The 144,179-nt window shown below is 39.5% G+C and overlaps 1 protein-coding gene across 8 annotated transcripts; it reads right to left on the reverse strand.

Annotated features, from left to right (window-relative positions):
- Positions 1-52,406: 52,406 nt before the first annotated feature.
- Amot (angiomotin) lies at positions 52,407-117,526 on the reverse strand. 8 transcript variants are annotated; one of them, XM_077107744.1, is made up of 14 exons: positions 117,122-117,526; positions 109,361-109,427; positions 102,004-102,152; positions 99,028-99,961; positions 91,892-92,387; positions 87,247-87,391; positions 86,245-86,337; positions 79,436-79,581; positions 67,063-67,212; positions 65,762-65,952; positions 57,514-57,636; positions 56,051-56,283; positions 54,209-54,928; positions 52,407-53,879 (listed from the first exon to the last, which is right to left on the reverse strand). In XM_077107744.1, the coding sequence occupies exons 4-14, from the start codon at positions 99,897-99,899 to the stop codon at positions 53,782-53,784; spliced, it is 3,267 nt and encodes a 1,088-aa protein (XP_076963859.1). In that variant the 5' UTR covers positions 99,900-99,961; positions 102,004-102,152; positions 109,361-109,427; positions 117,122-117,526; the 3' UTR covers positions 52,407-53,781. The 8 variants fall into 8 exon arrangements, with proteins under 8 accessions (XP_076963859.1, XP_076963861.1, XP_076963860.1 ...); XM_077107746.1 differs by having other exon boundaries at positions 117,039-117,124; XM_077107745.1 differs by having other exon boundaries at positions 117,043-117,123.
- Between the last annotated feature and the right edge of the window lie 26,653 nt (positions 117,527-144,179).

Consider the following 144,179-nt stretch of genomic DNA (forward strand, 5'->3'; position numbering starts at 1 on the left):
CCCCTCCATCAAATAAGCATTTACTGCCACTAATCAGACAACTAGTGGAGAAACAAACTTTGTCTGATGTAATTTTGGCAATGACATTTTAATCCCCTCATCTTTTAAAAAACATTCAGTTATATTAGCCAGACCCCACAGCTTTCTCTTCCAGGATCAAATATCACTGGAATTAATTTCAGTGTTCACCTAGAGCCTAAGGCTCCCCCTGAGCTTTGAGTTTTTGTCAGTTTATTTGCCCAGTCTCAACCCCAAGCCTGTTCTTTTTCCTAGTTTCATTCCCAATGTAAGCATTGATGGATGGTATTTTTATTAAACAAAAATGGGGTGCATGTTATGATAATATAAGGTCTCATGAGCAGAGATTGGGAGTTAAGACTATCTTGGGGAATTCAGGGCTTTTAGTTTCTAGGAAATAGGTCTAAAATAGATTTTTGAAGGGACCTAAATTTCAATTCACCAAAATAAACATACCTCAATCAACTAGACTTTGTTAAGTGCTTATGTGGTCAGTAATGTGCACTTGTGCTCTACTGGATCATATCTTCCATGATCCCTTTCCTCAAGAGGACAACAGAGATCACTCCAACTACAAAATGTCATAAGGAACACAGAGTTCTTAAATGTGAGTATGAATAACAGGTGGACATACAGGGACTGTGATGACTAAACTGTAAATAGTAAAAATACTCTTATAAAGATGTACCAATTTGTTCACATGCACAACTGATAACCAACAAATATTGCAAATATTTCCAAATAATGTCTCACACAGACACAGCAATGGATGACAAGGGCTACGAAGGGGCAATAGAGAAACCCAGGACGCAAAGCATTACAATGCACTAGCTGTGTCACTTTAAAACAATATAAGATACTTGAAGCAAGTTATCTAAAAATCTTTGTCACTTTAATGAAGGACCAAAGTCTACGTCTTGCTCTTTTTAGGATCATAAAGAAAGTAGAATAACAATAAGTTGACACACAAAAAAATTCTTGACTTCATCTGCTCTCTTTCAGAACTAGGTATCTAGAAAGGCATCTCAAAGAAGAAACAACTTTTCCCTCCAAAATAAAGAAAACTGCTGTGGGCCTATGCTGTTTTCTTTACTCACATATGTGTTCTCTTTACTCCATGGTATTCAGTACAAGGTTTGGACATTTTTCTTTCATCCATAACTACTATGGATATGTTGGTAAATATTTAATAGCTTGTTCTCCGGGGTATGTGAAGAACAGGTCTTGATTTGTAGCATTTATATCTTTCCATGCTGTAAAATTCTCCCACGGTGGCTGATTTTAACCCAACAAAACTGATGTTGTTGAATATGAACTTGGGAAGAGACATAAAGAATTAGTCCTTTAGTAAATGGAAGTGGAGACTATCATGCTGAGTGAAACAAGCTAATTCCAAAAAAATCCAAGGTCAAATGTTCTCTCTGATATGTGGATGCTAACACACAACAAGGTGGAGAGGAGAAGAATAGAAGTTCAGAGGATTAGACAAAGGGGAATGAAGGGCAGGGCGAAGGGTTAGGAACACAGTAGAATGAATCTGATCTAACTTTCCTATGTACATATATGAATACATCACAGTGAATCTCACCATCATATACATTCAAAAGACTGGGGCCCTAATTCAAATAATATGTATTCCATGTTTGTATAAATATATCAAAATAGATTCTAATGTCATGTATATCTAAAAAGAACAAATAAAAAGAATTAGCTCTTGGTTTGTGTATAAATACAATACATCAATTAAAAAAACTTAATAGAAGAATGACCAATAGAGAAGAGGAAGGGGATCAGAGGAAGAGAGGAGGGTAGGGAAAGAGGAAGTACTGGGGATTAAAATAGAGTAAAGTATGTTACATGCATTTATGAATATGCCAAATGAGCCACACAATTATGTAAAACTATGATGCACTAATAAAAACATAAAATAAATTAACTGTTAGGAAGTTAAGTGACCTGCCTCCAGATCTCTGACCAGAAATGTAGTCCATCCAAAGAGTAGAGAAACTCCAAAAGATAATAAACAATAGCTTCCAATTATGAAAGATTATCATAAAAGGTGGTGTTTACACATTTTTTATTTCAGTGGTATGCAAAATAAGTGAAGCAATCTATTACAGGAAGATGAGTGGTTGGTATAGAACACAGGAATTAGAGGCAGTCAATTGGGATCCAAATTTTGGTTTGGTCATTACTAACTTGAGCAAGTCATTTAATGTTTTGGAGCTTTAAAATCTTTATCTAGAGTAACATAAAATGGTGGTACTAGTAGAGTTCTAACAATATCTGGCATACTCAATAAAATGTTAGCTCTTTCCATCATCACCATCATCTGCATAATTGGTATTACAACCAGCACACTTTCCTCACATAGGTTATAAAAATTGAAATAGTGAAATGTGCAAGTAATTTGGAACTATAAACACGATTCCCATCTGAGATAATATTTCCATGCTGACCTTGGAGATGTAAGAAAATGAAGTAGTTCCTAAAGGAAATGTATGCTAGCTTTCTCTAGAAATCTCTCAAAACAAGAGTTTCATTCTACATCAAAGTACTGTCATAGTCCCAGTCACATCACAGGGGAACTTGTTAGACTTTAAACATCATCTGATCTAACCCCCTCATCTAATAGACATGAAAATCTTTGCTGAAAAGTTTAAGTAACTTATCTAAGGCAGTTAGCAGCAGAGTAAGATCATTTGATTCACAGCATTCATTCTTTCCACCAAGGGCACATCAATATTGGAGCCTACAATCATTTTCAAGTCCTGCTGTCTAGCCAGAGAAGGAGGGGTAAAAAAGTAGGAAAAAGCACACCCCTGATACCAGAGGCTAGTTGAGGTTTTGACATGGGTTATATGCTTAATTCAACAATAGTTTAAGATTTGTTTGATTATTTTCTCAGAAGATGGAGAAACTAAGGGGTGCATAGCAACATAAGGTCTGCTTTTAGTTATTGTGAGCTCACTTTTTAGTCTTTTCAGATGCAGGAGCAAAGGCCTCCTGGTGTTATGGAATCCAAAGTGTAATGTCCTGAAAAAAAATCTCATCACCTCCCTGGGATTCAGTTTCTTTGTAAAGATAGATGGTTTGATTATTTAATTTTCAGTTTGGAGAAGATTTGTTGAATGTTTATTATGTGGCAAGTATGTGCAGGACTCTGAACGTAAAAAGAGGAAGCCCCTATTCCTGTTAAGTTGAAGAGTCTAGTAGAGAAAACAGACACTTAAGTTATACTAAGATGGTAATCACATTACCATTTGTGCAATAATAATGATATGTACTCAGTGCCACAGAGGAGAACCCAACCACTGGTAATAAGGAAGGGTTCAGAAAGAAGGTATTGTTTGAACTAAGTCTTGAAGGATCTGTAGGAGTATAATAGGTGATGAATTTGGATGAACTTGAGATAGAGCATTCCAGGCAGAAGAGACAGCATTCACAAAGGTAGAGAAGCATCAAAGTGCCACGTAGGTTTGGGCAACCAAAAAAAAAAAAAAAGGAATGACCAGAATTGAGAGTTTCTTGTAATGGTAACAGTAGTCAACATTTATTTTGAGCACTTCACATGAACCAGTAACTGTAATCAATATAAAATTATTATTGAGATCCTTTGATTTCTTTTTTTTCCCAATAGCTTTATTGAGGCAAAATTGAAGTACAATAAAATATACATATTTGAGGTATGAAATTTGATCAGTTTTCACACACATGTAACCAATATGATCTATATAAAAAGCATTTCCGTTACTTTTTTAAAATTCAAAATTATACAGACTGTATTTCCTGCATGATTTATTACATTAGAGATCAACCACCTTAAGATCTAAAAAATCTCACTCTCATGTGTCAACTACTTCAAAATTAAATGACACACTTATAAATATCTCACAGGTCAAAGAAGAAGGCACAAGAAAAGTAAATAAAAATTGCTTTGAACTAAGTGATAATAAATGCTGAAGATATCAGAATCTCTGGGAATGAAACAGTATTCAGAGGAACACTTAACTTAAAGTACTTGTATCAGAAATAAGCTAGATTAACAAATTATTTTCAAATTAGTTAGTAAGAAGGAAAAATTAAGAGTAGAATTAAACAGATTAAATAGAGAAGAAATAATATAGTTAAAAGTTGATAAAAATGAAACAAGTCTAATCAAGAAAAACAAAAAACAAAAAACAAATTAATATCAATGGAAAGGGAGCTATCAAACATAACACCACAGTCCTTCACTATACTAGCTGAGCTATCAAAGGGGACACAAAACTAAAAAAGCAATGTTTGAACTTTGGATTCTGATTCAATGAAACCATTAAAAGACATTTTGAAGGCTAGCAGAGATACCTAATTGTCTGATGCAATATGGCATCATGGTTAAGAAATTGTGTTTTTAGAGATGTGAACTGTGGTGTGTGGGAAAATAACAATCTTTCAGCAAAGAAAACAAGAGATTGGAGGAAAGAACAAATATGGCAAAATCTTGATAATCATTAAATCTGGGTGATGAATGTATAAACAAACAAACAAACAAGAATAATCCTACAGATGCTGCTGTATATTTCAATATTTCAGATGCTCAAAAGCCGTTTGTGGCTAGTGACTGCTGTATTGACTAACCCAACCTGAGGGATACTTTTTGTTGTTTCTATGTTTAGAAAGTTTTTATTATTGTTGTTTTGTTTTGTATTTCAATAATATCACAGTTCACATAATAATCCAAGGGAATCTTCTGTGGACCCTGAAAGCTCAGAGACTCCCTAACCAACCAGTGATATAGTCTTTAAATTTACTACACTTGCCAGGCACAGCAGTTTGGGAGGCTGAGGCAGGAGGATCAAAAGTTCAAAGCCAGCCTCAGCAAATTAGCAAGGCCCCAACAACTCAGCAATACCCTGTCTCAAAATTAAAAAAAAAAAAATACAAAGGGCTGGGGATGTGGCTCAGTGGTTAAGCACACCTGGGTTCAATCCCTGGTACCAAAAAAAAAAAAATTTACTACACCTGTAGGTCAGGCCAATTAATCTTCCTCCAAGGAGCTCATGCATTCTTAGCCTTGTCCAGTAGGCAAATAAATATGCATATTTTGGGGCTCAGGATAGATTTAATAGCAGAAGATACACATGATGACTTATTTACCAGTACATAGTTGTCATTGAAACCATAGGAATGGATCCAGACAGCCAAAAGAAGTATGTACATATAGTGGAATGAGAAGATAAGAGTATTGAAAGGCCTATGAAAGCACACACACTTATGGAGAGAGCTAAGTAAGAGAAATGGTCAAAAATTAGGAGAAGGGCCAGGGAGAGAGAGGTTTTAGTAATCTAGGGAGAAGAATTTTGAAAAATCAGGCAACCATATGGCCAATTGTAGAGAGGTTATGATGATTAAGAAGTCTGTTGGCTGTATCATTAAGCAACTCCATGACCAGTTAACTAATTCATTTTCAGAGATAATAATGTTAAAATGTTTAATGAAAAGAAAATAAAAATGGTAGAGCCTACTTTAAATCGCCTACATTAAACTTTTCATTTTAGGTAAAAGCTCCCTCTTGTGTCCAGAAGGGGGATTTTCTTGATGTTTGGCATATAGCCTTCAACAACAGCCTCTGTTGATCTCTCTTTTTCCTAATATTCTTCCCAAACATTCATTTTTGCTAGTAAATGTGTATTAATTTCACAATTAAACAGAAATATCATAATAAAAACAAAAAAATCACAATATAATTTTTTTTTATCTTTGACCTAGGGTTGCTATAGAAAGATAGTCATCATGTGAACACAAAAGTTTCCACTGAGTGTTTTGAACTTTCCCAAAGGGGTAGAGAGAGTCCACTGAGATTCAATAACTGCTGAGAAAGACTGGCATATTTAACAAACAACTCAGGTGATTCTGATTGATTCTACAGCTTGAAAACTATCTGCCTGTGAAAAGAGAAAAACCCTCCTTTTGAGGGACTTGGGACATCTGTAAGGCTCACTAGTTGAGACACAGGGAGAAGGTAGCAATATATAGTACCAGAAGCAGAAGTTCTAGCCTGGTTTGTTCCATTAGCAGAGGATCTGAGGGATTCAGAAAAAAAAAATGTTCTAGGCAGCTTGTGGAGACCCCAGGACTAGCATCCTAGCTCTGCTTCTATATGGCTGTGTGTGTGTGTGTGTGTGTGTGTGTGTGTGTGTGTGTGTGAAATTGAATGAGCCCTTTCTTCTCTGGGTCTCAGATTTTCCTTGGAGGTGATCCTTTTATTCCATGGTCTAAAAGCCACACCACCAAAGAGGCAACACTATAAAGCAAGTGGTGTTTCCCATTCTCTCGTCTTACTGGTTTTCAAGGCTGCTATTCCTATGAAAGACCAAGACTCTGATGCCTCCCATTCTAAGCTATTGAGGACCCTCTTCTTTTGAACTATATTAATCAGCTTTTCATCACTGTAACAAAGTACTTGGCACAGGCTAACATTATAAATAAATAGATTTGCCAAGCATGGTAATGTGTTTCTACAATCTCAGCTATTTGGGTGGCTGAAGCAGGAAGATCGTGAGTTGAAGGCCAGACTGGACAACTTAGAAAGACCGTATCTCAAAATAAAAATAACTCAGACTTTTGAAGGTTAAACCTTCAAGATTTGGTGGCCCCAATGGTTCAGCTTGTGGTGGGGGCAGCATTATGGTGGGAATACTTACAGGAACAAGTGGTCACGTCTCAAACCAGGAAGCAGAGAAAGTGGGAAGGGCCAGATTCACTCCTTTTATTACAACCTCCTTGTGAAAACAGCCAAGAAGTTACAAGAAATTTACCTCATGCTCCCAATGACTTAAGGACTCTCCATTATTCCACCATTTAAAAGCTTGACACCTCTCAATATTGCTATCCTGGGAACCAAGCCTCTAATCACATGAACCCTTGGGGGACAATTACACCATATCTAATCCATAAGAAGCAACCTGTGCATGGATTTTTATTTAGCCACAAAGAATTAATTTATGTCATTTGCTGGAAAATGGATTGAACTTGAAAACATTATGTTAAATGAAAAAAGCTAAATTCTGAAAGTCAAGGGTCATATGTTTTCTTTCATATGTGGAAGCTAGGGAGGAAAAAAGGGAAACAATGTGGGTGGAATGTCATGAAAATAGAAGGGATACAAGTAGGGTAGTGGAAAGGGATGGGGAGGGAGGCAAGAAGATAAAAGGAGGTTACTGGGAAACAATATTGACCAGATTACATATCGTGTGCATGTATAAATGTGTACCAAATCCCACTATTGTGTATAATTATAATGCACCAATAAAAACTATGGAAATAAACAAAAGCAACTTATGCAAAGCAGAAACAACTTGGACCAACCTCCCCTCCATGGTGAAGCATATGTATCTGTCCAACAGGGAATAGTTAACAGTGGTTACATTATAAAGAAGAACTAAAGGTTGTTGTGGAGGAGGGAGTAGAAGAAGGACATTTTATTGTATGCCTTTTGTTAGGTTTGGATTTTTTTTAACATGTATTCATTGTGTGTGTGTGCAAGTGTGTGTGTTCATATATGAATGTTAAGTAATAGTATACTTTGCCTATCAACTGGCATCCATTTCCCTCATAGCCAAACACATTCTGAGAAGAAGGCCTACTTTAGTGAAATATTACTAGTGCCACATAATGATAGAATAATATATATAGCCCAGGAGCATTGCCATCACTACAGAGACTCAGATAAAAGTTTCTTACAAAAAAAAAAAAGATTTTCTTACAAAAGCACTGTGGGTCAGACATTGGATCTTGGAATGAGATCCTAGGGTGATAAGATTCTAAAGCCTGTTCTGTTTCCATCATATCATATATTCTTGACATCACAGTAGGGAATGGAAAGGTTGTGGCTCAAGAAAATCATTTGTTTAGTGAATTTCTAAGTGAAGAAAACTGGGAAAGCCACATGAACTGGGCATGGAGCCTAGGGACAGTTGTTTGGGAAATTTTATTTATATATTTTTTCCTTTCCTCTCTTCTCCTTGCATCTCTTTCCCTGTATTCGATTTCTACTATTTTATTTCTTTACTTTTCTTTCGTTTTTCTTCTTTTTCTGAAGAGTATAAAAGAAAAAAAAATCCCTACGCTGATTAATTGAGTGGCAATGGCAGCAAGAACTTGGTGCTGATGCGAGCTGCTGTGTTGGTTGTGGTATCCTTATATATATAACTTAGCAAAAAGATAGCAAGATTACCCTGACTAGTTAACTAGTAGCTTGGATGTGAGCAAAGCTGTGGAGCATCAAAGAGCAGAGCAGCAGTTTTGAAGGAGGAGATAGAGAGGGATAGGTTACTGGAACATTGACATGAGTTTATTTTTTAATCCTGTTAACAGTGTACCTTTTACAGAGGTATGTAGGAACCAAAGCACTCTATTCTCATGAAAAAAAATCAAGGGTCATATCTGGATTGGACCTTTAGCACTAGTCATTGGGAAGGTAATAGCTCCATGGGGTTTAGAACACATTTGGATATTAACCATTATAAGTACAATGCCCATGCTAAAAAGCACTCCATGTCAGTAGCAATGCATATTTTCTCCTCCTTTTCTCTCTCCCCTCCTCTTCTTTTCTCCTCCTTCTCCCTCCTCTTTTTCCCCTTCCCTGTGCCCTCCCCAAGGTAATCCGATCAGAAAGTCTCTGCGGAGATTTATTACAATGAAATTGAGAGAAAGCAGAGTGGTCTTGTTCTTCCCCTATAAAACCTTATGCACAGATTGCAATTCAGCACTCACCAGGGAGTTCTCTAACTTCCCTTCTCCCTTAGGAGGGACTGGATATAAGCAGCTAGTCAGGCCTGCCTGCTGAATGAGGGCCAAGTGTGAGGGAAATGACTGAGTGCTACTCCTGTGCTGTCAAATGGAGTTTGCCTTGAGAGCCAAACCCACTAAAATGGGGTCTGGAAGCTATCAAAGTAGAAATCTGATGCATGTATGTTTTTACCCACAGTCATCCATCACCAGGGATTTTTGCATTTGAGGCATGTTGCAGAGACTCAGGCAAGCTGCTGTATATCAACTGTGATAGTTTTTTAACATGCTGTAATAATCTAAAGGGAAATAGCCCTGGAATCTACATACCCATATTTTTTCTTTTTCTAATTTACCGTTTGGTGCCAAAAAATTAAAACAAAAACCTAACAAGTAAGACAAAGTGAGCAATAGTCTATTTCAGAAAGATCTAACTTACTTGCAAACATGCTTGTAGCTGTAGGAGAGGATGTGCATATTTAGGTAATAACAATGAAGTCAGGTAATGCTACTTGAATTGTGTTGACCACCTACTGTGGACTAGGCACCATGATTGCTCCTTAATGTATGATAAGATTAAGAGGAAGAAAGAACCCTCCTCCTGGATCCTATGGACTGAATGTATGCCCCTCCCAAAAAAATCATATGCTAAATCCATAATCCCCAATATGTTGGGCATTTGGAGGTGGGGCCTTTGGGGAAATAATTAGGCTTAGATGAGGTCATGAGGGTAGAGTCCTCATCAATGAAATTAGTGTCCTTATAAGAAGAGACATAATAGAGATGATGTCTCTTTCTGCCACATGAGAACACAGCAAAGATGTCAGTCAAAAATAGGGCCTTCATCAGGAACAGGATTGACCAACATCTTGATCTTGGACTTCCCAGCATAGAAAACTGTGAGAATAGAAATGTTGTTCAAGCCACCCAGTCTATGGTATTTACTATAGCAGCTCAAAGTAACTAAGACACTTGATCAAAAGGAATATAATATGTCAAAAACATTTTAGGTTAATGGGAGGAAGAAAATCAATACAATCGTCTGCATAAACAGGCTTTCAGTTAAGAAACTTTATTATGAATATTAGCACAAAGCAATTTGTAACCACTCAGAAAAGGGTACTGTATTAGAAGTTAAAAAATACACCATCCTATAATTTGTTAACACAGGTTGAGAAAACTTAATCTGAAAATTTGAAATGTAAAGTATTCTACAATATGAAATTTTTTCAGTGCTGACATGATATCACAAGTGAAGAATTGAACACCTGACCTCTGAAAAGTCACAGTCAAAATGCAAGCACACTAAAAATATTGAATGAAATTACCTTTGGACTATGTAAATAGGGGGTATATGAAACATAGTTAAATGAATTTGGTGTTCAGACTTGGGTTCCATTCCCAAGATTCTCATTATGGATATGTAAATATTCCAAATTTTTTTAAAAATCCAAAATTGGTAACACTTATGGTCTCAAGTATTTCAGATAAGGAATATTCAATCATGTATACTCAATCATGTAGATCAAAGAATAGTTTTAGAAAGTTCCAAGAGGAAAGATAGGGCTGTTGGGATTTCTCATTAAGTCCCACAGTTCCTAAAATATGTAGTCCAGGCTAAGTACCAACCTTTCCTAGACTCTCTCTGTGTGCCCCTTGAATGTTCATACTCCTCTGAGTTTTTATGATTGACCCTCTTCTGTTCTCACTAAACATCTTCTCTCTAGGTGATCTCATCCCCTCTGATGACTTTTATTGTTCTCATATGCTGGTGCTTTCTAAATCTAAATTTTCCACTTGACATCTCCCTGGACTCTAAACTCATATATCTCCACCTGGATGTCCCATAACCATCGAAACTCAACCCAAACTACATTCACCATTTATCTTCCAGAATCTGTCTTTCATTCTGTATCTTGGTTGATGATATCAAAATTCACATATCATTCAGGCCAAAAACCTGGGAGTCCTTCTCAAGTCCTTTTCACTTAACCACCATAGTAAGTCAGTTGCCACATTAATAAATCCCATCACTTCTATTCTCCAATCACTCCCCTCCTATCTGTCCCCTGTGTTGCCTTATTCCAGTCACTCATCATCTCTAATGAACTGCTACAATTCTCTATCAGGTTTCCCTGCTTCTGCTCTGAACTCTTCTAATCCCAACTCCTTCAGTCCCACCCTCCACATGGCTACCAGTCTAATAAGTACATCTCTACATCTGGTAGGTCCACTAACTAGATTATTTCAGTGAATCTCTTCCATGCACCAAATAAATCCAAACTCCCTTTCATGGCATATGGGGATCCCCTACATTTGGTTACTACCATTCTTTCCAACTCTATCCATCTCCTACCATTCTTCTGCCCTTGATTCACTTTCTGCCCCACTTACAGCACCTCACCCATTCCATGCTGTTGAATGTCTCTGTGCCTTTGCTCATGTGATTCCTACTACTGGAAGGATAACCTTTCTTGGCCTGGAAAACACTTTTTCATCCTTCAAGATTTAGTTCCAGGACTTCCCTTTATGGGTAGCCTTTCCTGAACCTTCCCCTAACCTTAGAACAATGTCTGTTCTCTGTGCTTCTCTAACACCCCATGTGTCTCTCTAACACAGCATTTCATATTGTGTTATAACTGGTGGTTTGCCTTGGGGGAGATTAGAGACTGCATTACAACTCCTAAGCCGGAAAACACTAATACACAAAATATTCAATTAATTTCTAATGCAGGAATAGAAGTGCTTTGTGTTTAAATTTTTAACTAAACTCCATTCTCGCTGCTACCATGTTAGTACAGATCCTTATTATCATTTACCTGAACTTCGTACCCAAACACAGCCTGAACAGAGAGCCTTTGATGACTCTCCAGAGGGCAAAGTTCAGACTCCTTAGTGTGGCACACACAGAGTGTTTTCAGTAATCCTTCAAGCCTACTTCCTGCTAATAGCTACTCTGCTGATGTCTCTACTCCAGCTATACTCGACTATCATACACTTGCTTTTTTCATGTTCTCTGCCCCTCTTGTTGAACTTTTATTTACTCTTCAGAGTCTACCTTAAATGTACCTTCCTATCAGATGCATTCCCCAAATTCCCTCAGGCTGAGTTTAAAATGTCCATGCTTGTATTCCTATTGTATCTGTCTTTTATAGCAATTTTTATACTTTGATTATAATCACCCACATCTCTTAGCTCAGTTTCCTCATTTGTAAAATGGAGGATGACAGTTTCTACTTGATAGGGTACCTAGGAGAAGTAAAGGAAACAGTGCTGTAAAGCATGTAGCACTGAGCCTGGCATATAGTTGGCACTGAATCTACAGTAGCTAGCATCAGTTGACCTTTCAGTACTGAAATGTCATGAATTTATGTACATGTACAAACTCATGTCATTGTCCCCATATGATAGGTACAACTATCACCTCCACAGTGTAAATGAGGACACAATGACTTGGAAGCTGAAATGACTTGTCCAGGATCACACAGTTGGTTAGTGGGAGATCTGGCGGAACCCACTCTATATCTGTGTACACTTTTCTCATCCCTACTAAATACAAACTCCTCTGGGACATGGATACCTCCTATTCTCATCCAAAAGTGAGACTTACAGTCTCTAACTCTCTGAGGTCTGCTCCCATGAGGAGACAGAAATACAGGTTTCCAGTCTTCAACTCTGCTCAGACATCCAGTACTTCACCTTTCCTCCCTCAACTGTCTCCTGCTATTCAGCCACCTTTCCCTAAAACAATGCACTTAACAGTTTCTGAGCTTGCTTCCAGCTGCTGCTTTCCCCATTCCTACTGCCTCAAGGACTTTAATGCATTCCAGATCTACCCAAGGATCACTTCAGGTGAACAGAAAATGACTCTACACTGTATAAGGATTTCGATCAATGTTCATTTGTTGTTTTGAGTACAGTTTTATGATGATTACAAACAGAACTACAAATGCACCACACAGGACATTATTCTGATTGATATGTACAGGCCACAACCTAAGACCTATATATACCAGCTAAAATTCTACAAAGATTTCAATCCAATCTGAAGATGATATATGTTGGTATTGTTTTGTAGTCTTGAAAAAAGAATAGCATATAAAGTGAATAGGCAACAGGAGCACCAGAATTTCAATACTGGAGTGCATCTAGGTACCAAAGTAATCACAGGGTATTTGTTCTAAGCCCTCTACAGATACAAAAAGTGTGGTTGTTCAAGTGTCTTATATGAAGTGGCATACTATTTGCATAGAACTTCTGCACATCCTCATGTAGACTCTAAATAATCTCTACTTATATATAATACCTAATGGAATGCAAATGCTAGGTAAATAGTTTCATACTGCATTGTTTGAGGAATAAAGACCAAAAAAAGTCTTTACATGTTCCATTCAGGCATAACCATCCTAGGCCTTACTACATAGCATACAATGAGAGGTGAGGCAGAGAGACTGAGGATCCATGAAATGGCAGGAGACTACAGCAGGGTATTGCATGCATACCGCCTCATTCATGTAGATTCAGTATAGTGCACAGGATATGACAAATGCAAGTTTTGCTTTTTGGAATTTTCTGGAACATTTAAAAAATATTTTCAATCCACAACTGGTTGAGTGTGCAGATTTAGAATCCACAGATATATCCATATATCCTTTGCTGTTTGTATTTACATTTTCTATCTCTATGAAGAGAATTGTTGAGGCTGTTAAAGATTAAGGGATTTGTTTGAAAGGTGTGTTTGTGAAGTAAGCACATTTTTGTAAGTATTTATTTATTTATTTTATTACCTATTTGAAGTACCTTGATTCACTTGACTTCCCCAAGCCAAATGGTACTACCAGTGAGAATGGTTCAGGGTATAAAAGATAAACTAGAGTGGCTGTGCAAGGTGCAACATGCCTGTAACCCTAGCAGCTCGGGAGGCTGAGGCAGGAGGATTGCAAGTTCAAAGCCAGCCTCAGCAAAAGCAAGGCCCTAAACAACTCAGTGAGACCCTATCTCTAAATAAAATACAAAATAAGACTGGGGATGTGGCTCAGTGGTCGAATGCCCCTGAGTGCAATCCCTGGTACTAAAAAAAAAAGATAAATTAGAAGTTTCCATTTCTTGACTTTCATTGCTGGGTTACAGAAAGCTTGGTTTCACCATCCTTTCCAGATACCTACTAATTCTGGAAAAAAAGAAAACCCTTAGCTGGTGAGAAATCCCAATTAGAAAGATAAGGGAGTCAACAGAGGGAAGGAAGGAGTGGGGGAAAAGTGGGACAGGAGCCAGAAAGAAGGAAATCACTCCCACCCTGGAGTCAAGGCAAGGTTTGCAGTTTCCACTAAGAAACCAGAAAGCGCAAAACAGGAAGAAAGAGGCGAGGTGCTATCCAAAAAGCAATCAGCTCACTGACATTTTATTTATTTTTACCTGGGGGAAAGCTGTGTGGGGAGGGGGTTTCAACTCCCAAGCTGACCCAACAGCTGCAGCTGCTATAAAGGAAGTGAGTGTTTGGGGGAGGGGAAGAGAGGCAGGATGGGAGGGGGAGCTAGCCTGTTTCTAGCCCTCAACAGAGGCCCACAGATTCTGAAGGAAGGAATCTGAGACTGTGTGAAGCTCAAGAGAGATTTCCAGGCCAGGCAGAAAAGGAAGCATCTCTCCAAGGATACATCTCTCCCAGTCTTCACCTGGAAACCTGGAGAAGACCTCCCTGCCCCCACTGCCATTCAGCTCCCCTATTGTCTTGACCATTTTAAGGGCAGATAAAGGGAATGCAGTTGCAAAGGGCTTGGAGGAAGAGGAAGACAAAACCACAAACTGTGCCAATAAAATATGCAAAACTAAAAATACACAAGACTTTCCTGGGATTTTTTTTCTCCTGGTCTTATAACATTTAGTTTCATTTCTAGTCCAGGAAGGAAGGAAGGGAAGGAGAGGGAGAAGAGAAAGCAAGGAAGCAAGAAAGGTGAGGGTCAGGGTATATGTGTTTGCAGTGGCGTTCTATAAAACATACTCAGGGAGCTGGGAGTCTGAGCCCTGAAGTGGGGCTATTGCCACTGGTAACTGACATAAGCAACCCCACCCTGAAGAGAGGGTGTAGAGGATTCAGAGTGGTCCTGAGCAAGTCTTTTCATTCTGTGCTAGTGTCAGTCTCTACCTCATTTAATGGTTAGTGAGACTTTCAAAAAAATAAAATAAAATGGGAGAAAGTACGCTGAAAAGTGTAAAGTGTTAACAATAGTACTAACAGTTTCTGGAAGCTTTCCTGCAGTCTACCTGCATTTTCTCATTAATTCCCAGAAAACTTGATCTACTTAAATACTGTGATTGCCCCATTTTACATTTCTCTTTTTATTGATGCATTATAACACTGGGATTCATTGTTACATATTCACACATGCACACAATATAACACTATAATTTGGTCACTGTTATTCCCAGTACCTCCCATTTTCCTCCCCTCCTCCATCCCCCACTCTATTCTATTACTGGTCCCCCTTTTTTCTCTATAGCTTCCACATACCAAAAAAAAAAAAAAAACAAACAAACATATGATCTTTGACTTTCTGAGTTTGGCTTATTTCACTTAGTATAATGTATCTCCAATTCTGTCCATTTATCAAAAAATGACATAATTTATGATCGCCTAAAACTCTATTGTGTATATATACGCATTTTCTTTATCCATTCATCCATTGATGGACATCTAGGCTGGTTTTGTAATTTGGTTACTGTAAATTGTGCTGCTATAAACATGGATATGCATGCATTGCTACAGTATGCTGAGTTTAATTCTTTAGGATAAATACTCAGGAGTGGAATAGCTGGGTCATATGGTAGTTCCATGCCTAGTCTTTTGAAGAACCTCCATACTGATTTCCACAGTGTTTGTACTAGTTTACAGTCCCCTCAACAATGTAAAAATATTCTTTTTCTCCATATCCTTTCCAACATTTATTGTTATTTGTATTCTCATTGACTAGCATTCTGACTGGAGTGAAATGAAATCTTAGTGTAGTTTTGATTTACATTTCCCTAATTGCTAATGATGTTGAACATTTTCTCCCCTATTTGTTGGCTATTTATATTTCTTCTTTTGAGAAGTGTCTGATTAGTTCATTTGCCCATTTATTAATGGGGTTATTTGGGTTTTTGGTGGTATGCGCACACGCGCGTGTGCACACACACACACACACACACACATTCTTATATTTTTGGGATATTAATCCTCTGTCAGAAGAGTAGCTAGCAGAGATTTTCTGTCATTCTATAGTCTGTCTCTTCATTCTCTTGTTTCCTTTGCTGTGAAGAATTTTTTAATTCGATGACCTTCTATTCATTAATTCTTGGTATTATTTCCTGAGCTTTAGCGGTCCTATTGAGGAAGTCATTGCCAGGACTTATTTGTTGGAGTGTTGACTCTATGTGTTATTCTAGCAGTTGCAAAGTTTCTGGTCTAATTCCTAGGTCTTTGATCCATCTTAAGTTGACTTTTATGCAGGTGAAAGATAGGGATCTATTCTCATTCTTTTAGATGTAGATATCCAGTTTTTCCCTGCACTACTTGTTAAAAAGGCAATCTTTTCTTCAAAGTATGCTTTTGAATTGCCCCATTTTATAGATGGGAAAACTGAATTATGGGGAGATTTGATTATAAGCTCAACATGCAGTAATTGAAGGGACTTGAACCCAGCTCTGACTGACTACAGAGCTTTTACCTCTTAGATTCTATAAGGTAAGATTGTTGATATTATTTTTATATTGTTAATTACATAGTTTCTACATTTTGTCTGGAGGGAGTGTTCATTTCAAACAGGGATTTCTTATCTGAGTTTGAGAGTTGTTGTCCAAGGTATAGATGCTTCTTGACTTACAAAGTGGCTAAGTCTCAATGATTCCATACTAAGTGGAAAATATTATTAAGTCAAAAATGTATTTACTATAGCCAATCCACTGAATATCCTACACAGTACGCTGTAGAATAGTGGTCATCTACTCTTGTCATCTAATGGCTAACTGGAAGCTTTGTCTCATTGCTGCACCCAGAATCAATAATCTATTGCCTATTGCTAGCTTGGGGAATGATCAAAATTTTAAATTTGAAGTACAATTTCTAAGGAATGTGTACCATTTTTATTGCAACCCTAAGTCAAAAAATCATAAGTTGAATCATTGTAAGTCAGGGATCCTCTGTACTTTGATCTAAACAGGAATTGAGGGAGGGGGCATTTGATGCCATGGCCCAAATTCTAAACTTACACTGTAAACAAACACTTCCCCCGTCAGGCATTGTGGAGTCAGCAATGTCAGGTGAGAAGAAAGCCACCCTTTTCATATTCCCTGGAAAGGCCTTGACATTTCAAGAAAACCCTTCTTTTTAAAGTTAAGAAGAATGTCCTGGCTCAGTTAGTGTCCTAACCCTGCTCTCCTATTTCCAAGTCTCCTTTCTATGGATATCTACCAAAGAGATTCTAATACAGCATTCAAAAGAATTCTCTAAAGAAAGAAAAACTTAAGATGCACGAAGATCTTTCAACCTGTAAAAGATGTTGAAATATTGGAATGACTGAATAAAAAAGGGTAACTGAATCTAAAATATCTTGACCTGATCAAGAAAACTTCTGCTAAACGGCAGAGAAATACGTGATATTGCCTTTTATGTATCCTTCCATCACAACTACTCAGATGAAGATGATTCATTAGAGAGAACTCAGAGGTTCAGACTCCCTACACTATTGGCCCAAGAAGCATCTAGCCCAAATGTGTCCTCTTAAAAATGATGAAATTTGCATGGGTGTTGTTGTCTTTAGTGCTGTAATCTTTCTTATGCCTTTTTAGTCAAATCTCCTGTCACTCAAGGGCACCATCACCCATGTGTTTCCAATAGTAGCCACAGAGCACATAATGGAAGGAGAACACGAACTGAGTATAATACAATGGACAGATCTCTGGAGCTAAGGATGAGATACTTGGGTTTCACTTCCAGCCTGCCCTTTCTGTAGCAGTATTACTGTAAGTAACTTGCCTATCAGAAAATGGGGTAAGTTATATTTACATAGTCTACCTCAGATTTGAAGAGAAAGTATGAATACTAAATTCAATATTTGCTTCCACAGGACATACTTTGATTATGCCTTGCAATATGAAAAATGAGAAAAATGAACAAATATTCTGAGAAACTGAAAGTAGCATTTTTCAAAAAATGTTTTTTAGTTCTAGATGGACAGAATACCTTTATTTTATTTATTTATTTTTATGTGGTGCTGAGGATGGAACCCAGTGATTCACATGTGCTAGGCAAGCACTCTACCACTGAGGTATAGCCCCAGGCTCTCATATTTATTTTTGATGAAGGGACTACAATTCAGCTTCATCTGTACTGAACATTAGTGGGCCCCCTTCTCTCTCAAAATGTTGCATGTATGGGTGACTACTGAAAGAATATAATGTTCAGAAATAATCACTAGTGGAGAAGGTGACCAGCCAGGAAATTACCCTGAAAATAAAACTATGACTCTTTTCTGGCTATGGCTTAGCAAGTAAATATGAAAAGGGAGTGAGAGAAGTGGGGAAACAAGAAAAAGAGGAACAGAGAAGGCAGGAGACAGAGCCAAGGAAAGGGGAGGAAGGTAGGATGAAGGACAAAGAATTGAAGAAATCTAGCTTCGAGACATGGTCTTTAACACATCCAGCAGATGTAAAACATGTAGAAGAGATGTAAAGGGGGTGTATAGATTTTTATTTTTCTCTGTGAAAAACAAAACAAAGGTACTGGGGATATAGCTCAGTTGGCAAAGTGTTTACCTCGCATGCACAAGGCCCTGGGTTCAATCCCCAGCACCATAAAAAAAATTGGCTCACATGAAGATGGCTTGTGATTCTTTAATCATCAATGTACCTTGCTTAGTACAGACACCAAGGAGTGTTTTTCCATTGTGAACTAACTATATTCCCATTTAAAATTTTCCTCATTCCCTGAGTTTTGGATAACTCAAAAAGAAATTAGAAACTTGAAGGCATGGGAGCAAAGAAGGAGAGAGGGTGAGTTGAATGGAAAAAACTTCCTGGTCTCCACAGTGGTTCACTGACAATAATGGCGTCAGAGCATGGTGGTCTTGGGCATGGGTGCTAAACTTTACCATAGTTGGCCTTGAATAGTGATTGTGTCACTTACCAAATAGGTAACCGTTGAACTACTTCCTTCCTTTCTCCATGTCTCATGTTTTTCTCTGGTAATATAAATATAATAACAGCCTCCATCTCTTAATGTCATTGTGAGGATTAAATGAATTAAAGTAAATGAAAGGTTGGGTCCAAGGGCCCAAAACATAGGAGTAGGCACCCAGTAAATGTTCACCATTACTGTGATACTTGGTACAAAGAAAGAGCTATCCCCTGAACCATTTTCTTTTGCAGAAATGTCATGTCTCATTCAGAATAATTTCTGGGACCAGACTATTCTCTACCCTCCACACTTTTTCAAATGCATTCTCAAAATACTGAAAGATTTTTCTTTTATCAATCTTATTCTCGCCTTAGTGCCCTCTCCAGCTCTCTCAAACTCTCTCACGCTCTCTGTCTCTCTCCAGACACCCCTCCTCCCCCACCATTACCAAAGAAGCCCCTGATGTTCTAATAGATAAAACGATGTGACAGTATACAGGTCCCGCTCCACTTGAAGCTGGGTAGGCTTGTCCAAAGCGGATGACAATGTTGCTTTTGTTTTTCAGATACTAAAATCTCACACAAATCTTTAAGTGGACATTCCAGCGCCTCTTCAGCCCACTCCTAGCTACTTCAGCCTAAGCTCTCAAGACGCCAACAGTGCCAACTTTAAGGCCTTTCTCACAATTCTGACACCTGCATCCTGCCTCCTATAGAACTCTTTCTCTCTTCTCAATGTATGTGATGTTGAGAAAACTGTAGGATGAATAGGGAAGGCATAATCATAATGTTAATGGGACTTTAGACATGCAAATGTATGTCCCCAGCATGGATGAGCTGAATAAAGTAGACGTAAAGGGCAGGAATGGACAAGTGCCATCAGAGTCCCAGATGTGTGATGCTGGGAAGAGGGGACCTAGAAACGATGAAAGTAAACACAAGGGTTATTTAGAAAAACGAGACATTGAAAATTCAATGTAAGGTGTGTAATTGGAGGGACAGCATGAGAAAATACAAGACAGAAGTGTAAGTGCCTGTAAGGAGCATAAACAGATAATTCGTGAAAGCTGGAGAGCAGGAGAGGAGGAGGCTGGGCGGGAAACTGCTGGGGACTGGGGGATGGGGGCACTATGACAGCTTTGTCTTGTCAGGCTGCCCAGTAAATTCAAAAAACGGTTTCAACCTGGGACCAAAGGGCCCCACCTTAGATCAAAAGGATCTTGCCTCCCACTGATAAGTTAAGCTATACTGTGAACCTGGGCCTTTCCCATCTATGTAGACTTTGAACCCTGAATTTTTCTCACTATAACAACATGTTTCAAACAGCTAGCTGGATATCCTAACAAAGAGAACCAGAAGAGGCGGAGAGGGCATAAGAAGGGCCCTGGTCTTGCGCCTAGACCACATCAGTGTCTGCACACTAATAGATTTCTCTCTTCTTAACAATGTTTTTCAAACTATCCTGTCAGAGAATACTATGTTCTATGAACAAAGTTAGAGGACTCATCCACTACAAATGAAATGGGATGAAATGAACTAAGGTATTTCCTTAGAATTTCCAAGGAAAAGCAATTAGTTAATAGGTACAATGTGTTCTCATAAATTTTGCTGAAACCCTTGGTCCTTGCTCCTGTGTGCCTACACTAGAATATAAAAGGTAAGACCTGATTTAGCATAGAATTATGTTTGTAGATATCTTATTATTGAAATAGGAATAGGTTATGAGATCCCACAGAGAGCTATGCAATTTCCAGTGCTGTGTCACTGAAACAAGTTGAGAAACTCTGGAATTAAGGATTGGGATTATTATCTTTATTCTGTGTAATGATTTTCTCATGACCTCTTTTGCTCCCTTCCCACTAATTCTCCACACAGTAGCAAGAATGATCACTCAACTGTGTCAACCAGATCACATCATTTCCCAGCTTTAACCTTGCTAATGGCTTCCTATTGCCATTCTGCTGTTGACCATGACCCATAATCTCTGCATGAGCTGACCCCTGACCACCTCTCCAACTCCATTTTGTCCATTTTATCCCATTGTCCTCCTTGCTCACAATGTTCCAGCTACACTGGCTTCTCATTTTCTCAAATATGCCAAGCTGAGTCTATATCAGTGCACTTGTGCATCTTGCTGTTCCTTCAGCCAGCAAGATCCAGCCCAGCCTGCATCTTGGTTTTGGCCCTGAAGACTCTAAACCAAGAACCTTCCTTAGGCACACTGTTCCTAGACTGCTGTCCCATGAAAACTGTGTTGTTCTAATTCACTAATACATCATCCCTTCCCTTTTCACGATTATCTCCTTTTCATCTTTCAGATCTCAGCTTAAACATCATCACATCCAAGAGTTCTACTCTCACCTGATTTTGCTCAAAATAAGGATCCTATCCCCCAAACCCATTTTTCTCCTTCTCAATCCCATTATTTGCTTACTTCATGGTTCTTTGTCATCATTTCAATTATTTTATTTATTTCACTTTTTAGCATTTGTTTGGCCTGCTTCTTCCCCCAAAATGCTGTGAGACAAAGGGCCACATCTGTCGTGTTCTCCACCTTAACCTCATTGCCAGCATAGTGACTCACATCTAACAGACAGTTACTAGAGATGTGTCAAAATAAAGAATGAGTGAAATACCAGGCCTGGTAGAGTAATATACATGCAGTACTACTGACTGGAATGCAAGCTGCATGAGAGCAGAGATTTTTTTCCCCACTGTTTATATCTATGGGACATAGAAGAGTGAATGGTATAGAGTAGGCACTCAATAAATATTTGTTAAATGAATTAACTAACTTTGTGCCAGGAACTATGTTCTGTACTTTTCCTGCTATATTTCACTGAATCCTCACAATACTGATGCAGAATGGTCACTATTGTTTTCTCCACATTATACATGCTTAGAGTGATTAAGCACATTTTTCAAATGCATCCAGCTACTAAGTTGTAGAGTGAGAACTCAAAGCCTAGCCTTTCCATAAGCCCATGCCTTCCACTCTGCTACAACTCAGTTCAAACCAGCTTGATAAGAACATTGGAATGGGTACAAAACATGCACACGTGGACATTAACATGAAAATTTTGCACACAATTTCAGGGAATTCAGGTCAACTTGTTCATATTTTCACAGAGATGGGCTGAGTGGATTAGATGAGCTTCAGTTTCCCTGTTAGTTCTAGTTATTAGATGGGCATTTTTAAAAATATATTTTTAGTTGTAGATGGACACAATACCTTTATTTATTTATTTATTTATTTATTTATTTATTTTATGAGGTTCTGAGGCTCGAACCCAGCACCTCAGACATGTGAGGCAAGCGCTCTACCACTGAGTTATAATCACAGTCCCTTAGAGGAGCATTTTTAAAGATGGAAAAAAATCAATATTCAAAGACATTAAGTGCCAGTAGTATGATGACAGGTGTGGGGGAAGCCAATAGTTTAGGGATGAGGCTCTGTCTAGTATCCCCAGTAACTGAAAACCATGTACATTTCTTGCTCATAAGTACAGCTCTGGCTACAGCAGTTCTGCTGGTACCTAATCTCTCAAGAATTTGTGAGGTCGCCAGAGATTTGAGAATAGCACAAAGCAAAAGGCCAGTTCATAAATCTCCCCTGGGACTATGAACTTTGAGGTAGGACAGGCTTACTAGCCTCCAGCTCCTGTAACTTCAGGTCTGAGAGCTGTGGCAGTTGCCCTTTTGCTCAAAGCCCTCATCCAGCCCTGGCTCTGAGGAGGTTGCAGATCCCCCTCTGAACACTATTGCATTGAAACCAAGTATTAATGTTCTCTCTTAGCTTTGTGTAACACTTGAAATTCCTTCCAGATAAACAGCAGGACCATGGCCAGAAAGGAGCCAAGAAGAATTTAGAGATAAGACCTTAAGGCTTGATTTATGGAGTTGAGTTTCTGAAAATCCTCATATCCCTCTGTGGCAGGGCAACAGCTGGCTGACTTCTCTCTCCCAGCTTCCCTGCCACCACCTCAGGGCTTGCCGGGGGCTCTTCTGGTGCCCCAATCTTGGAATGCCACCCTCCCTTTCCCTTATCTCCAGTCCCCTTCCTCACAGTGAGTCATTATGAAAGCCAAAGATTCTCAGGCTGGGCTTCCTCAGTGCAACTGAAACTGCTCTGGGGCTAATCAAGGAGAGCACAAGCCCAACCCAGTTCACAGGCAAGGCTTGTGCATTCTTCACAAAGGTGGGCCGCTCCAAAGCCTGTATTTTCTTAAAAGTTGAGACACTTTCTGGTTTAAACTCCATCTGCTTTTCTAAATGACTTCCCTGTTCCTAAATGCCTTGCCTGGGGTTTCTTCTTCCAATTTGCAAGGGGAATAGCAGAGCAGTCAAGGGACCAGGCTTTGGAGCCACAATGTCTAGGTTTAGAACTGGCTCTGCCATTACTTGCTAGCTGATTGTGTGGCCTGTGGCCAGTTACCTAACCTCTCTGGGTATCTTTCCTTATCTGTAGAATGGAGATAGTAACAACAATAGTCCTGAACTCTTCGTGGTATAAGACTTCAACAACTTAATAATAAATAAACCACACAGAACATTGCCTGGCTCATTTTTAGAACTCAACAAATATTATTCTTTACATACTCTGGGAAGAAAAGTATCCTTTTGTGTCTAAAGCACAAATACACGTTTCCTATCTTTCTGGTTGTTTTTGATGTCATTTCTATGTACTATTGCTACAGGAGCTATGTTTGATCCATTCCTTACCTTAGGATCCTAAAGCAATTCAAATCTACTCCAGAACAAAACTATGTATTATACGATCTACTATTGTAAAAGAGCAATATATTTTGACTTTAACTTTGGGCTGTTCAATGCCTCACCATGATAATAACAGAAATGACTTATTAAGCACTGAACCTGTTTCTGGTCCTGCCCTAAACACTTTACATGTGCTATTTCATTTAATTCTTACTATAAATCTAACTGATAGATGTTGTTATTTTCCTCATCAACACACAGAGAGATTAAATATCTATGTCATGTCAAACTGAAGTGAATTTGTATAAAAGGTAATTATCATGGTTGGGACAATACTGGAATATGGAGGATGTAGAACTCTGATTGGATTTATAATCATATACTAAAATTAATACAAGCAGAAGAGATGAGGAGGGTTCATTCCAAATGGAGGAACCACAGAAACAGAAAATGGAAATGAGCCTGATACGTGTGGAATAGAGATAATATATTTATTTGACTGCTCCAGAAGCCATGTGATGTAGAAAAACAGGAACACACATCATTCTTCCCACCTTGCAGATGCAACAAATAAGCCTTGGAACTGAAACAGCACTGCTCAGCACCTGAGACCCAGAATTGGCAATCTTTTGCTGCCCTGCCACAATTCAACCCCTGTGGGTGATCATGCTTTCCAAATTGTTGGGGCCCCCTACAGAACAGCTCCTTGGTCATGTGGTAAACTATCAGTTTTCAAGGTCTCAATCTCCCCTTCCCAACCAGGCTATTACTTCGTGTCTCCCTTCTTGCACACCACTGAGATGTGGCATGGTGGGCAAGAAGGGTCATGAGAGTAGGTCTTGTGAGGTCTGAGCTAAACTTGGTCCATTCCCCAGATTAGGATCTTACAGCCATTCAAATTCACTCCAGAACCTTACTGTACATATAGATTTAAATGAGGTCATCTAAATCTCCTACTTTCCTTCAGACTCTTGGGTTTCACTGTGGGAGGGGAAAACTCTTTTTCAGATAATAATACTTATGTTTTCTTTGAAACACTGTGACTGTCTCAGTTATGTCAGACCATTGGTGAAATACTATAGTAGCATATGTAATAAGGAGAGAAGGGTAAGAAAGAGTAGGATTTCTAGTGAAGGAGATATAACTAGAACAATTTTTTTCCAGGCCAGGAAGGGTTAGTAGTGTTTCATATTGCAATTAAAAGGTCAATACAAAGAAAAGCTAGTCTGCCTGCCTGCCTTCCTTCCTTCCTTCCTTCCTTCCTTCCTTCCTTTCTTCCTTCCTACTTGCCACCTCCAAAAATGAAGACATTGCATACAAGAATAAGGGACACAGTATCGAAGATTTCATCACACTCAACATGCCCCCACAACTTGACACTTGGAAGTTCATTGTCTTGAAATGATGAATCATATCTTGACAGGAATGAGAGCCCAGGCAGGATATGAGAATTCTATCTTCTCCCTTAAGCCTGAAATGCATGCCCAGATGTTGCCATGGAAACTCACTACTACTCAGATTCCAATCTATGCAAGCCAGCACAATGCTTCTCTAGTGACCACCTGGTTCCATATGTTTTTTTTTCCATTATTTTGTTTCACCTTTCCTGGATGTTAATAACATGCTGGAGTCTTACCAGATCAGAGGCTAGTCTGGGAAATGAATGCATCATCAGTAAATCCAATAGGTGAAAGTGTAGAGTGAAAATGGCTTACAAGGTAGAAAACTGTTTTTTTTTTTTTTTTGGAGCTTCCCACCAGTGAGCTATGTAACTTAGCAACTTCGTAGCTTGCTTCACCTCTCTTGACCTTCTGTTGCCTTTCTAGCATATGATGGGGGTAAAATAGTTGATTTCCAAAGGCTTTTCTGTCTCTAATATAATTTTGTACATATCTTTAACACACACTGAAATGTCATTGGTAACTGTTTCTAAGTTGGGGTCCTAAGAATTAAAAAAAGAAGCTGTTTAATGAAATACCTGTGAAGGGAGCCGAAGAAAGAAAATAAACATACTCATCCACCATCAACTTACCATGGGAATACATCCTGATAAACCCATTGCAAGTTGAAAATGTTATAAGTTGAAATTTTGCTTAATACTCTTAACTTAGCATAGGGACACAGTAAACTGTACTCTCAGTTGTTTCCCCTCTGATCATGTAGCTGACAATAGTGTATTGTATACTATTTGTCACTAACTCAGGAAAAGACCGAAATGCAAAAGTTGAAGTATAAACTCTCTGAAATGTGTATCACTTTCATGACATGGTAAAGTTAAGAAATCATTAAGCTGAGCTATAATGAGTCTGGGATTATGTGTAAATGGATTGGGGACAGGTGGAAGGAAAACAATAACTCCATGCCTTCTAGTTTGGTGGTATCTATATTCCATAAGAAAACACTCAAAGTTAAACGTCAATGGGAAACCGAGTCATCTTTCACTCTTCTGTCCTTTGCATCTTCTTGGTAGGTGGTATCTCTCACCTTATGCCATCTCCCACATTTCCACATTACAGTAGCTCATTATCATTTTCCTTCCTTTGTGTGGACCCCTTCCCCAAGTGAACTCCCAACCATCTCTTCCAATTCAATCCCACATATGTGTAAAGTCTATTTCAATTCTCTTCACCCCATGATTACTCTTTGGACCTATCTCAAGCTACAGGAATCCCTCATGCTTCTAAGTATCTGTGGCCCTGGAATGTACACCTCTGCATCCTTTTCATAGACTGCTCTTCCATCTTAATTGCTTTTATTTTTATTGTTTTAAGTGCACTTTCTTTTTAAATTTTAATTACTTTCATATTGATCCTAAATATGGAGTGATACAAAAGAGAAAAAAATGGGCCATAATCTTCCCCCTCTAAATCTGTTGAATTTTTAATATAAAAGTAATATATGGAGAGATGGGGACTGGGGGAAATGTCCAAGGATACATGATTTCAGTTAGGAGCAATAAGTTCAAGAGATCAATTGTTCAATATGGTGACTACAGTTAATAACCATGTATTGTATCCTTGAAATTGCTAAGAGTGTATGTTTTAAGTGTTCTCACTACAAAAGTGGTATGTGAGTTATGTATGTTAATTATCTCACTTTATTCATTCCTTGATGGACACTTATTTCAAAATGTCATCAAGTTGTGTACCATTAATCTGTACAAGTTTATTTGTTAATTTAAAAATTTAAATAAACAAGTGGAATATACATGTAAGTTTAAAAAATCAAAGTATGGGAAGATACAAAATGAAAAGCAAAAGCCTCTCTCTATCATCCCTAGTACCTTTCTCAGAGATTATGATAAATTATTTCATGTGGTATCATCAGATTAAATAATAACATAGACTTACATATACACATGGATCTATAGTAAACATTATCCCTTATCCCAAAACTGGGAGGACAGAGTGTGTTGGAATTCAACAGTTTAGGATTTTAATATAGTGACATAATACCTATAGCTTTCAATATATCATTTCCTGAATGAGATTTTGGACAACAAAGACATAAATTATACATGTTCAGTATTAATGAAACACATTAAAATTTATGGAGCAAAGTGTTCAAATACTCAATTTATGTGGATAAATGAAGATTACAAATAGCCACATGTCAGTTAATATGAGTTTTTCCCTGAACTAGATTGTGCCACATTTAAGAAAATCTTTTAGGATTAAGAAAAACCATCATGGGCATGGTGGTGCATGCCTATTATCCCAGCGACTTGGGAGGCTGAGGCAAGAGCATCATGAGTTCAAGGCCATCACCAGCAAACAAAGCCCAAGTAACTTAGAGAGACCCTGTCTCAAAATGAAAAGGCCTGGGGATGTGGTTTAGTGGTTCAGCATCCCTGGGTTCAATCTCTGGGAGAGAGAGAGAGAGAGAGAGAGAGAGAGAGAGAGAGAGAGAGAGAGAGAGAAGAAAATTGCAGATAAAGTTATTATCTTGAATTCATATTCTGTCTCTCTCTCATTATACACACATGCACATATGCACAAAGGGATGCAAAGAAGAGACACTGTTCTGCCCTTGCTTCTCTTTCCCCTGAATAATATATACTAGACATATTTTTGTATCCATTTATACAGATCTAACTTATTCTTTTCAATATTGCTCCTAACATTCCAGTTTCTGACTATACCAATATTTATTTAATGGACTCTATATTGTGAGCGTTTTGACAATTTCTAGGTTTTTTTAATTGTTGCATTATAATTATACATGATAGTGTTTAGTTTTGCGTGTGTGTCTTTTGTCTTTTCCTTTTTCTTTCCTATCACAAAGTTGCCTTCGATGTCCCTCATATCTCTGGTTGAAATACTGCAAGTATATCTTTAGAGGAAATTGTTACCAATAGAATTTAGTAATCTATTATTTATTTGGGTCTTGTCTGTTTGGATAGACTGCAAGCTCCAAAGAACTGTTTGTATCTTTAAATTCTTTTAATCCATCTCAGAGATTTGACATATAGTAGGTGCTGGTAAATTCTATTAAGTGAGTAAAAATAATGAAATAATAAAGGTAATTTTAAAATTGAGAATCCTTATGAAGGCTCTCATACAGATCTCAAAAAGCAAAGATAATTAGCAGGAACTTAAAAATATCATTCCATTTGCCCCTATAGTTCCACTTCTAGTGATATTTTTAAAGAAATCATATAAAATATAGATAAATTTATGAATAAAAATATCAGTTGGAACATCATTTATAATAGCAACACTTTCTAGAATGCCTAAATGGTCAAACTACTGGTGCTGGTATGTGGGGTAGGAATAGGGGATTACATATGTACATATACATAACGTATACATAACTTGCAAAAAGCACATTTGCAAAAATTGTTCATAATATGGAGAAATTTTTAAGATCAAGTAAAACATAAGCAAGCTAAAAATAACATTACACAATTCTAAACTAAACAGAAATATTTTGAGGGCACTGGAATAAAACTGGACCAGAATATGAACAGCAGCTGCCTCTAGGTGATAGAATAATAAGAAACGTTTTTTATCGTCTATGTAACACTGTTCTATGCAATGTATGTTATATTTCTACTGTAAAGGTGTGTTATTTTGATAATCAGGATCAAAACATTTTTAAGTTAGCTATAAAAAAGGAGTCTCATTTCTCTCTCCCTGTAGAGGTGAAGGGACATCTTTTGGTATCTGCTCATAACTTACACCATCTGATAGCCTTGTGGATTCTCTGACAAGGTCCCAGGATATATTGTTAGCCTTAAGGTGTGCTCTGTCATGTACTCATCTAAGAAACTCCAGTCTAGATCATATCATGCCTTTCCATTCTTCCTCAGAAAGCCTCTTTCTTCCTTGCCCCTGCTCCATATGCAAAGATGTCAGTCTTTCTAATTCACATCAATCAGGTTGGCTACTTGATCATTTTAATAGTATTTTAATTCTTGAAATTGTCCCCATGAGAGTTGGCTGGTCTTCCTCTTAGGAGCTTGCTCATTCGAACTCTTTGAGACCTGGGTAACAGTCATGCCATTTATCAGAAGGAGAAGAACCAATGAGTTACCTAGAGATTCTGCCTGTTTTGTGTCACCATTTGGAATTGGCTTTCTTTTGCTTGATTGGTTTCAGCTTGGTGTCTTTTTTCTGGGTTCTTTCTTCTCCTTTTTTGGTTCTTTGGTAACAAATTTATTAAGACGGAATTCACATTCCATATAATTCATATATCATTCCATATAATTCATCCATTAAAAGTGCACAATTCACTATTTTGTTGTATTAGATTCAGAGTTGTGCAATCATCACCACAATCACTTTTAAAACATTTTTATAACCCCCAAAAGAAACTATGTATCTTTGGTCTTCATCTCCTAATCTCTCTATCTTCCCCATCCCTACCTTTGGAACTTCTATAGAAAGTAGAGGTTGTTTATAAAGCTGAGTCCTTTTATTATCCTGCCCTTCTCTTTTCAAACTGATGTCTTCAAAACAGTCTTGCCTTTCTGTATTTCCATATTTCCATGGCTTTTATGCATGATCATGTGTCTTATTGGGGGAAGAGAACTTCCACACTACATGCTGCCTACCATGTTAAAATATGTTGATTCTCTAGGCTGGGGTTAGCAAATTATAACTCGAGAGCCAAATGTGCTCAGCATCCTGATTTTATGTAGCCTATGAGTTGATAATATTTTTTTTACAATTTCTAATGCTTAAAAAGTCAAAGAAGACTAGATATCACTAGCCAGTAACCCCAGCAACTCAGAAGGCTAGGGTAGGAATCTTACAAGTTTGAGGACAGTCTGGGCAACTTACTGAGACCCTCAGTAACTCGGCAAGGCCCTGTCTCACTCTCAGCTGGGAGTGTAGCTTGGTGATAATGTGCCCCTGAGTTCAATTTCCAGTGCCAAAAAAAGAAGAAAAGGAAGAAGGAAGAAGAGGAGAAAGAGGAGGAGGAAAAGAAGAAAACTATTTGATGATCATGAAAATTATATAAAATTCAAAATTTGGAGTTTGCAAATAAGGTTTTATTGGAACATAACCACAGCCATTTGATTATCAATTTGTTTATGGTTCCTTTCCCATTATAATAGCAGAGTCAAGACCTTATGATCCACGAACCCTAAATATTTGCACTCTATACCTTAACAGAAAGGTTTGCCAATCACTACTCTAATATATGCCCACATATCAGTTGTTTGTGTTCTCCCAAAGTTCTCTACATGGCAAATACCAGGCTATTGGCATAAATGGGATAAGAAGCCTGGAAATAAAGCAAAAGGGAAAGATGTGGCAAAGAAAGATCACTATCAAAAGGTGGCACCAGAATTGTATTGCATGATGCAGACCCAGCTAGCCAAATCTTTCAACATTTTAAAAGAAGACAAAAATCTGGATTTTTTTTTCTGTGAACTCGCCTGATTTTACATGTGGGCAAACATTGATCAGGTCAAATAAATAATGACTGTCATCTGCCAGTTTACAACTTCTGTTATAAAGCTCTGAGCCAATGTGGACTGGAAATCTGAGCCACATTGGCAAGCCTTTCTGTTAAGATATAGAGTGCAAAGATTTAGGCTTCGTGGATCATAAGGTGCTTGGGGGTGAGGATCAGAAATGACAAAGAGGGGAAATGTCCAACACTTAGCTCTGCTGCTTTGTCTTTTATGACTTCTCTTGTAGCCTTTGACACTGATGACCAGTCTGGTCTTCAAACTCTCTATGCTCTTATGATTATTCTCCTCCTACTCTAGCTGTCTTATTAGCCTGTTTTATTGTTTCTTTTTCTAGTTCTTCTTCTGCTTTCTTGCATTTTATCTCTTTGTTAAACTGGGGATTCTCTCTGTCTCCTATTTTTAAAACATATTTCTTAGTTTTAGATGGACACAATGCTTTAATTTAATTTATTTATTTTTATGTGTTGTTGAGGATGGAATCTAGTTCCTCACACCTGCTAGGCAAGTACTCTACCACTGAGTAATAGCCCCAGTCCTCTCTCAATCTCCTATTGAACTCTGTCCTACACCAGTGGTTAAAAGGGTCATAGCATTTGCTCTGTTGTTCTTTTAATTTCCTCCAAATGGTAACCAGAATGTGACAAGTTTTAGAAAGAGGTAGAAACCCTATTTAGGCCTCTGGTGTAAGCCATAGCTCCAATTTTCCTAAAAAGCCATGCACTGAGATTTCAGCTTTTCTAGTTAAGTGATGCTTTGTTCTCTATTTGGTTGCTCTTCTTTGCAAATCTTTCCATAGGGAATCTCATGAAGGGACGGACTGATTAGTTGAGCATAATTTCAGTATTTCAGATCCTATAGACAAATAATAGCTAAATATACCAAAATGTCTCCCCAATTCCTAACAGAAACCTCTTTTGGTTTTCTTGCTTTCTTCTCAGCTGTTCCATCCCAAGCTCCAGCACAAACCCCTCTTATGTTCACCCCTTAAATGCTGCTGTGAGTTGAGCTTCTTTCCTTGCTCATTTTTTCTACATACCTTATACATTCTTCCTATGCAATCTCAACCAGTCCTGTTGACTTAAATACAATATACTGACTCATGAATACAAAATTGTTATCCTTAGTCTGAATCTTGCTCCTGCATTTCAGATCCCTATGTTTATCTGCCTACTTGACATCTCAGTTTGGATGTCCCAAAGGGAACTGGAACACAACATGTCCCCCCTCAAAATTGATTATCTCTATTCCTTCTCCTCCAGCCATTTCCTCTTGTGTAGACTTAGTGCATTGCCTTCCCATCCACCTCCAAGTCACCTAAGTCAGAAAGCAGGGAGTCATATTAGATTCCTTTCTCTACCTTTCCCCACCACAATTAATCACTCACTGTGTTCTGTGAATGCTACTGCCTAATTACATCTGAAATCCATTCCCTCTTCTCCATTCCCATTGCTAATACTTGTCTTAGCTCAGGCACTCACTATTACTCATTGAAAAGGGAAGGGAAAACACTATTTATAACAACCTGCTTCAAAGCTGATCTCTTTCAATCTATCCTCCAGGCTGCTACAAGAGTGATGTTTCTAAAACAACAACAACAACAACAACAACAACAAAACAAAGCTGTCCATGTCCCTCTCCTCGTTTAGAACCTTCTACAATAACTCCCCAGAGCCAGTCTCAGTGGTACACACCTGTAATCCAGCTACTGGGGGGCTGAAGCAAGAGGATCACAAATTTAAGGCAACTTAGCAAGACCCTGTCTCAAAATAAAAAATAAAAAGGACTGGAGATACAGCTCAGTGGTAAAGCACTTCTGGATTCAATCCTCAATACCTAAAAAGTATAGAATAATTTCCCTGAGGGTAAAGTCTAAACCCATGTGGGGCAGGTAAGACTCTGACATGACTTCTGTTTATCTATCATATCACAGTTTTGGACACTCCCAAGTACATTCTGTCTAAGACATCCCAAGCATTCTGCATTCCCCAACTCCAGATGCACCATGCTATTACTCACTTTTGTCTGGAATGCCCTCCTTCACCACCACCCAAGTCCTATCGTATGACCTTTCAGAACTTTGCCAGGTGACAATCTAGCTAAACTAGCTAATATCTGAAAGATATTCATAATGAGATGTGTAATAGCTACATTTTATATATGAAAGAATAATACTAGTAACAACCAATATTTATATAATGCTAGCCATGTGACAGGCATTCTCTTGTTTTCTTATAGTAATCCATTTGATCCTCACAACAGCTCTGACATAGGTATTATTATCATCTCTATTTAATAGATGGGAACACTGAATCACAATCACACAGCTAGTAAATGGGAGAGCAGATTCAAACGCAGGTATCTGACTCCAGATTGTGTGTTCTTACTCCATATTGTGGTATTGCCTTCATTGCATCAACTCTTTGTGGAAGGCAATTTGGTCCAGAAGTTGAGAGTATGGCTCTTCAGGAAGAACTTGTTTCAAATCTAAACTTTGCTAATTACTAGATGTGTGAACTTGAATAAGCAAACTGATCTTTCTGATTCTTAGCCTTTTCTTTCTACAACGGAGATAGTTGTTATAAGGGTTAAATGAAATAAATGATATATGTTAAATGCATAGTACAGTAGTGGTACACATTTGGTCTTTCAAAAATGCTACCATTGTTCATGTTATAGTGAATAAAAGTGATCACTCTGTAATGGTGGGGATTTCAGATATCAAAAGGAAAGGAATGTAAGAAAGTGATTAAGAAAAGGACTTTGACTCTTAGCTCTGTATCTTAATAGTTGAATTACTTAATATCTGTGTCTCAGTTTCTACACTATACATGAAGATAATAATAGTATCTATTTCTTAGGGTTACTTTGAGAATGAAATGAGTAAACAAAAGACAAAGTGTATTTCCTTGATTCCTTGAGGACTTTTTGTCTTCTACCCTTGTATCTGCTCCACCCTAAAACCTGTGACAAACTTTTTTTTTTAATATACTGGGGATTAAAACTAGGGGAACTTAACCACTGATCCATATCTCCAGCCCTTTTTTTTTTTTTTTTTTTTTTTTTTTTTTTGATTTAGAGACACCATCTTGCTAAGTTGCTTAGGACCTGGCTATGTTCCTGAGACTGACTTTGAACTTGCAATTCTTCTGCTTCAGCCTCCCCAGCCACTGGGAATACAGGTGTGCATCATCATACCAGTCTTGCTGCTGCTTCTTGTTTTTAATCATTAGAGTCCCTAAAAATGAAGATTTGACTTCTTTATTATAATACCACAGCCAGTAGTCTTGAATGCAGAAGATGGATGAATGGAACCATGGATACACGGATGAATGAATGAATGGGTCCGGATCAAAATACAAAAAAAAAAACAGAAAGAAGGAAAAATTATTGAAGTTCTGTGGCTAGTATAACATCTGCCAGTGGAACCAATTTTCATGACCAAACAGAATGAAAACTCCCTTGTGAGAACTTATTAAATATTTGATAAATGACACTTTAAATATCAATAGGTGACTGGCATGGTGGTGCAAGCCTGTAATCCCAGCTACTTGGGAGCATGATGCAGGAGGATCACAAGTTCAAGGACAGACTCAGTAACTTAAAAAGAACCTGTCTCAAAATAAAATAAAAGAGTTGAATATGTAGCTCAGTGGTAAAATGACCCTGGGTTCAATCCCCAGTACTGCCTAAATAAATAAATACCAATAGGTAAATTGCATATTTATTTCATTTAGCTCAATGTACTACCTCACAGTTCTTCACCTGAGAGCAAGGACAACAGGTCGTTTATTTTTCTTACATATCAAGCACCAGACTGAAACAGATGCCTTTTTTCAAAACATGACAGCCTAAGGGGCTGGAGTTGATCTAGCTAAGGAAAGCTGAGGTGGGCTTTTGTGCCATTATGTCCACTTCTTAATTCTGCAGGCTCTCAAAAGCAAGCAAGGGTTTTCAACCCAGTTTGTGTGTCAGAATAATGTGGAAAGTTTGTTAAATATACAGATACCCAGATTACATATCAGATCCACTTAATCATATTTTCTGAGAACAGAGGCCAAGGAATCTCTATTTTGAGGTACTGACCAAATGACTCCAAAGCAGTGCCCTAAAGATGCATGAGATTGGCCAGTAGATGTCACTGAATCCTTCCTAGCCTATACCACCCACCTGTCTTGTTGGCCTAACCTTTAAACACTTGAAAACAATGTCTATAGAAAGTAGCTCTAATCATGTCCAAGAGGCATCCATAGCTCAGGTTACATGGACCATGAGAAAGAACAAGGGTCCTGTCATACATAGCATCTGGAAACCAAATGTTTTCCCAGGCAGCTTGGTGAAGAAAGGGTGGTAAGCAGTCTGGGCCTTGCAGGAAGTAGTCCCTAAGCCAGTGGTTTTTCATTCTGTCTTCTTGCATTGGCTTGTAAGGTGATACAGTCTGAAGGAGCCCTTGTTTCTCTGGATGCCTGGAAATAAATCTATTCAATAGAGCACCCACTAAGAAGTAGCAATCACAATACTTTAAAAGCAAAGTAAAGATTTATTTTTTTTGTTTGTTTTTATTAGTGCATTATACTTTTAGACAATTGTTGGGTTCATTTTGACATATTTATAAATGCATATAACATACTGGGGATTAAAAAAAAATTAAGTTTCAAACTGCCTTCAGTTTTAATTTACTTTCTGTTCTACAGAAGTAGTGGGGAAAAACATTCCAGAAGAAGATGCAGAAATAATCCCATCTGCTACAGAAGGCCTCCACAGAACTTGACCACTAAAAAAAGAAACAGACTGTTCTTGCTCCAGCAGCTCAGCTTCTCATGGCTTCATCTAGCCAGTCTTAGAGGTACAGAAGGATTTAGTAATTTGCTCAAAAATGTATCCTTATTTAAAATATAAAGGACTCCCTGCTAGAAAACAGTTGTTGATTCTACCAACCCAATCCTGAATGTCAGCAGTCCTTATCTGGAGATACAAATACCCCTTGTTCACATATAACACGCGATTACTCCTGGTATTCAGGGTACTCAAATCAGGACTGGTTTATTTTCCCTTGACTTGTCCCATGGCTCCTGTGTTCAAGTCTGCATGTGCCTAAATGTGATGTGAAGTATCTTAGTCAGTTCTGGTTACCATAACAAATACCATGGACTGGTGTGGGGTGGATTGAACAACATACATTTATTTTCTCACCTTTTTAGAGGCTTGAAAGTCCAAGATCAAAGTTTTGCAGACAAGGTGTGCCTTCTCACTGTGTTGTTGGTGTGTGTTTTGTGGAGAAAGAAATAAAGAGGCTGGGTGATTTTCTACCTCTTAAAAAGCCTATCTCCAAATAGTTAGATTAGGAGTTAGGGCTTTAACATTTGGGGGAACACAATTCAATCCATAGCAGAAGTGTGAAGCAAGTTCACCATGTAGTGGTTACCAATTTCTCTGCATCTGGTGAGGCAGAATACCCACAGATGCAGTAAGTCACAGGAAGCAGATATATTATTTACTGATAGATAGCAAGTGACAACAGAGGCCAAGGATTCATTGTCGGTCATTCCTCTAAGGCTCAGAAAACCTTCTAGGGCAGATGGTGTCATGAATGCTCCAATTTGCAGTATAGATGAGGAACTCCAGAAAGCATCATGCCCTGGGTTTTATACCTCAAGATCACAGGACTCACTGAGCTAAAATATTGAAGGACATCTTGTTATTAAAGGACATAGTGGGCCTTATGGGCAATACAATAATAATGCAAACCTAGGTCCTTGATTTGAAGAATCAAATCAATGGTACACAAGCATAGGGCCAAATAAATGTATATGAAGTAAGTGGAAGTAAAGTCGGTGCTATATTTTTAGGTGCTGTGTACCTAAGACCACTTTTGGTGCCTAGGAAGTGAATGTGGACCAGCACCTGGGATGTTCTAGTCAGCTCAACGCTTGTCTGAGGACATGACATGCCCAGTGCATTCTAAAGTTATTCTTGAGATCTACAAGCAAGAAAGTAGAAAGAACTGGGTCAGTCGGAAGTCATCTATGATGTGAGTCTGGCAGGAAGGATATAGGAAGACTGTGAACAGAAACCTAGGCTGCAAGCAACTTCTAGAAAGGCCCACCCAAGAAACAAAAACACACACCAGATATAAGGGAAAGAGTAAACTACCAAAGTGCCAATCAGTCTGCATTCACAACCCTTACCCTGCACCCCCACACCCACCGGGTTGCCATCCCCAATGGCCAGATGTATACCCTCTGCTGAAGGATGTCTGCTTTAGCCCACATTTCAACAGGCTCCCCAAACAGTAGATTCATGCAATTGAGGGCTCAGTTGTCTTCCCTCCAGAGAGAAGGGAAATTGTATAAATTGGGGAGTAATTATCAGCATCATCAGTAAGAACAAATGAATATTAAATATATGTCACAAAAGCAGAAACATAAAATGTTTGTGCAATGATGATCATAATGGCATTCGCAGAGCATGATTTACTTTGACTAACTATGTTCTAGTACATTACTTCCTTTGAACATAAAAGTAAACCAAGAGTTATTATTCCCATTTGACAGATGAAGAAACAAAATAGGCTATGACAGTGACCAGGGTCATACTATTGAAGTCAATGCTGAAGTCTTTTTTTCTTTTTCTTTTTTTGTTTGTTTGTTTGTTTTGTGTTTTGTACTAGAGATGTAACCCAGGACTTTTTGCATGCTAGGCAAGTACTATAAAACTGAGTTACACCCCCAATACATTTTTTTTTTAAATTTGAAACAGAGTCTCACTAAGATGCTGAGGCTGGCCTTGAACTCACAATCCTCCTGCCTCAGTCTCACAAGTCACTGAGATTGTAGGTGTGTGCCACTGTGATCAGCTAATACTGAAGTCTTAAAGAACGTTAGCAGTCACCAAAAGAGTAATAGAACCACATTTCCCCCCTCCCTGGGCACCAGAAATGGTCTATGTACACAGAACTAAAAAATATAGCACCAAATTTACATCCAATTATTTAATATACAGTTGTTTAGTGTTCTTGAGTTGTTTCTCAAAATCAGGGACCTAGGCTTGTATATTATTGTATTGCTCATAAGGCCTATCATAGGACTGGGTTGCAGGGATGAACTCCCTGAAAACCTAATGTTGGTAATAGCACTCTACAACTCGCAAAGTTCTTTGCATACTTTATTTTATTTTTATGGCAACCACAATGATAGCATATTAGAAAAGTTTGCTTCATCTTCTTGTCCTCATGATGCTTAGTTTAATGCATTTATTTTATGACATATTTATTGAGAACTTACCATTATTTTTGCCACCAATCCACTAAACTGGTTAAGCACCTACTATGTACCAGGGATTATTTATTTGCAGTACTAGGATTGAACCCAGGTATGCTTTGCCACTGATCTACATCGCCAGACCTTTTAATTTTGAGACAAGGTCCCACTAAGTTGCAGAGGCTGTCCTGGAATTTGTCATCCTCTTGCAGTAGGAATTAAATCAGCCATTGTGACAAATGCTGAGAATATGAAATAAGTGATGTGTGTTCCTGTGGATAGTTTTCTGAGGTTCATTTTGAGCTGGTTAACATTAGCATGGTGAGAGCAGCTATTTACAGCTGAAGTGCTTTTTGATTGGTCAATGGCTGTGTTCTACCAATTGTTGCATGTTTTTATTGTGAATCCCAGGTTCCCAATTAAAAACTGCTTTCACTTTGAATTGGGAGATAAATGCTGTCTGTGAGTGAGGGTGGTGAATATTTACAGATGCGTGAAAAGAATACTGAGTGCAATACAGATAGTCATGCATCACTTAATGATGTGGACATGTTCTGATGAATGCATAGATTTGTTGTTGTTGTTGTTGTTTGTTTGTTTGTTTTTGGTACTAGTGATTGAATCCAGAAGTGCTCAACCATTGAGCCATATCCCCAACCCTTTCTATGGGTCTCACTAAGTTGCTTAGGGCCTTGCTAAGTTGCTGAGGCTGGCTTTGAACTTGCAATCCTCCTGTCTCAGCCTTCTGAGCCACTTGAATTACAGGAAGGCCTAGGCCTGAATGCACTTTTAAGCAATTTCATTATTGTACAAACATCAGTATGTACTTATATAAGTTAAGATAGCTACAAAGTCTCTGCATGACATAATCATATGGGATGACTATCATGTATGTTGTCCATAATAAACCAAAATGTTTTATGTGGCACATGACTGTACTTGCTGAGGAGAATAACATGCTAGCCAAGGGCAAGTGTACAGAATGTTCCCACTGAAATTGGAGCCCATGAATGTGTGGTGGCACTTATCTACACATCTTTCTCTAGCAACCACAATAACTCAGATACAGAAATAGGAAAGGCAGCTTGCTAGATTTTCATTCATTCATTTATCCAAACAATGTTTATTGAGCATTTACTTGATACCAGGCATTATTCTAGACTTCAGAGATATAATAATGAGCAAAAATAGACAGGGTCACTTACCATATCAAAATGGTTGCATAAGTCAGCATTTTCCCTTTAATTTTCTAGAAATCATATGAGAACAATAAGAGGACTTGAAGAAAAACAAAACCCTACAAGCTCCATATAGCTATTAAGATAGATAGGATCTACAGACTCAGAGATATGTCTTAGCTGCCAGTGCATATCTGTGATGGAAGAAAAGGAAATGGGAGGAAGTGAAAGAAAGAATCGTTGAGAGTATAGAAAGGACCACTCAGATCTTGGAAAGCATCTAAAAATATGTACTTCCTGAAGGTGAGTAGTTCATTGAAGGTTTAATCTTTGTACCCTAGTTGCAACAACAGGTCTAGGAACTGGGGTGAGTAGAGCAGGGGCAGATGTTCTCCTGGCTAGATTTGGTTTACAGAGCCTGAAGAGGAGGGATTAGACACACACACACACACACACACACACACACACAGTCATATTTGTAGTAAGCCGTCAATCTCTCTGCATGCAGGGGATAGCATTTTTATTCATGTTAGATAAAATTTATAAAAGGACATTGGTTTGGATTGAGCTCCTGAACTGGGCCTCAACAGACCAAAAGAAAATGGAATCACTCATGCTAAAGTTCTACACCAACAAACCAAATGAGAAATCAGGACTCAGAGGGAGAACGGCTAAATTCCCAAACAGGCTAGTTTTAGTAAACATGATAAGGACGTCTCCTGTGCTTTAACCTTTACAAAGAAAGTAACTTTTGGAATACTAGTCCACTTTCTGTTCCCTATTCTTGCCTTCTTTGGTCTTTATCAATCTGTAGATACCTACTGCCCATGTTGCACAGTGGAGTTCTCCGAACCTCTTCTGGTTCCAATTGCTGCTCAGTTTATGAGTTGTTTTTTGCTACATTAAGTGGTTGAATTTATTTTGTCTAAAGTTTTTATCAGGTTGTGAAGCATGGAAGTCTATCCTCACCCATTTTTCCATCACTGACACTTCCTACAAAAAGCTGTGCCAGGACAAAACCAAATCATTCAAAGATGGATACTTTAAAAGGAACTGGCACAGTAAATGATAAAAAGTGTACTATTTTTGAATGGGTAAAAAAGCACAACACAAAGCAAACACTAAAAACATTTTGTCCGTGAGTAGATGAAAAATGTGTTCAAACATTCCTCCATAAAATTAAAAATAATGAAGTATTCAACACTTCAAGTAAAGAACACAAAGCAAAGATTAATGGATTGTGGGGAATATGGTGATGCAACAGAAGAAAGTAAAATTTGAGCTGGTAGAACTGAGTAAAAATGGACGGACTCTTGGGGCTGGGGTTGTGGCTCAGTGGGCCTCTCATGTGCAATGCCCTGGGTTTGATCCTCAGCACCGCATTAAAAATAAATAAATAAATAATAAAGGTATTGTGTCCAACTACAACTAAAAAATCAATTTAAAAAAATGGACGGACTCTTGGTATATATTTTTTTCAACCATAAATTTTTTTTTATTTTTTTATTGGTTGTTCAAAATATTACAAGGCTCTTGACATATCATATTTCATACATTAGATTCAACTGGATTATGAACTCCCATTTTTACCCCAAATACAGATTGCAGAATCACATTGGTTACACATCCACAATTTTACATAATGCCCTATTAGTAACTGTTGTATTCTGCTACCTTTCCTATCACCTACTATCCCCCCTCCCCTCCCCTCCCATCTTCTCTCTCTACCCCATCTACTGTAATTCATTTCTCTCCTTGATTATTTTCCCATTCCCCTCACAACCTCTTATATGTAATTTTGTATAACAATGAGGGTCTCACTCCATTTCCATGCAATTTTCCTTTTCTCTCCCTTTCCCTCCCACCTCATGTCTCTGTTTAATGTTAATCTTTTCTTCCTGCTCTTCCTCCCTGCTCTGTTCTTAGTTGCTCTCATTATATCAAAGAAGACATTTGGTATTTGTTTTTTAGGGATTGGATAGCTTCACTAAGCATAATCTTCTCTAGTGCCATCCATTTCCCTGCAAATTTCATGATTTTGTCATCTTTTAGTGCTGCGTAATACTCCATGGTGTATAAATGCCACATTTTTTTTTATCCATTCATCTATTGAAGGGCATCTGGGTTGGTTCCACAGTCTAGCTATTGTGAATTGTGCTGCTATGAACATCGATGTGGCAGTATCCCTGTAGTACGCTCTTTTAAGGTCTTCAGAGAATAGTCTGAGAAGGGCAATAGCTAGGTCAAATGGTGGTTCCATTCCCAGCTTTCCCAGGAATCTCCATACTGGTTTCCAAATTGGCCGCACCAATTTACAGTCCCACCAGCAATGTACAAGAGTACCCTTTTCCCCACATCCTCGCCAGCACTTATTGTTGTTTGACTTCAGAATGGCTGCCAATCTTACTGGAGTGAGATGGTATCTTAGGGTGGTTTTGATTTGCATTTCTCTGACTGCTAGAGATGGTGAGCATTTTTTCATGTACTTGTTGATTGATTGTATGTCCTCCTCTGAGAAGTGTCTGTTCAGGTCCTTGGCCCGTTTGTTGATTGGGTTATTTGTTATATTATTTTCTAATTTTTTGAGTTCTTTGTATACTCTGGATATTAGGGCTCTATCTGAAGTGTGAGGAGTAAAAATTTGTTCCCATGATGTAGGCTCCCTATTTACCTCTCTTATTGTTTCTCTTGCTGAGAAAAAACTTTTTAGTTTGAGTAAGTCCCATTTGTTGATTCTTGTAATTAACTTTTGTGCTATGGGTGTCCTATTAAGGAATTTGGAGCCCGACCTCACAATATGTAGATCGGAGACAACTTTTTCTTCTATCAGACGCAGAGTCTCTGATTTGATATCAAGCTCCTTGATCCATTTTGAGTTAACTTTTGTGCATGGTGAGAGGAGGGGATTCAGTTTCATTTTGTTGCATATGGATTTCCAGTTTTCCCAACACCATTTGTTGAAGATGCTATCCTTCCTCCATTGCATGCTTTTAGCCCCTTTATCAAATATAAGATAGTTGTAACTTTGTGGATTAGTCTCTGTGTCCTCTATTCTGTACCATTGGTCCACCCGCCTGTTTTGGTACCAGTACCATGCTGTTTTTGTTACAATTGCTCTGTAATATAGTTTGAAATCTGGTATCGCTATGCCGCCTGATTCACACTTCCTGCTTAGAATTGCCTTTGCTATTCTGGGTCTTTTATTTTTCCATATGAATTTCATGATTGCTTTATCTATTTCTACAAGAAATGCCTTTGGGATTTTGATTGGCATTGCTTTAAACCTATAGAGAACTTTGGGTAAAATTGCCATTTTGATGATGTTAGTTCTGCCTATTTTTCCATCTTCTAAGATCTTCTTCTACTTCTCTCTTTAGGGTTCTGTAGTTTTCATTGTATAAATCTTTCACGTCTTTTGTTAGGTTGATTCCCAAGTATTTTATTTTTTTTGAGGATATTGTGAATGGAGTGTTTTTCCTTATTTCCATTTCAGAAGTTTTGTAGCTGACAGAAATGCCTTTGATTTATGCGTGTTGATTTTATATCCTGCCACTTTGCTGAATTCATTTATTAGTTCTAGTAGTTTTTTTGTACACCCTTTTGGGTCTTCTAGGTATATAATCATGTTGCCCGCAAATAGTGATAATTTAAGTTCTTCTTTTCCTATTTTTATGCCTTTAATTTCTTTCGTCTGTCTAATTGCTCTGGCTCTTGGTATATTCTTAAGGTGGAATGGATGAAATTTGCTGGTAGATTGGATGTGGGATGTGAATTGCATAGGACCATCTTGATGTTTGGGAGGCTCCATAAGAATAAGTTCAGATCATTGTATGTTATTGTAAAATTGGAAAAAAACAGGAGAACTCAATTTATTGGTTATAATTGGTTAAGATGGCTGATCATTAACTTTATGTACCAAATTTGCTAAATCATGATGCTCAGTTGTTTGATCTGATAGCAGTCCATATGTTTTTATGAAGTTATTTTAGATGTGATTAACATTTAAATCAGTAAACTTTGTATAAAGAAGATCCTCCTTCATAATCTAGATGGGGGCTGTGTGATTAGTTAAAGGCCCTAAGAGCAAAGACTAAGATTTTTCAAAAGGAAAAGCCATTCTGTCTCAAGGTTGCAAGACCAACTCTTGCCTAAATTTCTAGCCTGTCAGCCTATTCTGGACTTACCAGCCACACCATAATGAGAGCCAGTTCCTTAAAATAAGTCAATCTCCCTCTCTCCCCCTGCCAACCCTGACATTCATTTTTATTTCCCTCCATAACATTTTCTCTCACGTTAGAGACCCAGCAAAGGACAACTCTAATTGGAGATGTATTTAGTTTGTATTTAGTGAAATGTATTTATGTGATTTTCTGTCAGTCCTGTGTATAGATAAATCATTACTGAATCATACTGGTAAAGGAATGGATTCCAGAAATACCCCCACTGCTTACTCTGCTGACTTATCCGGTATGGCAATACAAAGGTGTAAAGCCAGAGGTCTTAACACTATATGAATGTGTCTTATGGCACTTGGCACTGAAAGCATGTGGTACTGGAGGACAAACAAAATTTGAAATATATTAAGACGCTAGTTTGTAGAAAATTCCTTCACTCACCTAATGTGCAAAATGGTATGAAAAGTGTTCTGGTGTCAGTTATTAATGCTTAGTCACAGAAGAAGCTTTCATCTGTTAGAAATATATTTGATAATACAATGTACACAAATGTGCACTGTACTTTTATGTATTCTGGGTAAGAATTATATAAAACACAATTTATCAGAATTCTTATGCTGTTAGACAATAAACCTAAATCAGTTCTACAAGCATTAAGAACATCAATATGTGAATTTGCATATTTATTCTTCCAACTATCAATAATAATAATAAATTTGATCAATCACACAAGTGAAAAGACTAAGTTTTCTTTCTATTCTCTTAGTAGAAAATGATATTGTAAAATCACTATGACATGAAGCATCAAAAAAATCATCCAAAGCTGAAACTTTAGGGGAAAAGTGCTAAGGATATGTGTTTGGTAGTTCACTAAAATACTGTTAGTTGTTATTGTGATGTTAGAGGGATTTAAAAAAAATTGTCAACTTTTAAAAATTTGTGCTTAGTTGTGATTTCTCATTCTAAAGAAATATTTTAGTGTTTGGTTGTATATTCATGATTTTTAAAATTATTTTTCCAGAGAGGCTTTCCAAATCATATAAACTTCAGGATTCAAAAAATGTGCATCTATCCCAGGGGTGTGTAAGAAAAAATAGTATTGAAAGATGTGTACCCTTCTTTTCTTTTTCTTTTGGATCTTTGGGAAGAATACATAAGTTATGTTTATCACAAACTACTTTCTAATATCTGAGAGATCACAAAAGAGTTATTTCCCTTTCCTCTTTCTGCCTCTTGCTAGTATCATGGGTATCATGGTGGCTCAGCATCTGCCATACTTCTCTTGGTCATCTACTGCAACATATCACATGCCTTGCATACTTTTCTTTTATTCTCCTTTGTTTGTTCCACTTTTCTCCTATAACTAGACAAATGCAAATTACATTACATTCACGTGTTCAAAGAAGTGTTAACTATCCGGTCTTCCCTCTGGTTTGAAGTCTCAGTTGCTTCAAGAAAATTTATTCTTGTGGACCTTTTTTTCTTGAAGAAATGACATGCATAGTGGGAGAATGGAGTAGGTATAGCCAAGATGGGAGAAGTGTGGACAGAAGCTGAAGGAAGAAATTGAGATTTGGTAGATAGATGTGAAGGTCTGTAGAATTTTTCAGCATATGCACATTTTAAAATCCCTGTGCCTCACAGTCAATTTTGGATCCATGTGAAAGAATGTATGATCTCAGAAGCAGTATTTAGTCTCATGGAATCATGGAGTATAAGAGCCAGAAGGGGCATTAGAGATCATAATCCAGTGACCTCATATTACAGAATGGTCATTGGAGCTAAGTGAACTGGCCAAAATCACAAATGTGGTGGTGTTGTTTCAAGGACTATAAACCAATAACAAAAGTAACTAACAACATTCCGTGTTTGATCAGAGCAGTAAATCCAAACACTTAGAGTCTTATCTGGTGAGAACAGGCAACCATTTCACCATAGGTACTAAAAGTGAAAGAAAATTAAATGGCTGACCACTGAAGTAAGGTATGTTAATACTCACAGTGGATTTATTCATTTGACCATATGCAACTGGGCGTCTATTAGTTACAGGGGAACTATCGAAGGGAAGCGAAGTAAGACAAATGTCAGGAAATCCTTTACCAGTGTTTCTCAAACTATGTAGTCTCAGGAGGAACTAAAATGCAAATTAACAGGCCTGATTTTACTCTAGAACTACAGGATAAGCATCTTTAGGGACAAGGACAGGGACTGTGCATTGAATAAACACCTGAGGTGATTTTGAGACAAATGGCTTAGAGAGGACTTCAAAATGCTGCTCTTGATCCCACTCATGTGGAATCATAAAACATTGATATCACAGAAGTTGAGAGTAGAATGGTAGCTTTCAGAGACTATGGAGAGTAGCAGAGATGGAGGGATAGGGAAAGTTTGATCAATGGGTACCAAGTTACAGTTAGGAGTAAGAAGCTCTAGTGTATTATTGCACAAAAGGGTGACTACAGAAAACAACAATGTACTGTATAACTCAAAAATCTGGTAAAAAAATATAGAATGTTTTCACTGTGAAATATAATTGATTATTGAGGAGATAGATATGTTTATCCTATATCAAAACATCACATTCATATGTACCCCATTAATCTGTATAAGTAATATGTTGGTTTTTATATTTTTATGTACCAGTTTTAAAACATTTGAATTTTATTAAATAAATAAAATATTGTGGTACTTGGGATTTAACCCAAGGGCACTTTAGCACTCAGATACATTCCCAGCCATTTTATGAAAATTTATTTTGTGACAGAGTATTGCCAAGTTGCTGAGGCTGGTCTTGAACTTGGGGTCCTCCTGCCTCAACCTCCCAAGTTGCTGGGATAACAGGTGTTCAACACTGTGTATGGTTTAAATAAATAAAAATTTAAAAACACTTCTTTAGGATATTTTCAGAAAAAAAATCATGATGCCATGTTAATTGTGTCCTTCAAGCATGAGAAAAAGAAGATAACTTAGAACAAAGCATAAGAACGGTTCTAATGGCTGGGTGCAGTGGTGCACATCTGTAATCCCAGGGGCTTGGGAGGCTGAGGCAGGAGGGTTGCAAGTTCAAAGACTTAGCAAGACCCTGTCTCAAAAATAAAAAGAGCTGGGAATGTGGCTGGATGGTAAAGCACCCCTAGGTTCAATCCCCAGTACAAAAAAAAAAAATGATACTAATAGAACAGAGTCCAAGATACCAGTGTCCTAGTTCCAAATCTATCAGCTATAAAACCTTGGCTCAGTTGTTTTGCCTTTTGTAGTCCCATTTTATTTACATTGCAATGGGAAAAAGCAGGGAAATGATATGAAATACATTTTTTTGCTGAATAGACACTAGAATAAAAGAGGGGGTATAGCAGATCAATGATTATGCTACTGAAATAGTCCAGACTGGTGGCTTTGAACAGGTTGTTGGCAGTAGAGTAGCAAAAAAGTAAATGGATTGGTTTTGAGTTTTATTTTGATAGAATCAGTAATAGATTGGATATAAGCTATGAGGGAGAGTTTCTGACTTGTAATGAATAGTTGAGGCTTTAGGGGGTATAAATGAATTGAAGGTTTGGGTGATTGAGCATGAGGCCCAGATCAGGTAGGTAAGGGCTGAAAGCCTGGAGAGAAACAGAGGTATCAAAGGACTTAATGGACAGATGGAGTCAGAGTAGAAGAACTGGGAGGATGGGAAACTGGCCAGAGAGCAGGGCACTGGAGGACATGATGTGCACAGTGGAGCAGCACTGAGTGATGACCAGCTCTGGGTTGGCCACGAACACAGAGGGCTGAAGTGCAGTGGACGTGGAGGTCAGAGGAGATGGAGAGGCCCAGGAACTGGCAGAAAGGCCAGCATGCTGGCTGGGTCGTTTGGGGGTGGAGATATAACTGTGATCCATAGGCCAAAATCATCAGTGCACTTGGGACAGTGACCAAATCAGCAGATGAGTGTAAACAAGGAACAGCTGGATGACAGGAACATTAAAGGAGCCAGAGCTTTTTATATGAGTGGAGGAAGAATAATGACTTAGAAATTACACTGGGGAGCCTTTAAAGAAAATTTATTGCCTTTTTGACATATGGATTAAGGGAGAATGAATCCTTGTTTTTGAGACCACTGGTTTTGGTTTAAGGCCTTAAGTTGAGGAATCAAACGAAGCTTTGTAAGTAGCAAACATAAATATGCTGTCAGTTTTGTTTGTTTAGTGGGTTGTTATTTTGATTCCAGGTGTAGCTCTTAACATTTTTTTTTTCATTAAAAATGTCACCTTACAAGGAATCCCACTTATGAATTACTATAATGCACCACTAAAATATGGGAAAAATCTCTTCTTTATACATACTAAAATATTTACGGATAAAATGTTTTGATGGGGGCTGGGGTTGTGGCTCAGCAGTAGAACACTTGCCTAGCATGTGTGAGGCCCTGGGTTCGATCCTCAGAACCACATAAAAATAAATAAATAAAATAAAGATATTGTGTCCAACTACTATAAAAAATAAATATTAAAAAACATGCTTTGATGTCTGGGATGTGCTTCAAAATCATATAAGGTGACGGGGTAGGGGAAATATATGAAGCAAGATTGGTAATTGTTGAAGCCCAGTAACAGGTCTATGGAGGTGCCCTAGCTATTCTGCTTTTTTATATGTTTGTATTTTTCTTAACAAAACATCAAACCACATCTTCTTTATGGATTCAGCCCATTGTTTTGACTGGAATTTTTATATATATATATATATATATATATATATTATATACTGTCTCAAAAAGTGAGAGTCTCCTGCTCCGTCTCCCTGAGGTCCACAGAAATACGTTTTTATACCCATTGTACTGATAAACCTCTGATTCTGTTAGGGAACTTGTCCACAGGTAAATGTCTGTTAAGTGACTGATACAGGTCTAGAACTCCATGCTCTGTTGATTTCTACACTAATACATTCCATAATCTGAATTTATAAGTCTCCATGAGGAGGTTGTTAAAGACCCTAGGGTGTTTCATCTTAGAACTGACAAAGTGAGATTGCCATTGCACATGCTGTCCCTCCTACATGTAATCTTCATCCCTGGTCCCTAATTCATTAGATTAACATATACACATCCTTTAAAGTTCAAGTTTGTTTTTCTTCATTCCCCCATGTGATCACAACAATCATCCATTTTTCTCTCATGTGCACTATTTCTTTTTCTTGTTCAAACTTTTGCCATTTGATTGATTGTAATGAACTGTGTGTGTGTGCACATGTGTGTGCATACATGTGTGTGTGCATGCATGCATGCATGCGTGTTTTCTTTAATAAACCAGAATTATGGGCTGTATTTTTAAAGTTTTGTATTCTAGGGATTATTTTCTACAATGGCAACATCTAATAAGTAGTTATTCAGTAATTCTCTCACATGCTCTAATCCAACGGTAGAAGTGACTAGTAAATGACAAAACATGGGGAACAAAATCGATACACTGGGCTTCATTCAGTTGGTTCACCTAAGGAATGAGTACTTTGTGAGATGGTATGACATTCTGGTATTGTGCATGATATTTTTCCTCTTGGAAAGGAAGTCCTGTCAATGAAAACTCTTCATTCAAATACCAGTTGATGTAGAAAGTATTCTAAGACCAAACCATTTACATTCTTTTCCTCCAATAAATACCTTCGTGTAGGGTAAGATGGAGGTGGAGGAGGTGGAAAGCAGGAGGTGATTTTCTGCAACAGTGCATCTCATAGAGGCTATGAACATCATTTTATCTCAATAAGAAAGCCTGCAGAGGGCTGGGGATGTGGCTCAAGTGGTAGCGCGCCCGTCTGGCATGCATGCGGCCCGGGTTCGATCCTCAGCACCACATACAAAGATGTTGTGTCTGCCAATAACTAAAAAATAAATATTAAAATTCTCTCTCTCTCTCCTCACTCTCTCTTTAAAAAAAAAGAAAGCCTGCAGAAAGGGAGGTATAATAGCAGGCATGTACCAGATCAAATTTTCATACTGAAAAATATTTAGAAATGCTCCTACAGTGTGATGTTGTAATTTTGAAGAAACACTTATTTTTTCTTCTTGCAAGTGACTACTTGTTAATAACTGGACACAAGATGGTTCTGGAAGGAATGCCTTGCAAAGTTTTGTAAGGTGTGGTTCACTTAATACCATTTTCTATGTCCTGAAAAAAGAGGGGTGGGCTTTCATCCATAGAGTTTCCAAATACCTCACCATAAGTATGGAGGGGATGAAGCCCAACTTAGAAGAAATCAAATTTATAGTTGAATAAATTCTCTAGACCTGCTCCATCACCATCAGACCAACTTCACTATGAAAACATGCCATTTCAAAGTCCTTAGAGGTTTGTTTTTTTTTTTTTCCCATATAGGGTATTGAACCTATGGCCTTGCACATGCTAAGCAAGTGCTCTACCACTGAGGTATAACCCCAACCTTGTCTTTTGAGATCTTTTCCTTACCAGTCAGGTTTGGAACTCACTGGCAAACAGGAGGCCCAGAAAGGGCAGTGTAAAGGCAGCTTCAACATTTTCAGTAAAGAGCCAACTTGTTTGTGGTTTTGATGTGCTTTTAATAACAAGTTCCCTCAACCAAAACTGATGAATTGGCATAAGAACAAGGGTAAAAAAGGGCTATCAGGGGGCCTTCCAAAATGCTAACCAAAAATTGATTCTCTACATTGGGTGGCTATCATTTTATCCTTTGGAACTAGGAGATGAAAAGATGCAAGGCTTTTAATATATACTGCCTGATTATATAAAGACACCAATTAAAGCATGTGGCCTGTGGCATTGTCTTTATACTTTATAATCTATAATCATATCCCATACTTCAAGAAAGTACAAATTCTACTGCATGCTGTCCTTGAAAGGCAATTTCCCTGCAAACTGAATTGAAATTAATCACTTAATATAGCACAAAGAAATCTTCTGTTGGTAAACACCAAAGCATTTTCCACACAGTACTGCATGTTAAAACAGCTAACTTTATTGTCAGTGAAAAGATAGGCACAAAGTGGATTTAAACCTGCTTCACTTTATTGGAACTAGCTCCATTGATTACAGAATGGGATTACAATCATTATGGGATCACATACATTTAAAATCAAAAGCAATTCTTCTCTAGCCATCTGCCAACCCCAGCTATCCATTTTACAAACACATGCCATTAATCACAAGGGAGGCCAGAAGGAGGTTTGAGAGCTCCATGTAACCCATCGTTGCTACTGGAAGAAAATAAACAAACTCCCGACACTTGTCCTACTGATGATAGATGGCACTTGGAAGATATATTCCAAGGATCATGGAGGACTGAAATTGTTGGCAATTAGCCCACAGCTAATGCCTTCCCTTGAAAACACTTTCAGTAAGAAGGCACACATCTTAAGTAACATTCCACATATGAATGAGCATTTGAGATAACAGGAGATTGTATGGCTTATGGATGTGAGAATTAAATTATCCAAGTTAGTATATATGCATAATATACTTCAAGCAGTCGCATGATTTAGGCTCTTCAGAAAAAGTAGTTTGCACAATCAATTTGTTCATTTCCTAATTGTTATACCCACCCAACAGTGTAACAACAAAAGGAAATCAGGATGGGTCTCTTGGTATATTTCCTATGCCAGATATTTCATGTTCCTGCTCTCCTGTCACCCTGAAGCTCAAAAGCAGCACTGGGATTAAATCCTTCATTACGACAATAATCAAGATACATGAATTTAAAAGAAAGTTCAAGCTACTTTTCATTCCAGAACATTGTTAATAGGAGTTTTAGATCAAGTAAAATTTGTTCTAATGAAGTTTTCCTGGACATGGGACATTGGTGTACAATTGAAATCAAAGGTCCCCATAGACCACCAGGCAGTACAAGTTAAGACAACAAGGTCACCCTCTTGTTCTATGAGGTGCCAGTAAAATACATAGATTGGTGGATTCCAGAAAGATCCTTCAAATGTTATATCCACACAATGGTGAAAAGATGGCTAACTTGAGATCTCTCCCATAAACCTGAAATTTTGAAATGACACTTTCAGTAAAGACATTCTGAAAGGGTAGTGTCTATCTTTTGCATAAACAGGATACATCAACATGGTCTTATTTCATCTCTTAGATGTAAAATGTTATTTTAGCAAATTACCTAGGGCTGAAAACTGAGCAAAGAGGGACTGCCTCTATTGTGAAAGGGCAGAAAAGTTCTGGAAAGTTCAAAATAGTACTTAGGCAAGAACTTCCATCTTTCCCCCAAACACACAAATCTAAAGAGATAGCTGCCACACAGTGTGATATGACATCTGTCACCTTACAGAGAATGTGACTACAATCATGGCTCCCAGAGCCCCCCAAAATTCAAGCAATGTGTTATCACCATGAAAGATTTATTATTTTTTTGCTTGGATATAAAGTAGCTCTCCTGATGTTTGTTATCTGCTGCTTCTACTATTTGAGGTTTGGGGCTCTCTTAAATGGGTAGTATGAATGAGAATGGGCACAACTCTCTTTTAATTTCTATTTGTCATTCACTTTATAATTGAGGACTAATGTGTGGGATGATTACTTTGTTACTGAAAATGTGAAAAGACTGGCTGAAAATCAAAATACCTTCCCTCTTGTCCATCCCTATCACACACACACACAGTAATTCCTTTGGAAGATAATTATGAACTACGAAAGACTACTGGCAAATACACCATTCCTATACTCACAGAAGAACCCTGTAAGATCACCCAAGATACCCAATAGAGAGAAAAAAAGTGGAGTTGATTTCTTAAGGAGACATTTCATACAACTCAATATTGAAATGGGGATCAGGAAAGGGAAAATCTTATAGAAGGCACTGCAGGAGAGGCAAAAGAAAAATTCAGAACCCTGGACAAACTACTCAAACCAGGGATGCTTTAAAAATACATATATCCTGGACCATGAAGATGCCTTTTCTTAAAATAGGTTCTTCTTTTTTGAATAGGAGTTCCCAAAATAAGCATGGCAATTGGGAGAATGGACAGATGTGCTATCTGATCCTGAAAGAGTCACTGAACCTCTCCAAGTCTCATATTCCTCACCACTAAAATCAGGGGGTAGAGCTACATTGCTACAGTTCCTTCCCACCACTATGGCTCATGACATAATACATCAGGCTACTCTTCTATTAGTCTGGATTTTTAACTAATACATCCCCAAACATCTACCCACCCCTACCCTTACCTAGCACCCTCCCACACCTCCCTCACCCTCCCTATACCCTTGAAAACTGATCTTAATGACATATCTGCAGATCTGTCATCTTAATGAAGGGCAGAAAGGTGACACAGGGCAGGGACCTGTGGCAATTGGCATCCCTCTGTGTCCCTGGAGGCAGCACTATGGGAAGGCCTCCTTTGGTTCCTGCCCACATGCACATTTCCCACTGCTTCCCAAAGGGATTCCAAGATGGAGTCACTGGCAATGAGAAGAGGTAGTTGAAGAGACTGCTGCAATCAACCTCTCCCCTGACTGCAGCATGGTACTTTGGACTTCTGATGCTATTCCCTTGGAGGTGACAGTCACATATGCCTATGCAGACATATGCTAGCAATTTAGGAAAACATAATGAACTATTCTAAAGTAGTCACCAGAAATTCAAAGCATTCAACCTGTCAACAAAAATGCTCCTAACTTTGCCCATGACTGGCAATTTGGAGACTGGTGACCCAACCAGTGAATCTGTGCTGTAGAAGAAATAAACACTAAGCCAATTGATCGTATGAAAGGTCAGTAAGCACTGTTCATGGCTACACCCAGACCAGAGAAGTCTGTGTGCAAAATCTCATGAAACTCTCCATCAAGGCACCTGATGTTTAATTCCCTACAAGACAGGAAGTTGTGCATCACTCAGTTAATTTACTCTCCTAGCATCTGAAAGCAATATATTAATTATCCAAATGCATAAATAACTCCAGAGTACATATATGAATGCATGAACCTCCAGGAGGGAACCAAAAAAAATCCACTTCCAAAGCACCACTGAAATGAAGATCAACACAATCTGCTGGGGCAGGGTAGCTGGGCAACTCAGAGAGAGAATTAGCTCTAGCACCCTTTCATACCCCAATACTCCCTACCTTTTCTCCAGCTTACACAGCTACTAAAATTATTCCAATTCATGAGCCTGAAGCGAGAGTTTTCTGTGGCTGCTGTTTAGAGAAGACAGCACACACTCAAGTTCTCTCTGGCTTCCCACTTACAAACTACATGTTCCACACTGTCTTCTACACATACTGTGCTCTTCAATAAAAACTGATCTCAAATAGGGACATTTTAAGCAACTTTAAGCACATTGAAAACATGGATGTGTATCTACCTGTTAACAGTCCCAATATTTCTATAACTCCAAACAATAAACTTTAGAGCACATTCTGATCAATTTATCTTTTAGAAGTACTTCCTAGAGAATCAAGAATAGACTGGAGTTCATATGGTATGACTAAAGTACTACATTGTTCCAATAAAAAGTCCCTTTAAAAAACATCCCCTCCCCCCAACCCTTGTATTCACCCTCAAAATAAGAACAAACAAAAGAAGAAAATGATTAATTCATTCTTGCTGAGAAACTGCAGCTCTTGATTGGGCTATTTAGATGAGATATTCCACCATCTCTGTATCAGGCTCCTGGGTCAGGATCTGAATGGGAGCTTTTCTTTCCAGAGTATTGGAGTGGAAAGCAGGGCCATCTGTGTGGAAACAAGGGATCAGAGAACATTAGGGACAAGGTAAAAAAAAACAAAAAAAAAACAAATTTCTACAAACAGATAGCATTAGAACCTTCATGAAGCAATAGCAAGGAAATTTGGCAAGTTTCTCATTTACATTACTAGAACACTAGCACCTACTCATGCCTGCTCCCATCTCAAACCTTCTTCTTTTCCCTCTTCTGATAAATTCCCTTTGGAACATGAAAAGCTCAATCCAAATGGCCACCTCTACCTACACAGCAGACACCAGCAAATAAATCTGTACTTGGGGACAGAACTCGAAACTATGTGGTATGCAGAATTATTACCTGTCTTGTCTGGATTGCAGGTCAAACTTGTTATAGACAAACGACGTGTTCCAGAACCGGTAGCTGGGCTTGCAGGAGCCTCAGCCTGAGCCAAAGCTGGAGTTGGAGCTGGAGCTGGAGCAGGAGCCGTAGCCGGAGCTGGAGTTGGTGCCTGAGCCTGAGCCGGAGCAGAAGCCTGAGCCGCTGTTGGAGCTGGAACCGGAGCTGGAGCTGGAACCGGAGCCGAAGCAGCTGGAGCAACCTGAGCAGCAGCAGCAGCAGCAGCAGCAGCAGCAGCAGGAGGAGCAACAGCGGCAGCAGCAGCAGCAGCAGCAGATACAGCAGCTGGAAACTGAGCAGCAGCAGCTGGAGAAACAGCAGCAGAAATAGCAGCAGCAGTTGCTGGAGACTGGGCAGCAGCAACAGCAGCAGCAGATGGAGCAGCAGCAACAGCAACTGGAGCAGCAGCTACCATGGTGGTGGTGTTGGTGGCAGCAGTGGCGGTGTTGGTGGCAGCGATGGCAGTGATGGCGGCAGCAGCGGTGGCAGCAGCAACTGGAGCAGGAACAGAGATGGGAGCAACAGCTGCAGTTTTGTTCGGTTCGGTTCCACGTTCAGTTTGGGTGCTGCAGTCTCGGCTGCCTGTCTTGGAGTGAGCCGAGAGCAGGGGAGTGGAGGGGGGCACAGGCGAAGGCGTGGATGGGACAGACTCGGCACGGTAGTCTCCACCCAGAAGAATGCCTACAAATGAAAAACAATACAAAAAATATAAACAAATAAGAAACAATTGGTGATTGCAACCCAGAAGTTTGATTAGCTATTCTCTCTTGCATGAGTTCAGGAGAAATTTGAATGAGTCTAAATCCTTTATTTTTTGCCTCCAGTGAAGTCCCAAAATGAGCCACCTCCCACCTTGGTGAAAACTTGTCTTCTGCCTTGGAAGACCCTTTCTGGTCCTCATTATTCAACTCTCAGCACACTATATTAAGTGTCCTGTGAATCTGTTTTGGTTTATTTTTCAATGGTGATTAAGTTCCACCAATTTATCAAAATTTTACTTGGTTCCAGTTTTAACCAACACCACACACTACCAGAGAGCTGAAAAGGATGAGGGAGGGGAGAAGCCTGTAGACACACATGGGAGTGCTAATACTGTGTGATCTATGGTTCAGACCATGTATATATATAAAATATATATATCTATACATGGTATATAAAAAAGTATATACATGGTATATAAAAAGTATATATATAAAATATAAATTTACTATATTGTGTATAATACCTATTATATGTATTATTTATAATATATTATAGATCGCAATATATTGCATATATATCAGCAGTTGCTGCTGCTTCAGATGCTGCTGCTATTGTCCAGGAATCTAACGAAAAAGTACATTCTGTTCTCATATCAGAACATTCTGGTAACAAAAATCCTGTCACCAGCTCCATTTAGCTTAATGAGGAGTCTGGATCTTCCAAGAAACACAGAAATGCTAAAATTTTTTGAAATTTTAAATGACACAAAGGCCACATGGGCTTTGGTTAAAGACAAAGGTCCCATGCAGCAAAGGCCAAATCTGAGAAACTTTAAGATGAACTCCAAATTATCTTCCTTCCTATCCAAATGAACTCAGGATTCATGTTTGCTAGGCTTTGGTCTCAATGTTTTCACTGTGAGAATTCAGAGTGTGGAGGAACTCCTAATACAGCTAGCCCCTCTGGAGGAGAAAACCCCAACCTACATCATCTTCCCCTCTAGAATGTGGAGAGTGGCCCCTTTTCCTTGCTATGTGGGTCACTTAGTCAGGACTCTCTTGAAAATGTGTCACTATTATCTTCCTTATTTGCTGTAATTACCTAGGCTCCCCTTCCAGCTCTTATCATCCCGCTTTTCTTCCATGATGGGTGTACCAGTCAGGGTGGATGAGTGGGAGAGCAAGCCTGACCCAGCATTGGAAATAGACATCAGAGACTTTGCTGGCCGCATGGATGACAGCTGTTCTGTCTTACTTGGCTCCTTCCGGGAGCGCTGCTGGAGTACCTTGATCATGGCATCCTTCTCAATAATCTGGGCATGGAGGGTTTTGATCCTAGAAGTCCAAGACAAAGAACATATAAAATCCATTGGAATGAATCTGACATAGGTTTACATGACATAGTTTTTCCATGTACATATACGAAAACAACACAGTGAATACCTACCATGTGCATCCATAAGAATGGGACTCTAACTAGAATAAAATATATTTCATGCTTCTATAATTATATCAAAACAGATTCTGCTGTCATATAGAACTAAAAGGAACAAATAAAAAAAAAAAACAACCTTGTTGCTACTCCTGGGCTCTGATCTTGCTACCTATGTGTACTTGAGTTCCCATTATCTTTCTGACTAAGGGATAGCCTAGTCTGAGTTCTAAGTTAGAAGACAAGGAATGGTGTATCATAGGGTTTTCTAAAAAAGTCCTTCTGCACATCCAACTGGATACAACAGAATATTCAGGAACTGTCTCTTACACCTTATAATCAAAGTAGAGTCTTGGCAAAAAAAAAAAAAAAAAAAAAAAGCGGGATATGAGAAAAGCCATGTATTTTCAAAGAAGTTGAGTCAATGGAAACGTGTTCAGTGAGAAGTTGAAGACTTCTATGAATGAGCCACCACCTCAGGTAATAAGTAAATAACCCTGAAACAAGGCGTGGTGGTGCATGCCTGTAATCCCAGTGGCTTGGGAGGCTCAGGCAGGAGTATCATGAGTTCAAGGCCAGACACTACAACTTAGTGAGGCTCTAATAAAATTAGGGAGACCCTATCTAAAAATAAAAAATAAAAAAGGGCTTGATATGTGGCTCAGTGGTTAAACACCTGTGGGTTCAATCCCTGGTACCAAAAAAAAAAAAAAAAAGTAAATGGAAGTGCTGGAAGCTTTTCAAGCCAAAAAATCAAGGATTTAAGAGGCATCAGGTGGCCTACATGACAGTTTGAATGGATGTTCTTTTGTTGAGTAGTCTGCTGTGTAACAGGGTTGGGTTGTGGTGCTAGAAGAATAGCTCAGAGTGAAAATGTCAATAATTCACCTCTGTCAGAAGGCAGATGGCAAGCAATTAGGAAGGCCAGGGGCCAGTTAGTGGGAATGGTCAGAGTCATCACATCTCAAACTCTAAGTAACAAGCTGTCAGGGAAGATAGCAGTATAGCAGGGTGGGTAAGGCTGCATAATCATCTTCTCCAGCCATGAATAAAGATGCTTACCCTTCCCTACTGACCTATCTGGTCTCTACACCAACTTCTCAGATGCATTAGGGTCCAGATCAATATTTTACCTGCCCTCCATGTCCAGGCAACGCTTGTTGGCCATCAAGATTTCTTCCTCTTCCTTCTGGATGCGAGCTTCTAGAGCTGTGTCATAGCTAGTGTTAGGAGAGTGGTTAATGACCGTTGTATCCCTAGGGAGGAAAATGGCAATAATTAAGACAAGCAGGCAACAAAATCAACAGATGTTATTTCCCTCCTAAGTTGAAGGAGGCTTTCCTAGAAATCCTGAGTTGGAAATCAATCACATTAGGAACGGATGGGTTCCCTGAGTGAGTTATTGTGTTAAGAGTCTCCAAAATAGGAAGGTTCAGCTTCAGAGTAGAAGAAGAGGTTGTTATAATGGACATGGCTGCAAGAGTTAGTGAGGAACTCTATGAAATGTGCACATGCTTCCTTCCAGAACTGCAAAAGATGTCCTCCCCAAACCTAGCAGATAGCCCATTCAAGTTTTTAGATCATGACCAAGTAACAGGAATTTGTACATATTCTACTTTAGTCTCATGACAGCCAAGAAAAGGGAAGAGTTAGACTATAAAGGAAATCAGGAAATCGGAGGGTTACTAAGTGGCTTATTGTTGCAGATGAATATCAGTAACTACACCTGAATGAGTGCTAGAAACAAATAATAGGCACGTCAACAGCTAAGATCAGGTAGGACGTGTGAGTGGACCAAGAGGGCCTTTGACTCACTGCCACCGGGTTCCTTATCTAATCTACATCTGGAACATGCTAGCACCAAATCAATGACTCTACCCCATCAATGTGACTGTTCCCTTGCCAGAATCCCAACTGCATAAGGGACCATCATGTTCCATCTGAAAGTGTCTCAGGCCATTTACTCAAAACCAATTAATGATGAAAAATGGATGCATTTGAGAGGGAAATAGAGAGGGACAGAAACCCAGAGACAGGAAAAAGGGAATGGGAGAGAGTGGGGAGAGGAAGAGAGGGGAAGAGAGAGAGAGTCCTGCATCGCTACATTTCCCACAACAATGAACAGAGGTTGGGAGAACTCTGGGCACATTTTCTTCTGGCAGCTAGCTATGTTCTCTTAACTTCCAGATTGTGATCAGTGCAGATGAGGGTAAAGTGGCAAGAGAATGAACAAGCAGAAAATTGACATAAAGGTTGGGGAATTTTGGCAAGCCTCTGCAAAACAACTGCTTGCATCTTATATATGAGGCTGAAACCACTTATTGGAATGGAGAGCAAAAAGTAGGAGGAATGCAATGGCTCTCTCAACATTTGCTAAATTCAAAATATTTTAGCACCTCAGAATTCTATGCTTCCTCTGGTGCAATTCACCTGCTTGTAGCCCTACTTGATACTCTGAGAGGAAACAATGTTGGGTAGTGTTTGAGAACAGGATTCTGACTACAGATGACACTGGGATCAAGTCCCAGCTTCCCCAAGTACCCTACCACTGACAAGCCTAATGAGTTCAGAAAGTCAGTTTCCAGCTCCATGCCCCAATCTTCTCATAGGCAAAATGGAAACCATAATTGTATCTTCATGTCACAGGGGATAAAATAAAACTATGCATGTAAAATCATAAAGCATCATTCACTGTAAAGGCACTCAACAAAGCTATTTATTATTAAGTGAGAAGTGCAAAGGTAAAAAAAAAATAACATACAGGAGAGTATGGCTTGAAAAACCTCCAGCACTTGGTAAAATCCCAGAGTCTATTCCTGCACTGCAGAGTGCCAATGTGAACTGATGGCTGAGGCTTTAGAGCCAGGCCTCTCGAAAAGAGCATGGTGTCTACGGACACTGGGGACTTGAACGTACGGTTTGTCACTGCGGGAACTAGTGCTGGCCTACTGCCACTTTCATTGCATAAAAGACCATTTTGGGTACACAGAGCCCTGCCAGCTAATTGACATGGACACTGTGAACTCCTCAGGAATGGAGACTGAAAATGTGGGGCACTTAAATGAATTCCTACAGGGCTGCCAGGACAGCCCTCAGCATCAATCTTCCTTCTAGAAGACTAGGACTAGTAAGCCAATGGCCCAGGAAAAAGCAGGGAAGCATAGTGTTTGAAGGAGCTACTTACAATACTCTGAGACCATCCTTAAAAACATCAGGACAGAGATGCTGACTACATTCTCAAAACACAACCTGCAAACTCTGAACCACATATCCCTGAACTTTATATAACCCATCTCAAATTCTTAACTAAACAGTTCTTGTGAATACCCCATCCTAGTCATCTTCTCTCTCCTTCCTTTCTTCAAAGAAGTAATCCCAATCACATTACTCAAATTCCTCTCTAGAATGACACCTATGACCTCATGATTAAAATACTTAGTGATCGTTTAAACTTCAAGTCTATCTTGCCCTATGGGCAGGATCCTTTTATTAATACATGGACTCTACCATAAGCGGATCAGTGTTTGAAGTCACTGGGAGGCTGCTGAGGGGAGAAATGTGGAAAAGACTAGGCTCCGACTTCAGGAAACTTTCAAGGCAAGACAAAGTAAATAATTAACCGCTCTAGGAATGAACTTGGACTTTATTCCAAGAGGCATTGAAAATTATTACAGCTTTTCTAAGGGAATGAACTGATGTGTGCCAAGCTTTAGGACACTAACATTATCTCTTGCTGAAGTGTGATGGAGGGATTAGAGGAGAGAGACACTGGAATCAGACAGACAATTTGGGAAGGTGATTGCAATAATCCCATTGAGAGATAAGGAAAACATGAACTGGTGAAGTGGGAAGGGAAATGGAAATGGGCTATAGGAGGTAGAATTGGAAGAACTGTGAGACCATTTGGATGTGGGTGTTAGGGAGAGGGAAGAATGAATGAAGACTTTATTTCTAATTACAATATCTAGGAAAGATGACATACCATTTGCTGTCGTAGGAAACTGAGAAGATGATGTTTGGAAAGTGCTGTGACAGCTTGCAATTTTAGGGACATTGGAGTGTAAGTGTCTTGAGACTCGAACTTGAATCCTGGAGATGCCAGGGTTAGTCTTACAGAGTTAATACCACTGTTATTATTAGAGAGAAGCCACAGTTAAAAACAGGGATGACTAAGATAGAAGGCAGAATGAGAAAAAAGCAGAGGATGGTATCTGAGAGATGCTGACAAGAAGGAATAGGTCGCCATGTGTGACGTGTATGAGGAGCTTCTACCTCTGCTCTTCCTGCCCTTATTTCTTCCTTTCCTGAATTTACTTTACCCAAAATATAAATGAAACACTGTAAGTTTAGAGAAAGGTAATGACCAGATTCAGTAAATGCATACTAAAATATTATATGGTCAATCAGGTATGTTATCTTGTTACCATTTTTGCTGCTCTTTAGAAATAAATTCACTGCCTAGTGCGATGGCACATGCCTGTAATCCCAGTGGCTCTGAGAGGCTGAGGCAGGAGGATAGAGAGTTCAAAGCCTCAGCCTCAGCTAAAGCAACATGCTAAGCAACTCAGTGAGACCCTGTCTCTAAGTAAACTAAAAAATAGGGCTGGGATGTGGTTCAATGGTCGACTGCCCTTGAGTTCAATCACCAGTACCAAAAACAAAAGGAAAGAAATTCGCCATTTGTGAGCTGAAACTCAAAATCTGCATAATTGGGCTGAGGTTGTAGCTCAGTGGCAGAGCACTTGCCTAGCACATGTGAGGCACTGGATTCGATCCTCAGCACCACATATAAAAATAAAATAAAGGCATGCTGTCCATCTACAACTACAAAAACATTTAAAAAATTTGCATAGTCAAATGGGTCTTCTGGGGATGAAGAGAGAATTTAACTCGATCATAATTTCCCTTATCTATGTTAAGCATCTAGAGAAGAGCCTTGATATAGGCATTATTTTGATTGTTTATAATATTTCCAAGGGAGTAAATAATAAATCTCAAGCCAGGCATGAGAGTGAACACCTGTAATGCCAGTGACTCAAGAGGCTGAGGAAGGAGGATTCCAACTTCAAGACCAACCTCAGCAACTTAGTGAGACCCTGCCTCAAAATAAAAAAAAATAAAAAGGACTTGGAATTTACCTACATAGTAAAGCACCTTGGGGTTCAGTCCCTAGTACCAAATAACAAGTCTCAAACTGTATTACTGAAGAGCTAATGATCCCAATTTCACCATCTTTGAGCTATACCCATATCTAGGAGGCAGTAGAGTACAGCAGCTAAGATAACAAAAATATAAATTTAAATTCTGGTTCTTACACCTGTTAGTAGCTGTGTGTGATCTTGGGTAAGTTATTTAACCCCTTCCTCTGTGCCTCAGTTTCCTCCTTTTGTACAATGGACAATAGCAATTTCCCTAAAAGTATTCTGAGGATAAGAAATAAGAGTAAAATGCTCAGAAGAGCACCTTGTATAATAAGCATTACACATTTTTATAAATAATATAAATCACCATTACTCATTTGAAGAAAAAAATATTTAAGTATCAAATACTAATTTTAAATAAGCAAAAAATCATTGATTTACTCTTTTCTCCCCCCCTCACTAGCCATCTTAACTTTTCATCAAGTAAAATTCACCTACTCATATGACTGTCCAATATCACAGAGATGGTAAATCTGGTATCTAGATACATCTCAGGATGAAGGGCAATGCCAACACTCTCCATATGGGTTAAATGCCTTCTCCTGGACCTTTTAAGGCTAAACTTAGCTTTCATACCCTGGTCCTGTCTGAAATCATTTCATTGACAGCTTTCCCTTTGACAAAAGGTATTCTATAGAATCAAAGTGCTGGGAAGGATATAAAAAGACTACCTAATATATGTCTTCTTATTTGAGAAAAGATCAATTTGTCTTTTCTTTATGTTAAAATGTCTTTTATTGGGACTGAGGCTGGGGCTCAGTGGTAGATGCTCGCCTAGCATGGGCAAGGCGCTGGGTTTGATGATCCCCTGCACCACATAAAAATAAATAAATAAAATAAAGATATTTTTTAAAATGTCTTTTATTATTCACAATGTCCCCAAACTGAAAACAATCCAAATGTCCATCATCAAGTGAATAAATAAATAAGCTCTGGTACCATGACACACTATTCAGCAATAAAAAAGAATGAACTATTAATACATGCATCAACCTGGAAGGGCCTCAAAATAATTAATGCTGATCACAAAAATTCAAAAAGAAAGGGTAAACACAATGTAACTCCTTTTATATGACACTCTAGAAAAGAAAATTGCAAATTTATGACAAAAAGAAGATCAGTCATTGTCTGGAGAAAAGGGGATCAAATTCAAGGGGCACAAGGTCATTTCAGAATGTGTCCTGGTGGCAGCTACACTGTTGTATTCAATTACCAACATGAACCAAAATGTACAACTAAATGAGATTTTTTTAATGTATAACTAATAAGTTGAAAAAATATTCTATCTTCTACCACTACCACTGACACCATCTAAGTAAGATTTCCTAATTGTGAAACTCTTCATTTACCTATGAGTTATTAGGTTTGGAATATATTAAGTTTGAGACATTAGTAGCATACACAGAAACTAAGCAGTACACTAAAACAAGGACTTAAGTTTAGGGATATAAATTATACATTTAGAAATCATTTCCTTCACTTCCTTTCTCTTATTTTCTGTTTGTCTTTCTTTCCCTCCTTAAACAAATTTGGAGCACTTTCCATCTGCAACCAATATCACAGGCACTTAAAAATTATTTTGAAAGAAAGCAAATATAAGCTTTTACCACAGAAAGGGGCAGAAAGCAGAACCTTGCTGAGTATCTACATTTAGGTTGGGAGGAGGAAAAGGGAAACAAATGGAAAAGGAATGGGAAGAGATCTTGGCAAGACAGGCAGAGGAGCCCACGGGTTCAGAAATAAAGTTTTTGAATGTTCCTCCCAAATTTGTAATATCATGAAAAACAAAAGAGGAAAAGGAGACCAAACTCCACAGCAAAGCAGAAGAGGTACTACCTTTAGAAAAACAGTTTTTGGGCTGGGGCTATAGCTCAGTGGTAAAGCACTTGCCTCACACGTGTGAGGTACTAGGTTCCATCCTAAGCACCACGTAAAAATAAATACATAAAATGGCATTGTGTCCATTTACAACTAAAAAAAAAGAAATATAGTTTAGTCCTAGAAATAGAAGGGTCTGGAGGAATCACCTTGTTCTCTCATTTCATGGGAATCTGAATACAATCTCAATCTTTCGGTTTCTCCCATGGGCTGGATTGGTAGCATGCAAAAATGACACGAAGGCCTGGTGTGGTGGTGCATGTTTCCGAGTCCAAAGACTCTGAAAGCTGAAGCAGGAGAACCTTAAGTTTGAGGCCAGCCTCAGAAACTTAGTGAGACTGACTCAAAAGTTTTTTAAAAAGGGTTGAGGGTACAGCTCAGTGGTAGGGCACTTTCTTTCACAAAGCCCTGGGTTCATGGGTTCAATCTTCAGCACCACTGGGAAAAGAAGAAGAAAGAAAAAGAAAGCACAGTTCAAATCTGGAATGTTTGCCTGTGCAACTATCAGAAAATGTTCCTATTAAATGGGAACTGGCTGTGTTTTCTCATGCTAAATGATAAGCACATATTTTTCCAAAAGCATTGATTACATGAAAACTTTCTACCTGATAATTTAAAGGAATTCAATTTTAATTAATTCTACCTTTTATGGGAGCCAACAAATCCTGGTCATCCATCTGAAAGGCAGTTCCCTTAATAATCAATGCTTTAAAAGGAGAAAGGGGGGTAGTGTTTTTATATACATATATAAGCCCCACCCCCCTGTGATAAGCCCCATCCAGCTTTCCTGTTTTTTTGACCTGGAATCAGCACCCTGCTTTCTAGTATTTTCTCACACTACACACACTTAGGAGTTGCATCTTTCTAAGATTCTGTCCAAACATGACAAAATTACCCTATGTTTCCCTACCTCCCAATAATAACTGTTTTCGGTGTCATGATTTCATGAATAACCTCTGAACAAGTGCTAGGCACCGGTGTTTCATTGTAAGCTAGAGGTAAAATGATACTTAATTGTTCTTTGAATCTGCCTACAAAACTTATTACCATCTTCTGGCTCAGCTGGGGTACCTGGAATGTACTGAGCATGTCTTTCTCAAGAAACAAAGCCAGGGAATGTTAAAATCAAGCCATTGATAGCTTCTATCTATTAAAGGTCTATATAGGGACTATCTGAAAGCAAGCTGGTTACATTAGAGAGATGTAAGGTGTCTTCCTAGAGAATAAGGAGTGAGTTTGACAAAGCACCAGTACAGTTCCTTAAGCACTGATGCCCTACCCCATCTGATCGGGCATGAGAAGTACTCAAAAATAAATGTATCCATTTTCCCCTTCCACACATATATTGCAGCCCAAAGTCTGGTGAGCATTTTTCTAGGCTCTATTGGCTTACCATATACTGAAGTGTTAAGAGCACTGTGGTTTTTAAAAACTTTCTGGATAGGAATCTATCTAGGAGCAATATGCCATAGCACACCTTTGATACCCAACTCCAAATCAGGAGCTATTATCAACATGACCAAAATCATCACCTGAACTGAACCTGAACTGAGTTTTTGTTGTTCTTTCCTTCTTTTTCAACTGATGATAATGAAGAGCAGCAAGACAAACTATAAGTTGTTTATAAGAATAACTGTTTCCTCCAAAGGCCAATAATTTAGTTTTTATAATATATAAAGGAGGACAAATAAAAAATTGAAACCAAAATCCTCCCGCCACTTTCTCCCTGGTACCAGATGGAATGTGACTGCTCACATGTGATGATCTTAAGCACACAGAGAATGTGGCCTTCAAATATAGACCTTCTCAAAGGGCAGGGATGGATTCATGTTCAGCACAGCCTTTAACATACCCAGGACAAACCAGAGCTATCAAATGGCAGCAGCCACTACTGAGTGACATTTAGCTTCTGAGTGGCATTTCTCTGAAGGAGGTTTCATTCCAGCCCTAGGGCTAAACAGTGTGCACATGTGGCTGAGAGAAAGTGGCTCTGGGGAGGGAGGTGTACAAATATTTAGCCGATCCCATCTGTAATTTTCCTGGCTTCTGAGGCAAGCGCTACTATTATTCTAGTAAGTCCATAAAACAACTTTGATTTTCAAATTCCTGACCCTCTGTCCCCGAAGCCATTCAGTCCCTGCATAACCCCAGATGAAAAAAAAATCACATACTTCAGAAGAAAATTGGAGGAAAGACTAGAGTATCAGAGAAAATCATACACTGGAAAATGTATGAATCAGTTATCTGTCAGTTCTTAGCAATCACCCACATCAAGCAGTGGCCCTCTCAACCACCTCCTCACCTCTGAGCAGCCACGGTTGCTGCTGCATCCAGAGCAAAATGTCTCATCACATTTTCCTCCAAATACTTCTGTTCCCACTTTGTCATATCAGCTTCCAGGGCCAGAATTCTCTCCTCCTTTTCCCGAAGGAGCTCCATCAGGGCAGTGGCATTGTATTCTGAAACGTTGGTAGGCTGAGAGTTGCCCTGGCGCTGTTGAGGGAGATACCAAGACCCCTCAGATTAACAAGAGAAAGAAACACAGTGTCCAAGTTCCACTTGAAGAAAGGCTACTTCAAGCAACTTAAGCTTGAATTTCTTTTTCCTTTGGTGGTACAGGGGATTGAACCCAGGGCCTTGTGCATGCCAAGGAAGTGTTCTTACCCTGAGCTACATTCTCAGTTTCTAGTTTGGATTCTGATTCAGAAAAAAGAAAGGGGAATTCAGATCTTCTCTTCAGACCGTGGGATTTGGACTTGAATGTGAGACTCCTTTGGTCAGAAAAAGAGCCTGCCATGTATAAATGTCATGATACTCAAAAAGTGGATCAATAGGGTGAAAACTGCCATCCCAGCCAGTTACTTGGCAGGAATAGGGATTTCAAAAATCTAGGATTTAGTTGCTAACTTGCCCCTAACTTCTGTGATCTTTTGTGAGTCATACAATCTTTTCTGGATATTGATTTTTCTCTCCTCTAAAGTTGAGGCCAGGTGATTTATGAAGACCATTTCTAATTCTAAAATGTCTCAGAGTCTATTTGTATAGTATATGTTTCACTTCTTACAGGGCCTACTGTTTTGGTTCCTATGAAAAATAAAAGGTGCAAGATCATAAGAAGCATTAAGAATTTTGCTGGAGCCAGGCACGGTGGCTCATCCATGCAATCCCAGAGACTTGGGAGGCTGACACAGAAGGATCACAAGCCTGAGGCCAACTTCAGCAACTTAGTGAGGACTTCAACAATTTAGGAAGTCCCTGCCCCAAAATTAAAAAAAAAAAAAATGAGAAGGTCTGAGGATGAAGCCCAGTGGAAAAGCACTTATGTAGCATGCATGGAGTCCTGGATTCAATCCCTACTACTGGGAGATAGTGGGGGATTGCTGGAATAGGAATAGGAAGCTAAGGAAGCAGGCATTCTATTTATAATGGGGAGGTAGCCTTCAGCGAGGTATGTGGGGCAAAAAAACATAAAGATGAGCAAATATTTGCTTTTTTGTTCATGCCAAATGCCAACTGAAAAATAACCACAAATCATCTATTGCCTTCTCCCTTTCTCCCTTTTCCCTCTCCCCCTGCACCCCATCTTTATTAGATTCTTCATACCTGCTGAATTCGGAGGGATTCCAGTTCCCTTTCCAGTCGTGTCCGGAGTCGGTGCTCCAGCTGCTCACGTTTCTCACATGCTGCCTGGAGCTGTACAAGGGCCTGCTGCATCTTCTCCACTTTATCTACATACACTTGCTTCTTTTTCAGCTGGAAATCCCAGATGGGGAGATTTGAAAGATGGAAGGAAAGAGGGCAACAAAGTCAGTTATGCAGATCGTTGCAGTGTTTAGCTCCCTTCCTGTCCTAGAATCCAGCTCTAAAAAGAAACGAATGACAAGGTCCTTTGTGATGTGCAGCAGGCTGATTTATATTTCTCATACAGAGAATACAAAGAGGGAATGGAATCAGGAGCCCCTCTTTAATCTCCTTCTCCTTCCCCATCTCTATGTCTTCCCTAAGTCTACTCCCTTAAGTACAGCATGTCTTGGCAAGTTTTTCAGGTACCCACTTAATGGATGTTCTTGCCTCTGCTCTGCTTCACTCTCAACCAGAATGTTCTTGAGGAAGGTATAGTTTATTTTAGTTGTTAGTGTAAAAAAGTGCTAAAAAGGGAGTAGGGGGACTCTTTGGGGAGAAAGGTTTAATTTGGTATGAAAAGGAAAACCATCTCATTTTATACTGCTGTTCCATTTCTAGGTAAGAAAGTCTGCAACTATAAGGAGGACAGAATTATATTTTTGAAGGCTGTCTCTGATAAGTTCTCAATATAATCCAACCACTTTCCCGGAAAGTTTCTTCTGCTTCTCAAAAGGAAGCTACGAACCAATGGTTCAAGTTTTTAGTATCCCCATTGACCAAGACTACTCATTCTTTATTAAAGACCAAGATTATTTGAGATTTCTATCTCATGAGCCTGAATTGATGACTCTATACTGTAGCCTCTCAACTTTTTATTCTGGGACCTTCAAAGATTCCTAAAGATTCAAATCAATCAATCAAACTATGCCCAAGTCAAACACAGTTCTTCATCTTTGCAAGCCTATATTTCATATACAAAAGTAAAAGTAGAAACAAACTGGGAATAATAAAGTGAATTGTTTGTACCCATGTAACTCATAAGTCACATCTTGGCTCCACAGGAATGAAGGAATAAGGAGGGCCTCATAGTTCTTTAAAAAGAACTCGACACCCAAGAAGATAGAGGAAAAAAACAGCTTTGCCACCTTGTTTGCATAAGAACAGATTATGCTTCTCAGAATACCTTTGTGATACCCGTCAATGCTAATAAATCAACTAGTAGACTCTTTCTAAAGAGGAAATTCTTCCAAGTGGGGCAACTCTGTCACCACTCTCATGGAAGCTAAAGTTAGGGAGATAGACCGTCACTGTTAAGATTTCAGTTAAAAATGTTATCAATAACCTGAATTAAATTCAGGAATTTAATTTGACTTTTCAACAAGTTCCCCCAAGCCCTTGAGCTACCTAGGTAGATAACTGCAATGTAAGAAATTACCCACCCAACCAGCATTACCCATGTCCATTTAGCTGGGGCCAAGGCAAAGGACCAATCTGAATCCCCCACTGCAGAGACCAGACAACTCCTTTGTGGTCATGATTCCAAACTACCACTCCCTAGAATTTCCATTCAGACAGTATTGATGTGGACTGGTGAGGACATGCTCCTTGTGTTATACCTGTCCCTTCCCCAAATTAGAATTGCTGAACTTTCTGCAGGTGAAAAGAAACCTATCTTATATTTTCCTACCAGACCTGTGCTATGCTTTGCCCAGGTAACTGGAAAACAAAATTAATTTTTTTCCAGACTTTCTTGACATTCCCTTTGATTCTAGGCCTTGTTCAATCTAATCTTATAAACCAGTTGAAACAAATTCTAAGCCTAGATGTTTTTTTTTAATCCATTAGATTTTTTCCTAGGAAATAAAATAAACAAAATCATCATGCTCTTTCTCTCAATAAGTTTAAATTTTTCATTCTTGGGACATGTGACTACTTGTAACAACACTGACCAGGGCAACCAAAATTTTAAGGTCATGGATGCCTCTGCCTTCCTATTTGCTAAATTTTGAATAATTGGACAGCAGGAAACATTCTCTATCCTTCACCTTTGGGGTTCTATAAACCTCATGAGCTATTTAAAGTTGAATGCATTTATTTGTGAATCACTCTGAAAACCCTAAGGGAGCAGTGCAACATTAATGTGGAGAATGTTAACCATAATTATGAAGGCTTACAGCAGTTATACTTAAAGGCAATTAAACTTAGATAGCATGCAGTTCTTGCCTTGATGGCAAAGTACTGCAATATAAGCTAAGAAAACTGAAAAACAAGCAATCTAGAGCCATGTGGATTTCTCATGTTCTCCCTTTCTTGAAAAAGGAAACCTAAATATTGTAACAAAAAAACCTCTATAAGAGAAGTCACTGAGCCAACCACATGGAAGGGAAAATCAATTAAGGCCCAGGGAGTTCTCTGAGTGCCCTGAAGATGGTCATGCAGGTCAGACAAATTTCATAGAACAGGCTAAGAAAAATCCCATTACGGTTTACCACTGGGATTATTCTTCACAAGGTACCAGGACCATTGTTACCAGCATACTTCTTACACTTCCTTTAAAAAAAGAAAAAGTATAGCTCACCTAAAAACTCCATGATCACCTCAGAAATACTTAATGCCTAGATATGTCAGGATAGAAAAGGAAAATTCTATCTGGGTGTGATGGTGCATGCCTGTAATCCCAGCAGCTCAGGAGGTGAGGCGGGAGAATTACAGGTTTGATACCAGCCTCAGCAACTTAGTGAGACTATAAGCATCCTAGTAAGATTCTACCTCAAAAATAAATTAAGAGGGCTGGGGATGTGGCTCACTGGTTAGGCACCCTTGGGTTCAATCTGTGGAACCAAAAAAAAAAAGGACAACTCTTAGATGCTACCAATGCAAGACCTTATAGATATATCCAACAAAGATCTATACTGTTTAACTCCGCTGCTATCCTCAACAACTTAGTGAGGCCCTAAGCAACTCAGCAAGACCCTTCTAAATAAAATATAAAAAAGGCATGGGGATGTGGCTCAATGGTTAAGTGTCCCTGAGTTCAATCCCCGGTACCAAAAAGTAAAAAATATAAACACACACACACACACACACACACACACACACACACACACCATATTCTTTCCAAAATGGCATTATTTGGGAGAAATACGTCCACTTCATGATAAAGAAAGTATTTAACTGTGGTCCATATAGACATACATAACAAAAATTTCTATTTGACAGCACAATGAAAGGAAAAGGTAACAAGGTGGCTCTCAGGTGACTTGGATTCTAGTCGTAGTTCTGCAATTAACAACAACTTGCTTCCCTGTTCTCAACTTCAGAGTATCCACTTGTTAAAAGAAATGTAGGGGGTTTCAGGAGTCAGCAAACCAAAACAGCAAGCCAATTGAAGCTCGGGAGAATTGTAGGTTGGATACCAGCAAAATGAGTTACATTTTGTTGATGGCTGTCTTCCAGGAACAATGGCTGAACTGAGCAGTTGCAATTGAACAGAAACTGCATGGTCCACCAAATTGAAACTATTTACTATCTAGTTCTTTACAGAAAAAAAAAGTTTGCCATTTCCTAGAAAGGTTTTCAAACTGTATTTCAGAGTTTTAGTGTTTTGCTGAGGTGCTCAAGGGGCTACCATGGCAGATGGGTTGCATTCACTGGCTCCTCTATTATGCGTTGTATGTATTATGGTTCTACCAACTTCATTCGAAAAGGACTGCCACAGCTGTGTGTGTATTCATGTTGATTCTTCTTGTGTGTTAACTGTCTTCCCTAGAAAATGGTCTTCCTACCTTACCTCGCTTCATCATCTTTTCATAATTGATGCATCAGTATGGTTCCCAAATAACTTTTGCTGTTTCACCCCTCACTACTTTGGGACATAATATTCTCTCTCTTCAACCCCATGAGGTTTCAAGAAGTTAAAAAAAATAAAAATAAAACATAGCTTGATGAAGCATTATGAGGAATGGTGATGATCTCTGTTCAAACTATTGTCATCATACTTTCCCTGTAACTATTTCTCAATAACTCACTCACTCTCTCTCTCTCTCTCTCTCTCTCTCTCTCTCTCAAAAACACACACACATACATACACACACACACACACACACACACACACACACACACACATACACAAAACACACACAGGGTTACACAGATAATTCAATCCTCTAAAGGTCTTTGAACTCCTAAATGTTTTGTGAATCTAGGAGTCCCTTTGACACCCTCAACACTTACCACTATCCAAGAGGACAAGGCAAACAGCATCCTAGAATTCTGTATAAGAACATTCTTGGAGGTAAAAACATAAGTTGTGCTTTAGTTTGTGTGTGTGTGTGTGTGTGTGCACATACAAGACTCAGACTGTGTAATATGTATACTCTTCATCGGATCTTAGATGATTGATTTTTCTGTCTTCAGTGTTCAAGGAAGTAAAGGTTCATGTGAAAATTCCCAAAGTCATGGTAATGGCTCAGGCCTTCATGTGGAAAATGAGTTTTCAAAACCAGAGATCAGTCACTCTGGGTTTCTAATCAAGACTTGTAACCATGAGCCCCTAGGAAAATTCCAAGCAAATCCATCATTTCAACCAAATTCCCCCATGGATATTCAGTGAGTGGTGGAAATCATTCATCCATTCAATTTTTTTTAACCAAATGCCAATTTTCAAAAACTTGTTAAAAAGACTCCCTTCCCTTCCTTTCCCTAAATCTATGTTCTCTAAATATGATTCCTCAAACTATTCTTACTCTTTGTCTTGATTTTTAGATCCACCTTCTCCCCCAACCCACTGGCCCTACTCTTACTGTACTTCAAAGATCCAATCTAAGATAGTTTACTTTTTGTGTCTCTATACCAATGATTCTCAACTAGGGGTTGAGAATTTGTATAGTAGACATGGTAGAATTTTAAGGCAGTAAGAACCTAGAGCATCAACAAAGGCATTTTAAATGGCCATACCAAAGCTGGAGATGGGATAGTGTGACAGTAGACTGGGTAATGAATGTCCCCATTTGCAGGGGACATTAAGCAATGTATGGAGACATTTATGGTGGCCATAGCCATTGATGGTTGCTACTCATGGATAAAAACCGGGAGTGTTGATAAATATCTTATAATACTAAATAGTCCCTGCCTCTCACTATCACCAAAGATTTATCCAGTCCCAAATGTCGTTAATGCCAAGGTTGAGAAAATTTGCTCAACACTTTAGCACTACAGGACAGCTCCTTTATACCACACTTTTAACAAGAGATTATATTCATACTTTAATATTCTCGTAGTGTCTTTAGTCACAGATCCCTACATGACTGCAAGAAGTGTCTCACTGTGAAAATTTAACATGCCCTAGGACTGCTTTCAACTTTCCCCCAAATATTATCCTTTTGATGGTTCAGTCAATATCATCACTTCACCCATTTTCTAGTTTCAGAATCTTAGAATTATTATTCTTCCCACTTTCTTTGACCACCATATTCAACTATCACTATGTCTTAATTCTAATCAACATCTCTTTTATTCTCATTTTCATAGCCAATATGAATAATTTAAATCTTTATTTCACAACTAAATTATTACAATACCAACTTAACAGTTCTTTCAGTTGCTCTCCCCATCTATACACTCATGTTTTACACATTCAGTCAATGTATCTTATATACAGGTGCTATAAAAGACTTCCAGAAGTAGGATATCATGGTACTATCTTATTTAAGAATAAAAGCAATTACTGTTAGCACTTCCATTCTATTAGTATTAGGTATTTCCAATATCCAAAGTACCTTTACACCACCTCCTAAACTTTTTAGACCAAAGCTGTTCTTTCTCATTTATTTCTCAAACTGCTTAATGCATTTTGATTCATTACCCAGTCTACTGTCACACTATCCCATTTCAAGCTTTGGTATGGCCATTGAAAATGCCTTTGTTGATGCTCTAGGTTCTTACTGCCTTAAAATTGTACCATGTCTACTATACAAATTATCAAACCTTATATTAGTCTGATCATTTCCTTATTCTTCCTCACAAAATCACTAAACTCTCCAAGAGTTCCTGACCTTGATTGCTACTTTTCACGAAAGCTTTTCATCATGAATATACTTTCAGTCATTTTAAAATATTTTATTCATGTGTGGATTCATTTATTCACCAGAAATTTACCTGATGATTATTATGTATCAGTCCCTATTCTCTCTTTGAGAGCAAAAGTAATGTAGTGGGAAGTAAGACAAAGTCCCTACACTGGAGATCAGTATCCCTTCAATCATGTAAGGGCAGGTCCCTACTATTTCCCTTGATAGCTCTCTTCTAGTTCTAGTTCGCTGGTCTACATTCTTGGTGACCAGCTAATATTAAATAACTGTTACAGACAAGAACAAAAATGAGCATAGTCTAGATTAGCTACAACACTGCAAATATACAAATAATAAACACACACCTTCACAAATGTATTTACTTTGCTTGGCCAAGTCAAGATAAGTGTTTTAAATCTTTCCTATTCAGAGATAAGTTTTCAAAAGGGAATCATAAAATTAGGAGAAAGAGCAGCTGGAAGGCAACCTATTAAAGAATAAGGCAAATAGTCTTGAGCCCAATCAATCATATTTTTCCATCACACTTCTGCAATAATTTGAACCTGTTCCCAAGCATTTGGCAGATTCCTTAACCTGTTTCTGACTCAGGAAAATCTGATCCCTGCAACGAATACCACGTGATGACATCCCTTTCCTCCTTCCAACAACTGTGGGTGTCTTTCAAACTTATTTTTTAAAGGATAGCTATATACAAAATCATGTCTAGGGCTCCTAAAGAGAACCATTTGTCTCAGCCATTTCCAAAGAAGTGATTTAATTATTAACTCTATCATTTATTCACTGGTGGACAAAGAACAGGATTAGGTATCTTGAGTTTTCTCCTAGATTTATCACTAACTGTATGGTCTAATCTGTTTGTACTTTAATTTCCTAATCTGCTGAAAGATAACACTTGCAAGATTCCTAGAGATATAAAGTAAAATATCTAAATATTTTTAAAGTTTAAAAAATACAGATGGGCAAGTAGAGGGGGCAAACTATTAATACTAGTTGGATAAACACCAACATATACAAACACTCCATCTGAAGGGCAGTGAGGCTAATAACACAGAACTAAATCCAGTGCCTTCATTATGGCTGATTTGCCTCTTCCCTTCTACTGCCTAATATTTACAGTTTCACCAGCATAACTGTACTTTCCTTCATGCTACTAGTTCTATGTTACTCCACAACAGCCTTTGGTGATTTTAGTTTGATCTGATTTAGTCTTACCCTGGAGCCTTTGGCTCCAAGTAAGTTTTTACACTTAAGCAATTTGGTAACACTACCCTGTTGTTAGTATGCTGCCTCTGTTCATTGCCAAGAGGCTGTGGTCCTCGGGTGGATATTAAAAGAATTGAAGAGCAAAATGCCACCCCTAAAATCTTGTTCTATGAGGAACAGAACTCATGTTATAAAGAAGACTAAAGAAAAATCCATAAGATTTCCAACTTGGGAATTTAAAAAGATCATAAGACTGAAAGAATTGATCTCAGAGAGGTCACTCCATCTCTATTGAAGATGGGGACATGATTTCTTGCTTGCTTGCTTGCTAGCATATTAGATGAAGTCACACCTACTACAAAACAAATACACTGTCATAAATATGAGACATGACATCCTTCGATGAAGTGCCTATCAAATAAATCCACAATTCATCAGCAGAACACCCTGGAAGATGCCAGGGTGAATACAAACTTCATCTGAATCCTATCAATACTCTAAATGCACATAGAATTCACACCCACAGAACTTCCATCCAAATCTATAAGCCATTATGACCACTTGTAATATCCTATTGTTTGAAAATTATTTTTTAGCATTAGACATATAAATGTCTATGCTTAAGACATTTCCCTATTGGGAAGAAGACTAGGTATGGTACTAATAGGTAAGTCCAGTAGCAGAAACTTATGCATCTTTAATACTCCCACTCCCCAAAAGGAGAGAAAAACACATAAAGTAGAATAGGACCTAGAAATAAGGAAGAAATATCAGCCTTAAGAATGGTGGAAATGGAGTAAAACAAGATAAAGGAAGTTTGGGAGAACAGGGTGGAATGGCAAAGGGTTCTGGAAAATGTTCTCAGTACTCCAGCAAGAGCTATTGGTGGGATGATCAAATCATCCAGCAGCTACTGGATGAAAAGGCTGACACTTGGGCCCCTTCTTCCTGAATCTCTATGGCTTTCATTCTAGTGTAAATCCAAAGAGCAAGGCTCACTGGATTTTTCTGCCAGCCCTCCCACATTCTGCTGTATCCTTTCCTGTGCACTCTCTGCTCAGTAACCACCCTCCCCCAGCATCTTCCCTCTTTGATCTTGCCAAGGCCTTTTTCCCACCATCCCCAAAACAATTACCCAAGCAATGGCTTCAATTCTGGATTCTCATAAGACAGCAGCCAGCCAAAAGCCTGGGCTGCCTTTAGCCTTGTGAGAGGATATGCCAGGCATCCGTTGAAACTCTCCAGTGAGGTTAAATTGGTAGGGGGTGGGGAGACTGTCTTTGAATGAGAGAATACTGTGGTTGCTGTAGGACACAGAGCTCTTTTGACTTGGAGTTTAATGAGCCTCCACTTCAATAGGACCTACGTGTTCCGAAAGATAAGGGTGAAGACGGAAAGGCACCATTTACCTCGATTGGCAGCCTGCTGTACAGACTGTAGAATGGTGTCAAGGCCTGGTCACAGTGATGCACCAAAAAATAGGTATATCCCCTCCCCAGCAAAATACCTCCCTGGGTGTCAGTAGAGCTGCATCCATGAAAGAATCTACACTGAATTCTGAAGAGAATGGAAGTTGTGTTTCCAAGAGAAAGGTTCTCTGTGAGCCTGAGACCACATTTCTGTATAGGGCTTGGTGATTGCAGAGAACCCCAGGCAAGTGACTTAATGGGATTAGAAGGATGGAATGAATTTCAGGGAAGGCATCTAAATGTGGTCTTTCTAGAGAGGAAAACATAAATGAACACAAGGACCCTTGAACCACTGAAGTAGCTATAATCTTTCCCTGACCATCTTGATGCAATGAGAACTAGTTACCTGAGTGACCCTGAGTTTGGAAAGCTGAGAAAACATCCCTCACACAAAAGGCCTATTTTGAGAAATTTTCAATAATTATGATTTACTAAGTGGACTGAAGACATTCTCACTGGAAGAACTTTGAAGGCCTAAGAAAAAAGGAGAATTTGTGGTTGCCATTTGTGAGCCATAACTAAGTTATGTGTTTATACTGGATATAGGAAGATCATCTAGCATATCTTTCTGCCTCCAAACATGGCTTTTCTTGAGCCATCTCCATCAGACAGAGAGATAACTCTTGTACTCATGAATACCTTTCTTCTTTTAGAAATGTTCACTGATATTTTGTACAGGAACCACAATGAAGAACCCTTACCAGTCCTGTTTAAGAATTCATACCTTAAATACCTCCCTAATATTCCATAGCTGGAAATTTTAACTCATAATGACTTGAGACCTAAAGGTGACTGAGTCACAGAACAAAAGCAATACTTTGCTTAGAAGTTCGTACATTTGAGGATGATAGAAAGGAAAATTTTCCTTTGAACATAGGGGAAAGACAGGACAAACACCACCCAGGAGCAAATTCAGCTCTGATAGGTTGCTAAAACAAAGCCAAAACACAAGAACTAGTCTAATTTTCTGAGACATGATTTTGAAAGCTTTTATATGTTAGAGATATGATCTGGCTTTGTTTTGGAAGATGATATGTGGCCTCTGAGATTCCACTGGATAGAAACAGGGCTGTGAGCCTACTCTCCCAGTCAAAAGTTCCACCTCCTTTAGCAACAGCAACTCAGAATTCCCCAACAATTAGACTCTATAGGAAAGTACAAGTTGGATGAAGACTAAAAAATTAACAATAATTAATGGGCTCATTTGAGGTATCTAACCATTAGACAACATTCATTCAATCCCAGCCAATATTTAGAACTTAATTAAATTGTAAAACTGTATTTTGGGGCAAGTCCCTGGAAAACTACTAGAAATCTTTGGAACAAATGCCCAGAAAAGCCTCAGAAGTCTGAAGCCAGATATATATTTCAGGCAACTATTTCCGCGAGGGCTGCTCAGTGGGAACTACAGATGAACATCTTCTTCCTACACACATATTATTTCCATGATTAACAACCAGTTCCCACTGTATCCTCAAACAATGAAAACCAAGAAGGTTGCAGTATTTTGTTCATTTATCTCCAACTGGATGAATACCCTTCCCAGAAGGGTAGCAGTGCTGTATATATACCATAATGTCAAAGCAGTTTGGACAAATTCTGATGGTAAAGTGGTAGAGGCCAGGGAGGGTACTGGAGAGGCAGGGATAGGGTTAATGGGTACAAGGCCATAATCAGATAGGAGAAATAAATTCTGATGGTCCTTCACACAGAGGGTGAGTACAGTTAACAATAATGTATTGTATTGGTCTCATAACAAGGAAATGCTATGGGATCGAGATGATGAATAAGCTAAGCATCCTGAGCCAATCAATACACAATGCATAAAATGGTTCAAAACATCACACTTTACCCCCATAAAGATATACTATTATCTGTCAATAAAAAGGTAATTTTAAAAAGATGCAGAGATTACTAAATCTGAACAAGTACCCACGTTTTCTTTTTGGGAATTGAACCAAAGGATGATTCAGACAGGGAGACAGGCAGCAGGGTCTATGGAAGGAAGAGTCATGAGATACCAGTTTTATTCCTGGCTCTACCCAAGACCTGCCATATGATCATTAGCAAGCTACTTCTCAGCAGGTCTCTTAGTTTGTCCTTCTCTAAAAGAATACAGTCTTACTCTGGCCTGAAACTTTCTCTGGAAATCCCTTGCAAAAAAAAAAAAAAGAGGAAAGGGAATATATGAGGTGTACTGAGGGCCAAAGGGTGTGTTAAGCTCCTTAGACACAGACATTTGGCAAATGCAAGACTTCCTCACTTTTCATAAAGCAACTTAGCATATTTCTGAGCATATATTATATACTGATGGAAAAAGAGTTCAACTTTATTTTGTTTTATCCTGAAGTTAACAATCAATCAGGTTAAAGGATATAATGGATTAGATGGCATTACTTTCTGGTAAAATATGAGCCCATATCCCAATTGCAGCAAGCATTTTAATACCCAAAAAGGAAAGCAGAGGAAATCTGTAAGTCAGGAGATCCCCAGTAACTAGAACCATTCTTACTGGGGGACAGGAAGCAAACAATGAATGAAGGCAGGAAAGATCTCACATACAATAGCCAGAATGATATTTGGTCCCTAACACTTTAATTTTGTATCAAGTTTATAAAGCTTCCAGCTTATTATAATGAAGGCATTTTCCACTTAAAACAACATAAATTTTAGAATAGAATTGAGATATAAAATTTGTTTAACAAAGTTACTCTTTAGCATCAATGTTCACTGAAATATATCCATTCCCAGAAGTGCAAAGCATCTGGGAGTTAGTAGTACTTTAGTGCAATGTCAACTGACATTTAAGATTAATCAATGGACAATCCAGCAGCAAAGTTCCCTCTATTTGACATGAACAGTTTAGTGTCGCAGACAAGTAATATTTCCATCAAGACTGATCAGATACATAAATTGTATGCGTTATAGTTGTGGGGCTCTATCCTGATACAGTAATAGCTGACAGATTCACCCCCATCACATAACTATGTGCTAAAAACTAATCATTAAGCCACAGCAAAGATCATGGTCAGTACTCCTGACATAAATTTAGTCTTATCCTATCTCAGATTTCCCAAGGTGGCTACTTTTGTCAAACCAATATGCTAAGTCCAAAAGGTACAGCCACAAAGATATATTTTTGACCTAAGAGGGGGACTTAGGACTAAGAGGGGACTTATTTCCCATTAAGTGTGAATAGATGAGGACCATTCTAATTTCAAGATCCATGGAGTGCTTTAAAATATCTGGAATCATTTTCTGGTTCTTCCAAAATAAAGCTTTAAAGCACTCTAATATATATCTCACAAGCAGGATTAAGTATCTAGAACTTGGAGTAGGAGGGCAGTTTGGTTATTATATAAATGAGTAAATAGAAATTGCCCCCTGACTCTAGTGATTTCCTATTCTGTAGAAAAAGGGGAACTTGCAATAAAGAAAAGAATTCATCCACTTACATCAGCACAACTATAACTAGAAGCAGCACATTCCTGTTGGAAGATTGCTCAAGCTACCACTAAGATGGAAGCCCAGTGTTCTTGTTTTGCCATTTCTCCCACCCTCAGGCTCACATGCTACCTGAGCAAAACATACCTCTTCTTCCAGTTTCACCACCTTGGCCTGGGCATTGCTCAGAGCCTGGTCTCGGATTTCAATATGTCGCCTTTGGTCCTCGTTGGTAGAACGGGCAGTGGCCAGCTCTGCTTCCAGCTTCTCCTTCTCCCGCTGGCTTTCTTTATCTGTCAGGACATGAAATATCATGACTTCCATCCCAGAGTTGGCTCAAAGCCTTATGTAAGCAAAATTGACAAACTGGGCACATTAGTTGACATGCTACTATTCTAGCACAGAGCTTCAAGAACCAGGATACCCAAGATGTAGACTATAACACTGGCTCTATCACAAACTTTCTGTGTAAATTTAGAAAAGTCACCTAATGGTCTTTGTGCAGAAACAGTGAGAAAGTAGACATAAAATGTCATGAAAAATATGAAGCATTATACAAAGAAGGATAAATACATACACACATATATCAGAAGAGAAAATTAGTCATCCTTTCAATTATATTTCTTCAAAATTTTCTTTTCTTTTTTAAGAGAGAGAGAATTTTAATATTTTTTTAGTTTTCGGCAGACACAACATCTTTATTTGTATGTAGTGCTGAGGATCGAACCCAGGCCACACGCATGCCAGGAGAGCGCGCTACCGCTTGAGCCACATCCCCAGCCCTATTTCTTCAAAATTTTCTTGCACTGAAAAAAGATCAATTGAGCCCAACAAAATTGTTCCCATTGTTTCCTCATCACAGTGTATCAAGTAGATCTAAAAATGATATTCCATAGCCAGGCATGGTGGTACATGGGTGTAATCCCAGCAGCTTGGGAGACTGAGGCAGGAGGATTGCAAGTTCAAAACCAGCCTCAGCAATTTAGCAAGGCCCTAAGCAACTCAGCAAGATCCTGTCTCTAAATAAAATACAAAAAAGGTCTGGGGATGTGGCTCAGTGGTTGAGTGTCCCTGGGTTAAGTCCCCAGTAGCAAAAAAAAAAAAAAAAAACCAAAAAAACAAAAAACCTGATATTTCATAACACGGATAAAATCTCAATCCTACCCTTTACACACTAACATTTTTTCTAACTGAGATGAAGTTTATTTGACAACATGTCCTCTCCAGGGAACTCCTAATCCAAAACCATCCCTAACATAGCTCACTTTATCTCAGAATCTGCTTCTCTTGGGAAGTCAATGTCTTTAAACAGTAAGATAAAATTAGAAGCCATGCTATGCTCTTTCCCATTCTTTCTCCTGCAGCATAGACTGGGTGTGGAGGGACTGTCAGAACCAACAGGGAAAAGTGAGAGGGAAAACATTGGGATCAGAAACATCAGGATCAGAGGAATACAGGCAGACATTTCACCCCCCAAAAATCCTCTACTTGAGACTCTCCCTTTCTGATAAATTAGCAGAATTAAGTCTACCTATCAGAGTTTGAAAGTTTAGATTTCTTTAAAAATAAGATGATATACCTGTGTACTTATAATATATAGACACACACACACCATGTATATATATGTATATACATATATATGTGTGTGTATGGTATGTGTATGTGTGTGTAGACACGATCTTTGACTTTAGAATGAAAGACTTTAAGATTATGGCTATTTTCCTATAAATGGATGGAAATAGGGACTACATGCTAAGTGAAATAAGCCAAATTCAAAAATTCATAGGTTGAATGTTTTCTCTCATATATAGAAGCCAGAGTAAAATAAAGAAAATGGGGCGGGAAGGATAGGATAACTAAAGAACCAATCAAATACAAATTAATAGATGAGTAAAAGGAAGTTTAAAATAATAGAGGAAGGAGAATGGGAGAGGGGAGGGAGGATAGGAGGGAAAAGCAGGAGCAAAAGTGGGGGATCAGGAGCTAAAATTGGTTTCCAAGCATTTATGTGTTTGTCAGGGTGAGCCCACTACTATGTATAACTATAACGCTCTAACAAAAATAACATTGAAAAAAAAGAATGAAAGAGTTTAGTGGACCCATATGATCCTTTTGGCTTGGAGGATGAATACAAGTTAGCATTCTAATAAATTTATATAGGTTTATATGTAGTCTCTAAACAAAATTCATACTTTGGTCCATATATTATTCTTATCTCAATCTGCCTTCTTATATTGGATGTTCCTTGTTCTAGTACCCATAGCTGATCAGAACTACTTCAATATTCCACAGGAATTTACTCTCACTGAATCTCAATGAGGTAATTCTTTTTAAAAAAATTAATTTATTCAATGAAGTAATTCTTTTTTTAAAGAGAGAGTGAGAGAGAGAGAGACAGAGAGAGAGAAAGAATTTTTAATATTTATTTTTTAGTTTCCGGCGGACATAACATCTTTGTTTGTATGTGGTGCTGAGGATAGAATCCGGGCAACGCACGCATGCCAGGCGAGCGCGCTACCGCTTGAGCCACATCCCCAGCCCAATGAAGTAATTCTTATTCCTCCCAATAATCAGTTAAAGATTCCATTGTTTGGTCCTAATTTTATTTATTTATTTATTTATTTTGAGAGAAAGAGAGAGAGAGAGAGAGAGAGAGAGAGAGAGAGAGAGAGAGAGAGAATTTTAAGATTTATTTTTTAGTTTTCGGCAGTCACAACATCTTTGTTTGTATGTGGTGCTGAGGATCGAACCCGGCCGCACGCATGCCAGGCGAGCGCGCTACCGCTTAAGCCACATCCCCAGCCCTGGTCCTAATTTTAGATGTCTTATTTAGACGGGCTCCTGAAAATGTCAATGCTATTTGTTCAATTGTTAGTCACATTCAGGAGCAGTATACTAAAGAGTCTCATCAAGAAGGATAAGTGAAAGATATGAGAATTGAATGGGAAAAAGAGTCACAGAAGTAGAGAAAATTAAAATAACCCTAAGAATATTCTTTGCAAAACTGCCCAAATAAAATTGAATATCTGGCTGAAGTGGTATGCTTTTTTTCTGAGAATAAATAATCTGCCAAAATTTGTACCAGGGAATGATGTAACAAAATGAAATGGTGTTTATCTTGGTCATGCAAGGATGGTTCAATAAATATCTCAGTCCTGAAAGTGTTCTGAGAAGTTTAAACAGGACCAAGATTCTAGCCCTTACCATTCCTTAACTTTATTGACTTGAACATGTCAGTTAATCGAACTGTCAACCATGTCCTGATTTCCCTTCTTTAAAACAGAATAACAGGACCTCAGGTCTGTTATTCTGTTTTAAAACAGAATAAAAGGAACTTAGAAGTCATCACTCCATCCTAACAATAATCAAAAAGCTCAACAAACTGAAATATCAATAACTTTACTTAGATCCTTCAGAGAAGTGAATTCACAGGGCAAACTTCTATCAAAATTGGAGAGACAGACAGGTGGACACAGAGAATCACAAGTTGCCAGATTAGAATCACAGGATTAGAAACCTCTGGAGGAACCAGTAGAGATTTAGGAAAATCTGAACTATAATTGATGAATTGCTGGAGGCTCAGTGTGAACAAACCTGAGAGACAACTCCAGGGATGCACTCATAATAGAACTTCTGTGCTTTTGTGAGCTCTTACCTCCAGGAGATTGACCAGGTCACAGTGAAGATCAGAGAAAAATCCTCTTGTGTTATCAGCAGAGTGAGGGGAAGCAACCATTATGAAATATGGCACAGTATTCTGTTTTTCTTAACCAGGCTTACCCTTGAGAGAAACTATTTAGCCTTGCCTAACCTACTGGATTTTTTTCCAGATTCAAATCAACCTAGGATAAGATAATACCCAACTCCAGCCTGTTCAAGCCTTCTGCATGAGAGAAGGAAATACCCAACTCTAACCTCTCTGGCCATCCTGCAACCTTCTTAGGGAGGGAACAACTGAGAAGCACTCATGAGGTTCACAATTCAGAGGTATAGGCCTACTAAAAGACTGATACCTAATCATAGGACTAGAGAACATTTCCCTTCCCCCTCCAACTTACCACCACATCAGAGAGGTGTACTGCCCTCAGAACAATCTTACAAGGCAGGTGTTATTCAAGCATCTATTTACCACAGTTCCTCTTATACCATTCAGCCTCTTATACCATACAGCATGTCTGCCATTCAATAATGACAACAAAAATGACAAGACGTGTTAAAAGGGAAAAGAGTTTGAAAGCATCAAAACCAGAGCCAGATAGGCAAGAATACTAGAATTATCAGATCCTGAATTTAAAACAACTACATTTCATATACTAAGGGTTCTAATGGAAAAAGTAGACAGAATGTAAGAATATATGAGTAATGTAAGTAGAAAAATGAAAATTCTAATAAAGAATAAAAATTCTAGAGATTAAAACAGAGATAACAATACCATCTTATTTAACCTCATGATATTTGTTAAGGAACAAAAGAGATAAGTTTATTTAAATGAAACAAGCATCCAAAGGCAAAAAAGAAACACCAAAGGAACTTCTTCTATAAAGATAATCATCATGATCTCACAATGATTCATAATGAAAGGAAATCTGCAGTTTCAAAATATACCCTTTGCCAGGAACAATGGCACATGCCTGCAATCCCTGCAACTGAGGATGCTGAGGCAGGAAGATTGCAGGTTCAAAGCCAGCCCCAGCAACTTAGCAAGGCCCTAAGTAACTTAGCAAGACTCTGTCTCAAAATAAAAAATAAAAAGAGCTAGGGATGTGTCACCTTGGTTAAGTGCCACTCGGTTCAAGTCCCAGTATGTGTGTATATATATATATATATATATATATATATATATATATATATATATATATATATATGTTTTTCATTGAGATGTGACAGATGCATTATACTAGTTTTCAGATTGAGAAGGTTGACATTTGTCTGATCTATGTTTCTGAATCTAGGAATATATTATAGTTACATAATGACATATACATAAACTACTTATGATATAAGTAGTTATGCATTTCTAGGTCCCTCTCCTTGTAACTAGAACAGATCTCTCACCAAAAACTCAAATAAGAGGTTGGATTTGGATTTGGAGGTTGAATGTCCTACTTCTCAAGACTTTGAACCTTAAAAGAAACTTCCACAGGACAGCCTCACTCTACCTTCCCACTGTGACTTTACATACATTTGTGTGAGCAGATGTACCTTGGAAAGAAATGTACATTGGTTGCTTACCAGGTATTGTACTGACTTAATCCTCAGAACAACCATACAAGACAGGTATTATTCTCTTCTCTATTTTGCATATAAGGAAACAGAGATTTGGAGAGCATGACTAACTAGCACAAGGACCCACAATTGGTAAATAAGGAGTGGAGCTCTTATTTAAGCCCAAGTTATTCTATTCTTTCTACTATGCCGGACTGCCTTCTGGATTGAGTTGGTTTAAACTCTGGGATTGCTGGAGTGCACACCCCAGGGAGGCTTTTCAAAAGGCCTTTCTTTCTTTCTGCCATAGTTCCAACCATGCAGTGCCCTCTTGGTATCTAAAGGCAAAAGAAATAAAGGAGGCCAAGAGTCATGCTCTCTTCCCTGTCTAGTTCTAGAGCTATCTGACAGTTTTTCACCCTGCTATTAAGGTAGTTTGATCTAGTAAATTATCACATTTTATAAAACTGTAGCAGAGCTCCTAGGACACCTGAAATACCATCTCTACACAGAGAGGAGTATGAACTATCAGATCCAGGGCAAGAATCCATACGTTTTGTTTTGTTTTGCTTTGTTCTGGGAGGCTGCCACCCTCCCTCTGTCACTGAACTAGCTTCCAGGGCAACCGTGACACCACAAAAGCAACTTCACAACAATTCACACTGGGCATCCATGACACCAGAAAAACGACATTCCTTGATCTAAGACTATTGACAAAGGAACAGGGGGAAGAAAGAAAAAGAGGAAGAAATACTCTGTTCTGAAGCCAGAGCACAACAGAGCAACCCAGGCAGGGAGGGGAACTTTGTAAGTGAAGATCAAACAAACTTGTAAAAGCTGACTGGAAGCTGCATAGAATGACTTGAAAGGGTCATTGGGAGGTCCAGCAAAGATGGAAGATTGACAAGTCCCTACCAAGCACAAGTACAGCAGGGGCTGCACTGAGGGGGGCTGGGGATGGGGGAAACCAAGTTTGGGCATCTGCAGAAATGAGGGTAGTTCATCTGTTTCCTCCCAGTTTACTCTCCCTGTGGACTCAATCTATTATGAAGTTTTTATTGCTGCCTTTATTATAGCAATTGGAAAGAATTAGGCATTGTCTAGCTGGGTGGAGTTCATTAGGGACCGATAAAGAAGAGGATTAATTCATCGTTAGGGTCCTAGGAGTATTTTCAGACAAAGGAAACACTATTCTAAGGAAGACGGAGTTCTGCCTGCCCTACACCCTTCAATTCTGCAACAGGAGTCACTGGTTCAGGCCATGGCCTCTAGCTACCCTTGCAATCTGTCAAAGTGTGATAGGATATGATACTAAGTGTTTAACTAAGGGAGTCCCAGCAGCAGGTTAGCTATTTCAGACATTAATCATCAATCTTTCATGTTAATACCATCCCTACCAGAGACAGCATATAGAACCTTCTAAGACCATCCTTTCAACATTAAGGGACCCCATGTTCATTGAGGTCCTCTCTTCAGCTAGCCATAACAATGACAGGGATTCCAAGAAGTTCCTATGGTTTAATACAGAGGAAGCCATTCGATATGATTAGATGTTGTGTCAAGCTGACTTCTTGGCCTAGAAGGAATAGAATAGAATCTTCCAATTTCACACTTCACCAGGAAAGAGAATCCCTAGATGACATTCGCTGTATCCTGGCTGTTCTTGAAAGCTAAGGAGAACCAGGCAACCATTTCACACACCTTGCTCCCATCCACCCACTCACACCGGCTTCTGAAGCTTTCAGACTTACTTTTTGCGAAGAGCTGAGAGATGGTTTTCCTGGTATCCTCAGACCCCTCATACTCCTTTTCCGCAAGTTGCTTGTTGGCTGTCTCTAGACGCTCTGTGGAATTTGGAGATAATCAACAGGGCCCCAAATACAAATTACCAAGCACATGTTGTTTGCCCTCTTAACTACTGACCTTTGGCAAAACAAGTTTGCATCTTCTCATCACATAGTAGGAATGGATGAGATTAACAAACAGGAATTCCAAAACAATAGCAGGGAAGAAGGGAATAAGGACTTAACTCTTTCACTCCTCATGACCTTTTGGTATAGATGTAGAATTGTACATTTCAATGAAATACTCCATCCTCAAATTTATAAAGATGACTTTCATTAACCAGAAAAAAAGGACATCACAGTTCTTGTGAAGTTCTTAAAATCATATAATGTTAAAGCTAGAAATGGCCCATGACAACATCTAGTTGAGTCCCTTGATTTTACAGATAACTGAAATCCAAAAACAGAAAATAACATCCCCAAGGGCAGCAGTTTTAAAGGTGTTGATGGTGATTTAAAGTAGAAACATTTGCCAGCATCTTCAATATCATCAGGTGAAGATAAAAATAAAAGAAAGGAGTGAGCCCCTAGCAAACAGCAAAGGGAATCACTATTTCAAGCTTGTACAGCCCAAAGACATTCCTGTGCAAGACCTACAAAGGAAGAGAGACTGCACCAATGGTAGGGGTGGGCTAGGTGGGTCTAGAATATCAGGAAGAATTGTTGCCCGATTAATTGACTGGAAGGCCAGTCCGTTATTATCTCCCCACTAAGCAAGCTTGAGACCAAATACTTTTCCAGATACACATACAAACACCCTTAGCCTGGCAGAGTCCCTGCAACTTACCATTGACCACACCAAGAGGTTGGATGATCCTGAAGAGCTTGATCAGATCCTTGTCAGCCCTTCCCAGCATCACCTTGCAGCTGCCCCCACAAATACAAAAGTAGGCCCACCGGTTTGCTCACCTCTCAGATCCCTGTTGAAGTCATGCATCCTCCGAATCTCGCCCTCCAGCTTGTTCCTCATGGCTTTCTCCAGAGCCTCTCTTTTGGAGGATGACTTCACTAGGTTCTCATATGCCTCTGAGACCCGCTGGATTTCTGTCTCCACCTTAATATAAAAAGCAAGAAAGGTGGTAATGATAAGAGGTTGATGGGGAAGATGGTCTGAAAACACATATGCAAAACCTCAGTGACAGTTTCTCCCAGATGGCCATGAGGCAATAAGAACACAGCCACAAGAGAAAATTTTCAAGGAAAACATTCCAAGTTCAATGGTAAGTTTGGTAAGTGTATATTTCAAAAGACTTCCTGAGGTTATAAACAATATATGTATATATGACTTCTACCTTCATAAAAGGTGATAGGATAGAATGAACCTCATAAAAAGGGTTATGAATTTCAATTTATGGATAACTATTTCCTTGATTTTGAAAATATTAATAATAAAGTATATAATATGAGGATATCTTAATTTCATAGCATATAAAGGGCTTTCACATGTTTACTTCAATTTATCCTGTTATCTACCTAGTGCAATAAACAGGCCCTAAAAATCTGAAACTTTAGTATTATTTTTAACAAACATTTAAGCAAGGGTAAAACAGTAATCAGAACTGGTTAAAGCACTGTGGTGTGTGAATATGAATGAGAACATTCTCTTTGTCCTCAAGGAGCTTTCAATCTAATCAAGTCAAAGAATATAGGGCAACATCCGCTTTTAGGAAAAGGTGGCACACTCTTTAATCCCAGAGACTCAGGAGGCTGGAGCAGGAGGATTACATGTTTGAGGTCAGCTTGAGCAACTTTGGTGAGACCCTGTACCAAAATAAAAAGGGCTAGGGATGTGGCCCAGTGGTAGATTGCTTGTCTGGCATGCACAAGGCCCTAGCACCAGAGAGGAGAAAAAGAGAAGTGCTATAAAATACAGAGAAGGAAGAAATAAATTATTCCTGGTGGGGGGAGGAGAACAATTTCAGGGAGTAGGTGGCATTTAGAGTCAGATCCTCAAAGCTGGGTCAGATTTCAATGGGCAGAGGTGAGGAGAAGGGTATTCTATTCTGAGTGAGCAAATGCATTCCCAGAATGACCAGTAGCCTCATTTGGCTGGACACTGTGGGGTACACAGAGGGAAGCTGGCAAGATATGGCTGTGAAGATAGATTGGAGTCAGATCATAAAAGGCTTTTAATGCCAGGCATTTGGACTTTATCCCATAGTCAGTGGGAAACCAGTACAGATTTTTGAACAGAAATTCTTGATTAGAGATGTATTTTATGACACCCCTGCAAATCTCGTAAAATGAAAGAAAAAAAGGAAAAAAAAAAAGCCCACAAAGACAAAAGGTCTTGTTCTGAATCCACCAGAATCAGGAAGAAAACAAGAAATTAGACTCCAGAGTCTTTCTTTAACCAGTATAGCTCCACTGCACATGTAATAACCACAGAAATTATTTGCATATGATTTGTATAAGACAAATAAACCCCACGGCCTATTAGTCAATTTTCAAATTAAGTCTGATTCCTGAAACCATTCTGTGTTCCTTCTCAGTTTTCCACTAAACTCCTTAACAAAGCTCAGGGTGCTTTATGGGGAGAAATATCAGGGCCCCAGTGGGAGAGTGGGGAGAAAGGTAGGGATACCAAACAACTCAATTCAACCTGCCCCCATCTCTAAAATCCTGCCTGAGACAGGGCTGCCTACAAACAAATGAGGCTTATACCACTGAAAAGAGCAGACTTGAAAGTGCTTTTCTCCTTGCAGATGGCACCGAGATAGCAGCACAGAAGGTGAAAGCTGGTGAATGGCATTTAGAGACAAGATCTGTAAGGCCTGTGTCTGATGAAGCTTTTGCATGAAATTCAAGTGCTGGGTACAGAAAATAAACATTTCCATTTGAAAGACCAGCCTTGGTACTGGCCTGCTCTGGGCAGTCTGGAGGGAGGGAGGGAGGCTTCCAGGTTCTCACAGTATGCAACACTTGCAAGGTATTGGTAACTTCACTCAAGGTGTTTAGACTGCTGTTGCTGGTTCTGGTACTAATCCCCCCCCCAAGCCCTGTGGAGATATTGTACTCTTCATGCATTAATCATCTTTTCATTGCTGTGACCAAAATACCCCAAAAAGGCAACTTAGAAAACGAAAAGTTTAATTGGGGCTCAGATTCATAGATTTATTCCATGGTGGGCCAACTCCATTGCTCTGGGCCTAAGGGAGGCAGCAGATCATGAGAGAAGGGCCCAGGAAAGGAAAGTTGCTCAGCTCCTGGCAGGGTCAGGAAGCAGAAAGAGAGCTCTGCTCACTAAGGACATATACACCCCAATGTCACACCCCCAGTAACCCATCTCCTCTAGCCTTAACCCATTGCCTACAGTTACCACCCCTCAGTCCACTCAAACTAGAATGGACTGATTAGGCTATAGCTCTCACAGTCCATTAATTTCACCTTTGAATATTCCTATACCAACACACGAACTTACGGGGGTTTTCTCATATCCAAATCATAACACTTCACAAGGGCAAGGCAAGTTTCCCATCAGTCAATAGGGTCTTCCATGACACAATTCACAGAAGGGTACATCCACTGACATGGTCAGGGGGATAGTGGGGACAGGGGGAAGTGACGGTGATAGTGAGTTTCCAGACTTTGTCTACTTATTACCCTCATAAGCCTCTGCTTTCTTATTTTTTCCAGCACCATCTGGTATCTACCTTATTTCCCCCACTTTCCTTTTCCTCTTCTCCCCGCTCTTGTCCCTGTCCTTCACCTTAGTACTAGTTTGGCCTCTATTTCTCCTGATACTCAGGCTATGCCAATTACACTTATTTGAAATATATTTTCATATCCAGAGAAGCAAACAACAATAAAAACCAACAAAAATTCTTCCTTGTCATCCAACCCAACCCCCGCAAATTACCATAAATCCTGTGGCAAGAGGGCTTATAGAAGATCTGGGTTCATCTTTTAGTGATGGGGCTGGGGTCACCTTGAATGGAGAGTGTGGAGAGGGGTGTCAACTATTAACCTAATCATCCAAACTGTGTATCTAGTGTATGATAGAATTAATTTATTGCATCAAAGTGATGGAGGAAGAGACAGTTAAAATGAGAAGAGGGAAAAAATACGAAACCAGGGACAAGTCAGAGATAAAGAGGTCTCACTCCACTTTTCAGCAGGACCCATTCAGGTTTAAGGAAACTGGAGGAGGGAGAGCTTTTTTAGCTGCATAAAAATACTTAGCTGAAGATAAGCCTTCCTCTACTTTAGGACCCAGACCTGTTTGCAAATTCTCAGCCTCATCAAGGCCCCTGAAACTTCCACCTGGTGTCTCCTAAGGACAGAGTTGCTCAACAATACAAGACAATGTCCCCTCCCTCCCTCCCTCACCTTTAGTTTCACCTCCCTCAAAAATGCAGAAGATAGGGAAATCAAGCCACAAGAGCTCCACAATGACAAAACTGCAAGTGGCTGCCAAGGACATAAAACTCTATTCACCAACAGCCACTGGAGGCCAAGAACTAAGATTCCTAGCTTGGAGCACTCAAGAGCTAAAGTCCCAGCTGCAGGAGATAGGAGGGGCCCAGGGAAGAATGTGAACTGGGGACACACACTCCTTTTTCTAGTTCCTCAGCCTAGAGCTGTCACCTGTTGCCCAGCTGTGGTGCTAAGCCCCTCCCGACCCCCCCCCCCCCACACACACACCAGACAAAGAGAGCAGATGTTGAATCTGAGTTCAGGGAAGAACCAAAGCAAAACAGGGGAGGGGGTCAGTGTTGAAAAAAAGTGATTAGGAGAACTCCCACTAGGAAGAGTACTCTCAACCTTTTCCAGAACAAGGCAGGGCAGGCTTTAATTTCAGCTGGTGAGAATTTTTTGAGGAACTGTGAATTATGGTTTTATATTTAAGATTCAAATCCATATTGGCAAAAATAATCAAGACCGAAAGCCTTCAAGTGCTGGCAAGTTCTCTACTGACACAGGGATCCTGGCCTTATGAAGAGGTATCCCTGTTCACTTTGGAATTCTAGAGCAATTAAGTTTTCTTTAGGGCCATGACATCTGGAAAAATTATATACTTTTTTTTCCTCCTAGTATAAATGTAAACTGTTACTTCTCTGACATAGAGAGACAAAAGGCTTATGCCAAAGTTTGACCCATATCTGACCTTCAGACACAAAAATTCTGAACACTTGCCTGTCTTCAGACACCACAAGTAGAAACTTTTAAGATTTTTGGGGGGGATACAAGGGACTGAATGCTGGGGTGCTTTACCACCCCTACATTCCCATTTATTTATTTATTTGTTTGTTTGTTGTAGATGTACACATACCTTTATTTTATTTATTTATTTTTATGCAGTGCTGTGGATCGAAACCAGCACCTCACACATGCTAGGCAAGTGCTCTACCACTGAGCTACAACCCCAGCACCCTTTTTATTTCTTTTTTATATTGACACAGGGTCTCACTAAGTTGCCAAAGCTGGCCTCAAACTTGAGATCCTCCTGCCTCAGCCTCCTGAGTTGCTGGGAATACAAGTATGTGCCATCACAATGGCTTCCTACTAGTAAGATTAAAATGGAGACCCTAATATCCCCCAATGGGAACCTTACCTTCTGCAATCTGGCCACCTTTTCATAGCACCCTTCCAACTCCTGCCGCAAGTTCCGGTTCTCATCCGAGAGGATCTCAACCATCTGCTGGGCTCTGGAAACAATGGCAAAAGGATCGGCTGGCATGGGCTGATAAGAAGCTGACTGCTGAGCACGAGGCATAGCTGAATAGGCTTCTCCTGACTGCTGCTGCTGCTGCTGCTGCTGATGGTGATGCTGCTGCTGCTGTTGCTGTTGCTGCTGACTCAGCCCAGGTTGGGAGAGACGGTAATGATCGCCCTGGTGAACCTGATTAGGAAGGAAATGCTGCTGTGGCCTAGGAAGATGAGTTGAGTGGTCACCTTGGTTTGGAACCAAGGGATGTTGGGCCGGAGACAATCTGGTAGATGGTGGAGACTGCAGCAAGGGCAAGGAACCTCCAGATGTCAGGGAAGAAGTAGGGCTGTGAGGCTGAGAGTTCCTGGCCGACAATGGCAAGGAGATGTCCTGCGTTGGCCTGGAAAACACAAAAGGGAGGCTTGGTTAAGTTCTCTCCAGAAGCACAGAAGAAAAAGGGAACAAGAAAGTAACATGAGGTTGGGTGCAGTGGCACACACCTGTAATCCCAGCAACCCAGGAGGCTGAAGCAAGACGATCTCAAATTCAAGGCCAGCCTGGGAAACTTAGCAAGACCTTGTCTTAAAATAAAACAATAAAAAGGGTTGGGGATATAACTCAGTAGTAGAGCACCCCTGAGTTAAATCCCCAGTAGGGCAAAAAAAAGTGATAGGAGGAGGCTTCTGGAGCCCCCAGGACACCTGCAAAATGAGAAGCAGGCAGAGTCAGACTATAGGATTCCTGCAGAAACCTCTACAGTTCTTTCGTGGCTCAACCTGTGAGCCAGACAGATACAGGTAAGATCACATGGATAATAGAACCAGATGACCTCCAAAGTCATTTTGTGAAAATCTAAGGAATGTACAAGTCTGATAAGTATTTTAAATGATCTTCTACAAGGAAATTTTTAAGTTATTATTTTAAACTAAACCTAATGTTAGAAATAACATTATGTATGTGGTCCAGCACACATAAAGATTCAAATTTAGAAAACATGTCTCATTTGTTTTGGAGACAAAAGCCACCAAAACTTCCCTTCATCTTCCTACCTGGACCTGGTTTAGAGAATTCATACTTATAAAAAAAACACTCAGAAATATGTAGAATTTTTACACTAAAAACACCAAATAATTCTTATTTATTCATTTCAATTGTTGATAACTTAATGATGTCCATTAGTAGTAACAGTACCAAGACTTGGAGCGGGTTACAGGCAACATCATCATACTATTTTTGATGTACCGAATCACAAAATATAAGAGCCAGAAATGTCTTAAAGAAATTATTTCATGCAGCTCCATCCCTGAACACATGGAAAACAAGAGACATGCTACGTTCAGAATGAGTTAGTGGTAGTGTCAAGGCAGAGCACTTCTTTCCTTATTCATATTTCCTGGCTATTTCCACTGCCATAATGCATTGATATGTATGTACTGATGTTCAGATCTCCAGCTTATTGCTTATAGAGTTTCAGAAAGACAACTTTGGTACATTGTTTAATGTGGCTTTCCCAACTTTTGCATCTAATTACTAGGTACAAAATACTAATACCCAGGTACAAATAATTTGTACCTAATGACTATTAGCACTAAGAAAAACAATCAAGAGTTTGTAGATGGAACACTTCCAACCAAACACCACTACCAGAAAGAATATCTGTTGGTGTGCACCAAAGACAAAAAGCTTGTTCACCCTCCTTGCAGCACATGCCCAACTAACCTCATATGCTCCCACGTCCTGGGGACGCTTGTCCTACAGTTGATACTTGTCAGTCCAAGGAAGACAGATGGCTAAGAGCATGGAATTTGGATCCCAACAGGAAGAGTTTAGAGACCTTGTCTACTCCTTGTTTAAATTATTTTTTTTCAAATTACTTAATCTGTCTGAGTCCATTTCTTTCCTGAGATTCCAAATGAACTGCAAAAATACTGAGGAATTCATATTTTTTAGCTCAATAGGAATGACAGTCTTTTATCCAGCTCCCAATTTTGATGGGGTGACCTTGTTAACATAGCACTTATAAGCTACCCATTTAATCTTTGCATTACTATGTATAAAATTTATGATGGAACTGAGACAAATCACTGGGAGCCATTAACTTTTATTTCTTTTTCTCTTTCCAGTACTGGGGATCTAACCCAGGGCCTGTTGCATGCTAGGCAAGTGCTCTACCACTGAGCCACATCCCAGCCCAGCAATTAACTTTTAACTGGCATTCCAGATGCTAAAGCACATGCCCCCCATACACACTCCAGTTACCACTACTGTTCATTTATCTATCCCTACAAGAGCTCCTCACTATAAGAGTTTTTTTTACAGGTACCAAATCATTCCAAACACTTGCTTGTGGATGTCAAATAATCTTGATGTTCACAAAAGCCCTCAAAACTGCTCAAACCCTGGTTCTTTCCCTTAGCTCCATATGCACCTGGTACATCCATATTCTTCCAATTTCATGTGTGTGCGTGTGTGTGTGTGTGTGTGTGTGACTATACTTGCTGAATATTAAAGAGGGCACACAATATACTTAGGCACAAACAACTGATATGATTGGTACTCAAGATCACAACTAGAAAGTTGCTGCCAAACAGAATCTTTCTTTCCAAGAGCTGAAGATACTCTTTTCAACAAAAGCCCGGGCACCATTTATAAACTTATTTGGCAAAGAGTTTCCATTTTCTATTCTATGGACTTTCAGTTTCAACATAGGTAAAATGAAATGTCCTCTCTTTCTTCTTTGAGTAAGTGATGTTATAATGTGTATGTGTTCCTAGAGTTAAGATACAATGTCCTAGGATTTGCTGGGGGCCTTTGCATCTCTTGGGCAGAAAAGAGGGACTAAAATTTTACAATTTCAATTTCATAATTTTTGAAATTTAAGGGAAAAATCACTACATTAACTTTTGTCCTGGTTTCCAGGATTTGGAAGCCTGACGCCTGGGAGGTGTTCTCTTTTAAAACTTACTGCCTAGTTCTGAACTGGGTTTACTCCCCACAGCTCCCCTGGGCACCATCAAGCAAATCAGGCCTTTATTTCAAATAGACTCAGCTATCGGCCTCCCTTCTGCCTGGAGGCTAGAAGGCTGTTCCAGGCCCTAGACAGTACACAGCCACCACCAGGAGCTCGGAAAGGAGGAGGCCACAAGGTTTCCTGGAAGGAGGTCTCCAGGGTCAGATAAGTCCAGGATGAAGATAAACAGAGAAAGGTGGCTGCCCCTCAGTTCCCCCAGGCTGGGAAAGGAAACAGATCTCAGCACACTGTGATGGTGGGAAAACTAAGGTAGTCCGTCACTGGCAAACAAGCAAAGTCTTGGACAGTCTCAAAGGATCTGGGAAAGCCCTCCAGCAAAAAAATTCCATCTGGGCACCAGCAGTCCACCCACCACCAAAAAGCAGATCAGTATTAATATGGGGATGAGAAGAGGAAAAGTCGGGGGTGGAGGAGAAATATGGGCAATGTCATAGGAAGCAAAATACACTGAAGATTAAATAATAATAAAAGCAATAATAATAATAATAATAAAAGTGGCAACCACATGAGAGACACACTCTCCAGGTCCTTCTACCCCACAGCAGCTGGAATCGCTCCCTGCTGACACATTAACCAGAAACAACAAGCCACCCAGCAGACAATAGAATCACATGACCCCATGGAAGACCTGGCCTGCCTCCCTGCCACTTCCCTCCTCCTTCATCCTGCTCCTTCCTAAAACTATCTGGGACTCTGGGCTCTACAGAAAAGGGGACACAGCCATTCAAGCAGGACAGAGGCCACCAAATAAAACTAGAGTCCTCCCCAAAGCCAGGGGCTGGGAGTGGTTCACCGGCTCCCCTCACCCCAAGAAACAGCTTGTGAGGACACAAAGGGAAAGTAAAAGACATTCCACCCATCTGCCATAGTACCTTCCACCCTGCCACCTCCATGACTGAAGAGTCCCCACCCTCCCCAGACACACAAGTATACATGTCCACACACACCTGCCCACACATCAAGCCCCCCCCACACACACACACACTGTTATCAGAGCAGGTGCCACCAACAGCCTGCAGTACAACTTATCCTCACCACCTGAATGATGCCTCTCCCGGGCTCTGTAATGGTGAATCTGTGAATCCTGGAGCAGGCTGAGCATTCTGGATGGTTCTGCTTGCACAACCAGCTCTACTCTGAACTACAGTGTTAGGTCACCCTGAGATTCCACTCAACAAAGATTTCAAGAAACATCAGATCTGGGCATGATTTCAACAATTGAAAGGAGGTGGCTACTTTTGTAAACAGAAATGATTTAATTTTTAAAAGCAGTTAATAAATGTAGAAACCCAGGATGTAGAAAAGGCTCAGAGCACTTAGAAACACAAAGATTCAAAAATTGTAAAATGCTTCAGATAGCTTGGCCTTGTTTCCCATCTGGAGATTTGGGCATTCAAGATATTTATTTTCTAAGTAGGGAGGAGGGCATAGGGAAGATGAAGTAATCAAAAGATTATTTATAACATTTTGTTCATTTTTACAGCAAATCTTCAGCATTTCATTGCACCTCTAAAGGCAAACAAAAAAGTTTTGGGTTTTTTTAACAGCATTCTGTTCAAAAAGCTTTGCATACTGATCTCTAATTTGTGGATTAAGAACTAAGAATTTAGTCCTCTAAGGTTTGGTGCTAGCAGCAATTACTTGGAAAGATACTCACAAACAATAAAGCTAGCTGGTTAAAGGAAATAAAGGAGGAAAAATATGTCACCACCTAACAGCAGTGTGCTTCTGGAAAGCCGTTCAACTACCTTCTCTTGCCAGGAATCTGTCAATAAGTGCCACTCCCTCACACAGGGTCAGTATAGAGCTTGCAGCCAGAACTTGCCTGATGCCCAACCAAATTTCACATAGGGGATCCTCTGACTTGGGTTGTTTTAGGCTTGATTATTCACCAAGCATATTAATCACCCTGCCCCTGTGCCATCGAGAAATGAATGTTAGAAAAACACTGCTCACAATGGGCTGTATACTGGGGATGTGGCTAAATGATAGCATGCTTAGTGTGAAGGCTTTGAGTTTCATCCCCAGGCCATAAGAAAGAGGAAAAGAAAGGAAGAAAGGGAAGAAAAGAAAAGAGAGGACATGTCAGCGTGGTATTTTTTGCTTGGGGGATAGTGAGAGTCACAGTCAATTTAGGAGGTAGGAGAAAAGATAGGCATCATTCTATAAGATCCACGAGCTAAATTTCTCTGGTGGTTTAATCAGTATGGAAAGGAAAAAAAACTTCTTTGTCTCATTATTTATTTAGGCAGATCAAAGGGCTTTTCCATCTAGCTTCAAACACTGTGGGAGTCATTTCAGATCACAAACAATACTGGTGAATGAGTTCTGAAAATAGCTTTCCTGGGAAGGCGGGCCATGTGCTGAGTGGGGCTTTGGCTTCTGCTCCACACCCACAACGCAGCAGACGTCAGCCCATCCACAGACTGGAGGGAGTCCCACAGACTCTTCCATACTGATGGGAACAGCAAAACAAAAACTGCCAACTTCATTGACATTTTTCTGGCTTGAATGGGTTTCCACCAAGCTCTGTAGTCCAACAGAATAGTCCCTCCCTGGGTCTTATGTTTCACTGGGCAGGTGAGAATTGGGTTCTTGCTTTGGTGTCAAGATGAATGGACTTGTCCTTACCCCATTTCCTGTTCTAAGACACTTATCAGAACTTAGGCCTCTACCCTTTGAAAGCTACAAAGGCTTTAGGAAATCAACCAGGGTTAATGGGGGGAATATCCTAAACTGGAAAAGTTAGGGGTGGAGCTCAAAGTAAATTGCCCCTGGTTAGAAAAAAAAAAAAAAAACAGGATGCAGAGGGGGAGAAAAGGAAATATCAGGAAATGCCAGGTACCTTCTTCTTACTTCTACTCTATTCTACCCCCTGAGTGAGTGTCTTCTCTCCTGAGTCACCCAGTGAACTTCAAGCCAAGAGGGTTTTAGGAGGGAAAGAGGTAGAAATGAGAGAAATCACAGATCTAGTCTGTGGGTCACCTATGGAAGAGGGTCAAACTAGGGTCAGGACTTTTAACTTATGGCCACCCATCATTACCCATGTTCCTGCCCTGTGTAGGAATAGCACACAGAACTGCCAATATTGTTGCCCACCACTTAAACTTTTGCCTGCTGCATATACTGAAATATGGATATCAATATCAGCAACATGGCCCAAAGAGTAACAATAAGAACAATGAAGAAAACCACGAAATCATAAAATCGGGTGGATAAAGACATGGGGGAACTGGCTGGATATATAAGAGGTACATTTAGGGAGAACCAAATTTATAAAACAGAAATCATAGGAACATTTCTCTTTGTGCATTTTAGCATCTGGCAAACTTCTACAAGATATGATGTGAATTTAACTTAGATGTTTAAAAACACAACAAGCAACTAACAAACTCTCTACAGAAAAAAAATACAAAGCAGACCAAACTTCATGAGCTACAAAGTATATTCTGAACCTGAACATGTATATAGCTCCCCTCACCATAATACCTGACTGTTTATTCAATGTCCAAAAGAATCATAGCAGTTCTATGGAAAATGTACAACTAATGGAAAACAGATTTGTTCAAAAAATAAATGATGAGAGTTTTACGGATGGGAATGTGTGGAAGTGATAGGATGTTGCAGAGTAAAGTCCAAGACCATTTGCTTCTGCTTCTCAAAGAAGAGCTTAATAATGCACAAGAAGAAAAACATTGACCCTTCCTTCAGGATCCTAGGAGATAGGGCAGCAAAGAGCTACTGAAATCAAGACTTGTGCTCCTCTTCATCCACTATGCGGTCAAGTCCATGCCCAACCTATAAGTCAAGGAAATGTCAATACAGTGCTAATTATGGTTCAAGAGACTAAAATTCTGGTTGACAGGCAATTTACTGAGCCACAGGTAAGCCATGCATTGCTATTGGAGTTCCTTACACCTGCCCATTCCTTCCCTTAATATTCCCAACACTCAGCAGAAGGGCTGGCTAGGGATGAGGTCAGGAAATGACAGAAAGGGAACTCTCTTACCTGGCTGCTCCATACTCAGGGGGATGCTGATACCTCATCAGTTGCCCCTCTGTTCTCCCTGGCTGGTTCAGGCGATGCTCACTATAGAAGTGCCCTGGCTCTTGGGGCTTGCACACTACAGACTGGGGTGGCATGCCCTTGAAAGGATATTCTGGTGGGGGGCCTCGGTGTTCCATGCCCTTCAGACTATGCTGGTTGGGAGGTGGCCCTTGGGCCTTGTAGAATTCACTGGAAGTTGTGGGATTCTTGTAGAGTTCATTGGGTTGTGGTGGGGAGAGGGGAGCACTGGTAACAGGTGGATGTGCCTTAACCCCACTGGTGGCTAGTGACATCTGCATTAGTCGTTCACTCAAGGAGCGGACATGTCCTTGCTTGAGGTCTCTTAGTCCTTCATCTTGGTGCATCTTCCCAGGATTGAGCCGCTGGACTGATGGACGTCCCTCGGTTCTCATCTTCTGGTTAGTGACTCCAGTGACATAGAAGGCAGCTCCAACACTGGCATGCTGTTGGCCTCGAAAGTATTGGGACTGGACCTTGGCCTCTTCATAGGTCGGGAGTTCTTCATTATTCTGCATTCGAGGAGATAACTGCTTCTCCATGATAATATTTTCTGATTGGATCTCCTGGCCCTGGGGCTCCTGCCGAGCGGCATGTGCCACAAGCTGTTGGTGGTGGTCTTGGGGACTCAACACATCATTCTGAGGGCCTGGGTTCCCACTGCCAGTGGGGAAAGGAGGGCCATTCCCTGTAGCTTGCTGGTGTATGGCAAGCAGATTGCGATTCTCATTAGGATTGCCATAGCGAAGCTGCTCTTGTAGCAGACGCTGCAATACTGTGGTTCCTCCGCTTGGCTGTTCCTCAGAATTTCTCATCTCTATCGCTGGTGGTGCCTTGTGAAGAGAGAGAGAAATTGGGCACCTGGGCTGCCCTTGACCTGGGAAGGGGAAACAGGAAGCTTAACACCCAGTTGTTGGATAAATCAGTCCTCTAAAGGGGAAGAACATGGATATTTGGGGGTGAGGATTCCATTGCAGAAACAAAGTAGAAAAATTGAATTTAGAAATAACAACGTTAATTGCTGGGTTTCCTGGCTCTAGCACTGATATAATGAGGGACGTGGAGGCAAAAGAGCTCTGTTTCCACTTTCACATCTAGCATGATTTAAGTATTCAATCTTGACTTAATTCCTGAAAGACGGGGGTGACCTGGAGTAGTCAAGCAGGGTGATGAGAGGGGGCAATTTTCCAAGGCCCTCATTCACAGGCTTCATCTCTCTGTGCTCTATTTAAATTAAAAATCCAAGTCTTATGGCTGTGGAGGTGGAGACAGAAGAATGGGAAGAGCTATCCCATAGCTGGGATTTGTAAAGCAGTTCAATGTGTGACAGGAGCTATAATATGCTAAATAAGAACTAAAATAAATTAAAGGTTAAGAGATCTTGGCTCACACCAGACAGGTATGATCTCTGCCTTGATGCAAATCTTTTTTCTCAATCTCTAAGACTTTGCAATGTATCTTTTTTTAAAAAATACTTTTTATAGTAAGCTGTATTTGTTTTGCATATTTCTTTTTTTAAAGATGATCATTCAGATTTTTATTTTTTAATTGATGTATTATACATAAAAGTGGAGTTCATTTTGATATGTTAATGCACGGACATGACATAGTTTAGTTACCTCCCATTCATTCCCATTTCTCTACTCCAAAAAAAATATCTTTTCCTGTATTGTCCACTTTGGATGCTCCATGGTGTAAAGAATGACTTGGTAAAATCATTACTGACAAAGTTTGTCTTTTACCCATCCAGGGATTGTCACTGAGATTTTTGTTGTTGAGTTGGAGTGTAAAAGAGAAGCACCTCTTTGATTTGAAGTGAGCCTCTGTCAACATTAAAGACCTAAAAAATGAAAAGGTCATCCTTCTGGAAAGGATATGATTACCGTCTCCCTCTCTACCACCACCAGTTCTTCTAAGGAATTATTATGGGTTGAGTAAAATGGGTAACCACAATAACACAACTTGAGATTCAAATTCTAATCATATTATTGGTCTAGAGGGGAACCTAATTAAGTAATTTCTTATTTCTTTTGCCATTCGTTTCCTCATCTGAAAAATGAGTGGCAGGTGACACACAGCCCTTCTCTTTTTTCTAAGCACTATATAGTGTATACAAATGCATTACTTCAAAATTCTTTGGAGAAAATTAGTCTGTCATATTAAATATTGCAGTTAAATACTGATGCTAAGTAATGAAACTTTCATTCTAAAGATCTGAAATAATTTGTAACAATGGACACAATGTCACATGGAAAGTCATAATAAAGGTCAGCCTCTGGTTTCTGGATAAAAACTCTGAAATCCTGATTCCTAGGCCCTTTATTATAGCAGATTAAGCAACTTCCAGTATCTCTGGAAACATCAACCCCTTCCCTTAGTTGGTGGAGGGAATGATCCAGAATATATGTGTGGCAATGGACATGGTCATCTCTCCCTTACTTCCTAATGATTATCATTACTTGATTTCTAATTTTTCTACACAGCAATTTGCTCCACCACCCCCCACTTTTAAGTCCCATTAATCATTTTCTTTTGGGAAGTGCACACCAATCAACAACAGGCTTAGAACCTTGCTCTCTAGTCCTTTCCTTACCTCCCAGTGACCGTCTAGGACTCTCATGTTTGAATTGTCAAATTGGGATTTTCTAATAGGCTGGCAAGCATAACATAAAATAAATCTCTTTTGGTGCCTGAAACTGGAGAGATGACTACTGAACTATTTTTCTTCTTGCAAGGAAAAAGAAAAAGGGAATCAAGGCTGGAGTGTAGCTCTGCACAGTAGAGAAATGTAGACATTGCATTGTCCCAGACCCAGAAGAGTATGCCACCCCCTCCCATGCAACACCCACCCCAACCTGCACAAACACGTAGGCACATGCCTGCACATATACACACATATACACACACCAATGTCCATACCTATTTCTGCTTTCTTTTAGGCTTAAAGCCTTGATCAGGATAGGGAATTCTTGCTTATGAGCAGCTCCAGAAACCGCACCGGCAGATTCCCTCTCCCCTAAAACTCAGGTTCAGGGTAAGCGCCGCCAAGAGTCCAACCACTGGTCACTCTGAAATGTTCAGGAGGGGAAAGGAGGGAGAAATAAAAATGTCGTTTCTATATTGCCACTAACAGCCAGCAGTTAACTAAACCACTCCTTCCAAGGGAATGACTTGTCTTCCCATGGTGCTTGGCTTTTAAATGAGTGGCCAAAATCCATCTCCACTAGGAAAAGCAACCTCACTGTCCAGCAGCTGTTATTGAGGTCATGCTTGTCTCCAAGTGACAGAAATGCTCAGGTCTGACATTGAAAAGTATTGCCCCATCCTAACCTCATGACCTAGGAAAGTCATCCCAGTTGGGATGCTGGATGACGACAAAAACCATAACCACTTTCACCCTAAGGTACAAGGTGAAATTGCTATCAGTACAGCGGGGCAGGTTCATGAAGTTCACGGCCCCACATCCCAGAAAGGAAGATGGTCATCATAAGGCAGATTTGGGATCAAAAGAAAGAACATTTGTCATGTTCCCAATTTGACTTTCTCAGCCTCAGATGGGCAGAAGGAAAATGAAAACTTCTTTTCAGCCAAGTCATTTAGTATTTATTGCATATTGACCATTCAGATATTTGTCAGCCTGCCCTCGTGGAGCTTACAATCTTTTTTTGTCTGGTTGGTACTGGAGATCTAACTCAAGGCCTTGCACATACTAGGCAGTGCTGAGCTACACCCACAGATGCTCATGAAGTTCATAATCAGATCACCTGATCAATGGCTCATCCCTTCTTCTTGTTCTTCTTCTTCTTCTCTTTTGATGTTGTGGTGGTGGTGCTGGTTCTAGGAATTGAACCCAGGGGTGCTGTACCACTGAGTTATACCCCAGCCCTTTTTTTGAATTTTTATTTTGAGACAGGGTCTCACACTAAGTTGTGGAGGTTGGCCTCAAACTTGTGATCCTCCTGCCTCAGCCTCCCCAGTAGCTGGGATTACAGGCACACACCACCATGCCTGGAGGCCCATTCATTCTTGTTCCAGTAGGAGAGATGATGGCCCTTCTAAACCTAGTACAGCAACTCTTTTCCAAGCAGAATGTTTTTTCAACACTTTCTCTGCCCCAGTGTCTCAGCAAATGGAGTCTACCAGACTCATTTTATAGAGATGAGATGCAAACATCCCACAGATGTGGATTTGAGACAATCCTCATTTATAATTTCTGCTTTGACCTTCTGAAGATACCACCAGGTCCACTCAAAATGGTTATAAGCCTTAGGAGTTTGTGTTTAGGTGAGATGCACATGAACCACATGCTGACCTAGCCATGATTCATTCATATCACTTAAAGGAAAAGCTTTAATTCATACCACAGGTTCTGTTTGCAAAGCAAAGCAATTCAAGGAAAGCACAAGAGCATCTCTGTATTTTGGGAACATGTCCAAAATGTAAATTTTCTTTCTAAAAATCCACAAAAACCACACAGTGATTAATTTAACATTATTTCCTTGCAATATTGCCAAAAATAAAGTAAGCAGATATAGAGTGAACAAACATGGAAATTTGTCTTTCCATCTTGTTTTGGCCCAATGTATAATCACAGTTGAAAGAAAAATCATCTCCAATCTTCAAAATAATAATTTTAGGGTGTCTCCCCAAATTTCAAAGCAGAGAAACAACCTTTAATTGGAATCAAAGCTGGACTGTTAACAGAGCTATGGTAAATAACCACGGAGATTCTATTGTCAGATTCTGAACAAAACATTTGTCTTTTTTTCAACTGAAACATCAGAAAACAGCCCAAGGCTTTTAAACTTGAGCCCCTGGAGAGAAACCAGCATACAATTCTTTTCCAGAACTACTTAGGTTCCTCATGCCCATTGTGACTGGCTTTCTTCTGACTCTTGGCTCCTCAGTGGGAAAACTACACTTGTCCAAAATCTCACCTTCTTCCCTTAATTTTGTCCTCTCTCCTCCATACACTTTTCAAAACTTAAATCACTTTCTGTGAACTGGACACAGATTGTTCCCCCACCCACATCCCAGGCCTTTTTGGTTTGTGTTTAACAGAAAAAGAAATCAGCCTGAGAGTAAAACTTTGCAGAGTCCTCTCCAGTTTATCACTTTTTTAAAAAAAAGAATTTATGTTCATCTATATTTCAAGAGTCACACAGTCTCACAAGAAGAAAAACACGACACCATTTATTTATTAGAGAAAAGAAAAAGATTTCTTGTCCCGTGCACAAAACTAAAATAGTATGAACTCTGCAACTTTTAATTTGCCCACAGCTTTCATCATGCCACTGCCAGGGTCTGACATCATCTTTAATCAATAAAATAACCTTGTTCCTTCTGGACACAGACTGTCCCTGAGGATACTGGAAAGAAGAAGAAAGCATATTCATATTTCTTTTTTCAAAAAGTGTAAGAATCAATCTTTACATCCACTTCTTCTATAATAGGATAGCAAAGCAAACTAAATTCTTACTTCATTTGCAGTCACTGGCCCCTCCCAGTATACCTGGGAGACTGAGCCAAAACACCTTAGTGAGAGCCCAGATGTTTTTCAAGTCAAGTCACAGAAAAATCAACATTACAAGGTGGCCAGGATAAACTAATTTTCCCCCTTCACAAACATTTTGCAATATGCCTATAAGAACTTCCTCTCTATTCCTTGTTCTGCCTCCATTACTCGTTCCGGCCCCTCACTCCACCAACCAGGATGGAGAATCTAAATCCAGAAAACCTGTTTCTCTGTAAAATCTTAGTTAACCTGTTTTATACAATTATACTCCCAGCCAAATGGAAATGAGCCAGTTCAAAGTTTTCCCTGAAACAATGTCCATATATTTGATCATAAAATATACACTACAGACATACACACACACTCTACAACCTCTCACAGAAAGCAAGAGGCACCAGTGAATTCTCATATCCTTTCAGATTGGTCCATATGGAATACCAAAATGTCCTACAGAAAATACCTTTCCCAATGATCTTGAAACCCAGGATACAAATTCATTTCCTTTGGGAGATAAGAAAGAATAGTCTTTTTGCAGGTTATCCCTAAAGGTTCAACAGGCAGTAAAAGCACTATGGTTAAGTGGTCTAGAGTCATACTGCCCACGTTCAAATCCTGGATCTCTGGCTCACTAACTACCTCTTGACATCCCCAAGTCTAATTTCATCATCTGCAAAACAGGGATAATAGTTCTCACACCTCATAGGGAATCTATGTGTCTAGAACACAGTAATGCCTCAACAAAAGTTAGCTATTTCCTGTAATTATTATTACAAAATAGCCTTTTCTAAAATGCAGTAGCAATTTTCTGAAGTTAAAAAAAAAAAAAAGCCTTTACTTGCAACTCAGTCTTTGGTGCAGCAGTCCCTAGATAATCAAAGTCATGGAAAGACTCTTAGGAGATTACTTAATGGCCCACCTACCTCTTTCTATGAAATGACGATGCTAAAGAGGTCAGAACCAAAAACAGAATGCATTTTTTTATTTGTTTTTTCTTTTGTTTGGGAGAGGGTACTGGGGACTTAACTCAGAGGCACTCGACCCCTGAACCACATTCCCGGCCCTATTTTGTATTTTTTACTTAGAAACAGGGTCTCAATGGGTTGCTAAGCATCTCGCTTTTGCTGAGGCTGGCTTTGAACTTGCAATCTTCTTGTCAAGGCCTCCCGAGCAGCTAGGACAAAATGCTAAAGTAAGAGCCCTTTCACTACAATATATTATCTGGTATTATTAGCTAGTACAGAGAAGATTCCTAATAAATATTTATTAAATTGAATATACTCTGATTTAAGAGATTATAAATCTGGCTTAACATCACCACTAATTTTCCCAGTTCTATTGGAAGTAAAACATTAATAACAAGAGGAGAAATTTTAAGAGGTAAGAGGAAAGTGTTTAGCTAGAATTATGGAAGAAGTTCCTTGCAAAATCCCTCTTCTTGAGACTTAGATATGTACATAAATCCCCACTGATCAATGCTCCCAGGTTCTTGTTCTAGATCTTGTAACCATAATACTATATTGGCATTTGCTCTTACTTAACTCTGCATTAGCTTAAGAAAAGGTTTAAGGAAAGAGTTGGCCCCAACTCTTTGCTGCTATCTCTACCTTTTCCTAGATTAGGCTGAAAAATTATCTTTAAACCACAGCTAGGGCTCGATATTTCCAAATCTTACTGAGGATCAGTGTGAGAGATCTGTTTCTGAGATGGTAACTCAAAAGCTTGGTCAATTTTGGGTCCTGGTTATACTTTACTGTGCTCTGAAGCAGTTAACTTGAACAAGTTAATAGGCAATGAAGGTGATCAACCCTAAAGTGGAAATGAGCCATGAAATACTGGGTTGCAGGGAGAATCCTGTTACCACTCTCCCTCCATCCCCAACACCCACATCCATTTCAGAGGACTCAACCATGCTATCACATCCCATTCCTTATCACCCCAGAAAAAGTGTAAGGGGCCCAAAAAATCAAATTGAGCATAAAATGAGAAAAGTTCAGGAATACACCTAGAAAATGCCTTCTTTACCAATCTCTTGCCTCTAATGGCATACTACACACTTTTATTCTTATTTATACTTTCTTTTACAAGTAAAAGAAGCACAGTATGTAAATATTATAATAGAGAAAATAAATCATTTATTAATCCCAGCACCTCAATCCAAACATAACATCATAGAATATTCCCTTCAGTTCTTCTTATATAGTTTTTTAAAATTTTTTTAGTTGTTGATGGACCTTATTTTATTCATTCATTTATATGTGGTTCTGAGAATTGAACCCAGTGCCTCACATGTGCAAGGCAAGAGCTCTACCACTGAGCCACAACCCATGAATCTATGAAATACTAATGTACACAATATCTTGGATCCTTCGTTTCACTTTATCATAAGCATTGTAGCATAGACCTCATAACAAACATTGTAATAGTTGTGTAATAATTCATTAAATGAGTGCATCAAGATTCACTTACCCATTCTCCAATTATTAAGACATTTAAATGGCTTCCAGTCTTGTGTGATAGTCTAAATAATGTTACAAAAACAACTTTGTGATTTGTCTTTTTTGATATTTTGGATTGTTTCCTAACATCAGAATCCCAGAAGTGAAACTAATAGGTCAAGATGTATGAATGTTTTTAGACAACCCACTAAAAAAACTACAACCAGTATATACCAAAGCCCCATAAAATCTCTAGCTCACTTAATGAAAAGTTCTCCTGCTCCCATTTCTCCAAAAGGGCACAGCAGGGCTCTGTGGAGGGAGAGAGGCCAAGAGAAGCAGTGTAGTATCCCAGCAGCTTGCGAAATGACAGAGTGGAATGCGGGCTCCCCTGGGAATCCAGCTTGCATGCACTTGCCCCAAATTGCCACTCAGCCAAGAAGCTAATTAGTAAAAGCATCAGGTGGGTGAGAACAGGTTCATGGCCTGTAATGGCTTATATCATCTTTCATTTTTGCCCTTGGAAAGATCTGAGAGTCAGCTTGAAGACATTCAGTTCTAGTGAGACAGCCTGCTACATTCTGAGAATTGAGTTTGTTAGTTTTTAGAACCCAATTTTCAATATATCCTAAAGGACATTTTACTGGATAGAACTAAACATACATGAGCCAGGCACCGTGGCCCACACGTGTAATCCCGCAACTCAGGAGACTGATGCAGGAGGATCACAACATAAAGACCAGCCTGGGCCTGGCTACTTAATGAGAATCTGTCTCAAAATAAAATATTAAAAGGGATGAGGGTATAGCTCATGAGTAGAGCACCCCTGGGTTCAATTTTCAGTGCCAACAAAAAAAAAAAAAAAAAGAAGAAACTAAACATATAATGACCAATAAGTCTATTCATAGCCTCAGTTAAGGTAGCACTTTTAAGGTCAGCTCTATTTAATATTAAATGACTAAATGGCACCTGTATTAAATAGTCAATATATTTTAGACAGAGGTTTATTTGTAGACTCAATCATAAAATTTATCTAGTATTGAGGCAGAGGAGGCAACAGGCCAGAGATGGCCCTGGCTTAGGGAGGGCAGCCATAACAGGCATTTTTTTTTCTTTCACTTCTTTGCCAGAACTCTCAGAAAAGGGTATTTTGCTTTCTACCATCTCTGTGTACCCCCTGTCCCAATTCTGCTCAATATGGAAAACTGATTCCCTCTTCTCTAGGATCCTACTGGCTTTTGTACACATGATCATTACAGCACTGATCACAGTGTTATTTTCCATAGGCATTGAGGGAGCACTTAACTATAGCCATACCTGGTGTTATATAGGCCCCAGGGTGGGAAAAAAAAGAGAAAGAAAACGGAACCCAGTCCTCAAGGAACTCCCAGCAAGAAAAGGAGTCACAATGCAATGGAAAACAGAGGTATGAACAAACAGCTCTGACAATGTGGAGGACTCTGCACTCCCTTGAAAGCTTCCCTGAGGGGAAAACTTCCATGAACTGAGTACAAGACATGGAATGTGGGGACTAACTAGATTTCAAAGACAAGCTGAGATATATCTTTGGGAGTCATTAGCATATGAGTAATAGCTAAGATTCTAAGAAAAGGTTTGGACCATACAGAGTAGAAATGGAAGAGACTCAAAGATGAAACTGAGGATGGACCCTAGAAAAATTTATCATTCGAGGATTATACACTTTGCAAATGTGCAAGTGAGAGAAATTCCTTTCTTTATTCCATGTTTCCCCCCTCCATATACCTTATCCTTTTTTTTATTTTATTTTTGGCAGTCCTGGTTTGCACACACTAGGTGAAAAGCCATTAAGCTACATCCCCACCCCTTTTATGTTATTTTGAATGGGGTCTTGCTAAGATGCCCAGGCTGGTGTCAAACTTGTGATCCTCCTGCCTCAGCCTTCCAAATAGCTGGGATTATGGAACTGAGTCACCAAGCCTAGCCACCATATACTTTCAATCTAAACATTGAAATAACACATTGCTCTAAGGATGGAAGCCCTCGGCTTCACACAGAGAGAAAAATAAAAGTTAATTCTCTCCATTTATGCTTCTAAGTGTCCAGGCAGAAATCACAGCAATGTATTGAGTTGGAAATGGAAATGAAAATGGATGGACTGTGAGATATTAGAGGACACAGACTAGGTGTGTGATTTTCTTCACTGTATGTGCACAAACACCTAAAACTATATATATTCCTTAATAATTGCATTTTGAGTGAATAACAACTTCCTACCTGAAGATTTTGCTAGAGGCAACAGCAAGAGAAGAAAAGATATGAAAGACATGGGATTTATTATTATTACCTTTAGTTCTTCAGTCTTCCTTCTAAGAAGTCAAACACTTTCACTTCTGTTATCCTTCTCAGCAGCTCTGTGCAGAAATAAAGGCATATACAATTAATTCCATTTTACAGCTGGAGAAGCTCAAGTTCAGAACAGATAGCTAATGATAACTAATTTGGCCAGGATGAGAAGCCAGGTCTGACTTTCGGCCCCATGTTCAATTATAAGACAAAATCCTCCACAGACTGCTTTCTGGTTCTTAAGAGGAGAGTTCACAAGAAAAATCCACTCAAAAAGCAAACTCCTTTAGCACTCTAACAATATCTTGAGCAAGTGAGCAGAAAATATATAAGTTGTCTGTGCAAACCAACACTGGGATGGCTAAATGTAATTCCCAGGGGAGCTCCCTGTTTTGCTGAACCTTTTCGAAGGGAGTCCCCTCCTCCTATGGTCTGGTTTTTGTGTCTGAGTGGGTCTCAGGTGTGTAGTGCAGGTGTGGCATCCAGCAGGTGCATGGACAGGGGCCAGCATTTCATATCTTCATGCCAAAGGGCCTGAGTCACTCTCCCAAGGCAGGAGCAGCCCCTCCTCCTGCTACTGGCCTGCAAGCACTAGCAACCTGGTTTGACTGAGCTGCCACCGCAAAACTAAATCTAGACTCTTCCTTCCCAAGGAGGACTATGGAGTGATGAGTTAAATGACAAATCACATAACCCAGCCAACTTGCCCACTTGCAAACATATACCCTGGGGATAGCATCAGGGAACATGTGTATAGAATGACTGGCCCCTACAAGTTATGGGACAAAGGAAAACCACAGCAGACCCAAATTATATATTCTACTATAGAGCATCTACTGTACTGCAAATGGCCCTGAAACCTGAGAGGCTAGTACTCATTCCCCTAAAAAGAATTTGCTAGGCTGGGCTGGGGATATAACTTAGTGGTAGAGCACTAGCTTATCATGGGAGAAGCCCTGGGTTCCATCACTAGAATGGTGAGGGTAGGGGACTGCTAGCAATCTTGCCTTCCTATTGTCACCATAACCCCTTTCCTTCAGGCTACCAACAGAGAAGTGCTTAGCCTGGTCCCAGAAAGCACCAGGTCAGAAAACTCATCACATTCCCCTAACCAAAGCCTAACTGGCAGCCTGAGGCAGACAGAATGCTCTTGGGGGTAAAGGGGGTCATCAATATTTTCTTAGCTCCCAAAATTGTTTGCTTTTAAAAAACAATCTGCCTTCCCCAGTCTCTCCCTCCCTTCTCCCTCTCTCTCTCAACATACACACAGAGCAGAGAGAAAGTAATTGTAGAAGGAAAGAAAATCAAATATTACCTTAATAAAATGGTTTATTATGATTACTTGTCTTTCTCCAATTCACATGGGAAACTCAAATGAATACACTTTGGTTTACAGCCCATGATCCAGAAAGTTAAACTGGCTACTAAACTAAAATGTGATCACTGCATATAAACAGAGTAAAACAAAAATCTAAACTGAAAACCTAAATGTAATAAAGAGGAAATTCAATTTCTTTAAAATAGGCAATTTAAATAATTTTCCCCATCTGTGATTTTTATCTTAGTTTGCTATCACATGGAAAAAAGTCACTAACTCAATGTAAATCCATGCCCCTTAAAAAGAACCAAAATGAGTAAGGGATGCACTAATTAGCTTCCTAATGGGGAAGGTTTTAATTGAACTATTCTATAACAACCTTCATCAAAGTTTCCAGGACAACTTTGTAAAAGGATGTCAAACCTGGCCCATATTTCTATACCCTTAAAAATAATTCTCAATACACAGAAACACAGAAAGCTGATTTCTCTTCAATGCTGTTAACACTCAGGCCACTACATTTTCTGATGTCAGCAATCCCCTTCCCACAAATATTCCAAGTATGCACCACCGTCATTCTCCTTTCAATTATGTGGTTTCTCTGCTCCTTTACTGATTGAGTCCAGGCCTCTTGGATAATGAGAAGCATGTGCAGTGGGAGGGGGGTGGGATATGCTCTTAAAAAACACATACATCAGTTTCATCTGCATTATAAAGGGGGGAGCAAATCATTTGTCCATATCAAAAGGATCACAATGTGAAGTTTGCTATCGGATATTATAAGGGAAAAATGAATCAGTATCCATGCCTAACGGGGGGGGGGGGGGAGTTGGTGCTATCTGTACCAACACCCCAACACCATTAAAAATAAGGGAGAGCCCCCCAAATTCACCCTTTCTAGCTTGGCCACATTTATATTTAATGTTATCTTAATGTTGCCTTGGGGGGTATTTAAGTTCTGACATACACATGGAAATGAGCCACGAATTGTACAGCAAGCATAAATATTCCATCATTAATAAAAACCAGCTGTACAAAAAACACTACAATGGATTTCAGTTACTGGCTATCGTCAGTATTTGTCACAAGCAAATATTACTCAAAACTTTCTCCCTTAAAACACAGACATGAAAAGATTTGCTTTACTCTAACATTTTGGAGGAGCTTTGAAGAACTCACTGATCACTATGGTACATTCCAACAAATGTCTCTTTTTGAAGCTATTCTTCATCAATCCAGCAGTGGCTGGAGTTCTTATTGGGTCCTCAATTTACCTCAGAGTCTGAAAATGTTTCATTGTTTTTCAAAAAGCTGAGAAGGTCAATAATACAAATGTAGGGTCAATCTTAATTATAGTCAGTAAGGCAATGGGGCACCAAAGGGCACTGTATGTTATAAGAGAGCAAAGCTCATTAAAAGTGAACACCTGCTCAGGACCCTATAATAAGCCTACTCTGCCACCATCATGAAAACACCTTTCATCCAATGACCTCAAAGCATGCACCCAATATGAAGCATGCCTAAACACCTCTGTGAAGTATTAATATCCCTGCTTCCCAGAAGGGTAACTGAAGCTTAGAGCAGCTAATTCATCTACCCTTGGTCACATGGCAAGTCAGAAAGGACTGGGCAGAGAAACCCAGATCCTGGCTTCAAGTCACACAGGCTAATGCCATTTCATGGAGCTGGGGCAAGAGTGAAAGTGACTTTACAAATGTCAAGCAAGCCCACGGAGTTGTTTTTTTTTTTTTTTTTTTAAGTAGATTTTTTTAAGAGTTGCTTTAGGAAATATTAGCAAATAGATCCATCTGAATTTTTCCCCGTGAGCACATATTACAAAAAATATTCTTGTACTTCACTTGGTACCTCATAAATATGAAAGATCCATACCTTGTTTTTCTATTTTAGAGAAAGTTCATTATTGACCCCATCAAAAATTGGAGATTTCATGTTGGCTATAACTTTGTTATCAAAGGAAAATTAAAGGTCCACAGAACTGAACTTTCACTACATGGTGAAGAACCTATTGTGTGTGAGCCACTTCATTGCACCTACATATCTTTTATTTAAATGCCTTTAGTCCTTAGTTTTCTTGCTATTTTTTCAGACTGATTTAAACATATTTTTTTCAAAGATATAAAACTAGCTTATCTGTGCTGGCCAGCTTCTTTCTCATTCCAGAGATTTCATAGTCTACCCAAATTTATACCGTTTTAATGGGATATCATAATACAGTGCTTTAAGAATCATTGCCAATGATTTAGATAAAATAAAATGTGGTTTCTGGTTTTTGTTTGTGAGTTTTGTTTGTGTTTGTTTTGTTACTTTAAAAGAATGGGGGAGGGTAACAGGCAGTCATAAGAATAGAAGTAAAAGCCTTGTTAGATTTATCAACAACCCCCAAATCACAGAAAATTGTTTAGTGATTATTTATTAAAACAGAAACAAAATGTATGTGATGCTTCATGTGTACTCGGTCAGGTTCCAACTTCATTCCTCTACACAGGTTTACAAAGCAAGGACTTAGGTAAACTCTTATTTTAAAACAACATTGTCTATTTCTATGACTTATAATTATGTAAAATTCACTTTAGTACAGGCATGACTTGAAAAGAACCAGGGAAAATGAATGCAGGTGATCTGTTAGGATGCTGGGATTTCTGATAAAGTTTTGCACAGCATCTTAGCTTTTCAATTTGATGTTGTTAAACTATAAAACAATGAATTTATATTGATATATCTTTACAGGCTCTTTTAAAAAAAACAAAACAGTATGACTATATGATTGAATTTCTAACAAAGCACCTCATGTATTTCTAGAAAGCACCTCATTCTAGTAGTAATCATTCACATTTGCATCCAATAATGAAGGCTAGAGAGAGAATCAAAAATTTCTGAGAACTGACTCTCAAAATCACACAGCCTGACCTCCGCAATTTACAGTGGAGGATGATTGCCAAGGGTGGTAAACCAAGTTAGAGTTGGGCCTACAGCCCAGGTCGTTCACAGCAATAGGCTCAGAGGAGAACTTACCATAGATTCTCAGATTTAAAATGGCATCAGTTACCATTAGTTACTAGAAATGTTTTTCTGGATCCTTGTGTTAGTCAAATACAATAATTAGAAATAAAATCTATTACCGAAATGAAGTAGACATCCCATCCTTAGACTTGTTCAAAATCCATGAAATACAATTAATTTCCAGAAAGTAATCTTAGCTCCCTTCTCCAAACAGTTGTGGGCCGGAGCTAACATGGCCAGCATTATTACAAGTCAGAATGATTTAGACAATTAACTCCAACCAACATAACAAAAAAAAACTTTCAAAGCCAAATAATGACCTCGTTTAATTCAAGCAATAATCATTACAACAATTTCTAATGTATTTCTTTATGCAATAAATATGTTCCTGAGAAGATCCAGTTATAGTAATTTTTATGTATATATCAAGTTACCGTTTAAAGGCACTAAGTACGAAAGTTAGTTCTTTCAAAGAAAGCTGTTGGATTCTTCTATAAAGAAAAAGACCTATTTTCTTTCTTTTTCTTTCTTTCTTTTTTTTTAAGATTGTGTGTTGTGTGTATGGAAGGGGCAACTTCTCTCCTTTCCCCGGCCTAAAAAGGATCAGAAGCCCAGTATAGGGGAGGTAATGCAGTATGGCCAGCATGTTTAATGCCCCCTTAGTTCCTTGGACCAAATTGTAACCTCTGACTTGGGAGTGGGACCCTCGATTTTGGACCAAAGTCCACAAAAGGCAGCAAGGAATGAAAAGTAAGAAAGACTAAAGACAACACATCATAGTAAAACACCAACAAAAATTCCTGGGGACAGGAAATCAATGGATCACAATTCTAAACAAATTGGTTTAGTCTCCAGCTAATTAACTTGTCAAGCAGATCTCTAAATCCACTGAATCCATGGGAGAAAGAGGTGATGTAATAGGAGATTTGGAAACATCTACCCATTTACCATCCTAAAAGGCTCTGCCACGACCACACACACCTCTCTCCACTCCTTTCAGTGGGTTTAAGCTGGGCTTAATGGGTGCAAAGGACAATTTCTACCAGACAGTCCCTAAGAATAGACTGTTCTCATGCATTCCAAATCCTCAGTCTCCATGGAGGAGACTACCTGGCCACAAGCATTTTCCAAGAGGGAATATATCCTCTGTTCTTCTTCACTGGTAACATCCCCCACACCCTGCTGCCCCAAACAAAACAATTTCAAACCATCCTGAGAAGTTCAGGGGACTTTTCTGGGGTAAAGGAAAAGAAAACTTAAGAGCGGAGCAGGAGAGTGTGAGAAACTCCTCTTGTCTTCAAATGGGGAAAAAAGGCCTTAAAAAGCTGGATCAAAGGAAGAAAGGGGGATGGGGGAGAATGGCTGCTTAATTACAAAGACACCCTTTTAAAGAAGGCACAGGCCCTGGGAGAGGGCTCTTAGGAGAGGCCCAGAAGCAGATGTACCCACTTAGGATTCTGGCACTCAATGGGACCTCAAAGTCAGAGCATCCATCCCTCTGCCGTCCCATTAGAAGGTTCTTAAAACATTCTAGAAAGAATCTGCTTCATTCTTTATAAAACTTCAGAAAAGGCAACTCCACAGAATGCCCTAGTTATGCATCAGTCTAATAAATCCTACTTCATAAACCAGAAATGAGATTTTAAGTTCCAAATCCCAAACGGTATTGAATATGAATTTTTTAAATTCCCTTTCTAAAACCTTTTAAAATAGGTAAGCAGCCCCACAACGTTCACGTGAAAGTTACTGTACATACAACTGTGGTCCCACGTTTACTTCTCGTCCAGGCTGTAAAGTTAAAAAAAAAAAAAAAAAAAAACTTCTTGCAATTTTACAGAGCCACAAACTTTTCCAAAGAAAGAAGTAACCTCAAATGAAGTATGATGTCGTGCCAGAAAGTGTCTGTAAATGACACCGGATAAACCCATAGAGAATAGCTGGAACCTGAGTTATCCTCTGTAAATAGATGCAACTACTCTACAACCACCTGGCTATTAAAATGTCCCAGGCCAGTTACAAAATGTAGTTTGGTCAGGCCAACTTTTCCCTCCCAGCTGATCCGAAACCTGATAGCCTTTAAAACTGTCGCCATGTAACTTTCCTTCTCTACCTTCCTGCTTTCCTTTCCCCCACTAAAATCAACCAAAGGAATTATTTTAAATATAATAGCTTGCTCCCAAATAAGCAACAGTCCACAGATATCTCAGTAACAGGTTTTTAAACACCACCATTCTTAAGACCTTAATGTCCTTGTCCATTTGAAGATAGGTGGAAGATAGGTGAAAATTTATCCCATGTCCAAAACGCATTACAGACTATTCATAGTTACTAAATGGGGGTACTGAAAGGTCTAACTGAGGAGGCTTCACAAAAGCTGGCCTGAGAAAGAACTTTTCACAAAGCCTAGCTCAAGGACACTTAAATATCCTTAGCCCTTCATCATTGAAGATTATGGTGACTAATTATCTTCCTTTTGAATGGGAGAAGGTTATATTCATAAAAGTTTTAAACCACCTCCCAATGTCCACTCCTCGTGGTAGGGAGAGGGAGAACTGAACAAATCAACTCAAGCTGTGGGAAAACTTTTGCTAAATGTACTAGAGACTGAAAAACACTCTCACATAAGCTTTCCCTTTTCCTCTACCATTAATTTGTAATGAGTCACTTGCTGAAAATTATCAGTATATTGTTATTAACGGTAATTTATCAGGGACCCCTCACAGTTTATAAAGACTGTCATTTTCCCTCTCACTTTTCCTACTCATCATTTTCATATACCAAGAAGTCCATTTTTACTGTTGAAGCACCAGGCTTGGAAACTCAAGGCACCTGCTTGACAGTGCAAAATTACTTACTGCCATCTTCAGATCTTATAAAGCTAGGAAAGGCAACCCCCACCTCACCATGAACACCAACACCAAAACCCACAAGCATATACACAAGAGGTAGCTCTGTTGTAGATTACTCCCAGCCTTTAAAACTTCAAGAATTCACAGCCCGGGGGTCAGGGAGGGTGTGCCCCCACCCCAAACCTAGAAAGCCCTGAGTTATCTGAGATAATCACGAATATTCATGCTGGAAGTTAAGGTAGACCTCAGCTTCCCTTAAGTCTTTAGTTCCTTAAACGATTAATTACCTAGAGACCTACAAGATACACAGGAGGCAAGGAAGTAAAAGTACCATCAAGTAGTGGTACCCTCTAGCATCTCCTCGCCAAAGTAGGACGGGAGAGGAGTGCGCACTCTTCGATTTAACTCGCTGTACATCCCAAAAAACTCATGGCCAGCTGCAAAAAAAGTAGAACATTCGGGTAACCCCACACACATCTAGACCAACTCACTCACGCCAAGGGCACAATCAAGTTCACGCCACCATGGATTTCGGTCCCAGTTCCCCCGCGAAAAGTAACCACGCGTCTCCTACCCCTAAAGGCAATGAAGATGACGACTCCCTGCTAGCTGAAGTGGCTTCGGTCCCGGGCCAGAGGCCAGGGATGGGCAGGGGGGAAGCCCCAACTCCTGGCTGCTCCCCTCCTCGCTGCTCCGTCCGGGATCTCCTTGGCGGCAGTGGACAGGCAGGATACCGGGCCGGAGGGTGGAGCAGCGGATGGTGGGAAGCTAGACAGACTGGAGGTGGTGGCAGTGTGGGGGAGGCGGTAGGAACTAAGAGGAGAGGAGGCAAAAGAGAGGAGATGGAGGAGTAATTCAGGGGTCTACCAGTTTAGGCAGCCAGAAAGCTCCTCGGAAGGAAGGGGCGTGACTGCGATGAAGGCAGCTCCTGGGCAAAGGATGGGAGGTTAGGGGAGGGGGAGGAATGGGTGGCTTTTCTTCTTTCGGTGAGCGGCTAGGACCGCCCAGGAGCGAGTGGGGTGGACTCTGGAGGAGGGCGGAGTAGAGGGCGGGGAAATAAGGGCCGGAGCCTGCCCGGACCCTGGAAGGCGGGGGACGGGCACGGAAGAGAGGCGGGGCCGGGGGGCGGGGAAGTTTCAAACAATTGAACGGCGGGGTCCTGGAGCTAGGGTGAAAGCAGGGGTCCTTCGCTCTCCTCTCACCAGCAGGACACGACTTGGTTACGGAAGCCCTGTGTGTGTACGCGCAGGGACTAACCAGGAGGAAGGAAAAGGGTTTGAGGAGACTACAGTAAAAATCCGCAGCAACAGCGCATCAGAGTCGCGTGGGAGAGTCAGTGCAGCTCCCCGCCTCGCAGCGGGAGGAAGAAAAACAACAGAAGTGCTGAAAAGCAGCTTCTACCAAACCTATTTAAAATAATGCAGGAAGGAGCAATACTCCTTCGTTTTCCTTTCCCTATTGCTTCTTATTACCAGCAGGCTCCCACCCAGATCACAGCTCTGAGAGACACCCTCCTTTCTTCCTTCACTACCCACGGCCTCCCACTCCCCGCCCCCCCTCTCCCGGCTGCGGTTCCTTGGCAGGCGGGGGCCCTAACCCCCTTCCTGGTGGCAGGCCTAGCGGGCAGGTTGGGGGGAGGCGTGGGCGGGCCTTTGCAGAGGCTCCACCTGTGGGGCGGGCCGGGAGCACAGGCCTGGGCGGAGCGAGCCCTATGCGTAAGTCCCACCCACCATTCTTTTGCAGCTACCTATTGGCCAGTTCTGGACTGGGATTGCTTGTGATTGGTCTTTTCAATCGCCAATCCGATTCTTTCGTCCCACCCGCCCTCAAAATTAATAAAACTACACAAGAGGCTATTGTCTGGCTGTGTGTTCTCTCCCAGTTACTGCTGGGAATAGAAAGATGAGACGTTTGTTTCTTAGTCTCATAAAAGAGTGTGACAGTGTGTCGGCTGACTCCAGTACACCTTTATGTTTATGGCACTGTCCAACCCTTTGGGAATAGGTAACTTTCCCTCTTAGTTCATTAAGAGAGTAAATTAAGTGTCAATGTGGTGTTCAAAAACTGAGGAAAATTGATATTGCGTAAGAATACAAAGGGTTAAGTGCAATAGCATCCTGGGAGATGGAAAATCTACCATTTTACATCTGGGAAAACGAAAGCACGAAGAAACAGTTTAGGGATAGCAAAATAATATGGAATTTAGAACCAAAGGAAGAATTCATCGTCGGCTCTAGCATTTATTAGCTAGTTGTATGACTTTTAAGTGGCTTATCTTCTGAACCTTAATTTTCCTATCTAAATAAATGCTATAAGATATGTCCTATTAATTTAATGGCACTGGTGTGAAAATAAAATGAAATGTATGTGAAAACTCTGTACACCACAAAGCATTCCACACATGTATGTGTTCTACTTGCATATGACACATGGTGGAGGGAATGTGCTTGAGAATGTGCTCACGTGTGCTTGAGAATCAAGTATTCTGCTCATGTGTTTTAAGTGTTTATTCCAAGATTGTGTAGGTTTTGTGGCTTAAAAAGTCAATTCTTTTCCTACAATTTTGGGAGTGGGTATTAAGTTGACTCCTTGCAATTACAATAATAAATTACACATTTTCTAACCAGGGTGGGTGAGATTTTTTTCTTAAACAATTCTGCAATTGTGATACAACCTAAATCTATTGTGGTGCTGGTACTGCACTGAAAGAGGAAATCATGCTGTGTATCTCTGAATTGAACTTGAGAAAACAAATATGAGGGAACATTTGCCATGGAAACCACCATTCTTTACACATCCATATTTCCTAGAAAATGTTTCAAGTAGGAAGCAAGTCTAAATGTAAAGGCCTTGAAAACACAGAGTCATGATAATGAACTCATACCAATGAAAGAGTGGCATCCAATTCAAGTCTGCCTAATGGGAACCTTCTGAAGGACCATGGATCAAGGCATGCAAGAGAAGTGAGCTCAAGGTAAACACTATCTCACCATGAACACAGTCTCAGAATATCCTTATGAGTACAGGAAGAGTTGTGAGCAGATGGCATGTCACGGAGTGTGCAGTTAGGCTTGTGCTAGGAATTGTTGATATTGACTCCGAAGCAGGAAAACTGGCAAAGTGGGTGCTTGGTATGATTCAGTTTATGTGTGAAGGGAGGTTATTTGGATGATTTTTTCATGAAGAAGGTGATTTTTGAGTATTTAAAACATGGAGACATCTGGTTTTTGAGGCAAGATTATTCTAACTTGTTACTTAAAGGTGTGGACAAGAAAACTAGATAGGGAGGGAATATGCTGGAAGACCACTACTGATCACAATGGCAACAGAATACCTGTTAAAATTGCTGATTCTGCTGGGTGTGATGGTACACACCTGTAATTCCAGTGACTTGGGAGACTGAGAAAGGGTGATTGCAAGTTTAAAGCCAACCTCAGCAACATATCTAGGCCCTAAGCAACTTAGCAAGACCCTGTCTCTAAACAAAAATATAAAAGATGAACTGGGGTTGTGGCTCAGTGGTTGAGCGCTTCTGTGTTCAGTTCTGGGTTCCAAAACAAATTCCTACGTTGTTAAAGTGGAAAAAATAAAATTTGCACATGGCAAAATGAAAGTAATACCATCCTGAAGGAGCACAGTGAAAAGTTCCTCTCTACCACTTTGCTTTCCATTGTATCCCTTAAAAGTGGGATCAGCACTTGAAACACACCTTGAGTTTCTTTACTCAGCAATGTATCATCTTGAATACCCTTCCATCTCAGAATAACTACCTTTACTTCATTCTGCTTCATGATAACTCAGTATTTTATTACAAATTGTACAAAAATTATTTTACCCACTACCCTATTAAGATGGGATTTAGACCATTTTCCATCTTGTCTCTAGAGAAGTTGCTAGGGGGAAAAAAAAGTTTTGGTAGCAAAAGCCTGACAGCCAAATTTGTAATATGCCTTTCCCAAACCTTTAAGTTGCCCTGAAAAGACTTTTCCAACATGCCTTCCCCATAGCTACTGAAGCTTTCATACATTGGAAACCCCTAAAACATGACTATTTCAACACCCCCTTTTCAACACTGCCTTGAGCATGACTCTTCTTCAAATTCCAATTTTGATGGAGTAGAGTTAGCAGAGCTTTGAACTTAAAGGTGAATCAGGCCCTGTGTGAGTCACTTCTAGCCTGTGGCAAACAACAGGTTTTTGGGTACCTCTGCTTTACCTGGGTCGTCCAAGCGTCTTAGGTGTTCCTGCCACGCAAGAGTTCCTTTGTGTTTTTACCATGAAAACCTTTCAGTTTGTTTAAACTGAGTTTGAATTTAAAGCTATGGGTTGTCTGCTCTACTTAAAAGGGGGTGGGGGGAGGCCAACATCAACAAACATCAATTGAACTGCTATTATGGACAGGACTGTAAAAACAAAGAGGTATGAGGCTTGGCTCCTGCCTTCCAGGATATATACATAAAAAGACAACTAACAAGCATATGCTAAGTGCTAAATGAATGGTATTGACAGTAAAAGCTGTGGAAGTTAAGAGCAGGGAGTAAAAACTAGTTCCAGAAAGTGAGTTTATACAGCAAACTGTGCCACACACATTTAACTAATCCCCACAGCATCCCTATGTCTTCATATCCTGACTGTAAAATATGGAAAGCCCTCTGGGGGATACCAGGAGAATTAACCACTAGCTGTAAAACACCTGTGTAAAGACACTGAGTTGCTTGAGTACTACATGTTACAAAATCCATATAGTAATATGGAAAAAAGGAGAATCATTTTAATCTCAAAATTCATGGTTTTCCATCCCAAACTATTTGCCTTGTTTGACCTTCTTCTTCTTTTTTTTTTTTTTTTTGGTCCACAAAATGCAGCTCCTCTATTGTGCAATAAAACACAATATCGATGCTCTAATCATTAACATCTATACTTTGAAAAACTAAAGTCTGCCTTGAAAACATTAGGTGAGTTCAAATCAACCAGGCACAAAGGACAAATGTTTGCTTTCACTTATATGAGGAACTCAGAATAGCAAATTCATAGAAACAAAGTCTAGTAGAGATGATTAGAGTCTGGGAGAAGGGAAATGAGAAAATGGCGTTTGATGCAGACCATTTCTGTCTGGGATGATGAAGAGGATTGGGCATAGTGTGCCAGGTGTGGTGGTGCACACCTGTAATCACAGTGACAGGGAAGGCTGAGGCGGGAAGATTGCAAGTTCAAAGCCAGCCTCAGCAACTTAGTGAGACCCTTTCTCAAAATAAAACACTAAAAAAGGGGCTGGGGATGTGGCTCCATGGTAAAGTGACACAGGGTTAAATCCCCAGTTCCTCCCAAGGAAGGAAGGAAGGAAGGTAGGAAGGAAGGAAGGAAAGAATAGTGATAGGGACTGCCAAGAAACCAAAAGTAAGACTCATATGAAGGGGCAGTCTAATCGCCACTACAGGGCAATGTAGGTCCACATAGCCAGGAATTATGGTTTTCAAAAGGAAACCAGAAGTCAAATGCACATAAAGTAAAATATCCCTAATTTTTTTTCATTCTGGCAAAATAAGTATCTTAATAAAAAAAATCTCTACCTTTTGCATTCAAAATTTTTGCCCAATATAAATAAGGAGAATGTGGCTTATAGTCTATTAATCCCTGGCTAGATTCTTCTTGAAGGAAAGACCATAAAACCATAGCGCATTGCATTGCATGACATTCTCCCCCACCCACCAGGTCCATTGTGAGTGTGAAATGAGCACATCTTCCTCTAATTGCCTGGTGAACAACTAAATCATTTAAATGCATTTAGGAACAAAAGCAGAAGCAAGCACATACACTAGGGAAAATAAATCCCAAGGATTTATGTCTCTACACATAACTGTCCCCTTCTCCCCCACCCCAAAAAAACACCCTGCAGATATATCAGACAAACACTGAAAAGCTGCCTTCTCCCAGACACCTCCTAAAATCAGGCTCCTATTTATTCCTAGCCCTGTACATGCAGAAGCAGCTAATCAGAAAAGAACAGCTTTATCTGAACAGAAAAAGAACAACGGGACACATGCAATATAAGCATTGAGTTAAATGTTCTTCCTTTCGGATCCCCTTCCTTCCCTATCTACCCTTTCCAAGCACACAAACACACACACATGCACAATCCAGACACAGAAGTTTGAAGCTTGATTCATGTGTGGAAAACAGTAATGTGGGAATTCAGGAAACAGCATCAGAATTGTGCTCCAAGGCCAAGACCTGATCCAGCATTTGGGAGCCAAGTTACTCGTGGGGTACTTGTGGGCTCTAGCATTTTGGAAGTAAATCGGCTGTAGAAAAATAAAGCTGCTTGCAAGTCTATTCCCCACGCATCTCTCAGGGTCCTGTTTAAGTAACCTGGGTTTGTCTTTTTATGATTTATGCAGGGCTTCACTTCAGCTTAACTAAATACCATATCTCCTTCAGCAGCTTGAGTTTCTGGAAAGGCCCAGGCTGGTGATACTTCTCGGTAGGTTTGTTTGCAAAGTCCTAGTTTAGCTGGACCAAAAAGGTAGGGGAGGCTGAGGAACACACATCAAAGTCTGTGCTCTGAAAGGTGATGAGCTGAGAGAAATAATATAATTTAATCAATGATACAAACAAATCTTCTAAAGCAAGTCAGAGAAAAATCAAATTCCTAAGCCTGTAAGCATGCTAAATGTACAGAGTTAGCAGGATTTAAAGGAAGTTCATCCCCTGACATTACCCTTTGCAAATAAACCCTTGATTGATTCCCCGCTCTCTTTGTTTCTGTAGTTGCCTGAGTGTCTGAGAGTTGTTATCCCAGTTGGAGGAGAAGAAGGCTGTGACTGGAGTAAAGATTTATCTTCCCTGGCTCACTTCCCCACTTTCAGAACTCTAGGGAGAAGGCAGGTCAATGCCATTCTGGTGTGATTTAAGGCAGGCCCACCTTGCAGACCCCTTCTGTTCAGGTCCACCACTGTCCTGTAAAATGTGCATAGGAAAGACCCTCACTAAAGGGCAAATACCTAATCTGGGTAGGGTTAAATAGTAAGCCATCATTAGTGTGCTCTAGTGGGAATGGTATGGGCTTCTGGAGATGCTCAAGCCTGGATTCCAGTCGCAACTCCACAATTTACCAACAAGGTAAATTACTTCAGCATCCTGGACAGTAGTTCCCTCATCTGTAAAATGGGGAGAATTTCTGCACAATAAAGGGTTGCTGTGAAGATTAAGTGAAATAATATTGTTGGAGGTCTTATCATGATGCTTGGCATATAGTAGTCACTTGGCCCAATCTCCCTGCCCCAATCTTAGGGTATATCAGAGGTAGGATGCTGGGTTTGCTTAGTGGCTCACAGAGATTTAAAGTACCAAGAAGTAAGGCCTTCCTAGTCACTCTTTTCTTCTGACTCTGATCAGTAAGGCAGTGTGGTGCTGAGCATATCAACTTTAGCACCTGAAGGACCTAGATCTCCAATTTTTGTTTTGTTCCTCACTATCAGAGGAGATCGGGCGTGTTCAGGGTGGTTTGGCCATAGACTTGTTCCTCACTATCTATGTGACTTTAGGCAAATCTTGAGTCTCGGTTTCCTTGTTTGTAAAATAAGAATCATAATAGCACCTACAGCTAAAATGAAAACCATATACAGATATCAGCTGGTACTATTGTTAGTAATATTCTGTACCTCAGGCTGGCTAGAGTTTACTTTTTCTACCAAGTAGTTTCTAATCTAAAGCAGTGAATGGTTTCAGTAACTGCTGAAAATCCTTAAGCAAATGCTGGATGTGTGTTCCTGGCTTCCTGATTTTAGCTATGAAATTTGGAGTGGTGCTGGGACAGCTGTAGAGATCTCTGTTCCCATTGTTACACCTCCCACCCACCCCCCCCCCAGATTCTCACCGTGTTTTGGCAGGATACAAGTGGATTGGTGAACACATAGGAGGTGCTGCAAGAGATACTCTCAAAATAGAACATATATAGAACATAACAGAGCATTGGCCTGGAACACTTGGACCTCTGATTTTGAATTTTACACTTTTTCCCTGCCTCAGAACCTCTATTCTTTCTGCCTATGGCACTGCCCATGAACCTCTCCTTTAGCCTTCCCAATCCTCCCACTCTTTTTTCCCCCCTTGTACTGGAGATTGAACCCAGAGGTGCTTAACCACTTAGCTACACCACCAGCCCTTTTGTTTTTTTAATTTTGAGACACAATCTCCTTAAGTTGCTTAGAGCCTCACTAAGTTGCTGAGACTAGTCGTGAATTTGCAATACTCCTGCCTCAGCCTCCCTAGCTGCTGGGATTATAGATGTGTGCCTGGCTTTCCACATTTTTTTCTTTTTTTTTTTTGTACCAGGAATTGAACCTAGGGGTGCTTAATCACTGAGCCACATCCCCTGCCCTTTTCATTTTGTATTTTGATACAGCATCTCACTAGGTTGCTTAAAGACTTGCTATCTTCCCACTCTTTATGTCACTAACTCACTCACATTTCTCAGGTCTCAGCTATTTTTTTTCTTTGGTGGGGGGGAGGTTGTACTGAGGATAAATCCAGGGCCTCATCCATGCTAGGTAAGCACTTTACCACTAAGGTACATTCTCAGCCCTTTTAAAATTTTATTTTGAGACAGGGTCTTGCTGAGTTGCCCAAGCTGGCCTCAAATTACTACTACTTCCAACTCTTCCTCTTCCTCCTCCTCCTCCTCCTCTTCTTCTCTTTCTCCTATTCCTCTTCTTCCTCCTCCTCCTCTTCCTCCTCCTCCTTCTCCTTCTTCATACTGGGGATTGAATCCAGGGATGTTTTACCACTGAGTCACATCTCCAGCTTTTTTTTTAATTTTAAATTTTGAGGTTCTTGCTAAGTTGCTGAGCCTGGCTTTGAAGTTGCAATCCTCCTGACTCAGCCTCCCAAACTGCTAGAAATGCAGGCATGCACCACCACACCTGGCTGACCTTGAACTTTTTTTTTTTTTTTAATGTTTATTTTTTAGTTCTCGGCGGACACAACATCTTTGTATGTGGTGCTGAGGATCGAACCCGGGCCGCACGCATGCCAGGCGAGCGCACTACCACTTGAGCCACATCCCCAGCCCATCGAACTTTTGATCCATACCTTAACCTACCTCCTAAGTAGCTGGGATTACAGTAGTGTGGCATCTCGCCTGGCTCAGGTCTCAGTTTAAATATCATTTTTTAGGAAATTATTCCCTAAAAAGTAACTTCCCTGCCTACCCTCATCTCCAGTTCCTCTTTAAACATTCATGTGAGTTATATATTCCAATAAAGCATATTAGAAGAGGTTGTAATATAAAATAACATTTAAAACACTTAACGGGAAATTATTTGTCTCCTGTAGCTTTGTGCACACTCTGGCATCCTCTTGCCCACCCTTTAGAGATGCCTGTAAGCTGATCCAATTTAGTGACTTTTTAAGAGTTATTCTTGCAATACTAGGTGGGAGTTTTGGACTATAGGATCTTTAAGGTTCCTTGCAACTGTTAACTACTGATGCTTGTCAGAAAGTTGACAAATCTTCTGAATACTGGAATAAAAAGTTACATCAAAATTGTCATCCACATCCTAATTCTTTGATCTTGATATATAATGGAGAGTTTTTGTTTTTTGGTTGGTTGGTTTTGGTACCAGGGATTGAACTCAGGGGTGTTTAACCACTGAGTCACATCACCAGCCGTTTTTTACTTTTAATTTCGAGTCAGGGTCACACTGAGTTGCTTAGGGCCATGCTAAGAAAGTTTTATACCTAGAAAACATTGGCGTTACCTCCTGAAGCAGAAGGTAAAATGAGTGCTAGGGATGATAGTGTGACTGGCTGTTCAATGTCTTTGATGGCAAGAAGACAATTTTAGATGACTTAATGGGTAGTGTCCCTTCCTGTACCACCATGGGAACTGTATACAAGAAATAGAGAAAAATAAAAAAGCAAGAAATAGAGCTTCCAAGAAGCAGCCTAATATAGTTGAAGAAACAGAGATTTTGAATCAGATAGAACTGGATTGAAATCCCCATGTTTGACTGGTTGTGTGACCTTGATTAAGTTGCTTAACATCTCAAGTCTCCATTTGTTAACCTATTGGTTGAATGAATGTATACTGAGAATCCACTGGGTGTTAAACACTATTCTAAGCACTTAGAACACCTTTGTAGAAAACAATATGCAAAATCCCTGCCTTTATGGAATTTATATTTTAGATATATATGGGAATGTTGGGTAGTACTTAAGGATATTTGAGGATTCATGTTGTCCTTATAGTATTATAACACAGTTCATACTCAATAAATAGTAGTTATTATGAGGAGGAGGAGGAGTGTATTTTAGTAAAGCAATCACCACCTTGTTAAAACTTAGTTGACAAAGCCTGGTAATCTCTAGAGTTTGGGGATGTAGCTCTGTGGTAGAGCACTTCCCTAGCATGTGGCAGGCCTTGGGTTTGATCTCCAGCCCTGCGCCCTCCCCCCACAAAAAAACAAGCCATGTACAAAGGACAATAAGTGGCTTAAACAAAGTACTTAAGATTCTTGCAGTGTAGCAATAACAGGGGGGTTGTGTGGATTTTTCCATCCTGAAGGATAATGTTGTTTTTTCTACTATAGCTTCCTCAGTAGCAGTTCCTTCTATGGTAAAATTTAGCCCAGGGTGGCCCTGAGCTGTAGGTTTATCCGCCTCTGTTTGGATAAACTTTCCTCCTTTATTATCTCTAGATCAAAGAGCATGAATGTGGAATCCTGACATTCCCCTAAAATGGCTCCTGTCATGTGCTTAGCCAGGTGACATGAACCAACAGAACATTTAACAAAAGTTGAATGCCCCATCCCTTTAGTTTCATAGTCTTTTTTCCAGAAGCATAGTTATATCCAAATGGGAAGAGAGAGAGATGCCGTTCCTAGTTTTTCACAATTCGTAGTTTCTAGTTTGATTTTCTTTCATTGTGATTTTTACTTTATTGCAGAACAACAGAACTCTGACTTTCATTTCACATGTTGTGTGGTTAATTTCACCAAGAGTCATATTTCATGTACTATCACATTGCTAGCATTTCAGTTACCTCAAGGGTAAAGCAGGCATTAGGTCAGGGTGTTCAGTGTGGCAGGGTACGCTGTGGGCCCTGCACACCTCCTCCCAAGCTTCCTCCCTTTCTCTAAGCTTCAGTTCTCCTTCTAGTCCCTGTCTCTGTCAAATTCCTTATCATGTTGTTTTGTAGCAATTTATTTTCTGTATTGCCAACTAGACTGTAGGTTCCCTGGAGTTTGTGGACAGTGTCTAACCACTACTATACCCCTGCACCAAACTGTAGCTGGAATGTAGTAAATGCTCAGTAGATGCTTGTTGGGTAAAGCAAAAGTATTTCATAAAGACACTGTGTGTGTAAATGAGTCCTTTATAATCCTTTTGGATGCTCCCATCATACTTTGCATTTAAATCCAAAATCAAAGCTATTTTTCTCGGCATCTACAGTCAACTGAGTAGGCAAGGTCATTGCTCCAGAGTATTCCTCTATCTTAAAGGAAACCCCTTTGAAACCATTCTAACTCTACTTCAGTGGCTTTCCTAGGTTATCCTCAAAGTTGGTTTTTAAACTCAGCTCCCTGTTTCCCTGCAACATTTAACTGTTTCAATTAAAAAGTCTTTTGACTCACAGACCTCCGGAATTTTTAAGTTTTCCCTAATATCATGATCCTTATCTTCCAATTTTTCATTTGGATTCCACCCCTCCCAGCCCTCAACTGGGTCACCTCTGCAAAGAATGTTTTTCGTTAGCAGTCATTTCCCACCTTGGTAAAATAGTATAGGATTTGTAGTCTGGGGAGAGGATATTCAACAGGTACAAAGTTACAGTCAGATAAGAAGAATAAATTCAGGTATTCTTTTGCACAGTAGGGTGATGATATTCAGTATTGCATTGAATATAGCAAAACAGAACAGATTTTAAATGTTCTCACCACATGAAATGATAAATATATGAGATACAAATATACTAAATATTCTCATGGGATTATTACACAATATATGTATAGAAACATCATATCACCTAAACATGTACAATTATTATGTGTCAATTAAAAACAAAACTGAAGCTGGGCACGTTGGCAAATGCCTATAATCCGGGTGGCTCTGGAGGCTGAGGTAGGAGGATTGAAAGTTCAAAGCTAGCCTCAGCAATCTGTCTCAAAATAAAAAATAAGGGTTGGTGTTGTGGCTCAGTTGTAGAGCATTTGCCTTACACATGTGAGGCGCTGGGTTCGATCCTCAGCACCACATAAAAAAATTCAACAAAAAATAAAGTTATACAAAAATCAAATTAAAAAGGGCTGGGGATGTGTCTGGGTGGTTAAGCACCCCTGGGTTCAATCCCTGGTGCCAAACAAAAGAAAAGTAAAAGGAGAGGTTTGACTGAGGTGCTGCTACTTACAAGCTATACAAACTTGGGTAAGTAGCTTAACCCTTAAAAATGGAGAGACTAATCACTGTCACATCTTGGTCCCACACAGGCTGGAGGGGAGCTTCAGATTAAACAATGGTTATGAAAACACCTTGGAAATTGAAATATATGAATGTTTTTAGGACACCTAGGGTTACCACCCAAAGTAACCCTCTCCCCCTCCCAATTAGGCACCAAGCATTGATTCAGTCTTAAACCCTCTAGCCCTGGGCCATTGCTGGGTGGGGGAAGCATTGTTCTTCCTATCTTGACAGGTTGATCTTGGCTTAAGACTTGTTGCCCTGGGGTCTTTTCAGTCAGCATCTTGGGGTGGGAGGAGCATCTCCCTTGGTTTCTCAAAAGCTTATTATCAAGTGCTGTTTAGATATTATGTAGCTTCTACCTTCTAGCTAGCTTTGTGGCCTCCCTCCCTAGTTCAACAAGCTTCTTGTGGGGGAAGGGGAAAGGGCACTTTTCCAACCGTTTCCTCCTCCAGGACCAGAACTCCCAGAGTCCCTAGACTCCAATTTTTCAGGCTTAATTTCTTGACATCCATCAGGGTCGGCCCTATGAGGTATTTTAGATGGATCCCAGGCAGGTAAGTTACATTTTGCAGAGATTTCATTTATTCCCAAAGTACAGTCTCAGCTTGTAGGTAATTACAAAACCCAGGACTTCCCTTGCCTTTGTGGTCAAAAAACACCCTCAGTGTTTGCCTCTCCTTGACCCCAGCTTCCAGCCTGTATTTGGGTCTGCTCTCAATGCTCCTGAGGGAGTTACCCAGCTTTAATTTGGCCAGATGCTCAGTGTCCTGCTCAGATCCCATGCCCCGTTTTTCCTCTCCACTTTGAATAGCTTTTGCACAAACCCTTAGATTCACTGAAGCTTGCCCCCTCTCCAGCAAGTTTTTCCTGCTGAGAGTAATTGCCTTTTGGTAGCCCTGCTTAGTTAGTGCCAAGGTTAGCCTTTTCTTCACTCTGAATCCTTTTAACTTTTGCTTTTGCATAATTGAACTCACCACAGTAGGCATTCAACCTTTTCTTTTTAGCAGTGCTAAGGATCTGAACCTAGAATCTTATGCATAGTAGGGAAGTGCTCTACCACTGAACCATATCCTGAGCCCCTAATACCTAAGTTCAGTAAATCTTCTTCAGCTTGCAAGTGAATTGAAATTGACACACTTCTTAAGCAAAGGTGAACAAAGGATTGTCTGACACACTTCTTAAGCAAAGGTGAACAAAGGATTGTCTACCAGTGGCTAGTTTTCTGCAACCCCAGCTAAGATTGATTTATTTACTTTATGTTTTAGTAAAGTATATGTGACAGAGACTATAGAAACACAACTAACAAACCTAAAATATTGACTGTGGCCCTTCACAGAGAAAGTTGGCTGACTCCTAGAGTTTTTAATATCCAAAATCAGGGTTACTATTTTGACTGTATCACCTTCTCTTCCCAAGGTTACAGGAAATTTCTGACTTATTTATCACCCCACTTTACCGTCTCATCTATCCCTTCCATTCAATTTCTAGTCTAGCCATGAAAAGTTGAAAAGGTTTCTGTTCTGCCTCCTGAACTCACATTTCATTTCTTTCCCAAGGAATAAACTAACTTCCATCTGCAAGACAGCTCCCTGCTCCCTCTCCTTCTGCCTCTAATTAATATCCCTCTGGCTTTGGTGGACACTTTGGAAAGTGAGAGCTCCTTGCTCATTTTCACAGTCTCAGAAAAATGCTCAGGGTAATTTGAAGACAGAGCAGATGGTAAGTATGAGATTTTGTGGAGGGCTAAACCGTGGAGACACTTAAAATCCCCCTGCAAATGGAGACTAACTCTGTTTCACCCACAAGGTGATTTATTTCCATAGTTCTTTGGAAGAAGGCAGGATCAGTTTACTAGGGTTCAGCTTACTCAGCAGAAGGGCTAATCTCCTCTGTTAAAATGTATTTTCTGCTGAATTTAATCTTCTCTCATTGGTTTTCCTTTTGCACTACCTACATACTTCCTGAGGGTGGGCCAAACCTAAAGAATGTAGCCAAACTCAAACAAAGGACATTAGCCCTTAGTCCAAACACAAATACTTACTGAAGGACCATTAGATATCTAGCATGTGATTGGTGCCATGAAGTCTAAACTTGGACCCAGGCTCCCCTAGACTCCAGGGTAGCTAGAGGGACAAAATAACTAAGTACACACAGGTTTTTGATGCAATTCAGATGAGTGAATAGCCTGGGTTTCAAATATATCTTCTGATTGTCCCACAGTACATATATATTTTTCAAACTGTCATTTTTTCCTTAAATTAATTCAAGATCACTGTAACTGTGCTTCCTATACTAAGAAAGAGAAGGGAAATATCTGTATGAACTTTTATTAGCAAAGAATGTACATAGTCGGTGTTCAATAGAGTTCCTTGGATAACTATAGATGCAATGGTTAGATGAAGTCATTCCCAGCACTTGGAAATGATACCCCACAAAATATGGCACTTTGGTATGCTGAGTACTTTGAAGTGAAGGAGGCTAGACGCCAAACTTCTTCCTGACCTTCTCTTGTCCTCCTGTCTCCACAACCTCTTTCTCTCCCTAAAGTGAGTCATGGAAACTAGACCCCCTCTCCTCCAAAGCAAGCCAAAAATCCTAGAAAGGTTGCTTTCTCCCTTCTCCCTTTTCCTTTTTCCCTTTAAGACTCTCATTCCAGAAACGTCAAGACCTATCCCAGAAGGAAGGAATGCTATACAGAGAGGCCATGAGGAATCTAAACACACTGGCCTTGGCTGGCTTTCCCAATTACTTTTCAATCACATACTTTCTTGCAATTGCATTTCTACAGGTATGCCCATTCTTCATTGAACTGAAGTATAAAAATAGTTTTCTCTGAGTATTTGTGTGTGTGTATGGGGAGGTACCAGGAATTGAACCCAGGGACCCTTTACCACTGAGCCATATCCCCATCCCTTTTTTTATATTTTATTTTGAGACAGGATCTTGCTGCATTGCTTAGGGTCTCCCTAAATTGCTGAGGCTGGCTTTGAACTCCTGCCTCACAACCTCTCCAGTCACTGGGATTCTAGGCATGAGTCACCGGCAGCCTACCTTGGATATTTGAGTCTTCACTTCTGAAGGCTCCTGCTTGCATAAAACTTTGATCCAATTAATTTGTTATGGCTTTCATTCTCTAACCCATCTTGCTATAGAAGTGTCAGCTGGGTATGATGGGTGAGGTAAGGTATCATACCTTTCCACCCCTACAAACAATAGCATTAGCAAGGCTTTATAATTGAAACAAGTTTGATTCATTTTCAGTACAACCAAGTGGACTAGCCTGATTGGAGAAGTCAGTTTGTGCCGAGGTTTGGAAAAGTCAAGTCTGACTACGTAAGATAAGACCAAATTGGAACTTGTTCTTTTGGAAGTTTTGGAAATGGTGCAGTCCTCCGTGGTACATATATGTTATTTGGCTAGGGAACAAGACTTACAAATACCAAATTTGACTTTCCTGGATCTTTGGCCTTAACTGCTACCTATATCTCATTTTGCAACCAAAGCCACACACCTATGCTGGTTTAACAGTAGCTAGACTAGACGGAAACAACACATTTAGCCATTGGCCAAGACAAGACTGAAAGTGTTTCAAGGGTATCTCACAGTTGTTTCCCCTTAAAACATGCCTCTTCCAGGCTGAGGTAGGAGCTCAGTGGTAGAACACTTGCCTAGCATGTGTGAGACACTGGGTTCAATTCTCTGCACCAAATATAAATAAATAAATTAAACAAAGGCCTATAAACTACTAAAAAACATATTTTAAAAAGATATGCCTCTTCCAGCTGTTCTGGAAAATTCCAAAGCCAAAGATTTTTTTATTGACCTAAAGAATGACAAGTAAGGGCTGGTGTTGTGACTCAGTGGTAGAGCATTTGCCTGGCACGTGTGAGGCCCTGGGTTTGATCCTCAGCACCACATATAAATAAATAAATAAAATAAAAGATCCACTGATGACTAAAATGCATATATATATATATATATATATATATATATATATATATATATAGTGACTAAGCGAGCACATTGAATGATGATTCCAAAATCTACCCTTTGCAAGATCTTTTATAAGATCCATGTATCAAATTGCCTGCTAGAACTCCCTGCTGGAACATTAGAATTAGTAACACAAAATATCATCAGCCTTTATGTCTATCCATCATTCTCATCTACCTTTGCCCTTATCCCCCATCTCCATGAATGCCAATACCATCTACCCAACTGCATAATTAGCCAAGCCAGAATCACAGGGTATCTACAAAGATCTTCCCTCTCCCTCACCACCCATATACAACCATTAAAATATCTCTAGTTCCTGGTCCATTCCTACTGTCACTGTCTAACTCTGAGACCCTCATCAGTTCTGGCTTTCCCTATTCTGCATCTTTGTTCCATCCCACCCTCATGACCCTCATGCACACTACTGAAAGCACGATCTTGTTAAAAATCTGATCTTGCAACTGTAGGGTGGAAAAGAGTGGTAGCTTTCCTCACCCATCATAAAGGTCACTGCTGACATTTCTATAACAGGACAGGTTAAGGAGAGAAAGGCATAACAGATTGATTGAATCAAATTTATATGTGACCTAAGAACTTTCAGATACGAAGACCCCAATATCCAGGGAAAATTTTGGGCTTAGTTTTGATGAAGAATGAGCAGCTCTGTGTAAATGTGACTTGATAAGGGGATAAGATCTATGGTAATAGACAAGGGAAGCCAGCAAGGCCTGTCTTTTCAGATTCCTCTTGGCCTTTCTGCGTAGCACTCTTTTCTCCTGGTTATAGAGCATGGTCCTTCTGGAATGAGCCTTTAAGGGAGAATAGATAAAATGACCTTCTTAGCTTTTGTGTCTTGCTTTGAGGGAGAAGGGTTTTAGTTCCTATGACCCATCCTGAGGGAGAGGAATTCTGATTTCTGTGACTCACTCTGGGGAACAAGAAAGGAAGAAAACTGGAGGATAGAAAGAGGTCAGGGAGAGAACTGAATTTTGAGGCTCTTTCAATCTCCTTTAATTGAAAGTACTCAGTGTGCTAGAGTACCATACTTTTGGTGTATCATTTTTCTGAACTCCAACACCACTGTTCTATTTGCAAGTCTTCAGTAGTGCCCCATATTCCTTTCAAGATAAAACCCAAACTTAGGTTGACCCAAAAACCTAGCTTATCTCACTCTCCTCCCCAACTCATTTCTTGTGTTCTGTTCACACAGAATTTTCTTTCCTTAAATGCCTGTTTATGCCCCAGTATCTTTGCACGAATTAGACTCTCACTCTCTGGAAATCCTTCTTCTTTTTCTGCTTCTTTATTTTCTACTTGTCATTCAAGATAGCTTAGCCATTACCTCTGAAAAACCCTTCAAGTCTCCTAATGTGAATTAGATTTTCCTCTGTGATCCGTATGGTACTCTGCTCATAGTTTGAAAACAAAGCAAATCATTTTCTACAATATTGTAATGTTATGGTCTATCCATGTGTATCTCAATAGACAATGAACTCCTTGAGGGAAAGAGCTGATGTCTCTTTTCAATAAACAATATCTACATGCACTAGATCCTTCAATGTGTGTGAATGAAATGGATAGATAGAGTATAGTCACAGTGAAGTATAAAGGGCTAATATATAATCCTTTCTGGAGAGTCTGTTGTTTTTCTGTTTGTTTTTTGGCAGTAGTGAGATTGAACCCAGGAACATTTTACCATTGAGCTACATTCCCAGCCCTTTTTATCTTAATTTCTACAAGGGTCTTACTAAGTTGCTGAGGCTGACCTTGAGCCTGTGATCCTTCTGCTTCAGCATCCCCAGATGCTAGGATTATAGGCATGTGTCATCATGCCCAGTTGGAGAGCCTGTTTGATAGATACAGAACAAGGAAAATATGAAAGTTGCAGAGGATCTAAAGTATGAGGAAGATGCTGCTATGTGAAATGTTAGGGGATGATATGACCAGAGTAAAAGTCACAGTGAAGTTCCTACAGAAACTGTACATCATTGAAGAAAGCAAGCCCTGGCAATACAAGAATGTGTATTTCAACAGAGAAATAGTTCACTCTAATGAAGAGAAGCAGCTCAGTTTCTGGGAGACCAGGTAAAAAAAGGTAATGAAGATTAATGAGAAGCTATTACTTACCCAGGGAAAAATAGAAATTATTTATTGAAGGAAAAAGATTTTCAGATTTTTCAGTCACAAGAAAACATCTTAATAAAAATATCATCAAGCTCCTTCCCCTTCTAGCCAGCTTTGTGTGACCTTCCAACTCAGACCTCCCTGAGACCTGAGACCTGAGTAAAATAGCCTATGTGATAGTTTGGTGATGCAGGCTGGCCTTGAGGCACTGGCTGCATGATATGATTTGATAGGAACGGATATTAAGTTCCTAGAGGGTATCCACATGCTATATGTTAGTTGTCGCTTACCTGTAATTTTGCTTTCCATGATTTAGGTCACTCATGGTTAAATGAGGTCCAAAAAATATTAATGTAAATTTTCATTAATAAAAATTGATAAGTTTTAAATTGTGCAGTTTTGAGTAGTGTGATTCAATTTCATGTTGTCATATGCTGTACTGCCTGGGACATGAATCCCATGCCTTTGGCCCATGTATCCATGCTGTATATGCTACCCACTTATTAGTAACTTTGTGGTCATCTTGGTTATTGGATCAACTGTTGCAGCACCACGGTGCTTGTGTTCAATTAGCCTGTATTTTATTTAATAATGGCACCAAAGTGTACAAATGGTTATGTTAGGTATTTTATTATATTATTTAGTATATTGCTATAATTCTTCTATTTTATTGATAATTACTCCTGTTAGTGTCTTAGTATGCCTAATTTATAAGTTAAACTTTATTACATATGTATATATAAAAGAAAACATAGAACAGATAGGGTTTGGTACTATTTGTGCTTTCAGGCAACCACTGGAGATATTGGAATGTATCCCTGAGGGTAAGGGGGAACTACTAACTTCTGCATCATTTGACTCAAGGCAGAATCTTGCACACAGGAGGCATTCCTTGTATCTGTAATATGTCATATGAGGCAGTGTGATGTGGAAGAATGAGTATTCAACTGGGAATCCAAAAAACCTAAGACTTTGACACATTCCTGCTGTCTCCCAGGGATAAGTCATTATAGTTCTCTGGGCCTCAGTTTCCTTTACCTTAAAATTAAGATTTAAATATCTACTTTGCAATATCGTGGAGAACACAATGAACTGTGTGAAAGAAAATGTGTGACAGATTGGTTAATGAGTACATGGTCAACATGTGTCATTTGGAACTGAATAAGTGAACATGAAAGGGCTCATTACCCCTGCCCCAAATGATTCACCCACTAAATGACAGTCCTTCATCAGAGCTAGATACTACTTGATTTTGAAGTTGCTTTGAGCTCTAATGTATTTATTCCCACTTTTTTGAATTCTGGGGATTAAACCCAGGGGTTTGCAAGGCAAGCACTCCACCACTGACATCCCTAGCTTTTTTTTTAAATTAGAGTTTTATAGTTATACATAGAAGCTGGGATTCCTAAGCCAAAGACTTTTTATTGACCAAAGAATGACAAGTGAATACATTGAATGATGATTCCAAAATCTATCCTCTGCCAGATCTCTTATAAGATCCATGTATCAAATTGCCTGCTGGAACCCCTGCTGGAACATTAGAATGAATAGCATGAAACACCATCTGCCTCCATGTCTACCCATCATTCTCATCTACCTTTGCCCTTATCTTCCATCTCCACGAATGATACCATCATTTACCCAACTGCATAATTAGTCAAGCCAGAATAAGCCCTTTTTATTTTTTTATTTTGAGACAGGGTCTCTAAACTGCCCAGACTGACCTGGAATTTGCAATCCTGCTCCCTGGGATAACAGGTGTGGACCATCACACGTGGCCAATATACCCCCCTTTAAATAGAACAAACTATTATTCTGAGGAGTTGTACCTCAAGCTGACTTCTTGTTATTAGTCAGTACCTTGGTAGGCTGTTATCATGGATAGTCAAACAAGAATGTGACAATATCTGAAGGTAAGAAGCAGCTTACTGCGGGTGGGAAGGTGGAAGAAGATAAAGCATGATAGAAAATAGGGTATTGGGCTGGGGGTGATCTTGCCTAGCATGTATGAGGCCTTGGGTTCTATCCCTAACACTGAGGCAAAAAAAGAAGAAAGTAAGAAAGTGGGCTTTTTAAAAAAAAAAAAAAAATGTACTAAGGATTGAACTCAGGGCACTCGACCACTGAGCCACATCTCTAGCCCTATTTTGTATTTTATTTAGAGACAGGGTCTCACTGAGTTGCTTAGCACCTCACTTTTTACTGAGGCTGGCTTTGAACTTGGGATCATTCTGCCTCAGTTGGGGTTAAAGGCCTGTGCCATCATGCCTGGCAAAAGTGGGATCTTTAAACATGACTATAAGCATAAAATAAAGACAAATACATCCTACTTCATCAATTTAGCAAGGGCTTACCGTGGTGGCAACAAGGACCTAAGATATGAGACTTAGGCTCTGTTATGTGGTTGACTTTGTGTGGGGGGGCGTGGAGGCTACTAGGGTTGAACTTGGGCATTTGTGCATATTAGGCCAGTGTTCTGCCACTAAGTTACATTCCCAGCCCTGAGTTAACGTTAAATTGACCTTCCATAGGCTTCCCATACACACACCAGAACTGATGAAGTGAAGGTCTCTTATTGTGACATAAAATGATCTGTGCATTTTATTCAATTCTAGGAATGAAACAGTGCCACAGTGTGGTTCCTGCATAGAGTTTCATAAAGTGTATGAGGAGCTCCTCATTTTAGAGCAGGGAAGATGTTGTCAGGAATACAAATTAATTCATCAGAAAAGATAAGGGCAGAAAAGAGTGAAAGCCACACAAGATCCTTTCTCCTTTTCCTTCCTGCTCTCCCTCCTTTGGCCATCCTAGAGAAGAAGGAACTGTGTGAATGTCTACGTTTTTGAATAAATGGAATACTCAGAAATGCCAGAAGAAATCTGATCTCCAGAGCATCTGTATACTCTACACACATGAGCTAACAGGACAAAAAACTGATGAGGTTTCTAGGTGACAGGGGAGGGAAAGTATTTGCAGTGGTGTAATCCATCATAGAAAACTGAAATATTCTTTAAACTAAGGAAATAATCTGTCTTATCCTGTATTTTCCTGGGGCCTTGCATAGTGCCTGATACATAGTGGTTGCTCAGTAAACTTCTTGTAGATACCAAATAGAGGCCTGCATTTGCTTTCCAGGGCTGCCATAACAATGTAATGGAAACAAGTGGCTTAAAATAATAGAAATCTATTCTCTTATGGTTTTGGAAACCAGAAGTCTGAAATCAAGGAGTTGGCAGGACCAGACTCCCTTCATAACTTCCAGGGGAGGATCTTTCTTTCCTCTTCTGGCTTCCAGTAATCCCAGGTGTTCTTTGACTTATGACATCATACCACCAATTTCTGCCTCTATGTTCACAGGACTGTCTTCCTTCTGTGTGCTGTAGGCCTCTGTGTCTTCACATGGTATTATCTTCTCTATGTCTCTTTTTTTAAGTACTGGGGATTGAACCCAGAGACACTTTACCACTGAGCTGTATCCCCAGCTCCTTATTTTTGGCAGGGGCTGGAGGCAGGGTTACCAGGGATTGAACTCAGGGGTACTTGATCACTGAGCCACATCCCCAGCCCTATTTTGTATTTTCTTTAGAGACAGGGTCTCACTGAGTTGCTTAGTGCCACGCTAAATTGCTGAAGCTGGCTTTTAACTCAGATCCTCTTGCCTCAGCCTCTTGAGCTGCTGGGATTAGAGGTCTGTGCCAAAAGCCCAGCCCCCAGCTCTTTTTATTTTTTATTTTGAGACAGGATCTCACTAAGTTGCCCAGGCTGTCCTTGAGCTTGTGATCCTCCTGCCTCTGCTTCCCAAATGGGTGAGATTACAGTCATGTGTCATTGTACCTGGTTTCTTTCTGCCCCTTCTTTGAAGGATATCAGCCTTATTTAGATTAGGGCTCATTCCAATTACCTCACCTTAATTCTACTTTATTGGCAAAGACCCAAATAAGGTCACATCACAGGTACTGGGGATTAGGATTCAATGTATCTTTTTAGAGACACAACATGAACCTTACACCATTTCCTGGATTTTAAGTTTGAGGAGCATAAATTTTCTGCAGACATAGTTTCAGGCTTGATCTCTACATGGTCTTGCTCTCACTTTTTCTTCTTCCTTTTTATTTTTTTTAGGCAAGAAAAGATGTTTGTACAATCATTTTTTTTGAACAGTCATGTTTTCAATCACTTAATTGACTTGGACAAATGGTATGCCCCCCCCCCATTGTGTAAGGTCTGCTTACTTTCATTTTTAAAGTGCTTTTTGTTCAAATTCTTTCAGTGTGACTATGTTTATTTTCACTAGTTTGCAAATATCGGGGGTGGGAAGAAGGAGGGCTCTTGAGAAAGCAGGAGGGACTTACTTGCAGATGGAGTGCAGGGGAAAGTTTCAGCCTAGTACCTTGACTTGCTAGGCCCAGCTAATATGGCTGTGTTTATTGTGATTCAGCTGTATCTCAGCCTATGCTAGGGTCTTTTGGGTTGCCACGATTTGCCCTCCCACCCCCAATTCATTACCTAGCTGTGGGTCAACCTGAATCTCTGGCTCCTGCTAAGTAAATGATGAAATTGGATAAAAGTACATTTTTCTCAACCTGGAATTTGCAGACTGAAATTTACAACATTGTGAGTGAACATGTTTGTTTGTATTTGCTTACTGAGGCTCCTATAACAATTTACTACCAAGTTGGTGACTTGAAACAACAGATATATATTCTCTGACAGGTCTGGATGCAAGGAATCCTAAACATGGTATAAACAGGGTCAGGCTTCTCCTGGGGGGCTCTAGGGATGCTCTGGTCTGTTCCTTGCCCCTTCTACCTTCTGGTGGCTGCCAGCATTTATTGACTTGTACTCTAATTTCTTCTTTCATCTTCATTGCCTCCTTCTTTTCTGCCTGTGATTTTTGCTTTCTTTTCTTTTTTTTTTCTTTTTGGTACCAAGGATTGAACCCTGGGGTACTCTATCACTGAGCTGCATCCCCAGGCCTTATTTTTTATTTTGAAACAGGGTCTCACTAAGTTGCTGAGGCCTTTAATTTGAGATTCTCTTTTCTTAGCCTCCCTAGTCACTGAAATTATAGACATGTGTTTCTACAGCTAGCCAGCTACTCTATTTCTTATGAAAATACTTGCCATTTATTTAGGGCCTACCTACATAATCCAAGATGATCTATTCATCTTAAGGTCTTGAATTTAGTCACATCTGCAAAGAATTTTTTTTTTTTTTAAATTAAGGTCATGTTAATAGGTTGTGAGGATTAGGACATGAAAATAACTTTTTGGGAAGTACCACTCATATTTTTATTTGTGCATTATAATTATGCATAAATGGTGGGACTCATTGTTACATATTCATCCATGAACATGGTATAAAAATATAATTTGTCCAATATCATCCCCCAGTATTTACTTTTCCTCCCCTCCATCTTCCTCCTGGTCCGTTTCTTCTACTCTATTGGTCTCTTTTAAATTTTCATTAGATTCCCCCTCTCTTTCTTTTCCTTTTTCCTTTTTAGCTTCCATATATGAGAGAAAACAGATGATCCTTAATTTTCTGAGTTTGACTTATTTTACTTAACGTTCTCAAGTTCCATTCATTTTCCTGAAAATGCCATAATGTCTTTCTTCTTTAAGACTGAATAAAGAAAAACTCCATTGTGTATATATACACCACATTTTCTTTATCCATTCATCCATTGATGGAAACATAGATTGATTTCATAATTTGGCTATTGTGAATTATGCTGCTGTAAACATGGGTAGACATGTATCACTCTAGTACACTGACTTTAATTCTTCAGGATAAATATTGAGGAATGGTATAGCTGGGTCACCTGGTGGAGAATCAATGATCTTTAATCCCTTTTTAAGTCTAAAATTCTAAGACTCTGGTCTTAATAATTATACTTGGTACATAAGAGGCAGTCAGTAAATTTTGTTCTTTTAATTTGACATTGGGATTATAATTATAACAGTATTAATGTCTAATATTATTGAGCTCTTACCATATACTAAACATTGTTTCAAATGTTTTGTGTATCAATTCATTTCATCCTTACAACAATCTTATGAAATAGGATTATCAATCCTATTTTGTGTGGGAAAGCTAAGACACAGAGAACTTTAAGTAACTCCACTAAAATCACACAGTTAATTAGTGGCAGAGCTAGGATTCTAATACAGCCAGTCTGGCTTCAGAGCCTATGTTCTTCACTGCAATATTTTCCAAAAGAATCTTTTCCCAATTTTAAAATTGAAGGAACATCTATTATCATAAGAAACAAAGAACTGCTGTGGAAATGTTCCAGATTGAATGAGCTAAAGAGACATGGCAATTAAATGAACTACCTCATCCTAGCCTGGATCCTGAATGGGAAGGAGACAATATGCTATTGGGCCAATTGACAAAACTAGAAAACAGATGGTAGCTTAGATAAAATATTGTACTAATGTTGGCATTATTGAAGTTAACTGTACTGAGGTATGTAAGGAAATATTCTTCTAGCTAAGAAATACACACCAATGCATTTAGGGACAATGGACCATGATGCATACAACTTACTCTCAAATCGTTTAAGAATTTAGATAGATGGGTTAAAATGGTAAAGCAAACGGGTTACAATGTTAATAACAGGATCTGGTTAAAGAGCATGTGGGCATTTTTTGTGCAGCTTTATTCTTGTAATTATTATAAGTTTGAAATTATTTCCAGATAAAAACCTAATTTTTAATTTCATTTTTTTATGGTTCTGGGGATTGAACACAGGACTTTGTGTGACTTAAGTACATGCTTGACCACTGACCAACACTCCCAACTCTTAAAAAGCTAATTTTTCTCTTTCTTACCCTGCCTTCAACCTTTTTTGGAAAGTATTAGAGATTGTACTAATGGGGCGCTAGACCACTGAGCCACATCCCAGCCCTATTTTGTATTTTATTTAGGGACAGGACCTCACTGAATTGCTTAGTGCCTCGCCTTGGTCTCCTGAGCCACTGGGCACCTTTTTTTTTTTTTTTTTTCAGTACTGGAGATCAAACCCAAGACCTTGAGCATGATGGGCAAGTGCTCCCCAGACCAAAACATTAATTTTTTAAAAAATGTCCGAAACATTCTTTTAAAAGCTGGATGGTTGCCTTTTGTTTAAAGTTTTGCATTTTGTGATAAATATGCAAATAATATTTTAACATTGTTATTCAAACCTGTTATCATTTGTTGTCTGCTATGTGTTAGAGACCATCACATATACATCTTACTTAATAATCTCCCAAACACTATGCTGTTTATTACTGATCCCATTTTACTGGTGAAGAAACAGATTCAAAGAGGCTCAGTGACTTGCTTAATGTTAAAGGGCTATGTAGTGACAGAACCCAGCTCCTCTGACTCCTAGGTCTATTGCTCTTTAGACAACTCCACAGCTGCCTCCAGTTATAAATGGCCTATTTCAACATTTCTGAACATAGAAATCTTTATTAGAAGCCTGACTTTCTGACCAGTGGGCAGAAGGTCAGTGGGAAGGTTTTTTCTCCTTCTCTGTTTCCTCTAGTGATTACAGTCCTGAGCCCTGAGGAGGCTGAAAGGGAAGATCAGACTAAAGGGATAATGTTTCTATCTTTGATACATGGAATTAGCATTCATATGAACAGAAAAGGTGGTAATGTTAATATCCTCCCTTGTGTTTATTTTTTTAGTTTTTACTCTTGGTAGTGGGGATTGATCCCAGGGTGCTTAACCACTAAGCCACATCTGAAGACATTTTCATATTTTATTTTAAGACAGGGTCTTGCTAAGTTGCTTTGGGCTTTGCTAAGTTTCTGAGACTGGCTTCAAACTTTCAATCTCCTGCCACAGCCTCCCAGCAAATTACAGGCATATAGCACTGTGCCTGGCCCTTGTGTTTATTGTATACAGTATATGTACATGCCTTGGCTACACTGAAAAGGTATTCAAGACAAGCAGCCTTATCTGAAAATGGTGTCTCATTTTTTGTCAATCAGCCTCCTGACAAGAGTAGAGAAGATTAAGCATATTGAATAATTTTATTATAACACGAAAAACTATTATAAAGTTTGTTACATGTCGATTGAAATCTCCTTTTTGATAGGATGGACAGCAATCAATCAATATATTTATTGGCTTTTTTTTCTTTGAAGAGATGGTGTCTCACTATGTTGCCTGGTCTGGCCTTGAACTCCTGGGCTCAAGCAATCATCTTGCCTCGGCTTCCTGAAGCAGCATGTGCTGCTATATCAGGCCCTGAATGTCTTTAATGTTCATAGCACTCTAATAGATACAGTGGGGCATATATTTGATATAGAGTATGTCCCCAAGGACATACAAACTTATTTGGAAAATATGAAATATTAATTTGGGAAATGACATAGACTTAAGAGCAGAAAATATTACTACAATACAAGGCAGTTGTTAGGAAATGATATATATGCAAAAAGGGCTATTGATGCCCAGATGGTAGAAAATCACTATGGTTTATATTCCTTAGGGAAAGCTTCCTAAATGAACTGGAACTTGAAGAATGAGTAAGATTTGGATAGGCAGGAGAAAGGCATTCTAGCAGATGGTAATGGAAGTGGGAAGGCACAAGTTTCATGAGGCACTATTGAATCAGATTGTAAAGAGTCTTAAAGTTTCTCAGTAGAAGGATATTAAAGGTTTTTGAGCCAATAAGTTACATAATGCAGGGAGTGTCTGTAGATGTCCCAGTAGCAGTGAGTGGATGGAATAAACATGGGTTGGTTCTCAAACTTGCCTGCACATTAAAATCATCTGGGCAACTTTACAAAATGTTGATGTCTGTCTCCTAACTCTGGACGTTCTTATTTAGTGGTGTGGGATATAGCCTGAGCCTTAAGATTTTAAAAGATCCCCAAATAATCCTAATATCAAAGTTTGAGAACCACCGCAAGGGAAGAAGGAGAAATAAGTAGCCTGGGGACCAGCTCAGAGGCTATACTAACATAAGCCCAAGATTTCCAGTCCTGGGACTGTTGGAGTGATTGGCAGAGGAAATAGAGAAGACAGTTTTAATGTTTCAAAGGAAGGAAA

The sequence above is a fragment of the Callospermophilus lateralis genome, chromosome X, assembly GCF_048772815.1.
Source record: "Callospermophilus lateralis isolate mCalLat2 chromosome X, mCalLat2.hap1, whole genome shotgun sequence".
NCBI classification, from domain to species: domain Eukaryota; kingdom Metazoa; phylum Chordata; class Mammalia; order Rodentia; family Sciuridae; genus Callospermophilus; species Callospermophilus lateralis.

What these genes read in the sequence shown, in the direction of transcription:
- Amot (XM_077107744.1), bottom strand. Translation starts at nt 99,899, where the DNA reads ATGAGAAATTCTGAGGAACAGCCAAGCGGAGGAACCACAGTATTGCAG. An exon ending in GAGCTGGAAGGGGAGCCTAG is followed by an intron (nt 54,929 to 56,050) that starts GTAATTACAGCA and finishes TTTCATTTGTAG; the next exon opens with GCATTCTTCTGGGTGGAGAC. An exon ending in CTGCAATCCAGACAAGACAG is followed by an intron (nt 53,880 to 54,208) that starts GTAATAATTCTG and finishes GTTTCCACACAG; the next exon opens with ATGGCCCTGCTTTCCACTCC.